This window comes from Gallinula chloropus, assembly GCF_964237585.1.
Source record: "Gallinula chloropus genome assembly, chromosome: 17".
NCBI lineage: Eukaryota > Metazoa > Chordata > Aves > Gruiformes > Rallidae > Gallinula > Gallinula chloropus.
Genome location: NC_140102.1, coordinates 6,892,666 through 7,036,844, shown reverse-complemented (window position 1 = coordinate 7,036,844; position 144,179 = coordinate 6,892,666). Strand labels below are relative to the sequence as shown.

The 144,179-nt window shown below is 43.1% G+C and overlaps 3 protein-coding genes across 4 annotated transcripts; 2 read left to right on the top strand and 1 right to left on the bottom strand.

The window, feature by feature from the left end:
• Positions 1-75,138: 75,138 nt before the first annotated feature.
• PI4KA (phosphatidylinositol 4-kinase alpha) lies at positions 75,139-137,457 on the bottom strand (the record flags this gene model as incomplete). Its single annotated transcript, XM_084271993.1, has 55 exons — positions 75,139-75,834; positions 77,628-77,711; positions 78,557-78,646; positions 79,917-80,076; positions 80,720-80,840; positions 81,155-81,280; positions 81,739-81,843; positions 82,436-82,545; positions 83,144-83,214; positions 83,328-83,400; positions 84,016-84,086; positions 86,174-86,303; positions 86,605-86,725; positions 87,901-87,954; positions 88,456-88,623; positions 89,421-89,511; positions 90,260-90,453; positions 90,593-90,672; positions 91,334-91,453; positions 91,534-91,661; positions 92,361-92,468; positions 92,990-93,141; positions 93,405-93,563; positions 94,177-94,304; positions 94,565-94,721; positions 95,026-95,118; positions 96,717-96,836; positions 98,001-98,090; positions 98,445-98,528; positions 99,206-99,287; positions 99,731-99,855; positions 99,973-100,043; positions 100,321-100,403; positions 101,561-101,694; positions 102,634-102,770; positions 103,322-103,430; positions 116,990-117,040; positions 119,898-120,066; positions 121,015-121,118; positions 121,796-121,979; positions 122,703-122,798; positions 123,462-123,594; positions 124,584-124,713; positions 125,431-125,531; positions 126,270-126,461; positions 126,874-126,970; positions 127,933-127,998; positions 128,577-128,725; positions 130,630-130,696; positions 131,639-131,898; positions 132,164-132,236; positions 132,725-132,813; positions 133,454-133,547; positions 134,764-134,880; positions 137,233-137,457. The coding sequence occupies 55 exons, from the start codon at positions 137,455-137,457 to the stop codon at positions 75,783-75,785; spliced, it is 6,378 nt and encodes a 2,125-aa protein (XP_084128119.1). The 3' UTR covers positions 75,139-75,782.
• SERPIND1 (serpin family D member 1) lies at positions 106,883-113,697 on the top strand (the record flags this gene model as incomplete). Its single annotated transcript, XM_084272227.1, has 4 exons — positions 106,883-107,735; positions 111,379-111,652; positions 112,642-112,786; positions 113,198-113,697. 4 exons carry the CDS (start codon positions 106,883-106,885, stop codon positions 113,387-113,389), a joined length of 1,464 nt encoding a protein of 487 aa, XP_084128353.1. The 3' UTR covers positions 113,390-113,697.
• Positions 137,458-137,890: 433 nt separating the features above from the next.
• Positions 137,891-143,778, top strand: SNAP29 (synaptosome associated protein 29). 2 transcript variants are annotated; one of them, XM_084272143.1, is made up of 5 exons: positions 137,891-138,183; positions 139,695-139,891; positions 140,598-140,683; positions 141,678-141,782; positions 143,474-143,778. In XM_084272143.1, exons 1-5 carry the CDS (start codon positions 137,962-137,964, stop codon positions 143,629-143,631), a joined length of 768 nt encoding a protein of 255 aa, XP_084128269.1. In that variant the 5' UTR covers positions 137,891-137,961; the 3' UTR covers positions 143,632-143,778. The 2 variants fall into 2 exon arrangements, with proteins under 2 accessions (XP_084128269.1, XP_084128270.1); XM_084272144.1 differs by having other exon boundaries at positions 140,598-140,687; positions 141,682-141,782.
• Positions 143,779-144,179: the final 401 nt, after the last annotated feature.

Sequence of the window (144,179 nt, the reverse complement as noted above, 5' to 3'; positions counted from 1 at the left end):
TTTTGCAAGCTAGCTGGATTCCCATCCTATCCTTCCACATTCTCATTCTGGCCATGAGTTTAAGGCTCCTGAAAGGCACCAGATGTTGGGGGTGGTGTTTGTTTGTTTGTTTGAACTCCCCTTGCAAAAACAACACGAAAAGAAGGGGAGAAGATTGGATGACTTCAGATTTGCTTTCTGGCACAGCATGACTAAGGCAGGGAGGTAGCTTGGTAAATGCACTCAGGGAGGACTATGGGCAGGGACAAAAAACCACAGAGGGACTCAACAGAAAACAAGCAAGAGGGGTAGAAATTTAGAGTCATGAGCAAAGTGAAGAAAACTGAGACAAACTGGGTGATCAGGAGAAAGTTTTGTGGACACAGCCTGGAAGGGGAGTCAGGAGTTTAATCTCCAGGCATAGCCTAATAAAGCTGAAGTAAAATGTGAGAAAAGTGAGGGCAGGAGACAGACCAGAGGTCAGGGCTTACTTGGTGGTGAGCAGTCCTCATGTTGTGCCAAACCCTGTTCTAGTTAGTTGCTGGTTGGTTACTGTGGATTTCACATTGTCCTTCTAGAAGTTTAGAGTGTTTGGGAACCATCTTCTCCAGTAACCTTGCCATCCCACACGGCAGAGCCCTGTGATCAAGGTGAGCCCCAAGCAGCTATTGGGAGGTATAACAGAAAAGCTGTGAGGATAAATACGAGTGAAAGTGTCTAAGAAATCCAAATTGATAGTGGTTTGCAGGACAGGGACAATGTGAGGGGGGAAAGGGTAATGTAGACAAAAAGGCAGCCCTGGAAGGAGAGAAGTTCTTTGAACTGCAACGCTGCTTCACTTTAAAACACACACATTGCACAGCGATGCGCACACGCACGCACACACACAAACAAGTCAAGTATCCACATGAACACAGTTGGTTCTGGATATTCCCTCTTGCTGTAATTGGTCCCAGGTGAGGCATCAACAATCACATCTGGAAATTTTTATACAAATGGCAGGAAAGCCAATGACTCGGGTCACAAATATTTCACGCTCTCTCTTTGCCAGAAACACAGGACAAATGTGGTTTACATCTGCCTCCCTATAAATACACACACACTTGCAAGATTCTCTGCTATGGCACATTCTTCTGCCTGTAAAAGCAGAGCTGGTCAGCGTGCCCCTTCCCACAGAACGGGGATTTGGTCAGAACTGAGAAACTGGATGCTGACTGACACCTATGGTCCAGGTCAGGCTTATCATTGGGATAAGGATCAAGAGATGGCGAAGACATCCCTACTGACTGTAGAGGGGAAACAGAATCAAATTACATGGATGAGCACTTTTAAAAGCTGCTGCAGCCCCAGTCTTCCAGACCCAGACTCCATGAGACCACAGGAGAGGCTCTCAGGCACACCCAGCTTCTGCCTGACACACAAACTCAGCTTACCTTTCAAAAGCTCACCTTTCAAGGAAAAAAGCCACCAGTCCTCCTTTTTAGCTCCTCCTGCTAACAGGCTGGCTGAAGAAAGGTAGGGGTGGCAGTAGCTACCACCCAAGTTTATCCACCCATAGTCAGGAAGGGATTGTACTAACTTCTTGTCTGCGATCCACTAACAAGTAGAGCTGAATTCAATATAAGCCTGGCTTAACTAGTTCTACCCAGTGTGCCCTGGTGCTGCCAAATGCTATACAAATGCAGCACATCTCAGGAGTAAGGACCCATCTCTTGGGCATCACAGCCTGAACTCCAATCAAGTGCTAACAGGAGCCCAGCAGTAACTGTACTCAGCTTCATTTCAGGACTAAGCCTCAGAGAACAGCCTCAACACCGTTGCTGTGCGAGCATCACGGCTGCAAAAGATGGACCCAGGTTCATTACTGCCCGTGTCAGCAGCGTTCTCAGGAATGCAGAGAGGAGGTATTTCTCTTCAGTACCACCTCGTTCTTAAAACCACATGATCTTTGGTTGGTTATTCCTCTGAGATGTCCTGCTAGTGTAGATGACAGTGTTAGTCCTCTGCGGCAGGTACGGATTTAGAACTGAGAGACCAGCTGGGTGCAATGGACTGTGCAAGGAAGGCAGAGTCAGGCAGGAACAGCTTACACACTCTAATGAGCCAACTCTGATCCTATCTATGGTAACTTTGTGTTGCTCCAGGGGTAAAAAGACTGCAGAGGTGACTTAACTAGATGTCAGAGTGAGTCTCCTAAAACCACCAAAGCAATCCATTCATCATTTTTTCATTCCCTTTGCCTGCCCTTGGCATCATGGATGTGGCAGTAGCTATTTTAGCTATTTACAGAGCTCTGCCAGCCTCTGGGTAGCAGGGTATGACAAGGGCCATTGCACTGCACCCCTCCAGCAGCCTAGAGTCTGAAGCTATCAACTCCAGGGTGATGAAGCTGCTTAGCAGACTTATTTTTCCCTCACAGAGGAGATTCCCTAAGGCTAAAGACACAGATTTACATACATCTGAATGCCCACTGTTATGCTTCATGCCATCAGAATTTGTAACGGACAAGAGAGTCAAAAGCACCCAGCTACTGCACCTCTTGGCTTTGTGGGTGTTTTCCTAATTTGTGGCATTTAGTTGGGGCACCTGCCATATTTTCCTTCATCTAAAGCTATAAAGGAGATTGGAAAGTTCCATGTATTTTGAAGCAAGGGTTGGTCACTCAGGCAGAAAGAACAGCAAAGCAAAAGACACATTCCCTTGAAGTCAGTGGGATTCTAAAGGCAAAGCGCTTAAAATTGACTAAAGGTCACTAGTTTATTCAATGTTTAATTAACACATCCAATTTACCTCTAGTCCCACTGCTGCAAGATGCAATCTGAACAGCTTACTAATTCTGGGTTTTTTTGTAAAGGATTAAAGAAAAGTGATTAAAGATGCATCTTTTGATCATTTGCTCATTAGATCTTTAGAGCCAGGCTAAAATCTGTGCTGCTTCTGTTGGTACCCATCCTATCCCCAACAAGCCAAGCAGAACAGGTACTGCCTTACCAGGTACCTTGTTGGCCTCATTTATTTTGGAGTTTTCCTTGGGAACCCCTAACAAAGCTCCCTGCTGGAAACAAGATCACTGAGCTGATCAATGAATTTGTCATGGATGGTTTACACTGTTCTCTTCTGGCACTGTGGGAGCTTTCCTGAAGTCCACACCAAGCTGACCAGCATCCCTGGAGGTAAATCCACAGCACTAAGAGGAACCAAACCGAGTAGAAGCACAAGTGTTTGGAGTCCTCCTTCTGAGTGCTGACAGACACTCCACACTCTGATTTATTCTCTACAGCCTTTTTAAGGGCACACATTGAAATGACCTCCCCACGTGTCTCCATCAGGGCTCATCTGGTATGCCACAGGTGTGAGGCTGTTGCTGCTCTTAACATCTTTTAAATGTTCCACCAGATGAAGAGATGAATTCCCTTTGTTCCTCGGAGATGGCGTTTCTTTCATTTCCTGCATAAGGATGCAGTCCACACTTCCAGTAGAGGGAACAGATGATGTAGGCCTAGAGGGCAAGGGTGCATTTGCATGGGATGGGTTATCAGGTGTTTTTGCATAATTAATCATTTATGCCCATTGGGCTGTACATGTCTGGTAGCAGCAATACTTTTCTGAGGGTGTGCTCTGTTTCACAAGAGCTGAAGAGAAGAAAACCACCCTTTCAAATCCCTTTGCTCTCAGCCCATGGACAGAGTCCCCTTAAAACCAAAGCTGAATGAAAGGACCCTGATTTGTCTTATTTGCATATGTGATTATGTAAATCAACCTACTGCTTCTTATCCCATGGCAGCAGACCTGCCATACTAGGCTGCAGAAGAGCCTCCAGGTCTATGCCACAGTGGAGAAGATTGGATTATAGAAAAGGACATATGCGTGAAAACAGGTCCTAGCTGCATATTCACAGTTCATCAGTGGGCACATGGGAAAAGGGATTAACCCCTCACTGCCAGAAAGGCAGGGAAGAGGAGAAGGCGCAACAGCCACAGAGAAGGCTTGGATGTAATGGATGTAAGGCAGGAGCCTTTGTTTGAGCATGTTTAAGGATAAACAGCAGAAGTATCTGTGACCACACAAACAGCAGCCTGCTGTGTGCAAAAGGCTTAATGATCTTAAGCCATCAGAAATAGAAATGGTGAAAGATTTCCAGCCCCAGGATCACGAGGAGAACTGTTCCATTCATGTGTCACTGCCACTTTCTGATGTGCTCACACTATCTGCTGGTTGCTCACCAGCACACACAGTCTCTGCGGTCCACGTTCTGCACTATCTCACAGCAATCCTGCATCCCACTGTTCTCTAGACTCCCATCTCTGTACCTCCAGCCTTCCAGTTGCCACTCTAGAGATGCAGCACCCAAACCAATGCAAGCTGCACTGCCCACAACACGCTCTAGTCCTATAGCTCCTTGCCTTTTTGTTATGGATCTGCCGGCCCAGCACCCCAAAACCACCCAGGGACAGCTGGGGCATTAGCCTGTGCTGTTATCAAAGCCACTTCTTACACTGTGAGACTCAACAGGCCGCACCAGTGAGTGCAGCAGCACTGCTGGGGTTAACACAACCTCAGTCCAGCACATCTAAGCATCTGTAGGAAGCGGAACATTTTTAATGCTGGGAGGAAACTGCTGCATGGACAGCAGAAGCAAAGAGACTGGGCCCTGTCTCCATCAAGAGGAAATAGAAGCAGCATTCAAGGATGCACAGAAAATGCTGAGCAGTCACAAGGAGTATTTTGCAAGCTCTATGTAATAGCTTATTCTCTTACTAGGGCTAGTAAGGCACTAAAAAAAGAAGCACCCCAAAAACTCAGCATGAAAAGTAACAAAAGGAAAAAGAATTGGTACTTCTGGAGATCACAGTTTATGTGAAGCAGCCATCTCCCAAAGACTGATTTTAAACTGACTACAGGAGTATGTGACAATAACTTTTGGGTTCCAAGAAATGTCCCAAAGCAAAACTAAATATGCATCTGGATTTCTCTTTGTTCTGAGATTTGAACTCAGGCTGGTTTTGGCCGAGAGTCACTCAAATTTAGAGCCAACTCTGCCCAATCCAAAGTTTCCAAACCAGGGCAAATAAAGTGGATTTGGCAGAGCTTCCTCGGGAGGGATTTTGCATGCGTGACACAAACTCAAAGCAAAAGGTCTGGGGGCAAGAGGGTTGGGTTTGTTTTGTTAATCCTGCCAAGACCAGGAACACAAGGCAGGGATTTTAGCAATACTGTAGGTTGACCCAGACCATTACCATCTCTTAAATGATGCCATTTTTACCTACCCTGGGTCAGCCACCCTAACCTACCCTTTGTAAACACGTGGAAAAGCACGCTGACATGCAGAGCTGGCACTGGCTAACTCTGTCTCACTTCCCTACTGCAAGCAGAACCCAGGTGAGAACAAACGGTTTCAAGTCAAAACCAAACTTAATAAACTGGCAGTGTTAATGCACAGCCCTGGCAGTCCCAGAGGACCTCAGTTCAAATACCTGCAGGTTGAAGTGTAAAGGAATAAAGTAGAATTCTTTCACTTACAGGATTCCTCATTCTCCTAACATCCTCCTGATCCTCACTTTTGTTGCCCCTCAAAGGCAAGATCAGATGCAGGAAGCTGGGGCATCTGGATCGTATCTGTGCTCTAATCCCACGGGGTTTAGATGCCAGCTTCCTCTTCTGTGGTGGCAGTCTCTCTGCAAATCACACTCAGAATCAGGGGAATAACCAACCCAAGGTTTTTCACTCAGAGTTAATACCCCAGAGTGCACCCGAGCTGCACTGCTTTAGCCATGACACCGTCCTGATTTCTGTGGTCAGGAGGATGACACCATAGGAACAACATCCATCTCACTCCAGCAAAAAAATATTCTGGCAACTTGCAAAGCAATTACTAAGCTTCCACTCATCTGTGTTTGTTTCCTCACGGTGGAATTCAGGGTATGTGGTGGTGGAGTCCAAACAGCTCTAGATGCTTGTACACGACTGCCAGTCATGGTCACTCTAAAGAGAAAGCAACAGAAAGGAAGGAATCCAGCTGAGGGAAGAACATGCATATGGACAAACCCATCCCACTGAGCATTGCAAGGAGGAGCAGGGTGCCAAGTTCAACACACCCTTAGGGACAGAGCTTGGATGCAATGGGAAGGACTCTTGGGTGTGCTCAACAATGGCAGTATGAGCTAGCTGCTGGCAAGGACTATCAATGGCAGCATCTGCATGTTATGCTGTGCTTTCCCCCTTCCTGAATGCCCCTAGCAGGCTTGTACCACTCCAAGGTGCTTAGCCCATACATACACCAGACCTCTTCAAGGCTGGACATGGTCCTCTGCTGTCAGCTGTGCCTGAGAAGGCCAGGAAGCAGCTCCCTACAATCATGCTGATCTTCTACAGTCAGGAACTGACAGAATGCTGGGAATGCAGCTGTACCCTGCAGGGACAACCTGGCACCTTAAAGCTGTCCCAGCTGGGAAAGTGACTGCTGAATACTGGAAACCATGGGATAGTCTAAGGCAGCTCTTCTCAAACTGACCAAGAGCTTCACATCCTAATAGTAGGGTATTGTCTGCCCTGCGCTCCTCCATGTCCCCTTCCTCCTGGAGTCCTGTGGCACCAGATAAAACAACCCAAGGTCTGAGCGTGCTCTGAACAGCAGCTGCTGCAGCACCCACAGCGCCCTGTCCCTCGCCCGAGCATCCCCGACATGAGGCATCCAGCCCCAGGCAGCCGGAGAGGTTAGACTCCAGCAACGTCTTCCCATTCCCGGCTGGCTGTCTCCCATGTGGCGACACACAGCACTATTCACCCGACTATTGGCCCAGCCCAGAACTGTTTTTATTAGAAAACACTAAGGCAAGCCTTTCCAAGCCTCAGAAGAATCATCTTGTAAAGATCTGGGCTTGAGATGCCAAATGATTGCTGCTTTGGCGGAGTCTGCACATTCATTTTTTATTGGTCACAAACGCTTTCCAGATGCTGGCATGCTGGCTGCAGATTGCAACTCTGGGGACTTGGCTCCCAGCCCCAGTCACTTTGTTAAACTCTTGACCTGCTGTGGGTTAAAAGAAGCGGGGAATGGGACTGAGTCACCATGAGGGCACTGCTAAAAGAGAGTGCGCACTCCACAGCAGAGACCCACTGCAGCAGCTCTCTGTGCTCAGCTGGCATGGAAAACATTTAAGGTGGTCCACAACAATCCAGCTCAGCTGCCAAAGCTGGTGAGAACTGCAGCATAACACCAGCTCAGGGCTTAGGAGCAGGGACAGAGAGGCTGTCCTGCAGCTGGATTTTCCACACTGCAGCCCATATACTTTCCATTTTTTTTTTTAACTCTGCACAAGTGGATTTCCCATCCCTGCCCCAGTACTAAAGCAATCCTCTGAGCCAGAGCCATGTGCAACATCAGACTGAAAGCCGAAGCCAGGAAACCTTCCTTGGGTTCAGGTTTCATGACAAGCCTGAAGCTTGTTCATCAAGGAGGTTTGCAAACCTTTGGGGAAAAAAAAAAAAAAATTCTGGATTCTTGGTTGTTACAGGATGTCCCAAATAAGGGAAAAAAGAGAAGTGAACAGAAGGAAACACAATTTTGACAGAGCTGTTAGATATTTTTCTGACTGGAAAAATTTCCCTTTGAAAACCATAGCTGTTAAAAAGGATTGGGTTTTTTCTCCCCCTCAATACAGGATTTTTTTAAACTAGTATTTTGCACTTTAGATAGATTCCTCAATTGAAATTTTTCTGCAGTTGATGACTTTCTTTAATCTCAGTTTTCAAGAAGAAAAAGTTCTCTCAGAATCTCAGTTCACAGATAACTCTGAGCTGAAACAAATTTTTTCGTTCTGCTTTGAAACGTCCAGCCAAAAGCAGCACTTCAGAGAGTGTATTTCCCTTCAGAACCTCTGGACAGAAACAGAAACGGTTCTTGATGAGCTCTATTGAGTGGAGTTTTGGAGCAGTTTTCCCACCCCTGTGTGGGCACCCTGCTCTTGGAGGGCTCAGGAAGCAGAGCCCCTCGCATGGCCTCTGCCCAGGACATCACCTCAAGGGTGTCACCCTGCTCTCCCATCCGCTCCCTTAACAAAACGCTGCCTAAACCACAACCCCAGGGGTCTCTGCTGGGAGATGATCAATGGTGCTGTGCTGGATGCCAGGCAGAACAGTGGACAGGATGCTGGTGCAAGAATGCAGACAAGGGCTGGAGACCCACGGAAATGAATCAGCTCCTCCAGCACTCATGCAAAGATGTGGTCATGACAATAGCCATTAATGCCTGGTCGCTCATCTGCTACTGCTTCAGTGGGGGGAAACTGCTAGTAGAGGTCTGCTTGCTCCTTTCTGCCCTGGCAGCTAGGGATGGAGGTTTTTCAAGATGCAGATAGAAGCAGGATGCTGAGGGATGGCTGGGTGCCTCGCTCTTCTGGTTAACTTCTAGCTCTCCTTCAGACCTCTGCAGAAGCTCTGCATAACCCACAGGCTGCTCACTAGAGCAGGCAGAGCCTCGGGGTCTTGAGCAAAAAAGGGAAGAGTAAGCAAGGCAGTCCTGCTCAAGCCTTCAACAGCCACCCAAGGAAGAGAAGCCATGGGCAGGGGTTTCAGTAGGTAAGCTGGGACCTGCCTCTTTGTACTTGTCCTGCTGAACAGAGGCCTGCCCACATCTCTCCTGCCCACGTCTGCAAGCCATACACGATCCCTTCAGCATTACTGGTGCACACAGAAAGCTCTGCAGTCCTGAGGGAATACTGGGGGAAGGTTTTATCCCATGGAGCTCCTCCAGTGATGCTAATTAAATCATCACATTAGAGCTGAGGGCTTTCTTGAGTAAGTGTTACCACTTGAGCTGAATCGCACCTCAGAGCACAGCCAGGTGTGCTGCCTAGACTCCAGAGAGCCCTGCCAAACTCATTTCACTTGTGATGCTAAGGGCCAACTCCATCACAGTCTCCAGAGTTTAATAAAATAGTGGAGCAATCCAGTGTAAACCTGAAACCTTTTAGATTCAGCCAAGTGGAAATCCAGCTTGACTCCCCACCCAAAAACAAACAACTGAGAAAAAGAGAGAAAGTTTTACATAATAATCTGTCCAATGTTACAGCAGACAGGGTTTCTCCCAGGACATTATGTAATGTCTCGAAAGGGCTTTTAGCTGAATTATCAGGTGACTTGCTCAATTACTAAAGAGAAAAACAGAATCACAGGTGAGCAGTGGGTGTGAGAATACGCATCTGCCTGTTGTACATTAGCAGCAGCAATTCAGATTCAATGAGATGTCATCGGAGATTGGTCCATGCTACAAACCTCAGATTTGGAGCTGACAGGCTGCAAAACATATAGCTGTTTAGATCTGACATTCTGGTCCAAAACTGTCTTCTACAGCACTAGAGAAGACCACTCCACAATCCTTTGTAGAAGGACAGTCTCTCCAGGGTGAGTTTTCCTGCCTCCTCTTATCTTCAAGCCTTTACACCAAGAATCACTGTTCTGGGACTGACTGACTGTGGCACAAGGACACAGGAGAGAGCTCTTGGCTATTTCCTCTTTCACAGTCCAAGGATGGGAAGGATGAAAACACTTCAGGTGAACTCACTGCATAGAAGCTGACATTTACTTACACTCTATTCTCTCCCTCACTCCTTCCGCTCACCGAGAGCTGCAGAGGCACAGGAGGAAGGACATGCAAGCACAGCCAGTACCTCAGATAATATAACCCCTCATGCCAGCTTGCTGAGTTCTGTCTTAAACTCAGCTTACAGCAAGCAAAAAAACCCAAACAGTAAAATGCATCCCTTTATGCTGGAAGTCTGCTCCAGGATCTCTCTCCTCTGATGGTTAGAAACCTTCTAATTACCAGCCTAAAGTTACTACTGGCTAGATGATACCCATGTGTTCTTGTGCCACTGCTGCCTTTAGTTTAAGCAGTTGGTCTCTCTCCCTGGCATTTACCTCCCCTTTTACTCCTGTCCTGGTGTATTAATACAATTTCTCTCCACCTTCACTTTGCCAGACTAAACTTTTTATTGAGGGAAGATTTATCTAATGGGTTTTACATTAGCTTTTGCCATACATTGGTCTGTATTTGTCCAGCTTCAATGTTTGACTGGATCAGGTTGGTGTTCAGATCAACACTGTCCTTTTAGAACGTCACTGCAGAGGTACCTTATACATCCATTCAATGAATGAACACTCTCTTTCTATGCAGAATGCTTTGCAACAGAATAAATACTCACATGAAGATAAATCTACCAAATGTGACCCACATGGTAGCGATTACTGAAGCAACAGGTAGATACTAGCACACAGCAGGTGAGGGAAAACTAAGGTGGATGGTACTGAAAGCCCTTTGAAAGAGAAAAGGCATTTGGCAGAATGAAGAATAATTAACTGCCAGACAAATGGAGAAACTCAGTGCTGCTCTTCAGCAAGCCCCTAGGCAACAAACCGATGATGGACCGCAGCAGAAAGAACTTTTCCTAAAAAATGAGGAAAAATCAAACGTTGCCAAAATTTTTATATTAAAATGTCTTTTCTGTAGACAGTTTTAGCAATATCAGAGTGATTCTGCACATAGAATCATAAAATTATACCACAGGAAACTTAAATCCTTAATAATCCCTCACTTGCACCATAATCAAATTGCCAGTATCATAACCCTATTGTGTTAAAACCAGCCAGACCAGCAAAGGAGAATGCCTCTTGGGTGAGTACATGCAAGTCTCGCATGACAGTGGGATGAGATAAGAAGGCTTTGTCCTGTCTGCTTTTGGGTTCCATAATGCTTTCCAGGGTGGTAATAGAGCTTATACGCACACTATGCTCTCTCCTGTGAGCGCAACCCACGGATATGTATGTGAACCCCAGCCAGTGTATGCAGCTGGCTTAAACACATCTGTGAACTGCATTCACAGCAGAAATAGCCTTGGACTCTATTTTCTGGCCAAATTATTGCTAAGCTTTTGAAGTCATTTCTACTGGAGACGTTTTTAAGGCTAGATTTTGTACAAGGGTATAAATCAAATAATTCCATTGACAGCTGACAGAATTATTCCAGGTTTCACTGTGGCAGCACTTCATGCCCCTCCAAGACTCTGCTGTGAAGCCTTGTTGGTAAACTAACTTTTGTATTTCACCCAAGAGGCAGCTGCATGAGACTAGAGAGCAAGTAACTCTGAGTGAATCCGTTACACTGTGTTGCTTCCTACAGAGCCAAGTGCTACACAAGAACAGCCTATTATATCTGAAGGTAAGTGCAGCTGATTAGGTAGAGTTCTGGGACATATGGTCAATCACCCAGGAAGCTGTAAAACACATTAATATCTTTTTAAAATGCACCTACTCCTACATTTTATACATTCAAAGACTCTTACTAACCACTGCGGCAAGCCACCAGCAACACCTACTGTTTAAATGATGGGTGTCTTACCAGCAGCTCTTCTGCTCCCCCTAGCACTTGTTCCTGTCATTGCAGAGTATTTATTGAATTGCCAATTACTACTAATTTGACAGTGCTCTGATTACAAAGCTGGGTTTCACCCTCCCACATAAAACCTGTGGGAAGAGAGAATGGGTGAAAGGAGAGTCATGAGAAGATTCCCTGAATCAACCTGGGAAGAGCTGGTTTCAGGTCACCCCTACGCATCCCAGCCCTCCCTACTCCTGCACTCACAAGGAGTTGCAGAGCTTGCTTCTCCCAGGGTCCACCACAGGCCAGAAAGCTCGTTCCTTTTCCTCCCATTCTGGAATCTCATCCGTGTTGAATTCCTCTCTGCATATGGAGTGGGGAAAAGGTCTGGCCCAAGTGCCTCTGCCTGGATTTGCACTCTCAGACTTACCTACACCTATGTATGAACATACACAATTCAGAGCAAGACTAAGCAATTCACAGCAGAATTTCACCCTGAAATTCTTCCACTTCAAGATCTGCTAAGTACTACCAATAATAGTGGTAATGGTGGTGATATTGGAAGAGGTTTGGAGGACATGCCACTGCTAATTCATGGATCCAGCAGATCTCAAACCTCACCTCTGGTGCCTCTGTACAAAGGGACCCCAGCTCCCTTTAGCAGCCACCCTGATGCAGCACCTCCTTGGACCAACAGGAACTTCCAGCACAGAGCTCTTCCCTGCACACAGCGCTGCCTCCGCATCAGGGCACGTCATGTGTAGCACCGACAGCCAGCACTTTGCACCTGGAGTCTCACTGCTCACCCATGTCCTCTATGACTCACTGTCTATTCTCACATTCACATCTGGTTCCTTGTAAGCATTTCATCAGTAATAAATAAATGTATTTACATATCCATACTCAGATATCCCAAACCTGCATCTGGCATCTTGATGATGACAGGCATCAGGAAAGGAACAGTGGGTTGGGGTCCCTTATCAAGGTATGAAGACTGATGCTGATACAGATAGCCTCAGACTTAACTAAAATGAGAACAGGCCTCCTCAGAAGGAGGAGGGGCAGACTTCTAGGGGGCAATCTTTGAAAACTGGGAAGTCTCCTACAGACACACCATTCAGGTTCTCTGTGGTTAGGGCAGGAGAAGGCTCCCCAGAACACACCCTAGGGGTTAGGGAGATAAGAGTATGACTAATTCTGGTGCCTTGTACCTCCCTCCCTCTGGAAATGAAGGAATAACCATTGACTGTCAGAGAGCAGCTAGCAGTTTGGGTCTGGGACTCTTTCTCCAGGAATGTCTTACTCTCATCTCTTTGTCTGACTGGGAAACTAATTTCTCTCAAACATTTCCCGCTTTCTTCCTCTACCTCTCTCTCCTTCCAAAAGTGTAAGAATAGTCAATCAGACAGCACAGTGAGAAAGAAAAAGAATCCATTTATTGGAAGCTGGAGAGAGTAAACATCTACCCCTTTAGTTGCAAGGACTGGCACGGATTCCTGCCCATAAAGATAAGCCTCCACAGCCGTAGCTCTAGGAGGTTAGATCTTCCTCCAAGCATGATAGGCCTCAATCCAGTGGATGGTACAAAGAGAACAGGGATTTCCCCAATACTGGTACATACTGTATTAAGTTCCACCTTCAGGCAATATATAATAGAAGAATTATAAACCCTTGAAATCTAGTTTTCTAGTACAAACATTGGTAGATCCTTGAAACAGCCATACTGATACAACACTTACACCGGATAGCATTGTTTACTAACTGCAATAATAGCATAATAAACTATAATCTCCCTTGATATTATAATACTGTACTGTGATTACAGCGAAAACAAATATTATGCTGAACTGTGTACATGACACTTTCACATTCTTCTACTCAGCCACACCTAAGGCAACTAATTTAGCATATATAAAACCCTGAGCTTAATTCTGAGTTTCACAATTGCAGAGAGTGCCAAAACAAATTGAAGTCCACAGGCAGAACAAAAGGAAGCAGAAGGCTGCAGGACCAGCAGTCTTCAAAGAGAAAAAGGGAAAAGACTGGCAAAGGGAATCATTTGACAGAATCTGAAGGAAAAGAATGTTGGGAGGGTTAGGAAACAACATGGTTAACGTGGTCACAAAAATGTTTGATTTCCCTTCCCTGTACAGCTTTATCCAAACAAGCAAAGTGCACACGTGCAGCGACAAATTATTTGCTCACATTCCCTTAATACCCACACATCTGAAGCACACACTGAGCCAGCCTCCCAAACGGAACTAGACTGCTGCTCCTGCTGTAACAGCAAGACGCACCGTGGCTGTGCTGTGATCTGATCCGTGTCCTGCAGAGGAGCATTCAGACCATGGCACAGCCTCTCCTAACATGCTTTGGCGCTTCAAGTAATATGGTGAGACAGTTTAGAGAGTCGTGAGTAAAGGCCCTCACACCCAGATCATCACTCAGGTGCCCTGGTTGACAGTCATTACTAACAGTGCTTCATAACTGTCACAGGTTGTACAGTTTTGGAGAGGTGGTGAGTATATTAAAGTAGGACAATAAATGCATGTTGAGGTAGAACCAAACGAAACATTTCCATTTGCTGCCCCTAAAATGCAGGCACATGTGCACACACAGACACACCTGTGCATTCTAACATAAGAGTAACAATTTTCTGGCTTTCACTCTTGCCTGACTGTGTTCAATGACAGTCAATTCTAACATTTGCAGTTAGATGTACAGTAGACTTTTCAAATTAGTGTTGAGCTGTTCTGGTAAGCTAATAATTGTAGTGAGCTGGCTGGACAGGTCTTCCTGGCCTACAGAAAGGACTGAATATGCCATCTCTCATTCCATTCCTAACTCTTTGTTCAACAGCCTTTTCATTTGCTTATTTCAGTGCTGGATCCACCCTACACATGAAAGGCTCAGCAAGCTATCATGCAAACTAGCAGAGGTTTGTGCAGAAGCCTTAGGTGCAGGCAGAGCTACAGTTAACATGGTTTTAGTTAGCCCCACAAAACCAACATCTCCAATTTTGCAGGAAAAATGATGACTTTTCCTCTACCACCTCACATTGAAATGAAGATGTCAACAGTTTCCATCCATCCCAGCTTCACCTCATTCAGCACAGATGGACATGAAAGACTGATAGCTCAAGTAGTAAGACTGTAAATCAGGGTGTTTCTTTCAGAACAGGTGGGCACATGCATACTTAGCCTGGAATATCAGTTTGCCCAGTAAGCATTCATGCCAGAGTGACCCTCCCATTGCTTTCTGCCACCACTCAAAGCACTGGATTACAGGTGTGGAAGTGTCACTGGACCACGAACTCTGCATCCTTCCTTTGGAGTGAGAGGAGAAGGATAGGTTTACTGATGCCGAGCTCCAAGCTGCTGCAGGTAGATTTCTACCATCAAAGTGGTTCTGGTATCTCTGCATTTCATTGTACTCACTCTAATTTAAGAATAGAGGAAGGGGAAAAAAAAAAAAAAAGAAAAAAAGATTGGAGACTGATGTTTTATGAAAATTGAGATTCTCCTCCTCTGCAAGATACCATCTCCCACATCAAGGAAAGCCCAATGGCCGTGGGCTTCCAATCCAGCCCTGGCTCCTACATGGCAAAGCTGCAAACAAACTCTAAATTAGGCAACGACTTCAGGTAAAAGCAGAATTACCACACACTTGTCAAGCAGCCAATTCAAAGCAGCAAGACCTGAAGAGGAGGCTGAAAGTTTGATGGCTTTGCTGGCTTGATTGGCTGCCATGATGCCCAGGATGCCAGATGACACTTTCTTGGGCAGGAGCCATCTCCTGCAGGGTCCACACCCTGAGCAGAGGCTGCTCTCCTTCAGAGCAGCTGGCTCCTGCAATGGGTTCACAGCCTAGATGTTTGCTCCTTCCTCACTTCTGAAACAGGTCCTACTTGTATGGGGGGGGGGGGGGGGGGAGAGGCCTTGGTGTGTCTCTGGTATTTATAATTACACATTTATTGAGCTTGTGCAATCCAAACTCCAGCTTCAGGCCAAAAGTTCATCGCTAGAGGGGTTCAATAAAGAATTTCCTCCTGAGAATGGAGCATTACATCACTTGCCAAGTGTGTCAGGCGGCTTTCCAGCCTCCTGTTGGGTCACACCCATTTTGACTACTCTAGTTGCTGGATACTGTACATGCCTGGCCGTATCCTTAAGCTCTGTTGGATTAATTGTGTCTGTATGTTCCAGACATCAGAAAACTGAGTGAAGTTGTCATACGTCCCTTCCTGTCACAGGCCTCAGGACCCCAGAACAGCTGAAGCAAGTCAACACATAAGGACAAAATCGAGTTTCCAAGCAGCAGCCAGCCAACTGCTGGATATTTTGCATATATATCCCTAAAATATCAGGCCATTTTTACAAATCTCATCACACAGGCAAGTCCATGGTGACAATAATGACATTTTTCTGATGGAATGCTTAGCAATGTCAGGGACATGGCACTGATCATGCTAGAGACAGTGCATACATTATAAAAAGCGGTGGTTCTTGCCCCAAAGCGTTCAGTCTCCATGCAGGGTGATCTCATGTTCCTTTTATATCATTTGTGTAACATCATGAAGAGCCAAATACTTGATAGTGTATTATTATCTATCATCTTGCATTTAAGGAAATACAAACACTGGACCTTCTGTATGCCATCAAAGGATCGTTGCCTGTCTCTCCACACACAGAACACGCACCTGCAGACTCTGAAGTTAGGAGAACAGTTCATGTCTAATGCTCTTATGTGATACTGCACCACGCTGCCAAGTGCAAACAGGTAGAGCGGAACCCTCACACAGCTTTAATTTGTTATGGAGTCTGATACCACTGTTGGTAGTGAACCAGCAGAATGAGGATAGTATTGTTATTGATACCAAGGTTCATGGGATCATAAATGCTTTTCCTTCGCCTTGATGTATCAGGGCCCTCGATGATCTTACTACATTAAGCTTTGCAATGTGATCAGCAGTTTTGCAGATGGAAAAACCAAGTCAAAAATGTAGAGACCTCTCAGGGTAACACACAGTGAGTGAAAGCTGAAGTCAAGAAGAGCTACCTGTTGCTGGTCTATAAACTCCATTTGCTGACCATCAGGCTAAATGTCCTCTACCTCAGACGGAAGCACAGGCGTAAGGGCTGACTATGAGAAGCAAGTTCCAAGAAGACATGGACTTTAATGTAAGAACAGACTGGAGTGGAGGGATTAACATGATTTAATGGGTCACTTGGGGAAGACAATTGGCAAACAAATACAATCCTATTCAACGAAATGTAACTAGCAGATAAACCAGGCCCTAATTGCAGACAGATACCTATGCTGCTGTAGATACCTGATCCCTTTTCTCCCAAGGAAACGAACAGCTCCGTGCCCTCCAGCCTCAGAGCTCTGGGACTCAGAAAGGCATATGAAACCCACAGATATGATTTGGCAATATGCAAACAGTACAGTCTGGTGATTTCCTTCCACACCAAGGCTGCCAGAATCAGCATAACCTCCCCAGCTCCAACACAGATGCAAGAGCATCCTCAATTCCCACTCACCGGGATGGAAACCACACATAGTAAGAATCTCCCAGTATGAGGCTCTTTGTTAAGGATTACTCTAACATCGAGGCCTTGCATCACTGCAAGGATCCAGTGCTGTTCCAAAGTTCCTGGAGCCAAAAGCCCAGTATAATACAGGGGTTTTTTATTCCCTATGTTGCACAGTCTGGAGCCAGTCTGGTGTCTCAGATAATGGTCAGTGGTGTTTCCAAATGCTTTCAGGTTCTACCAGAAGTTCTGAACTCAGCAGATCCCCATGACAGGCACACGTCCCCTTGTGATTTGAGACTGGCTTACCACGGGTAAGGAAGGCAGCACTACCTGCCACACCAGCCCCCTAACACAGGGAACTCAGCCATGTCAGGCATCCATCTAAAGAAAACATTCTCTAAAATGTTTTGTCAATCTTTAAACTTAATCACCATGGCACAGCTTAGCTGGAGAACCCCCTAAAATCCAAGGTAACATTTCCAGGGACAGGCATATTTGCAAACTCAGGACAAAAACAGGAGAGGAGCTGGAAGGAGCCTCTACATATAAATCACATTGTTGCTGACCAATAACTGTGCCAGACCACCTTAAACGGACATCGTGCCCATCTGCTCTTCCCTCTCCTCCCCCACACCTCCTCCCTCAGGGTTGTAAACCATCCTGCAATATTTAAAGTAGCATTGTTCACCTCCCTTCTGAAGCCCCTGGACCATTTGAGTGGCTATATATTCTCTCTGCACTGGTTGTTATTCCTGAGGACATGCACATTGCTGAACATACTAATAAAAATTTCATAAAAGAGGTTGCCAAAGGGGTGTGTATAAGGGGATTTGTAAAGCTCGCTCAACACAGCCACACACACTCACACACTCTCCATTCACCATTAAGAAAGGGCTGCAGCAGGCAAAAGCAAGTACCTTTGTACAACAAAAACCCTGGCTCTGCTCCTGAATGGGACCAGGCAGTCTTAGGTAACAGAGCAAAGACCTGTATCATCCAGTGATTCAATATAAGCAAACACAGAAGCACGTTCCTTTGCAACCCCCAGCAAGTTATGTGAAAGACAAGAGGAACTAGCAAGAAAATGCCTGTACGAGGCACGCCAGCATAACAGCGCTGTGCCTGTGTGTTGGTGTACTACCTACTCACTCATCCCCGTAAGCCTGCTTGTACCTTTCCTCAGTGCAGATTAAAATGACAGGGAGGAACTCTGACTAGAAATGTATTTAGGAAGAGCGGCTCTCTTTCTGCCCCCAGCTTGGTTTTTGCCTTTTTTCTTTTTTTTTTTAGCTTGAGCACTTCTCTGTTGGCTCTAGAGACTGAAATCTCCAGCCATCCGCTGCATGTTGCAGTAAGGAGCAGCTGGTCTCAGCCACGTGCTGCCATCGTCATGGGATGGATCTGCCTGGGACTGCTGGGCTCCTTTCTGAGCTTATTCCCAAGATCCGCCTGGTCTGTCCACAGGTTTTGGGATGTGGAAGTCTGAGACCTTCCAAGTTCATTTCCTTTAAGGTGACCAACCTCAGTGAGGTCTCTGTGGATTCTTATTGCTAACTACTGTAGTTTGGGCTTGTTGATCTTTACCATACCCATTGTCTGCAGCCCAGGACTCAGCAGAGTACCACTGGGGCTGATCCTTGACTCCAGATATGTACAAATTTTCAAGAGCTAAATAATAATTAGAAGCACTGTGCGAAACCATTAGCCTCACAGACTGTCCTGCCTCAAAGCTAATCTGAATTAGGTCTCATACAAACAGAGGCATCTAGGAAAGCTTGCTTTCTTTCTGGTGATCTGTTTGATTTCTTTTCCTCTTTGCTTCTTTCCCTGGGTGATTAATGCTCTGCTTAGCAGATTCAACACTTACTTTCAACTCTGGATTGTTAGCTCAGATTTTCCAGGCAGGACACGGAATTGGTCTGCGCACAGTATTCAGCAGATGCTGCACTCCACCTCTGAGCGACTTCTGTTTCATTTTATCTGTGTTGTATCTCTGCCTCCTGGATGGAAACACAGTATAAATGTATGTCATTATAATCAAATACAACCAGAAAAGAAACAAAAGCCCCACAAAATCCACAAATGCATGTTTTGACTGTACTAAAAAGTAGAGCATTTATAGAATTGTAAACAAATGACCTAGTGACATCAGGGTCTTTGTTAAGCCAGACATTAGGAAATTACTGCAACGCAGGTTATAGCCCTCACCGCGACTAACAGCCCGTGTGGAATGGTTACGGCAGAGCATTCAGTTACACATTAGGGATGTTTTTATTACAACACATATTTACAGGCTCCACGATCTCTCTTGTAAATACATATTAAGGAAATGTAAGCAGTCAGCTTTCAGTGTCAGGCCTTAAATATTTGCCAGTTTTACCCCAGATAAACGGGGCTGTCTCCACAGGATGGAGAGGGCACTTTCTTTGTAGCTGCCACAATAGGAGACACCCAGAAGGGACAGCAGGTATTTGAGCAAGCAGGAAATTTAAAGGCACCAACTGTCCTTAAGGCTTCAAAATGAGGACTAAGGCACAAACCGATGGACAGTCCAGTGATGCCTACACCATTCTTTGAAATACATTCATACATCCCTGGGCACTTGGGTGGGCTGGTGGTTGGGTGCCTGAACCTCCAAGGATTCTTATGGAACACCAGGATGCTATTTCTGCTCCGTCTCATGCACGAACCACTGCTGTACCACAGCAAGCATCAACAACTGTTCCACAGGCAAACAGATGCACGCTGCGTGAAGTGCCTTGGCCACAATTTTACTAATGTGCAAGAATATATTCACTGAGAAGAACAAATTCTTTTCCAGATTACAATCTCTATGTGCTGAATATTCCATATCCATCCACCAGCCCAGCAAGCTCCACGTGTGCACATTTAAACACAAAATGTACAGATGTTCACTGTAATTTGCCTCCCTGAACATCATGTCTATTTAATCCATTTTGAAGGTCAAATATATTTTAATATTTTGGCAAACGCCTTTGGAACCAACTTAATTAAACAGCACAGTTAAATTGGGCAGTAATTTTTCCTGAAAATGCTTACAGCAACTAGCTGAACAATTAGCTATGGGCTTAGACTGATGCAGCTGGAGAACTGGAGCTGGGGGGACTGTGCTGTGCCAGATCTGCACTGGCGCTGAGCAAGGTCAGCGTGGGTGCCTGTGCTGTGCCCCTGGCAGCACGCTGCACAACCTGCAACAAGGAGCAACAGCACAAGAGCTCGAGACAGAGCACTGCAAAAGAAGTAAAAGCTGGAAAATTTAAAAAGTAAACCGGTGAGGAAGCTCAGCAGCACTCTAAAGCTAAGGGCTGCTCATCTACAAAACGTCTGAGAGTCACTGTCAGCAGCATCACACAAATATTACGGTGAATGAAGTTTTAGTGCTTCTGGAAAGGGAGCAAAGAGCTGGGACTGGAACTGAGGTGTTTTTAGAAGATACTGTCTCCATGTGAAATATATACATACAAAAATACATGCTCACCTCATGGTATACATATGTAAGAGTGCAGACACACTGCTTCGCTACATGAGTGCTCAAGCAAGACACTTTTTGCCTGTACGCAGGAGTTGATGCAGGGTTTTCACGTGAAACGCCCATCTCTTTCCACAGGTCAGCCCAAGAGTGTGCATGAACACCAGATTGCAGGCACATGTGCACACGCATGTGTTCTTGTGAAATACTCTGGCAAGTACACAGGCTTTAGGAAAATGTTCTGTCAGGCATTATGTTGACAGATGTAGATGCAATGCCTCTTCCAACTTACAGAAACCAGTCCAGACATCATCTTTCCATACGCGAAGCCAAAACTGGAGTGTTAAAAATTCAGCATTGACATTGCATCCAATATTTTAATTGTTATCACTTGACCCTTTGGTCCATGCTTGTTTGAGGCAGCTTCTTTTTTATTAATATCTCAGCACACTCTGTGACACAACTTGAGTGTGTCCTAATTTAATTTTAATTAGTGCCGACTTTTGCTTTCCTCACTAATGAAACAGTGCTCATTACGAAGTGTAATTGAAGACCCCTAGAGGGAGGGGCGCCTGGAGACCTCATTGTGTTGGTACCCGGCATCCTGCCCAATAAAATTCCCTTCTGAACGAAAGCAGTTTTATCATTAATTCATACTGCAGGGGGGCTAACTAGCTGCCAGCCGCTGAGTTCATACCGCTCTTAGGAAGAGCCCAAAGCCTGTTTGTTTTCTCCAAAGAAACAATTCCAATTTTCTAATGACTAAAATACTTACATCGTAAATCATTCACTCTCGTTGTTAAAAGTATCTTTGAACATTGGCTGTTATGAAAGTATGCCTCTTCATTAGAAGCAGACTATTCATGAACTTTTTTGTGTGTGCTTTTAATTGAGCTTGAACGATACAAACATTGAGTTGTGGTTAACTCCATTAAAGAAAAATAAAAGAGTGAGAGAGGAGGAGATGTTCTGTTTACACGAGCTCTAAGATGACCTGGGCAAACACAGTAAGAAGGAAACAAACTCAAAAGAGCAGGCCAGGCAGGTGCTAAGTGACAGTCTTTAGATGCACATATGTACTGCCACAAAGAAAAAGGTCTGTCAGTCCAGAACATCCCCCCAAGAGTTTCTTTGCTCTGTAGGTGCAATAGTGGTACCTGCAAAGAAAATTCTTCAGCCAACTGCACGTACATTGTTTATGGCAGACTCAGAGCCTTTTGTAATTTGGGCTTCGAAAGTCTCCCCTCCTAGTTACCTGACAGACTGCAACACTGCCACCATGCCAGCTCTGAGCAATGACTCCTTACAGGGATTTGTTTGAACAGTTGCTGCAGTTTAGATTCACCTGCTGCTGCATTCCTGGCCAAGGCTGGGACACGTTAAGCCTCCTGACCAAAACAGGCTCTCCAAATTCATCAGAGCTAGCACTGTATCAGACACTGGAAATGGAGCTCTTCTGACAAGAAGGGTTGACACCATGTCTTAAAGGAGCTGATGGAACACGTGCCAAGAGACACACCAGTCTGTCCAGGATGGGGATACAGATGTCTGTACAAAACAACACACAGCCTTCTCGCCAGCACTGATCATAAGAAATTGCTGATTGTGATCTTCCCCAACGCCAGCAGCAAGAAGGTAAACAGTGTACCCACAGCACTGGGGACTCAGAGGTCTTTTTCCTCTCTGGTTGCAACCACCACCAGAGCTTGTATTCTAATAAGTATCGCAAATGATGGCCAAATGACCTCTTTTGATTTCTAACCCTACAGTGCTACACAGAGCAAAGGCCTCCCACTCGAGTCTGATGTGTGTGTGCTGATTTGTGACACTCCCTGCCACCCCATTCCAGGGCAGCAACTGACAGCAAAGGTGACTGCTTTCCAAATCTGTGTGCCCGAGTTGTATGCACAAATGTTCTGAAATGTGTGAGACACAGCTTAGTATGGCTGAGAACCTGGCCAGAGTAGCGTGCTCAAAACACGAAGGAAAACAGCATGCTTACACACAGCCAGTCCCTCTCCCTAACCTCAAATTAATGGCTCTTCATTAACTTTCCTGAGATGACCCTGTGCAGAATAAAGAGATCCATGGACAATTGTGCATTCAGATGTCTATTTCCAGTGTAGTTTTGAAGCTGAACCACAATTTAATTGCATCTCATAACAGAAAAATCTCAGTGTTAGTGTGTGTCCATTACAAGCTTTGGTGATAAGAAAGTTGGAGGAGACCCAGGGAAGGGATTTTGCCGACTGACTCACAGCACCCATCACCAGCAAAATACCATTAGCGAAACTCAGTCCCTTTAATAATGAAGTGTCTGATAGACACTGCTGCTCTGGTTCTGCTATTAATCTTGTCCTGATGCTGTTACATTAGGGGATGTAAACTATCTTTTCTCTCTACTCATTATGGAAACTGTGCAATTCACATCCTCCCAGGAGTGCTCCAATTAGCCAAGCCTGCATCACACTCAGCTTTCCATCAACTCGCTGCGTTACGCTGTGCTAGAAAAGCTAACCTCCTACTGCAGGCATGCACAGAAACAGCCTGCGGTAGCGGACCACTGCTGACTCTTCACATACATTCTCTCTAAAGCTGCAGGTTTTGGTCTCATCAGCAATTCCTGAATCTTTACACAAGAAAAGCAAATCCAACAATAAAATATTTTTAAGTAACTAGGAGACACACATGATTCTTGATTGTAGCAGAACTAGGGGGGAAGGCAAAGGATGTGTGTGACCTTAATCAGGCTGCTTTTACCTATCAAGCAAGATTTTGTATTGTCCAGCACTACTACTGAAAGACACAATGTACAGCCTGAGTAATGGCCTCTTCTTTTCATGGCACAGTCAGTTAGCAAACAGTTAACTCTGTGTTTTGTGCCTCTACCTATTTTGGCAGGTTTTTAGCTCACCTCTTGGGCTTGCACTTCAAAGTACACCTACCTCAGCCCTGGCATTTATATTAACAAGAGATTTGGCTTGCTTTTGCTTTGTTTTGCTTCTTCCAGTTTACAAAGCAAACAATTTCTGCAATGTTTCTATAGTTGATTTCATTCTGGATAGCAAGGGCAAAATTATTGTGGCTCTTAGGTGAGATCAAGTAGAGGTTATGGATTTTACTTCACAAGTGAACTCTCCTCTCCGTGGGAACTAAAACCTGCTTCACCAGGGGGTGGTTACAGTGGCTGGAAAGGTCTCTTAGTCCCTGGTCACACCTCTTGTTCTGCATGCAGCAGCCAAATGATGCTGCTAATTCCCTAGCCCAAGCTCTACCACCTCTCTTCTGATTTGGTAGCGTAACTACATTTGCAGTTGCTGCCTAACTCACCGCTGCTTGTGGAGAAGCTGGCCTGGGGATTATTCCTGCTTCCTGCAGCTCAACTGCAGCTACAGCAGGACATGCAAATGTAAACCATGGCTCCTGGCTGCTCTTGGTTCTTGCCATCGCCTTAGGCCCTTTGGGGGACAGCAGGACAAAGTACACATACTATTTAACATGTCAACCTTCAGCAGTTAGTTTCAAGTTCTTCTGGAAGTAGGAAGAAATAACTACTTATGCAAAGCGGTGCAGAGCTATTCTGCACTCCCTGGGCACCGAGCATCCCAGTCACTCCAGCACACGCTGATTGTGGAGCCGGGTCAGTGCCAGCTGCACACCCAGCTTCACCAGTGCACACTGCAGCACAGCTGGGGAACAGAAAGGATGCTCCAAAGGATACTGCACAGACTGAGCAGCCCACAGACATCATTAGTGAACATGCATCCTCTCCTATGTGTACTCCAGAAAGACAGCAAGAGGGATTTTAATTATTAGTAGTTTTTAATGTAACACACTTTTCAAGCAAATTCTCTAATCCTGATACGATTTCAGATATCCCAGCCATGCAGCCACCCCAAACAGCTGATGACAGGGACTAGGTTTGAGATTTTGACAAAACACATAGGAAACAGCTAATGCTAGCATTTTCTAAGCTCTCAGCTCTCCTTAGTTTGAAATGCAAAGTATGCACATGTGCATTAGCAAAATGGCACATTTCACTGCGTGGGAGTGAACCACTCTAGAGGTGACATTGGGCAGGGGTTACATGTGTATGGAGCAGCCAGCTGATGTGTGAATCCATTACTGTTATCAGCAATGCATTCAAATGACCTACTTTTTAATGCTCGCACTGCCCAGCAGAAGAATTCAGTAAACTGCTGGCATGCAGTTCTCTATCTGGAGCGATAGAGTAACAACCCATGCAGATACATAGCAGGCTAATCCTCTTCAGGTACAGCTACATTTTGCTATGCAAAGCTATCAAAGAAAGGTAGAAGAAGCCAAGACCGACCTTTATAATCCTCTGAGTGCTCTTTTCCAGCATGGAGTCACCAGGTCACCGTACAAGATGGTGCAGTAAATGGTAAGTGCCAGAGATCCCAGGTTCTCATACAACCTGAGGATGCAGAAGCTCATTCAGCAGCACCGAAGTGGCACAGCCAGCGTATCGCTGTTTCCCTCCTTTGCTATTCATTCTGTCTTTACATTTCCATGAATGAAACTTCTGCATAAACAGCAACTGTCTTGTTCTCAAGTCAGCACAGCCTCCTGAAAAATGTACTACAAAGCTCCATTCTGAGGAGGAGATGTTATTGTAGCCCTTACATTCCTTATTTATGTTTGGGGCTGAAAGAATAAAGTTGGATTTCACCTGCAGAAATATACAAAGGCAGCCACGTGCTTTTAGTGTATCTTGACATAATGCCTATAATGCAACTCTCCCATATTAACTGAATCATTTAAAAAAATGAAATAATAACTTTTGTTATCTTAAAAGTAGAACAATTACATTGACTACAAAAGGATGATAATAAACCAGCAGCCCTATTACAACTGTGTTGCAAATGCATTCAGAATGAGCTGAGAAGACAACTATAAACTTTCAGCATTTGCCAGAGATGGGTTTAACTAACAAATGAAACAATCCCACCACCAGCAGGACCAAGTTTTCACTTCGGTTCTTACTGAGATCAGGTCCTGTACACATCACAGAGCTGAGCCAGAGCTACAGACAATCCTGATCATCTTCCAGCCATATCTGAAGAAAGGTGACCCCTACCTCCTGTTCTGACGCTATGAGAAGTCGGGCAGTTGGGAGAGTGGCAGTGAGGGGGGCTGATCCAAGCCACCTTGGCTTACCAGGGAACTGAGCACTGCTGTGAAAATACAGGGAGGAGCTGATTCAAAAATCTGCTTTTCCTACCTAATATCACGTCAGGAATCTCCTCTCCTCTGCTCCCAGCATTTTGAGGAACAGGGGGCTTTTGGAAGTCAAAATTAGTCTGTCCTTTACTCTTTTGGGAGCCAGGGCAGGAACACAGACTGCAGCACTGTAGCAGCAAGGATGCAATACAATGAATCATCTGCCTCTCTGCTGCCCAGAGCACGTCTGCTGTGAGAGTGCAGGAACCGGCACAGGGGGCTCAGGCACCTTTGGCCAATAAGCACTAAACAGAGGAGGGAGCAAAAATCAGAGATTTCTTCTTTAGAGGAAACAACCAAAGACTGAAGCAAGCACTTCTTACATAGGCTACTGAAAAGTCCTATGTCAGCACACATCCCCTGAAGGTTGTATGCACATAAAAGGTATCTATCTACATTCTACTTATATCAACAAGCATTTTAATGTCACCAAGCATTTTAATGTCACAAAGCATGCACAAACAGCGAGCAGAGCTAACAGCAGCAGGAGAAAACAAATGTTTAGCTCCAGCATAATAAATACAAATACCCAACAGACACAACGAAGACCTTCAAGCAGGTTTGTGCACACATGCAACTTCACCTCCACTCACGCTTAGACTGTCCCTCTCATTAACAGAATACCCTCTCTCCTCCATTTGTCCTTCTCCCCCTCTTGTAGCTCTTGGGATTGCAAACACTGCTTAGCAAATGGCCATTTCAGCCCAGAGCATCCCCTGCAGTGTGGTGTTTTACTCCCCAAAGGTGTTAAAATGTACACATGCAAGAAGGGGTTCAGCTCACATGGGAACAGGGCACTGACACCTGGAAACACTGGTGAAGGAGAACAAGGAGCTTTCCAGTCTTGCACACCCCTGCAGTTACAAGCAAGAGGCTGGCAGTGTAGGAAACCTTGTCACTCTCTAATTATGCAGAGAATATGTCACATACTGCCACTGCAGTAGCACCAACCTACACTGAGCTGGTTATCCGAGTGCAAGACACTGTGGCTTTGATGCAGCAGAAAAGCAAACCAGATGAAATCAGATTACACATTATTCCAGCCATAAAAGCACCCCTCTGGATTCACCATCTAGCAGGACATAAGAACAACTTTCTTCTGTAACTGAACCATACAAAGCCTTGAACCCTGCAAACCACTTGTGCCACATGAAATTTTTGTATGCAGCCTGCTAAACACCCCTCTCAACACAGGGAATTCTGACTGTGGTGTCCACAAAGGGTTTTTTTTTCCATCCACAGCAGGAGCAGGACCTGCTCGAAGAGCTGACTTTCTTTGCCTTTGGTGCTCAGGGTGGGCCAGCCCTGCCCCTGCAGCTGCCAGCCAGAGCCCAGACATCAGCCACTCCTCACATCTGTCCATGCCAGACCAGAAGGTACTAGTGCAGGAAAAGGTGGCAAAGATGCCATGTTACTGACAGGGGGGCTCTTGCAGCCCTGTGTATAAAGAGTCTGTAAGTTATCTGCTCCTCCAGACAGCTGTCTGTGAACCAAAAATTCAGGAGTGTGTCTTGACTGTGCTGATCAGATCTGAATTAGCAACCCAAGGTTGCAAGGCCAATTACAACATGATTTTTCCACAGGGTTTCTTAAAATTATATCACAAGTGAAAAATGCAGCTTAGTCCTTCAAAAGCTGCAATTTGCTCAGACCCTGAGGCATTCTGGCAGACTTCACAACTTTGCTCAAATATTATCTACCTCTCCATGCTGCCAAATTTCAAGATAAACTTCTGTCCCACAGATCCCTCTGCGTTGGTATGAGCTTGGCAGCAAGGCTGCAGTCTGCACGCCTAGGTGTGCAAGCCAGGTCAGTGAGCTCAGTTCTTCCTCCCAAGGTCACTGGAACTGTTCAGATCGGGGTCGGGAAGATGATGGAGACTTCTCATGAGTTGATTCAGTCTGGGAACTGGGGTAAATAGGTGGCCAGAGCTCTAAGCTCAAATGACATAAAGCTTGCTTGCCTTCCCAAGCTCTGCCATTTCACCATGCACTTCTTGTCCTCAACCCTCACTGACGTAGGAACCAAATTAAAGAACATTTCTTTGGTTCTGCACAACAAGGACCTCCCTTTCTCATGCTTTCACTTACAATGGTTTCCGCACAACCCCATTATTCTTGTGATTTCAGGACTTATTTTACAGCAGGAACTTTGGTGCTTCATACACGTGTGCCATCCTTCTGAGATCCTGGAAATGCCAAGGCTTCAGGAAAAATCTGGAAACCTAATTCTTTCACAATATACTTTTCCCCTAAGCCCTCTCTTCCCAGAAGCATCACAAACTTCCTGGTTTGAAGCTGCTCCTCCGTAAGTTCTATTGTGCAACCTCTGATTTTTGTACAACAGCCCAAGTGAATCAGCATTAGCACAAAATTCATTAACGCTTCCACTATGATGAATAACCATGTAATCCGAAGTGGTTTTCTCTTCCTTTCCAAAAGTAACTTTAACTTCTAATTAGGTCATTTAAATTCAATTTCCTTAAGTTGCATTCCTAATTCCTCAAGTCTCTAGTAGCATTATTTAACAAATCTGTACTGGTTTTGCACCACATCCAGACAGGAATATGTTAATAAGCTTCACGTACAAGCATTTCAGTTCTCAAATTCCCCTTTGTGTTTTCTTTTGCTTTTATAGTGCCTGTTACCACTCTAGATGAAAAAGACTGAACCAGCCAGTTCACACAGTGGGACTTGCTCGGCATGAGCCAGCTTTGGAGATACAAGAACAGAGCAAGAGACAGCTTTGAAGATCACGTGAAACATTAAGGCTGTATTAGAAGTAGCTGTATCTTCTTATTGGTAAACCTCACTCCTTTTTTCTTGATAAATCAGGGCTGCTTCTTTCTATAAAAACGTCGCTGTACAACACCACAGTGGAAGAAAAGCTGTGAGGTTTCCTCTGGTTATGTCCCCTGACTTGTCTAAATGTCTCTTAAAACACAGAGGGAGGAGATAAACATATCCAGGCCCTCACAGCTTCTCCATACACACATAATGTGCAACCTCAAGACAGACACACGTACCCACCTAGCACACTGACACTGGGAGAACGTGTGGTTATGCTCCCCACAACCTATTTTGCAAATGATGGAAGATTTAAAGTTTCTAATTTTTTCCTTTCCCTAGATGAAGGATTTTCACTTTCTCAACCCCCGGGGAGGCAGAATCATGGAAGCAGCAGCAGGGCATAGTAAATCTTTGAAACTAATAATTATTAAACACATAAATCTATTTAATGCATAGAGCCCCCAAATACACTGACTGGATAATATGGGAGAGAAAGAGATACCAGACATAGCAAAAGTGCCTTGCCATCTTTGCAGACATGGGACTGGAGCTGTTTCAGTGACAAGGCTTCATCTGCCAGAACAGTTACTGGGCAGGAGCCTTGGGAAATCCCGGGCTTCCAGCTTTTCATTCCTCACTACCAGTGGCTCAGCTGGAGTCCCTGGCAGGGACTGTGCGCAGAAGCTGGGAACCAGACCTCCTGAGTTGTTTCAGTGATTGCAACTCCCCAGCCATACCAAGCCATTAGTGATTGTGGGCTCCCAGAGGGGAACAAGGGAAGCACCATACCCAAGCCGCTGACTCGGGGCTCTATGCAGACTCCCTGCTGCATGCTTGGATCAGATGGTGCCCATGCAGGTCTCATGCTCAGAGGGCTCTAGCTGAAGGAAGTCTCCTCCTCCCTCAGCTTTCCAGCACCTGATTCCCTCTCCTCCATCCCTCACTACCTAAGACAAAGCTGTAAGAACATGCTTGATATTCTATCAGGCAAAAGTGGGTACTTCTCTCTCACAAAAAAAATGGCCTGGGTGCCAATAGCACGAGATTTAGAATAGGTGTTTGAGATAGAGTTTGCCTCCACTGATACTCTGGGAAAATGGAGAGCAAGTGCCATATCCTCTGCCAGGAAGCAGCGTCTGTGCTAGGCACAACATGATTCTCTGGCACTGCACAGCCAACAAACAAGCACCCTGCAGCAGACATAGGAGAAAAAAGGTCTCATTCACTGCTGACCTGAGGTTAGAAAGAAGGGTAACAGACATTTGCAAGTTGCTTCTTCTCATTCTGGTTCCTCTTTTCAGTCCCCAAGTCCCACTGCTCCTGCACATTAAACTACAGTAGCCTTTTGCCAGGGAACACAGTTGTCACATTTCTAACTTGCCTTCACTGGTATTTATTTGTCCTCCAGGACACAGCAACAGTTTTCAGCAAGCACCTTTCCATGTTGACTAGGCCTGATGCCCTGGACATCACACATGTGCTGCATATGATAGCTCCCAAGATGACCCTCTCCATGATCTTCCCCAGGACTGAGGTCAGACTGACAGGTCTGCAGTTCCCCGGATCCTCCTTCCGACCCTTCTTACATACAGGTGTAACATCTGCCAGAGTGGAACTTCCCCAGTCTGCCAGGATTGCTGGTGGATCATGGAAAGGGGTTTGGCAAGCACATCTGCCATCTCTCTCAGTACCCTCGGGTGTATCCCATCTGGCCCCATCGATTTGTAGGTGTCTAATTGGCCAAGTAGGTCACTAATCATTTCCACCTGAATCACAGGAGCTTTGTTGTGCTTCCCCTCCCTGTCAGCCAGCTCATGAGGATGAGTACTCAGGGAATACCCTACTTTACTATTAAAGACTGAGGTAAAGAAGGAATTAAGTACCTCAGCTTTGTCCTCAGCCCTTGTCACTAATGTTCCTCCTGCATCCAATAAGGGCTGGAGATTCTCCTTGACCCTCCTTTTACTGTTAATATATTTATAGAAAGATTTTAGTTCTCTTTTACAGAACTGCCCAGTCTGAGTTCCAAGTTTGCACCTGGGGACTGTTTCTTGCTATCTGCAATAAAGAGAAATAGCAAGAATCTAAGATGCTCTATGCAGAGCTGCACTTAGGAGGAAGCCAACCACGGGACTTTGGTAAATCTTAAGAGAAAAAACCAAAAGTGTCAGAATCAAAGAATCACAGAATTGTAGGGGTTGGAAGGGACCTCAAGAGATCATTGAGTCCCACCTCCCAAATGTGACAGTGAAGTATTGGATATCAAATTCAAGTATACTTGATGAGGAATTTGAGCAGAAGATTGGACAAGATGACCTTCTAACTCAAAGTATTCTATGATTTATGAGAACATTTTCTGGTTTGGCCATTAGAGAATTTGTTTCCACCTACCGATTGATTTATTTATTTCTCTGCCTATCACTCTTCTCATCTCAGCAGAGACAAACCAATAAAATGTTCCATACTGCTGCAAATCACACCACTGGAGAAGTTCTAGATGGTCTGGGCTGAGCACTCCTCCCATCTGCTAAGGAAATACAATGAGTGCAACTGCCTGCCCTTTGGAATGGCAGATCAAACACTGAGAGGCAGGTTGACAAAATGAAACAATTATATCCGTATTTTGGTTTAGGATTTTTTTTCCAAGAATATATGAAAGTGAAATGTGGTGGACACGTCCAAGAAGCCTGAATTTAATCTGCTTTTGAAGTTGTTTGTGGATGAGAAGAAAAAATGTGAAAAGAGTTTTTGGACAGATCTCCTTCTATTTTGCAAGCTAATGGAATTCTGCTGAAACAAGACCACCAGCTGCTGTCATGATAATGGTCTGCACTAGACTTCAATACATTCGTCTCCCTCCAATAGGTGCCGACTATTCCAAGCTGAAGATGGGCCTTGTGCACTGCTCCAAAAGCAACTGTCCCTTTACCCTAATGGCACTCAAAAACGGAGGTTGCATTTCTCAGTACAGAAGGCTGGATAACTCAAACCAGCCCCTCAAATCAAGGGCCTCTACCTTCTGAGGGTGTGCAGTGAGATCATGATTAGAATTCTGTGACCTGGCATCCTGAAAAATAAATTGTTTGTTTCCTGAGTAAGAATCGGCAAGATAAGAAAGGTACTTGATAACATTTTTAAAAAGCATTTCTAGTATCTACTTTTTTAGCAAACATTTTCTGGAAGTTTGAAAATGTTCAGCTCCTTCTTTCCAAACCATCCACTACTTATCATCTGGCTTCCTTAGAAAACAAGTCTTACACAATCTCTATGTGTAAGTACATGTTTATGCAAGTCTCCATTAAAAACTGTGTGATTTATTAATATTTATTACAATACCATGCACTACATACTGTTTACAACTCAGACACCAACATCAACTAAATTTGACAGATCCAGAGATCTCAGAGATACCCCAACCTGGTTATAGCAGACGCTGGTTTTGATAATTCCGCATGGAGTTTTGCACATAATGATTTTGCCTTTTTTTTTTAAACACATCCCTCTGTCCTGACTCAAGTTAATACTGTCATGGAAGTACCTAGAAGTGGTGAGACTGTCAATCTATGATGCTCTGTTGAGTCAGGAAGGCTAGTTAAGTTCTTACGCAAATGCAGCTTCACTAACCGAGAGTCTGATGACTATCTTCCTCTACTAATGATCGCAGAAGAGAGCAAGGAGAATGAGATCTTCAGCAAATATGTTTTTACAAGCAAAACCTACAGGAATTGAGGCTGTTAAGTTTAGACTCTTGAGATATAGAAAACCAAACAGACAAATACGACAAAAGTACATACACACTGAAAAGGATGTGGCAATGGGAGGAGGGAACCTGTTCTCCAAACCCATGGTGGATGGAATAGAAATGGATGTAAAATGAACAAAGGACATTCAAGGTAAGACACCAAGAAGCCATTTCTTACGGCAAGGAATAACGAAGCAATAGGACTACATCACTGGGGAGGCTGCAGAAACTGTATCCCCAGAATACAGAAGAACAGCCTGTCTAAGAACAGGCTGGAGGCACTGGGAAAGCTGAGCCTGCCCTGTGTCAGAAGAATAATTTTGATTCTCTTCCGAGACCCTTTCCAGCTCCACTTGTCTGTGCTTCTGTAAGCAGCAGAGTGCACTGGGAAAAGGAAGAAAGAAATAGAATAGTAAAGGCATTTAGAGAAGGAGCAGCAGGTAGAAGTCTAGAAAGTAAGATACATTAAATGAGTCTAAACATCATTTGTTCATTGGTGGAGACTCAACTGAACAAGAGCACTCCCTCACATCGCATGCAACCACAGTTGTGGCCCAGCAAGCTTGGCCCACGCAATGGAGCACAGAGCAAGCGCAAGGGCTGTTCAGAGAACAATTCATCATCCTTATTCTCTTCCCTCCAGCTTTACGCCAAAAGCTTCCAAGGTTTATCTGCCTGTACAGTACAGGGATACCCTGGGAACCTCTGTCATCCTTCATCAGACACGTATCACTGTGTGCAAATGTCTCTTTCCAGGCTCAGAGCTGTTCTCCTAGCAAGCTATGAGCAAACCCCCTGAAGAACGTGATCAGACTCTCCAGCTGTAGTGCAGGGAGAAACAAAAGACACAGATCAGGACCTACAGAAACAGAATCATAGAATCACAGAATGCTTTGGGTTGGAGGGGACCTCAAAGATCATCTAGTTCCAATCCCTGGCCACGGACAGGGACACCCTCACTAGACCAGGTTGCTCAAAGCCCCATCCAACCTGGCCTTGAACACTTCCAGAGATGGGGCTTCCACAAGCTCTCTGGGCACCCTGTGCAGGGCCTCACCATCCTCAGAGTAAAGAATTTCTTCCTAATGTCTAATGTAACCCTGCCCTCTTTCAGCTTGAAGCCATCACCCCTTGTCCTATCACCGCACTCCCTGGTTAACAGCCCCTCTCCCACCTTCTTGTAGGACTCCTTTAAGTATTAGAAGGCCGTAATTAGGTCTCCCTGGAGCCTTCTCTTCTCGGGGCTGAACAAACCCAACTCTCAGCCTGTCTTTGTAGTAGAGGTGCTCCAGCCCCGATGGTCTCTGTGGCCCTGGCAGCGTTGAGGTTCCAGTCCCACCGCAGGTTCCTGGCAGCACCGTGCTGCACCTCGCAGCGCTTCGCATTCCGGAGCCCGCCGGGGACCTGGGCACGGCACTCTGGGTGCGAGCCCCGACTCAACAAACCTCGGCGGGGGCCTTTGGCCCCTGGAGCCGAGGGCTCGGTAAAGGCTCCAGGAGGCCGTTTTGCACATCCAGGTGCTGCCACCTAACGGCAACGGAGGACAGGAAACCGCTGCCATCTGCAACGCTGGCAGAGGCCTGGGTTTGCTTTGAAGACGTAGGGAATGCCTTGAATGTAGTTAACTGCGGAAATCCCGTTCATTCTCCCCCGCTGCGGCACCTTCTAGAAGGCACAGGGACCAGGAATGCCGTCCTCCCCACGCCGTTATTACCAGGCACGCAGTAAGTCACTGTTAGTGCCTCCAACTCCATCCCTACCACGCATCCCAGCCCGTAAAACTTCCCCTGCCGTGTCACATCCACATTAAACATCCATCCCGGTGATCCATGCATGATCGATCGCCCCATCCCACATTACGGTCATGATTAACCTTCTCCCACTACGTCACATATTCAATACACCTCCTTTGCCTCCTTCGCTCAGACAAAATGAATCTCCTTAGTATTGTCAATAATAATTTTCTTTATATCCTGCGTAACAACATGAGGCACCCTGACAGAGCACTTGGGCAATAATTCAATCTCAGCTTCCCACCGATGTTCATTAAACTGAATATAACTTCACCAGAGCTGCCACTGAATTATACCCTCATATCCTTGTGGGAATTGTATATTATTCCCTAGGGAATAGCAGCAATGCAGTTGAAGATGAAATAATCGTTTTAAAAACCCCAGGATTGTATCTGATAGCACATTATTTCTTCATCTCATTACTCATTTTGCATATTGTAATTAGCAGAGGTTATTTCCTCCATTCCCCCCACCTTTTTGTTTCATTTCAGGTCTGATAACATTAATACAGGGGAGATAAGATGTTGCAAGATTTTAATACAGCTGAAATGACTGAGATCTTCACTAGAGGCAGGCAAACCCTAGGAAATTCAAATTCATTTTGGCAACCCCCCCCCAAATCACTCCTCACCACTCCTCCTTGTATTCTGGCATCTGTCCCTTCCCCTACAGAATGAGCATCTCCTGGCCCTACTGCGCAAGGCTCAGGTGGTCTCTGCTGACATTGTGGTACTGCTCCGACTGCTGCATCTCTGGCCTGAATTTGTCTGGCTTGCATTTGAAGAGTCCTAGGATTCACTCAACCCTAATAAGCACAAGATATCTTCCAGTCCACAACAGTTTCTTCTGAGGGCTTTGGATGCTATTCTGCAATGCTGGTGTGCTGGGGATGGGGACAGTTTGTTATGTGCCCTGGGAGCAGAAAGAGGTTGTACCTGTACGTAAGGAAAATAAAGTATAGCAACTGAAGTTGTCTTCCTGCCTCGTGCCACTTCCTCCAGGCTCTGTGGCCTTGGAGGTGTTTCCTTCAGCCAGCACATACAACCCCATTTCCTATGATGGGACTATGGTGCCTTCAGCAAGATGGCCACTGGTCACAAAGGAACTGGGAACCAGTCTCTAACATCCCAGAACTGTGTGAGCAGCGACCACCAGGGTCTGTCACACTTCTTTTTCACAGGCTCTCTGTTCCTGTGGTGTCTGGGGACAGAGCCCAAACATTCCCCTCCAAGTCACTCTCCCGCTCCTGCACACGTTGCCTGCTGTTAAACCTTATCCTGCTGAATACCATGTGTTTGATATTAATTACATGTCCGAGCCCCATGAAAGTCATTTAAATTTAATGAGATGCAGGGATGGAACCACTGAGCCAATGGCATTCATTAAGGGTTGCCATGGAGATCAGTTTGCCAGGCTTGACCCACATTAAGTGCCACCGGTCACCTCCCAAACAGACAAAAACATGAAATAAAAAAAAAAGAGGCGGCAATTCCTGAGGGGTCTGAGCACTATGGGCTCTGACCGCCTTCAGTGAGCGCAGCTGGGGCTCAGCGGTTCAGCATGTGGCCCGTGGTTCTGTCAGGCTCTAACAGAAATCAGGAGGTGCTCCTCAGTGGCATCTGCAGAAAGGGGGAAACACCCCACCACCAGCTCACTGACACAAAGAAGCCAGTGAGCTCTGTGTGCTTCCCTTCCATCCGCAGGGGTAGAGCTGAACAGCACTGTCACTTGAAATGTATTCTGTGCTCCGATTCGGACACAGTGCTGTCCCTAGCAAATATTGGTGTCGTGGCTCTGAGTCCTGGGAGCTGGGGTGAGAGAGATAGGGAGGAGAAGAAAGGAGATTGTAACTTAGCATGGAAATACTAAGATGGACAAATCCATTTTGGAAATACTAAGATGGACAAATCCAAGTTTTTAAGAGAAAACTTCAGTAAGACCCAAGGATGCCCTGCAACACAGGCCCTGCACAGGGGCTGGGGAAAGCTGCTACTTACTCTGGCTCAGCCAGAGCATCAGCACAGCCTTGGCCTAACCCTTTACCATGTCCCCCATTCCCCCTCTGCAAAATCAGGGTCACAACGTGTCCTTCTTCCCTACCTGTGTCTACTGATATAGAAAGTGAAGTAGAAAGCATCCTGCTCATGTGCTTTTCTAGTACCTAGTGAAAGGAGCAGCCTGACCTCAGACAGCTCTTTGTAGTCTCTCAGTATAAATAATAATAATAAACCAGAATTAATTAACCAGCTCAACACTCTGTCTACTTTCCAGCCCACCAGTAATCCGTAAGAATCTGACTCAGATGCAGCTGCAGGAGTAGGTGGGTGGGTGGGTGGGGGCAGCAGGCCAGCTGTGCAGCAGTACACACACAGCTCACACCCAAGCAGTGTCTTGAGCTCGGGTGTAAATCCCACTCCATTACAGAGCAGCCCCTTACCCAGAGCTTGCTGCAGGTGACAGAGTACAGCAGCAACACAGTTGCCTCTGATTCCCAAACATCTCCCAGTATTTTATTTTTCCACCCTAGTCCAAGCACTCACATACCAGCAAACACACGCAACTGTCACATCCCAAGTGTCAGAAGGGAACCTGCAAGAACACGATAGTTTAAGCCAGGTTTCAAAGAAATGAAATATGCCCTCATCACAAATACAAGTCACAATTTCCAACGCAACTAACCCTTAAGCGCAGAGGCCATCCTTTGAAGCAAAACCCAAAAACCAAAGAGAAATTGCAACAAACTTATCTGAGTACATCTGGTTCACCTAACCCATCTGCAGTCCTGGGAAAGAACCCCATTGCCAAAAATGGCTGAAACCTTATCCTTACAGCCTACGGGGGTTCAGATAATTATATCTGACATGAAAACTTGTAGCACATACAAAAAAATGGAGGGGGAAGGAAAGGTCAACTGTATAAAGATGCAATCACTGTGGAAGGGGCCAAGTTACAGCATGGTGAGCTGCTTAAACAGCCAAGATAAATAAGATACAATTAGGGTTACATTGGCTCACCCTTTTGAGATCCCATATGTGGGTGGATGAACCTTAAAAGAAAAAAAGGGGGGGTGGGCAAGTTATCAGGACTTGCTGCTTATTTAACTTGGCCCATTCCAAGGCTTGGCCTGTTCTAACTTCATCCCATTTCTGCAGCAAACATCACATTTCCAATATTTTTGTACTTGTCAAGTGCTTTCTGATCACATCTCTCTTCTTTTCATTGTTTTCATTAGAAAGAGAAAAGTGCTGAGAAAGGGAAGAGAATCTGAACTCAGGGCCTCCTACACCAAAGTCAGCAAACCCTATCCCTTTGTGCCAGCCAGCCTAGGGTCTTCTGTCAAAAATGAAAGCAGAGGAATTTCCAGTGTGTTTAATTACCAACCACAGGGAGCCTGGTACAGCCCCACAAATGGAATAACAACATATTGAAACTGGCAAAGGAAAATCAACTGAAAATATTTTGTGGAAGGGCCACAGAGTTGAAGCCCACTTCTGCAAGGATGCAGAATTTCATGGGAACACCATGTCAGTGTTCAAAGCCTGGCTCCTGCAGAGCTCCTCAGACTCATGCCTCTGGATCAGCATTCCCCAGGCTCTGCAGAGGTTCAGAGACAAATCCAGTATTTTTACACACCTACCACACTGACGGGGGCTTGTGTGCAGGTTAGTACAGAACACTTGTTATAGCTCCTCCCTGTTTAATGCACTTCAGGAAAAAGTTAGGAACTCCATTTATATATTCATATGCCTTAGACAGACAAGAGGCTGACTCCATCGCCTGCTTTAGCCCCTATATGCCACCCCACCGATGCAGTAGGAGTCGTTTCTGCAAATATTTGAGGGGTCATCTTCACTCACGTGTGAAAGAGCACCTGGTTACAGGATGGTGACGACCATTTGGGGCACAGATGACAGAGCAGGAGGGAGGCCATAGGGATGCAATGCCAATGTGTGAACTATACCCTAGCCACAGGGAACAAAGGGGGATGAGATTTCCTTGGTACATGTACACAATAAATGTGCAAGGAGTAGCCCCACCACTTCAGTAACACACTACTGTGGAGCCCGGGAGGGTAGGTAACACCACAAATATTCTCATTTTGGGGACTCAAATCAACTGAACTGTGCACATTCTGATAGCTTTCCAGTGCTTTCATACACAACAGGACAAATTCACTGGGAAATGGATTGAACAGTGGCTCATCTCACCGCAGCACAGAGCGCTATGGGATGTGAGCCCAGACAACTTCATAGTATGGCTGGTGGTGAATAAAGCAGCACAGTCAGCTCCTACACAATTTTGCAGCGTGGCTATCTGGAACAGGCCAAGTAGGATGCTACGAAATAAAAACCAAAGCCATTAATTCTGCAGCACAGACATACTGCAAAGGCAGGCTGATCCGTGTGGAGCACTATATGCAGAGTCGTGCCATAACTGCGCTGGCCCTATCACAGCAATGCTCCGCAGGACAGTGCAGCCCCTCCACTCCCTGCCAGTTCCTTAAGCGCCTGCAAACGTTACTGACAGAACCAGAGCCCCACAGCAACAGCTTGATTTTCTGTGCAAGGCTCCCAATCATTAAAACCGGGTAGAAGAACCACTAACTACACATTGTGTCCATTGCACGCTGCCTTTCAGCAGGGTTCATTCATTTACAGGATAGCTGTGCTTTCTGGAAGAGCGGGTCTGCCTTTCTCTAGCATTCACTGTCACCCATCTGCTCTGTGGAGCCCTGCTCCTGTATCAGGTCTGTGTCCCTGCACCCAACTCCAAGCAGCTGCTGGTGGCTGGGTCAGCGCTTTGCCCTGCCTTTACTGTAAACACACATTAGTTTAATACCCAGCAGCTTTCCTTGTGGGTGAAGAGCAACATTGTCTTCCAGGGGGTTGCACTGGTGCACAGGGGATGAGAAGTGGGAGTTTGTTCTCAGTAAAACATGGACAGTGAGGATAGGGAAGCTGGGAAAGGCTTATGGAGCTCTTTGGAAGAAAAGCATCACCAAGGCACTGCTGTCATATTATCTGTGCCAAGCTTTGGGAGGCCTCAGCCTGGGATTAGTGCTAGATACGCACAGCTGTTGTTCCCCTCTGTAGCCAGCGTGTCTTTCAGGCTGTCCTGCTGCAGCACAAGGCCAAACCCCCTCCACTTCCCTTGGCCTGAGGAATGGAGTGAACCTCCTCACCCAGTCCATCCCACAGCCCAGCAGGATGAAAGCATCCAGGAGTTTTTAACAGCAATGTCAAGTTGAAGTAGTCCCTGTTATACCAGATATCGCCCAGTGAGCTGGGAGAAGAAAAGGAGCTGAAAGGGTCTGAGCAGGAGAGCAGCACATAATGAGCCAGCCCAGGCTGCTGGAGGCCCTTCAGGGCCATCTGGCCCTAACAGCAGCACCAACCTCCCCCTCCCACCACACATTTCCCCTCCCCCCTGCTCTGGCAAAAAGGCCAGCTCCTTCCAGTTTCGGAGGCAGGGGGCTGCCATATGGGCTTGTGGCTGGGAGGCTGGAGGGACACCCAATACCGCAGGCAGATGAAGGTGGAGATAAAGCCAAGCATGCCAGGGAAAAACACACACACTCCCCACCTCCTTGCCAGATACTTAGGAAGCAGCATCTCTGCCCTGGTACCTGAAACAGAGCTGCCTACACTATGCTGATCCTACCCCAGGACAGAGAGGCATTTTAGCTCTGTTATGCTCCCCCCTCCTGCCCAGCACTCCCCAGAGCCACTGGCACAAGACAAGGATGTAGCTCAGACCAACCAGAACAGAAGCATCCAGAGGAGGAACCCAGCCATGCAGCCCCTCTTCCCCTCTCCATTCATCACTGTCAAGCTGCAATAATTGAACATTTGCATCCCCGATTTCACACAGCCATCCCCCCAACTCCCCACAAATTACCAGTCCACCTATATTTACAGACCAACATGTCTGCTAGATATCTGCTTGTGGTGAAGGCTGCAAAGGGAGGGGGGAGCAGCAGAGTGTGATGTTTGTCCTGCTGATGCCTGACAAAACGTTCTTGCCCAGAGGCTGCCAGCCATACTGGGCTTCACTCTTTACATTCCCCCATCCCATCCCACAGGGTAACACATCCAAGTGGTGCTACTGCTGTTGTTGTGAGTTTGTTCTGTTTGTTTGCATCTTTACACTTTTATCTCCTTCCTCTGTGAGCCCTCATGGAGGTGTCTCCATTTAGTATGCAGGCCTGGTTGGCCAGTTGCCATAGCAATCCATAGCAGTCCTCATAATATTGCAGGAAGCAAGATCAAAAAAGCAGGATTGTAATAAAGAGAGAAAAAAAAAGAGGGAAAGGAGGAGGAGGAGAAAAGGCATCTTTCCCTCTGCTCGTCTGCCCCACCACACACACAGACACTTGGAAGAACACATCATTTTAGGACTGAAGTGAAAGATGAACACAGTTCAACAGCTACGCTGCCAAAAAGCCAGGTACCCACATGGAAGAAAGGAGGCATCACTCAGAGAAGCGCAGCAGCATGCTCAGCGTGCTCGCAGCCTCCTTTCCCTGGAACACTTCATACACCACTCGGCTGAATTATGTACTGAGACACAAGGCTTTACCAAGAGCCCCTTTACCCACACAGACACACAACTCTGCTCTAAGGACAGCTAATGCCTGAGCAGTATGTTTATTCCTATTGTCCCCCTCTGCTCACAAGCTGGAGTTTGCAAAGGCTGGTGCCACCCCTCAGTGCTGGAGGCCAAACAAAATGATCTTTTCCCTTTATTTCACTACAGCAATCTCATTTGCTGTTCTTCCTAGACGTGCTTGGGATGCCCATGTGAATCAAGTCTCTACCACTGTGCAAACAAGAACACAGTCCTTTACACAGTGGCCTCCAAAGCGGTCCAAAGCTGCATCAGCCAAATTACTACCAGGTACAGCTAAGTCCCAAACAAACAAGCCTTTGCTGTGAAGGAGTACAGCAGAGGAATGCAGCCAACACACACCAAAACATCCGATTTGACAACAGTTCCAAACCAGACTAGTGTGCCTGGCCTTGGGGACACAGCAGCTGATGCTTATGTCAGCACAAAAGCTGTGTCAGTACCTCTTGGTGTCTGTTACGACATGAGCTGCTAACCCTACACATACTGCAGACTTGTGAAGCTGTGAGGTACCTAAATTAAAGGAGAATACAGCCAATGTTACCTGAAAAACAGACCAGCGCTCATCACCAAGACCAGCTTCTCAGCTCTGCCTCCCCAGAGCCTTCACCCATGTTTTCTTTCACATATCTTTCCCTTCCCTTTTGAACGTTTTTATTTACCTGCAAAAACATTAAAAGGTTTTGTGGGTTTTTTTTAATTTCACATTGTATGAGCAGCTTTAGGAAGCAAGTGGATGAAGACTCCATCCCCAGTGGAGAGCACGTGGCTAACGGGTAGATTTAATTTATATGAAGCACACCGCTCTCTCATAAGCCCTGCTTGGCATATTAAACTGGTGTCTTACATCTCCTTCCAGTGCCAGAAATATTCATTTCCCACATCATAAAGACCCATCCATGAATAATAATATTAATAATTAAGCGCCTGACTCTAGGGCTATACTTTGAGCATCATAACACTCTAATCATTTGCTTATCCCATGATAATTACACTCCTCCATCCTATTTCAATGCTTTGCCTTATTGGTTAACCATTTATTTGCTAGAGTATTTCTTAAGGCTCCACCCAAGTTTTCAGACCCTGAGCTTCATCTTCCTAACAAACAGATGAGGTACGTGCTCCAGATTCAAAATGCCCTCTTTGAACAATGAAAGCTAGCTGTGCCACCATGGAAAGCAAGGAGAAACAAATCTAACTACCCCTACTACATTTTAACTGCAGCACAGAAACAGCACTTTGTACTCCTTCCTTAGGATCTAAGCATCAGGACTCCCAAAGACAGCAGTCCCAAGGCTCTGCAGACAACTGATTTGCGGCAGACTCACAGGGAGGGGTGGATCAGCAACACAGGGCAGTATAGATGTGCTGGCAACTTGTGCTAGTATGGAAAGAGCCACACTCATCTGAACTCCTTCCTAGACTGAGAAGTAGTAACCAAAGCAGCAGGAAGGGAGGAGGATGAATCTCTGCCACAGAGCCAGGCAGATAATTCCAGCTAAGCTTGCTCAGCACTAGTGAAGAACTAGAAGCAATACCTCTGTGTTAATATGGCATTCTGCCCAGACTAATTAGGTTTCCTCAGAAGCACGGTCTATCTTGCACAGGCTCACCTGAAAAGGCTATTTTTACAGGGGTTGCTTAGTTCAGTGGCATTTTTTTCAAGCCCATTCCTGTAAAAATTATGGTCCCAATTCTGCCATCTTCCCCATGCCACTGGCTACTGCATTGCTTTCAACTAAAAAGACAGTTACATGCAACTCAGGGCAAGAAAAGGCTTACTGACTGCTTTCACACACACTCCTTTGCTGTGGTACCTACCTTCCACGTGCTCCCCACCAAGGCCTGCAAGGCAGAAATCCAAGATGCTCAACCATCTCATTATTCACAGCATTCCTGCAAAGTCCAGCTACAAATCTGCCCCATGGAGAAAGAAATCTCTGAATGGGCAAAGATTGCTCATTACATGTAAGTAATCTCACAGCATATAAAGCATCATTGCTGAAGGAGCTTCAGAAGGAGAGATGGTTCATTAAAATCAAGTGGGAAACATTCTGCAAGGCCATCAGTAAGAACAAAACAATAGCAGAGAAGCCAGGACAAAACGGTCAATAACTCCTAATACTTCAGAAGCAGAATATATGGAAAGGTTCAGTGCCAGCAAAGAGGGTGTAAGAAGCAGCAAGATAATAAAAAATAAAAAGGCCTAAGAGAAAAAGACTGGTCAGGAAAGGTACCAAAGGTTGGAAAACACTGCTTTTGCAGTTAATCCTGACTCTACACAATAAACACAAACACTGGTTTTGTGGCTGACTTAAACCAGAGACAGGTGATGCAGCTTGTTTCTTTGGTCTGTTAAATAAAAGTACCAAAAGAAACCCGCTTCTTGGTGATGCTCTCCCAAAACCAGGGTGTAAGAACACTTCCTCCAGAGATGATGGGATACCACATGCCTACATCGGTAGAACTTTAATATATCAAAGAGTTACTAGTTACATATGGATGAAGACAAGTCAGATCCTGCAAACTTCAGTGATAAATAACATCTGCAAAGTCTGCTGAAATCAAGAACAAGCAAAAAGACTGGATGCCAACACAGGGTGAAGCATTTCAAGAGACTGTGTTTTGGCCATTAATGAAATAAAGGGAGAAGGGGAAGAAAACATTATTTTTGAGAAGAGATGAAAACAAGAGAGGCCAGTTTTATAGAAGTGTGACCTACCAGGCTCCAGCACTGACAGTAAGAGACAAATATGGGAGCTACTTCTCATCAGATTTCAGTGCCTCGTGGTGCTGACATACATGCAGCTACCTCCCAAAAATGATTAACCCTGTTCACTGGTGTCACATACAGCACATTAGGTTTTATGAAGGAAGCAAACACCTACAGCTTGTGGTTCCCCTCATCTCTAAAAGCAAGTCACACAATGTCAAACAGGAACACGACTGCTCCTGTCTGGAGCTTTGCCTGGGGCTCACTGTGGCAGAAAGCCACACAGCTCAGTCATAGCAAGATACCTTACAAACCTCCCCAGCCAGGCAGACCTTGTCTTAAAGGCATTCTATGCAGATTTCACTATTCCTACAAGGAACAGTCACCTCTCGCAGCACTGCCCTGAGCACAGTGATACTCAGAGGCACGTTACTCTTCTTTTTCCTCCTTTGCAACACCACCCCGCTGCCTCTCCCCTCGACTTTTTAGTCAGACAGCTGCACGCTAAATGCCTGGAAGGCCTCGCAGGGGCTGCTCTCTCACACAGAAGCAACGACCGCCCATCAGCTGCAGGAAGTCAGACCCGGGGCAGGAGCAGAGCAGCTGCTCACCGGACAGGGCTGATGGCTGAATCCTGCCTCCCTGCGCAAGGCAATTCCCCCGGGCTCCTCCTGAGCTCTGACAGTAGTACCCTCACCTCCTCCCACCTGGTTTGGAACACAGCCTACTACTAACCTACAGCTCACTGCACCTGCCTTTGTACTATCACTTTTTGCCACCAGCCAAAAATCTTTTCGTCTTTTTCACCAAAATCAGTTGTAATATTAAAGTTTTGGGAGAAGCCTCATCAGACTGCTTAAGAAAAACACCAGAAATAGATCCTTCCAATTGCTGTTCTAACAGCAGAATACAGCCTTATCTGATGGTTTATGCAAACACATTACACACCAGAATACTTGCAATACCTTACTTATCTGGAATATTTGCTAACAACTTGCCACAACTGTTGACTTTGAGTGTTCTTTGTTGGAGTTTATTATCTGTCCAGTGTGACTAATTGTCTAGATAATGTTTCTGGATTTGCAGCCTGACTAGACACCTCCCAGAATCCAAATCTGACTTCATAGTAGCTACTATTTCAACATGAATATGTGCCACAAAAGTCTCCTTTTCCCAACATCTCTATAAACTCTGTTGGTCATAGTGACCAAGGGAAGCCAAGAGGAAGTCAGAGATGTCACAGGGATGGAATTTTGATAACTCATACCAGAATCTGCAAAGAAACTGAGATGGTGCAATGAAAACCATTGACTACCCATCAGAGGCTTTTGTCAGCAGCCATTGGGCTCACTCTGGCACAGGACAGTCCCCCACTGTCTTCTTGTCTCATTCAAGCTGTGCATTAAAATTATGTTTTATGTTGTTTAAACACAAGCCAAAGTATATACACTTGCATTAATGATAAACACGTAAGCCTGCCCCATTGCATCCAGAAGGCAAACTTGAGTGTAACCACTAGAGCAGCACTGACAGGACCTGAGGCTAATACCCAACTGTTGCTTTATACTTTTAATTGTCTGATAATACATGTTCATTGCAGCAGTCTGCTGTCTCTCACTGTGTACTCAAGACTGCAAGAGCTTCAGGGCAGAGGCCATCATTTTTTGTATCTTTACACGGTGCCTACACCCCATCACAATAGCAACTAGAAATCAAATAGTCAAGTTGTTACAGTAATAATGACACAGCTGAGAAGCACCAATTCTGGTTATGTCAAAGCTGCATAAATCCATTTAACGAACAGATCTTCTAACTCCCCTGGCCTGTTACAGAGCCCAGTTCTTCAGGCCAGAATACCAGGAGATGAACTGAGGCACTGAGGGCCAGCAGTCCTGGTCGGTCAGTGTGCAGCTCTTAGTCAGGGTGATGTAACAGGACAGCCAATTGAGTTGTACTGCTTCAAAATCCCCTCTTTGAATACCACATGTTAAACCCCTCTGCTGTACAGAGAGTAGAGCTGAGGACAAGAAATGTGAATGGAGTTTTCTGTTCATGAATGAGGGAACTGGTAACAGAAACTTCTCAGCCTTGCGAGTTAGGTGAGCCTTGGCACGCTTATCACTGCCACGACACAACAGCTTCCTCTCAGTGAAGTTACAGCCTCAACACTTCTTTCAGAGGCTGCTTCTACTCAATTCATTAAAATCAACACCACAGGGTCCACATAGCTGTCTTCCAGAAACCTGAATACAAACACAATCACTTTTCAGTCCAAAAAGATGAAACGTCAGTGAGGCAAATTCAGCTGCATGTTCAACTCTGACTCTTTACTACTGGTGCATCAACTCCGTTAATACAAGATCCTTCAGCCTAAGTTACCACAAGCCTGTGACCTCATGGTTCTCAGTGAGAGGCTAGAGAGTGATGGATCCTGTAGTCTATCTGTTGATAATTTTTAAGCAGACTAGAGTTCAGATTCATAGATAATACAGAGATGAGAGGAAAGAATAAAAGCTTGCTTCTGTTGTTTCTATTAGTTATTATAATATATAAATGTAGTAATGTGTTGTCTATTATGCTAAAAATTCTATGAACATTTTTGTCTACTTTTATTTAAGCAACAACTGCTCTGATCTGGTTATACTCTCTCAGTTAATGACAGGCACAACAGGTAGGTGGAACAGAAAGAGTAGACAGAAAATTAAACAAAGCAGTGAATAAAATGAGGTATCTTGCATTCTAGGCATTTACCATATTTCTCTATACCCCACAAGCAAAAGGGACCCTTTCTACAGTGTTCATGCACAGGACCTTTCATTGTTCATATAACATCACCTACAGCCATGTCAGAGAAGCACCTACTGCAACGCTTGGCACCGCAAGAGACCTGGACTCATCCCCACACAGGCTATGGTGTTTTGAAACAAATGAGGTACTGAACACCGATCACATTCACACCTGGTTTAATAACTCCAGCCAAAGACCAAAGTACTGCTTACCTAGTCTGATGTCATGCTAATATGCCTAAATCCTGGGCTCTGAAATGTTAAGATTTCTTTAGATGGCTGGGGAAAAAGGCACGCAGTTGAGGAGCTAAGGCCAACAGAACAGACCAAAAACAGGGCTGGGAAAGAGCTTGAGCCTCTTGTGTACTAGCCTAGGGTTTCACCAAGACACTACACTGCCACTGCCTTATCCCTGTTTTGCCTTGCAGAGCACAAGGGTAAGACCATCCTGTCACTGCTTGCCTGCACTGTTTCCTCCAGCCAGTCCAGCCTGCGTTTTGCAAATGACTACCTCCACCAAATGGGAAAAGGGGACAAAACCCCTCCTCAATGAAGCACCATGAAACAGTAAGTATTGATTATCAGGGTTGTGACTGCTGTTTTGATAGCTGGTCACCTCAGGGAGGACAAAGTTCCCAGGAAGAATCAGCAGCAGCTGATGCAACCTCAAAATCCAAAGAGCAAGAGATTACAAGGCTCAAAGACAGACCGTGTCCTGAAGGGGTCAGATACAGGGCCCAGTAGCCATCAAATTAAACTCTGGCAGATGCATTATTTATGAGATCATTAGTAAGTCAATGGCTTCTGGACACCACGGGCTACACACAGTGCAAACAGCCCCCAAGCAGGATGCAGCCAGACACACACAACCCACATGCAGAAGTGGCTTTTGGGCAGGTGATGAGACCCCAGGTTTAGCAGAGGGCTTTGCTCTTTCCTCTGTGAGCCCCAGCCTCCATGCAGCCACCCATACTGCCAGTGATGGCACCCGCTTCCAAGGCCAAGAGGGCAACTACTAGTCCCTGGCTCCTTCCACTCGCTGAGGCAAAGCACACAGCAGATCTGCAGGGCAGCAGTGGGCAAAGGTTGCTCCCCTTTGCATGGGCAGGAAAAAAATCTGTCTGTCCTACAGCCTGACCATGAGCCTCCCTGCAGCATCTGCTGGGCCAGGGAAACACATGGTCAGATGGGAGGTGTGAGAGCAAAATTGCTGTTCTTGCTTGGAGGGACAAGCATCAGAAGAATGCTGCAGCCAGCCAGGGTTGCTGCAGGTGAAGCTGGCTTATCCCTGCCACTCAGAGCTGGTTCAGCAGCTGTGAATTTAACAAGAGTAGCATTAGAATAACATTGCTTATTTGTAAAAATGGGCAAGCTAAGTGACACTTCTATTGCAGAGCACACATCACCAGGAGATTCCCTGACGCTGCATCAAAGCAAGGTAATCTGCATGACAATGCACTGTGCTCTCTGCAGCACATATGAGATGGCTGTGTTGGACTGGTGTATGAGCAGGGTTTGATTCTCCTCCCCCTAGAGCTGGGCGAAGTTCTGTTACAGGCTTTGGCAGTAATAAGATCAAGTACTAAACCCATGAGTAACCACTAATGTTGCTTGCATTCACTTTCCTGTCCATGTTGTATAACCAGTGTCATACATCTTGTGCATCATGCTGTCTCTGCAACATCCTGCAGTTCTTCCTCACAGTCCGAAATGAGAGCTTTTCTTCAGCTGATACAGCATGGAACTGCTTTAGAACATCATTTCTATTTTACACTGTATGGCTGAGATTTTCAGACACTTCAACACGAGACCTCTGACATTAAGGAAAGGCTTCAAAAAATCTCAGCAACATACTGAAATCCCCTCTATAGATTCCTCTCCTACCCAATACAAAGATTGCTGCTGTACAGTATTGTATGTATTAACAAACAGAACAACGAGGTCAGATGCCCTTAATCATGCCAGTTTAAATCCAGAGTTACTTTGATGAAATCAATTGGATTATTGATATTTACAACAGTATATGGGGCACAGAATTTGACACCTAATCTCTATCACATGTGTTGCTGGCTTGCAGCAAACTGCAGGTCCTACTAATCTGTTCAGATGCCATCAGTGTGATCTACAACTGCTCTGCATCTAGGAAATTAGTGTAACCATCAAACACTAAGCAGTAAAAACAATTAATGCTTATATCCAAGGCATGCACTGTCCTCCGTAGCAATAAAACATGCACAGAACCTCTGCAGTACATTGCACAAACTAGCTGTACATGTCAGCAAGAAGCTGCAAACTCAAGATACCCTACATGCAATATACCACCAACTTTATTCTGCCTGACTCACCATTCACTGGGCCAAATTTTGCCATCCCCATCTAAGGTATGAGCTCATTGCTTCCCCCCTAGCTGGAGAATCAGGGTCCTTCCAGATTAAACTGGTAACTACAGTTGCTAATACAAATGGAAGTTGTGGAATGCATCATCCTTCCACCTTTTGTGCTCCTTTCTAGTAATGTTATATGCTGAGCTTTCTGCATTGTTCCTTGAATGTATATAGGTCTCATCCATATGTGAAAGATGCTTTCTTGCTATTTAAAAAAAAAAATTAAAAAATTCTAGACTTTTTTCCTTTGTGACTCAGAGGGAAAAATTTGTATATCAAAGCTATAAATTAAAAAAAAAGTACATTCTAATAAAGACACTAAGCTCTACTCTAGATGCCTGTGGATTCTGACTGTGCCCATACCAGTACAAAGACGGTAGCAGCACGTGTTCAAACAGAACATACTTTAAAGCTATTCGATGCCTCGGTCAAAAGCCATACATGGTATAAATCATAACCCCAAAGACTGACACTAAAATTGCCTTAGATGTCTCACAACTGGATATAGCTTAGCTTTTACATATTAATTTGGCTGAAAAAGCCTTGCTTTTCTAGTATTCAAACTGCAAAGAAGATGCAGGGGGATGGCTTTTATGCAGGTAGGTGGGCTCTTTTTCCATCCCAGACCACTGCTGAGCTAAAGGTGCACAAGCCCCCACTATCGCTATTAGAAAGCGATGCTATCTTAAAATAGCACAAAGGCAGGTCGCAAGAAAACAGCACGCTCGCCTGTGTATGTGCCAGACTCATGTTCCACAGAGGGACAGAACAATACACAGGATCACTGTTTATCTACAGATACAAATGCTGCACCTAAATGCTGATAGTACTTGGTTACAGTGCCACCACTGTAACTGCCTCCTCTCCAGCCCTTGCTCATCAGAAATTAACGACTGACTAAATGCAGTTATCTTCATTTAGCTTGTATGCAAGAGGAGTCTGCTCTGAGAGAGCAAAATCTACTAGAGATTTAGGTGCTGGGAAAGGCTACTCTGGGCCACTGCAGGTTTGTTGCATTGAAGAAAAGCTTCCAGATACTCAAGTATTTATTACAAGGCACAACAAATTAACATCAACATTCAAACAAGTTCAGAAATATAACTTCCCCTTCAAGCACACTCAGCTTTCCTTCCCATTCCAAATGCAACAGAGGCAAGTGCCAGGTGGGACACAGCAGTGGGCAGGCAGCCTGTGCACCACAGCTCCATGCGCTTCTGAGAGACAGAAACTCAGCTCAGGGGCTCAGGATTTCATGTGCTCTGGAATTTCAGTGCTTCATAACCCAGAATTTTTGTTTTGCTTGTTTTCCTTTTTGTTAACTAATCAAATGCAAAGATGTAAATGCAAATTACAGAACAATCTGCCCAGAGGGAAAGCTCCTTCCTAGTCGGCACAAATCAGAGGTTTATGCCTTGACATCCAAGGTTCTTGTAGCTTTACCATCTTATCTCACTTTATCCTTTTTAATTTAACTGCAACTGTTGAGGTTCTCTGCGTTTAAAGACAATGAAGGGGTGTCAAGATTATGAATGCAGGTTTAGCATTCAATTTCCACAGGGAGTTCGATCCCAGCTTGTTTTTTCTGCCTTGGAAAATTCTCCTCTCTAGTTCTTTGGATCCCGCTAAACTCCTGGCCCCATGCTACCTTTTGGCAAGATGTTCTGTAGCTTGTGACGATGTTTTCTTCAGCTGTTTTAAAAATGTTGCCTCTCAAAGTTATCCAGTGTATTATTACTCTTCTGTAAAATGCAGAAAAGAGGAATTCCTTTCTGTCTTCTAGAGTAACTTTCCATTATTACCCTCCTTCTCCAACCTAAATAATCTCCAGCCCTCTCTTTTTGTGTGGAAGCTGCCTCATGTTTCTAAGAATAATCACTTGCCCCTGAACACTTTCTATCTTGTAATGCTTTTGTGAACACAGAGTGACTGAGAACAACCCAGAACCCCAGGTGAAGACTGGAGAGGACACGTTCAGACCTTAACAAGGAGCAGCTCTGGCTGCTGAAACAGCTGACAGTCTAAACAGTTATCAACCTTTTCCAGGCTGCATATCCTAAAAGTTTCCTGGTGGTTGTCCCAGGCTTTGTGTGGCAAATTGGAACACACTGACATCAGACTCGTTTTCCTTCATCGCTCTCAGAAGAGCCTCCGGGAGCCTCCAGCCTGCAGATTATAAATCAGTAAATCAATTGGCTTAAAAAGAGGTGCAGGTTTCTCATTCAGCTCAACAAGGTGTTAACACTACAACACAGCAACAGCACCACGCGCGTCAGCACTCCTCACCAGCCTGACAGTGTGACAGCCAACAAACATCAGACGATTCTGCAGTTGTGAGAAGATTTAGGGAATACAGCCGGTGTCAACATCTGTACTTCCCAGCCCAAGCTCTGAGACCAGAATCCTAATTCAGAGCAAGGAGTTTAGTGGTATTATTTTTCTCTTCCTGTGGACCTGATTAACATTAATATATGCAAATTTTAATGCAAATGTGTGACATTTACAGGTAAAAAATCTGATCTATATAATTACGCATATTTTTAAAAAGGTTTTTAAAAACCTCTAATTATGAGCTAAAAGAGAGAGCATATAACTATTACAGTTAATGTCCCTACATAAGTTAAATGGGTATCGTAGCTAAGATAGGAAAAGGTTTGTCTTTTCAAGTTCTGATTCAGCAAGATGCTTAAGCACATAAGCAATTTTAAACATACAAATAAAGCCAGTTGAGAAATACTGGTTGCTTTTCTAAAGAAAATTCTGGGGGAGTTTTTAATTTCCATTAAGTATTTAATTTCACTAACCATAAACCAGATCTTATAAAAAAAAAGCATAAAAAGCATTTTCAAAACTATAAAGTTTCTTCCCAAAGCCCTAAATTTCTATTTCCATGTTTCCCTTCCAAAGGAAAGAGATGAAGCAGAAAGTTTCAGTGAATAAATATTCACTCCACAAATCTATTTTTCCATTTTTCTCTTGCAAGCTCTTCTGTGAGCCTGAAGTTAAACTACATTGAAATCTCTACTGAAACAAAGGCCAGACAGGCGCGTTAGGGCTGGTCTGTGTAGTCTCTGCTCCTGACACTGTAGGATGCTCATCCGTCCACAGTATAGCATCCCCAAGGCACTTGGTGACTGCTGCAGCCCAGCCCCTGCGCTGGGTCCCAGCTGCTGTTCACCTCCAATTCATTTGTGCCTGACCTAGCCCACGCTGCTACACAGGGGCTTGCTCCCCTCACCGGTGAGTGCCGTGAACTAATATCCCATGTTAGATGTCACACAGATGAATAGGAGGCAGGCAGGGGGAGCACACTAGGCCCCAGCCCAGTCGCGAGTAACTTACATTTGCCTATAAGAATGGGTGAATCCATGGGCAAATCAATCAGTAATATCTTAACACGATGTTGAGATGTGCTAAAGGGAAAGGACAGTGTGAGCAGCCTTGCTCCCACCAGCCCTGATGAGCCTCACCTTTATTGGGGCACCAGGCACTCTGAGCCACCAGGCTGGTGAGGCTTCAGCCTGGCCACTTGTCTTTCCTTCCTGGATTCACATCTACCGGGTTGCCCAGCTTTGTTTTGACCTCTAACAGAAAATTAGGCAATCGCCTGCACAAGAAGCAGCTAGGGAAGCAATACGAAAAACGTACACAAAATTAATCCAGGCCAGTGACAACCTGAGGATGGGGGCGGAGAGAAAAGGATTTATTCATTTTCATGACAATAGCCACAGAGAAAAGAAATGCTCTCCTGCCTCTCCCCAGGGACTTGAATTGAATTCCCAGGGCTGCCAATCAGATCAAGATTTAGCAGCATTTATTCTGTGGGGAGGTTGTCTGGAGCCAGCCAGCGCGTCAGCATCTGGATGATGCCCTGAGCCTGCACAAGCAGAGCAGTCAGGATCATGAATCTGCCCAGCTTGCCACGCAGTGAGAGATTTTGGGCGCACACACACACAGAGAAGTGGTTTCTCTCTCATTAATGCAACATAAAGCTGGAGAGTCATGGAAGACCGTATTATTTAATTAAAATTTAAATTGTAGGACACAAGCTTCAGACTAGAAATCCCTGGCATGTGAACACACAACGCTGCTGCAGACCCCACTCCCACAAACCGGGATCCTGACTCATGCTCAGTGACTGGCAACAGACTGGCTTTGGTGGTTCCCATTTGGAACAGCAATTTTGCACCACAGCAGGCAGGGAAAAAGTCCCAGCACGTTATGAAGCTGGCTTTTCTTCTAGGATGGTTTGCAAAGAGTTAAATTGCAGCTTCTGTGACTTTTAGCCCATGCTTGCAAAATTAATTCATGTTTCAGACTGTAGAGAACATGAACCATCCAGAGTGCCAGGGGGATGATAAGCTCTTAGGGTCAGTTACTGCACAGATGTGTCCCAGTTCAATTGCCTCTGGTTTTAGTAATAATTCCACAAATATATTTCTTTACATTTAGCCCACACAGGTCAGTTGCAGAGACATCTGTAATCTCCAGTAGTTTTCTCCTAAATATCCCTAAGTTAGTATATGTATTACTACAAAGTTTGCATGGCTGTTTTGATACAGGTTAAAACCTACTCTCAACAAGCAAGGTTTCTACACAAACAAACAAGATCACACACGTATTTCTTTCTGTCACTAGCAGTTCAGTCTTCCCCTTCCTGCAGCTTCATTTCTTCCACTGTTGTTACAAGCTCAACAAGAAAACACACAAATAAGGAATCACAATGCAAAGAATGCCAAGTCCTCTTTGTTCTTTCCTGGAGCATTTCCAGCAGTGGCAGTTCTAGAGAACCCAGGAAAGGTTTCCTGCCAGTAAGAAACTTGTTTTAAATATCCTCAGAAACTGGAGAGCAGAAGGAAAGGATCTCCTGCTGCAGACAGAACTCCTCTCAGACTGCAAAGCATTTCAGCAGGACTTCAGGAGACAACTGGCAGTCAAGAAGTGGCAAGTACAGCGCAGAGTTCATCACACAGAGGTATCTCCCAAAGGTATCATTGGCACTGCCCCGTCATTCCAGTGCACCATCACTGAACCACGATACAAGACAACTTCACATTCCATCTGATGCAGGAAAACTTTCAGCTACTGCCAAGGACTCGCAATGCAGCAATACCAGTGATGACAATGGAGGCCATAACTTACTATGTTGCGTCTTTCCCTACATTAAGCTCAAACTATTCTGATAACATCTATAAAAGGGCACACTGTAAATTCTTCATATTACTTTAAGGGAAGAATGTTTCTGTATAGAAATTAAGCATTGGTGGGGGAGCAAGGTTTCATTGAAAGCACCATGGGAAAGGTTATGCAAATAACTGCCAGAAAGGCAGGCTGTATTTTAGTGCAACTTACAGACTGATCCAAACTGAGAACTCTGTATTATTGTTATTCACCCATTTAAGGTCCTATTTTCACTTCCGTTTCCATAGAAACCTGTTGTCCTAAATCTGCAGCACTTATAGCCTTTTAGTGTCATGGGTTCTTTCTTTACAGCTCTAATTACACCATCATCCACGAGGGGAAATGGCTTGGATGCTTTTCCCACCACAGAAACATTCAGGAAGTGCTGCTCTGTAGACAGAGGGAATATAAAACCTAATCATAAACCTTCAGACATCGTCCTTTTTGGACAATTCCCCTATGTCACAGCTGTATGTTTTATTGTTTGGGTTTTGAACACTGGCCATGGCAGAAATAAGAATGGAATTTGCAGAAGAAAAAGGAATTTTAAGATTTGGGTTAGCTGTTGCCTTTCCTCTGTCTTTTCTGGTCTATGGTAAAGAATAATTAAATATGACTGAAGAAACTGGAAAAATACTTGTAAATTAGCTACTCTGGTGACACATGGATATTTAACACATAGGCTTGAACAAGACTTATCAAAGCATGTGGTCCAGAAAGACCTCCCACTGCCAAAGGAATGAAGCTTATGTGCCCTTTCATACATTTAATTCAGCTCTCAGGTCTGCATACAATTTGCTTCTCAGCATATGACGGGTTAAAATTCCCACCTATGCATTCCAGATAGGCTCAATAAGACTTTTTCAGTGTGCTAATACAAACCACACAGAGACCTTTGTCTTCCTACATGCTGGTAAAATGCCTGTTGTGCTATGCAGATTATTATTGTTATTATTATTTCTGGCGCTGTCACTTCTAGCTATGGTGCTTCAAAGCAATGATATTAAAAACATAAAGCCAGGCAGGCTTTGGAAATGAGGAACCGCAACAGCAATGTCAAGAACTTTTTATAGCACCCCTTATTGAAACATCTGGAGGAAATATCATCTAATGGTTAGTGAAGATAGCTAAAAAGACAGAACTCCCATGTTCTGTTTCTAGGTCCGTCACTGCCACTGACTTCACATAACCTTGGGCAGGCACCTTAGCAGTTATATAAAAGCTGTACCTACCCTAGTTTGCTTCCTTATGACAATTAAAGAAGTAACTTAAGACTAGCCAAAACTTTCCTTTACAAGCAATACCAAAAGATATGTCTACATGCAGATAGTTTTCTGCTATCGCTCCAATGGTACGAAGGTGTCTAAGGACACACCAGTCATCATCAACCAGAACCAAGCTTACCTCCCCCAGATGTTCACTTACTCCTCCCATCTCTTCTGTCGTTACAAAGGTTGCATTTCTACCAATTTGCCAAAGGAACAGTTCTTTAGAGCGCTCACTAATTTTCTTCAGTCAGAACCAACAGGTTTGCTGTGGCCAACAGCTGAAACTGCTTCACACAGACATTCAGCTAGCCTAGGGCTCTTCTGGTGATCAATGGAGAGAGTAACATCATTCTGTAACAGTAACATCTTTTACTAGCATGGCTGAATCTTGAAGACAATGTTTGCCTCTGATCTGACTGTGATGCAAGTGTTTTCTCTAGGGGAAGAGAATAATATTAATGAATTAACATATTCATGTGTTAATATGTCCTGGTATCTGCAGGCCTGTCCCAGTGCTTCTGACAAAGAACCCTACTCCTTACCAATATAATGTATGCAGATATGGAAGTAGTGTCCAGACCAAGTTTTGAAGCCTAGTATTGCCCTGATTTGCTGCCTTCTTGCTCCACTCCCAACAATGCTTGAATTGAGATCAACTGGACATCCCACAGACAAGCCTTCTCAGGGATTAGTCCGTGATGACTAATAGAGTGAGACACATGGCAGTTAAAGTATTACCAGGCACTTACAGTAAATTTGCAAAAGGAGATGAGAAAGAAAAAGAATAGTTCTCATTCTCTTAGGTAGTCTTAAATCAGATTTGAACTAAATGATCTTCTTTAATTAAACTTAAAAGCCCAAGCTCCCTCCCTGTCTTTACAAACCCTGGAAAGTCCTCTTTGTAAACCTTAACTCAGTAACAGTGTCTCCAACACATCAGTTACCGTGTAGGTACAGAACTTCTGCCATGGTCTTTCCAACAAGGCCTTTTGACACTATTTACTCTGCATAAAGTGTATCTGATAAAATTAAAATGAGAGGCCCATAAACCCAGAGTCTTTCTAGTGGACATCTTATCTAGTAGCACTTTGAACTGCTCTGCCAAATCACATCACACAGGTCCAGAGGATACCATGAGCGAGAGCTGGAGCACTGAAGCTCTGCTTGCTTGCTTTTTTTTAGGTGGTGCTTCATGCTTTGAGTGTACCTGCTTCAAGTGAGAAGAAGAGAAAAAAGATGACCTGTGGCTGTACTGACATCAAAAATAACAGCATAATGTATGGGGCAACTTCAGTGTTGTTTAATAGCTCCATAATGATCAGAAAACTACCTAGATCTCCAAATCTACTTTGAGACTGGCATTTCAACTGATACAATAAAAAAGTTGAGATGACGGTAATCCTGAGGTCGCAGGTGAAAAGGATGCAGAACACAACACTGCCTATTGCTATGTTCACAACACGGTGTGGCAATCAGACCTGAGAGTTTCCTGATAACCACACAGATCTCAAGTCAAATTAGCAGGAACAGAAAAATCATGAGATCCTGATCACACACACACACTCCACAGAGCAAATATAGCAAAAGACCATCACAAATATTTATTTGGCTGTGAGAATCACTGTTGCTGCTGTGCTCTTGCCATAATTTCTGTGAATAACAAAGTTTCAAAGATGCCTTCCATGACTGACTGCACCAGCAGAAAGCCCCTTGCCTAAGTCTTTACAGAAACAGAACAACTTACCCCAGCAAAGTCTGTACCATAACTATTAGGTGCAGAGAATGTAAAACATTAGTCATCTAGCCACAGTGACCACAGCTACCAAACGCAGGCAGCTGTTCAAAAGACAGCCTATGACAACCCAAAACGGTCATTCTCCACCCTTCAAAATGGCACAGAAATCCAACAACTTTTGAATAGTGTGCAAATTCAAGCAGAAAATTCCCTAAAGAGTAGGGCTACATTTGCCAGGTAACTTATCTTTTTGTTTGGTAACCTACACACTGACACTCTGCAGAAGCAAGAAGCTGCCACGATTTACCAATACTTCCTGAACACAATGTGCTTCCAAGCCAAACCAGAGGCCATGCTAACCCCACCAAGGCTTTTCATCTCCAGGAGCAGTGTGCAGTCTGATACAACTTCGCCCTCATCAAACTGTTACCTGGTCCAAGTGTTTGCAGATGTTTTCCAGCTGCATCATTACAACTTTGTTGTTAACGACACTTGAAAGGTTTCCTTTAAAAATAGTTCAGGACCACTTAAGCTGTGAGCACTGGGGGTGAGGCAGAAGGCAGGCTCAGCATTCACAGCCTGCTCTGCCAGTCCTCGCCATGCTAAACAAGAGCAGCTCTCACGTATGGTGAGCAGGATGTGGGAACCAAATCATTGCTTGGGCACTGGCAGTCCTAGCAGAGCTATTTCCAAACTATGCTGTGGGAGAAAAAGAGGTCATCGAATTGTTTGTTTCCAGCTAGCATATGCTTCAATGCTGAAGCAGCCTGTGCCACGGAATATGGGTGGGTATGTTAGGCTGAGACATGGCACCAGCTGGAAACTACTCAGAAACAAGGGGAGAAAACACACATGCTGTCAGCGTTGGAAAAAGCAGGGACACAGCAGAAGCTGTTCATGCAGGAGAGGCTATATACAAACCAGCCACTACAGATACAGGTATTAGCTCATCCCACAGGAAAAGAAGGGTAGGGGAACTCCTCGTTTCTTGTTGCCGGGGTGACCATTAACACCACCGCTGTCCTCCTTGGGGCCAGTGAGCCCCTTTTTCACCCATGCTAGATGGGAATGTTAATTCCAGAATTAACATAAGCATGGGAGACTGCTCCCTGCTCCCTCAGTTAACACCTCAGACTGCGCCTGTGCTCTGTGCCGGCAGGAATGCTCTGCCCCACAAATCTTTGTATGGCATTCATTACCTATATCCACAAAGGTTCAGCCATCCTCTTACATGGTCCCATTCCCCAGTATGACACACTGTGGAGAATGCAACCTCAGACAGGCGTTGGGGGGTACGGGAGGGCCTGTGCTCTGTGTCAGGAGCACGTGTGAAAATACCTTAGCTCACAAAAGAAACGCAGCAGCTCCAGGATGGAGTTTTTCCTTCAGCATTTTACCTAATTATGGCTTACCTCACTTCTCATCAGAAATCCCCTTTGTCCTTTCCACTGCTGCACTATTAAGTGTATCACGCTCAGCACTGACAGGTGACAAATGAGGCATAAGTTGGTTCACCACACTGCCCCTTCTTAGTAGGGCCTACCCAGCTGGCCCTGACCTTTTCTTGCAGACTAAGCAAATTTCCCTTCTCTGATGCTCTGCTCACAGGGTGCTGCTCTGTGGGGAAGCAGCAGAGCAGAAGCTTCCCACTCCCCACTATGGGTTTGGAGGAGTCCTCTCCTGGCACCTCAGTCAAAATCATCTGGAAAGAGCTGACACAGCAGAATGTGAGGAATATTCTTTTGATGAATGAACAATACATCAGTATTTCTTGTAGACACAGGAGAAAGGGGCTGAAGGGAAATGAGAGCATTGCTGTAATGCCACCCTGCAATGCCACTCATCCCCTTCAAGTAAAGGTACCGTCTTGCTCATAAAATACTGAATTCTCTGTATAGCTTTCAGCAAACACAAGTTTTTCAAAATAACTGGTCAGCAAGAGCCTGCTTTCAGGACAACCTGCAAAAAAAGGGAGCAGGAGGGGTGATCTGTACCCGGGACAAAACCAAACCGCAAACACATGCCATGTAGCAGACACACACAAAGCTGTGCTCTGCACACCAGAATGCTCCCCAGAGGAGGAGTCAGAGAATCAAAGCAAATGAGCAGTGATACAAATAGCCTGACTTTTCAAACACTTCAAAGGCCAGAAAACAAGTCCCTCTCAACCCCAGGAACCAAGATAGAAAAGATCTAATAAAGAATTCAAATGCCATAATCACATAATCCAATAAGCTGCAGTTAAACCAAAACTCCTCTTCAGCAAACATCCATGAGTGGGAGAGGACACAGCTCTGAAGTGCTAGGCACGAACAGCTCCCTCTGCTTCTCTCTCCTGATGGTGGGACAGATCTGAAGGTTTGTTCTTGGTATCAAATTCCCACATGGGAAAACACAAAAGGAAGAAGAGCATCTCAGCAGAAAGAAAGTGCACAGAACGACCAGTCTTCTCCCCGTCATCTCAAAATCTCTCCCTCTTGTACTCTCTGGGACTCCCTTAGTCATTCCACCCAAGTATGCATGCCCTGACGTGCTTCTTTGTCCATCATCTCCCTGTCAAAGTCTTCCAAGCAAGGAAATGACTGTTATTTTGTCATTGCACAGCAGTGGCAGCTCTACCAAGTATTGTGAATCTGAGGCAAGGTGACCCCAATGCTCACATACAACTATTTGCTTGGTTATATGTGCCACAGAAAAATGATGGTCCCTTGAACATGGTTCCTTCAGCCAGGAACCGATCTCTCCTTTGACATGCAAGGTAGGACTATCCTCTCCCTCTTCCAAGCTCAGATATGTGGACAGGAAGAGACTTAGGGGGAAATTCTGACCTTGCCCAAGGAAGCCAGATCCAGTCTTACAATCCCTCATTGACAGAAGGCCCATCCCTGGCCTAACTTGAGCGATCAGGGAGCACAAGTTTTGCTGACATACACATCCCTTCGGCATTTGTTTTTATGCCAGCTCCCAAGTACAGTCAGAGAGCAGAGAGCAGGAAGTCTGTGAAACACAGCAGGGGATGGCAGCAGCAGAAAGGGTCATTTCCTCTTGCAGAGACCAGAGCAGGGAAGTGCTGTTCAACGGTACAAAGGCAAAGGAAGAGGGGCCCTCAGCTCCTCTGATACTTTTGTATATACAGATGCTTCAGCTGAATCCTAATATTGTCCAGTGAATCTGTACATACGCAGTAGAATTAACATTCATAAATATATCAACCTTGTGCTAGCAGAATTCTACCCTTAGGACTTTCCTTCCTGTGCAGTCCCCCATCCCTAGCCCCTCTTCCACTGTACTACGTGCTAATCCCTGTGTTCTTTGAGAGGATAATATTCCCATGAGATACCTCATAGTGCTTTGCTGAAATCCAGCTAGATGACATCTGATGACGATCCAAGATGGTTAAGTTCTCTTATTAGATATATTAAATTAGTTGTAGACACAAGGACAGTATCAAAGTGGTTGACTCAAACATTGCTGTGGAGCCTTAGGAAGTGACAGGTATGCTCACACCAGAGCAGTTTTGAACCTGAAGCTTCAGCTTTCGCAGCAGGTGCAAAGCATAGGCACCTGCACAACATACTGGCAACGCACAAGGAGGCAATGCTGGAGTCCAGTGAAAAAGCACTGGTAAAGTAATCATTACAGAGAGATGCACAGCTCAATGCAGCCATTACAATCCTAAGAGTGGGAATTAACTGATTGGAGAAGGTTGGGCAGTAACCCTGACACATGACCCTCATCTGGAATAAAGCCAGAAAGGGTCATCAATTCTTTTAAACTCCTTGCTCTATGCAATATGAAATCACTTACTGTTGATGCACAACAGGACAGTACTTGCATCAGTTATTCAAAAAAATCCATTACCCTGACGTGCTACACACATATCTCCAACAGAGAAGCACATGTGAGGACGGTCACACCGCTTGCACAGTGAATTTCAGAAAGAAGGGTGCAGCAGACACAGGAAGGAAACAGTGAATTGTTGTATATGATCTTTTACATGGTGAGTTATCAGTTGATTTATGTAGCAAGAGTCCCACAGAGTTAGTTCATGATAAATTCATGAGGCATGTGCTTTTGATCGCAGTGTTCTTCTCAAGTCTCGCTATTTCCAGCTCCTCTTTATCTACCTTCCAGAAACAGTGTTCTACCTCACATGGTAAGTAGATGCTACGGACAGTAAGAACTAATCTGCATCAGTTGCCTCTTTTGACATGCCATGTTCTTCTCCTAACATACTCAAGCATGTGTATCCACATGGGGAAGAAGAGCCTGACAGGCACCAGCTCTCAACTGGTTGGCCTAAGACAAAGATGCTCTGTACCATGCATGCTCAACTAAAGCACATTCATGTTCACAAGTGGCTTAGTGGACAGATGGCTTTCCCTGCTAAACCACATGCCATGTCAGGCAAAAGCCAGTCTACAGATTTAAAAGATGCATCAATTCCTGGTTTAGGCCTCGGATGTCATAAATTCTGCAGTCTGAACTAAACCTCAGTTTTTAGCTACACTGCATGAGCATGGCTACACCTAAGGAATAACTGGAGACATTGAGCACGGAGCTCAGCACAGGTTGACCACCCTATTGGAAAGGCTGTGTGGCCCACACACTGGTACTGTACTGCTCTGAATATCCACCTTTCAATTCAGCATTAAGGATGACTTGAAGCACACTGGCATTCCCCAGTTCTGCGCTCACTGAAGCCAGCAGTAACCTCTGTGAGTATTGCGTGTGAGCCCACGGACACAGAGATGGTAACCTTCCTCAAGCCCCATACTGTTTCATAGCTTGCGATTTCTCAGTATCCAGAAATAATGTTCCAGAACTAGTTTTAGGGCACAGAGGCACCCCTGGGTAATCTTTACTGGGAGATCTACATAGTAGGAAGAGCCAGCACAGCATTACAGTGGCGTGACAGTAAAAAACAACCCCATGACAAAGTGATGCAATCTAGAGAGCAGCCCAAACTGGCATATCTACAAACCAGAATCTGTTTCTGCACCTAGGCAAATAGCAACCTGTGGGAAGATTGCTGCTTTTCAACACAGGCAAGACGTGATGGAAAGGAGAACAGGTCTTTGGCATTTTGACCAACTGCTACTGAAGAACTGCAATGAGGACGCATTATCGAGCCACAGGGCTGCTTGAAGAAAGCAACCACACTGGAGCACACATGCTCTAGGGAGAGAATAACCAGAGCTGATATATCACAGAATCATCTATGTCTCATTTTCCTCATCCGTAAGACTTTAGAGCTGAGACACACAGACAGGAGAGAACCTGCATGAACTAAGGACTGCATGCTAAGCTTGGACATTCTTGCTGGTAGGAATATGCCAACAAGGAGACATTTCCTTACATCAAACACTCAGTGCACCACCACGTGTTAAAGAGAGGTCCTTTGGTGTCCAGGTAACTCTGCTCTTATTTAGCATGTGCTACAAGAATCCCCACCGTTTAAAACATCCTTCAGTAACTGTGGCACTTTGGGAGACACAATAATTAGCATAATTGCCAATTCAGCCTCTAATAATGTACAATGCGCTCATTAACCCAATTAACCCCACACAGCACATCACAAACAACCATCACAAACAACGCAACTGATGCGGGTGGAGGGAATGGCCGCTTGACAGCCCTGCCACATCCCAGCGTGCTGACATGACACTGGCATGGGCTGAAGGCAGCTCCCAGCGGCAGGACCCCCCCAGCTCGGAGATGGGGCATGCTGCCACCTCAGCTGGCGTGCTAGCCATGCGCTGAGCTTTCTTCAGCCCTGTCTCAGGGCAATAGATGACTTCCTTCTCCCACAAGGTTTTGCCTGGAATTGACTGGTACATTTAATTAACTACTAAGCATCGACGCTCCCCCCCACTCCCCATGCACACCCTACTTCTCCACCCCCCTCTCCCTGGAAGAGTCTCAGGTGGGATTCACTCGCCTGCTTTCACTGCTGCTTAATTCAGTCAGGCTGGTAAATAATTCAGCAGGCACTCAGCCAACAAACAAACAGGCAGGCAGCACGAATGGCCAGATGCAGAGATGGAAGAATGAGAGAAAGAAAAACCAAAGGGGAGAGGAACAGCCTTTGCTGGAGCGCCTTTTCTACAGGCAAGACCTCAGACAAGAAGCCATGCCTACTACTTCTTTCCCTGCAGCTACGCTCTCATCCCCTAAAGCTTGGCATCTGTCTGTCTGACTCTGCCATGACCTACTGACAACTCACCGGTTGAGGCCCCACTGAATGTCCCCTGGCCTTTTGCTTCATGTTTGGAGAGAGCTTCAGTGCCCTGCTTAAGGTCTTCAGCTTTGAAATCTCTCCATGACGGGCACCAGCAGCTCTTAGGTAAAAGCTGGGCATGTGGGAGTCTGCACTGACTCAAGTCTGTTTAGGCCTCTGTTTTTCCAGCTATAAAAGAGAAGATGAAAATCCTTCCCCACTGGGGTCTCAGCAGGTCCAAAAAACAGAAACAACACTAGGAACCCAAAACTTCTGATGAAGTGTCAAGCCTTGGCACTTCCAGTCCTGGGGTCAGAGCAATTTCAACACAAGGCTCTTCACATCACCCTGCATTACACATGGGCAAACAGAACCAGGCTGTTTTGCTGACCTTCTCAACACAATGCAGCCCATCAAGTGACATAGCTGGGAAGAGCTTCTCCTTTTGGCAGCTCTGTGCACCACTCACACCATTTAGGTTATCTGCATGAGCAACCTGTGAGACTCTAGCATCCATATGGGAAGCTAACTTTGCAGAAGCTTGTTAGGGAGTGGATACAGTGTGGTGTTAAAGCACCACCAGTGAAATTTGGCTAGCAAAGACAACACTAACTCCTGACTGTAGCTGTAACCCACTTTGCTATCCTGCATGTAAATGTGGGAACATATGATCAGCAACAGGCAGCAAAACAGAAGGACAATCACATTGATTTTCCCAAGGGTCGAGCCTCTTCTCCAAACAACAGTTCCCTGATTCTTCATCAGCTTCCCGGGTTGCTTCTTTATCACTTCAGCAGGCAGAATGCGAGCAGGCAACAAGCACTAACTTGTAAAGTATCAGTTCTTGGGCAAGAAATTCCCTACATCCAGCCACACAGAAAGCTACAAGCATTACAGGAATCCGCACCAAACAGGCTTGCTGCAGTAACATTTTATCCTGTTAAACAGCCACACTCGGCCTCCCAGACATTCTTCAGCAAAGTCAGCTCTTCAGAAGGTGTCCAGGCTCCTAAGTCAGTCACAGAATAAAGCAGAAATACACATTTACAAGCAGTGATGATGTTTCAGTAATATTGCTATTTCCTGCAAGGCCTAAAGTTCTTCACAATACAAGGTGTACAGAGCTCCCAGTGCAGAGGTTTGGAGCTTCCTCACTCCACTGTCCATGCTGGAGGCTGTCAGTCCTTCACCCCTGGGGAAGCCACCTTGAGTACTGTGAGTCTGGCAGATGAGAGGTAGGGGGAGCTAAGAGATACAGAAATTATTCTTTTCCGCATTCATAGTCTGCTAATGGCAGTGAGGGAAGAAAGGTTAAAGATTAGGAGGAACACCTACAGAATGGTCTCAACATTCAAAGAGACCATAGCCCATTAATTCTGAAGCAGTCAGAGCTGCACAAAGCCCTGGAGGGTGCTTGTGGCAGCTCCACTCAGCTCCCTCAGGCATCTGCTCCAGATGCATACGTTGCAGGCAAAGTTGTGCCTGTAGTATATTGGCCCTTTGAAGCAACACGAGCTCACACAGGACATCAGGAAAACATTGAGTAGTGCAAGTTTAGACAACATAGTGCTGAGTGCTGGATATAGCTGTATTTTATGCCTTTAGACACAGCAAGAAACCTCTGCAGTATGACATGCTGCTCAGAAGTAGTGATTTTCTTTAAGCAATAAAGGCTTTCAATGAAAAAAAAAATTGCAACGAATTTTGGAAGGTTTACAAGGGCTGAAAGCTACCTGACACTCTGCCAGGAGAAGTATCACACGAGACTGAGCTCCTACTTTCTTTCCCTTGTGATAATCCAGTGAACACACCTGAATACCACTCCTGCTGTTCCAAGCTGGGACAGGAAACAAACATATCCAGACATCAGCATTCCAGATGAGGACTACTCAGTTGTTTTACTTCTACTGCCTACCTATATCTGTTGCCTTACCTGATCCATCCTGGTGTCAGGTTTACATGCTTGTGACAGGATGTGTTGGGCTGAACTATGACAGTGCAAAAAGGAAAGAGTTTGCTTCTTAATTCTGCCGCCTAGAACCCCACATCTCCCACCAAACAAATCATGGGAAGTATGGTAAGAATGAAGTGTCTAAACCTTGAGTAAAAATAGGCAATGTCTCATTAAAATCAGGTGCAGTGTTGCAGCCATGCAAGGTAAGGAGCGTACCTGCATTTCAAAGTGGCCCTCAGGGTTTTCTGGTGAGCTACAAACTTAAATTCTGCGGCTGGTAAATTCATTTAGATGTTAATCAAAAATAGGAATTGTGATGCTGCCATTCCATGATGGGCTATGAACAGAGTTTTTGTAAAACTAATCCTTTAGAATTCCAACTGCATCAGCAAATACAGAAGATGACACATCAAGGACCTGAAATATAAATCCCAGCCTTACCTAAGCTGACTTCCACAAAAACATACTCCAACCAGAGCAAAGCTTCAGGATGACTCACGGTAAATACTCCACTGTTTTGTTTGCAAACAATAAACCAAAACATTTGCAGTGGGGGTTTCTGAGATGCTCAACCTTACAGCATTAACGAAGCTTTTATGACTGACTTAAGAGTTTTCTACACAGATAACAAATTAGCATAAGAGAATTGTATTGATACAGCTAGTTTGTTCTAGTTAGCCACCTGAGCATCCTGTGAAGATACCAGTGTATGAAGTTAATTCAGGAAACTCCCACGCACCACAAATTTGCCAAAACAAAATCCCAATCTCCAAGCACTACTGGACTTACCAAAGGGACCTGTCAAACTTCTGGATCCCTCTGGGCCGTGGCTAGTGTGGGGCATAGGACAGCAGGTATTTGGGGGTAGCTTACACACAGTGTGATCCTCAGAGAAATGCCTCTCCTCTGTGCTGGTTCCTTGCTACAAGATATTTAATGAGTTTGCATGTGAGGATTGTTCCCAAGTAGCAGCGGAAAGACATGAATTTCAAAGGAGGTGACAAAGCATGGTACAAACTTCTCCGAGATTATCAGTTACCTGAATCTATCCTTGGAGCCTCGTAATTACATGATAGTTGCCAAGCCTTTGGATGCAGAAATACCCTTTGCAAAAATTAAAGAACTGCAGGCTGTTTTATTAACATGCTTAATATGAGCACCTTCCAAGTCTCCTCAAAAGGGACAAAAAAAGCAAGGGAAGAGTGACTTGAATAGGTGTACATACACAGTAATTACAGAACAAAAGCTTTTGTCAGGCTAGAGAATCACTAAGCATTTCCTGTGCCAGAAGAAGAGAAAGTAGCAGCAGCAGCCACCGCTCAATGAACAGCTCCAGGTTTGTACCTGCTAGAGCCTGTGCAATTTAGGGAGCCCAGAAAGACACTCCAGGAGAGATACCTTAGTCAGTTGATCAGAATGCTAAGTGGTCCCGGAGACAGCAGTGGCTGAGCCAACATTACCTTATGGTAGCTGCTAAGCCTGGCAAGGTGCAGTCACTGACTCCACGTCAAGTGTTTAGTTACCCACCACCCACAGCGACAACGGGTTAAAAGGGAAACGGGGCTACTGCTGACCAGGTCTGGATACTGCTTTTGGATTCACGCCTGGACCCACCTCGGGTGAGTGATGAAGTCACGTGAAACCCTGTTACAGCAGTTCACAACAGGGTCGTGCAAACCCCTTCTGGTTTTGGCTCAGTCAGGCTCATACTCCCTGAACCTCGGTCTGAGATTTTATTTCAAATACACACAGGCCTTGCAAGCATAACCACAGCCAAGATCAGCCTGGTTGCAAGTCAAATGTTCAGATGGTTTCCACCCCAAATCGTAAATCCCACCCTGTCACCTGGAACTGAGCCCATTCTGCTCAAACCTCAGCCTGCATTTGGGGGAAACCTGACCCTGGTTCACTGAAAGGTTTGCAAATCCAGCCCGTGTTCTGGGTTTGTAACAAACCCTCCAAAACAGGCAAAACGCCCTTGGTTTTAGGGTTCATCTGGATCTTGCTGTCAGAGTCACGGTGTCATCTAGTGGTGACAGCTTGTATGAGCATAGACACAGAACCCACACATCCCCGCAGAGCACAGGGCAACCACAGGTCCAGTGAATAACTTCCCGCCAAAGTGTATCCACATTTAGAGGCAGAGCAGCCCCACTATTTCAGTAAAGCCATTCACACTGCGAGGAGAGCTTTTTGTGATGGCTCCCAAAGCAGAGGACAAGCTTTGCTTTTCCTCTCACTGCTACACAATTAAGGTGACCAAATTTCCTGTGAAAAGGGCAAACCACAAGAACTTGTAGGGCGCTGAACCAGCAACAGGCTCTGCTTTAAAAAAGCTTTAAATTCAAGCCCTTTTCAACCTAAAAGTCACATCTCCTGAAACATTACTTTTACCTACACTGTTACCAATAACGCCCAGAAATCCCAGTAACAGGTGTTAGGGGGAAAAGGCCTCTAATCACAATGCGTGCCCTGCGAGCCTTTGCACAGGCACACAGGTGTGCTCAGTTCTCAAAAAGTAAAAACTGATTTTTGGATTTCTAATATACATCCTATTAGGTTCAAGTTCCCTACAAATTGAGCAGTCAAAGGATTTCCCAAATTTAGAGCAGATCTTTTGCAAGAAATTAAGCCCCCTACATCTCACTTGTAGCATTTCTAAAGGGATGTGGTCCACCATATATCCCAGGTGGCAGGCAGCTGGGTTGGTGGTTGGTGAAGCTGGGAACTGGTGTGCCTGCTCTGGTTTTAAGGAACTTCCAGGGAGATTTAAACCTAGAAGTTTTACCTTTCAGCTGAGATGAAGCAGGAACACACAGGATTGGCTTTCTAGGCTCAGCTGATGGGTAGGAACTCAGTTACCATCAGCCCTGTTCCCATAGCCTCAGGCACTGCACTGAGTCACTTGTCCCACAAGCTGATAAGAACTACATCTCAAAGGAAAAAACTCAGATTGGAAGAAGGATCACAGTGTCAGCAGAGAGAAAAAACAGTTTCAGCATTGTCCTGGAAACCAACTGGGTTTTCAGGTTCCTGAGGTCTCATCATAGATCCAGCTAAGATATTTCCTTAGTAGGTTTGTCTTCTTACCTAGAGCTTAATCCCTCCCTCTGATCTAGTCATTATGTCTGCAAACTGATGAGTTTGAAATTACTGTATATTGGTTTGACCCTCTGTTGGAGCTCTGATCTGTGACACACCCACAGCTGTAGCTGGACCTGCTTCTTTACTGTCTGGGGTTGCAGCCTAAAGGCCAGACTTGAAAACATGGAAATTCAAATCCCAGCTTACACGTGGGGTGGGGAGAAAATACTTTTTGGAGCCCAGGTTTCTGTTGGGACCTATCCTTAGGCAGTGCTTCCCAAGCCTGGTAACAGCACAGATTGGGGCTATCTTCACAGCAGAGGATTCCAAACACATGATCCCACCTTTGTGACAGCCAGCATGGAGAAGACTAACCTGGACTCAAAATGACCATGGGAATTATTTATAATCAACGAGCTCCTTAGTGCTGTGCTGATTCAAAGTGTTTTCTTCTCTTGGACCTGACAAGAAAATTGTACCATCCTACCACCTGTGTTCTGCTTATTCTGTGAGGCTGAAAGGTTTCACGGTGCCATCCACCCACTGTGTCTACTGCAAAGGTGAAGCCCAAGGCGAATTGCTCAAAGGTAAGAGAGAAGGTTAAGCACTGTTATGTGGGGAGGTGGTTTGGTTTTTTTTAATAAGCACTCATGAACTTTAAAATAAAGACAACTTAACCAGAGCCTGCACACAGAGTAACTTTCACCCTAAAGCAGCTTTCCAAAAACCCTATGTGCACAGAACCCCAGAAATTCAGCCATCTCTGGCACTGAACAGATCTGATGCTCATCCAGCACTGTGCAGTGACAGCAATAGCTGCTGACTGCACTGTCCATGACAAACCTCTGGTTTTTTTGGTACGTGCACTACAGATTTCTGCACACTTGCCATACCAGAGGAGACCCGTATATTTAGTGGCTTCACCTGAGACAACAATGCAGAGTCAGCAAAACACATTTCCTTTATGTCCCTCAGAAGGTCAAGAGTCCCCACAGCAGAACACACCAGAATACAAACTGCCAGGCTCCTGAGCCATTTCGCATCTGATACCCAGGCACTCACTAGCTCTGCCACGCAGTGCCTGCCGTGACAGCTCTGTCACAACCAAAGGTTACCCCAAGGTTTTCCCTGCCAGACTCGCCTTACAGGAGAGGCAGATGTGTTTCATTCCCTTCAGCCGCTCGGCCCGTGTGCCCCGGGCCCCATGGCTGGTTTCGGAGTGCCCTCTGCCGCCCAGCCCGCGGAGCTGCGGGGCTCCAGCTAATGAGACCGAGAAAATTAGCGGGATCTCGGGCAAGGACAGGCAACGGCCAGCACCACACAGCCTCACACGCAGCTCGAGGCCCGTGCTGGAGCTGAGACCGGAACTTCGCGTCAGGCTCCAACTACGGAGCTCTAAAGGCAACAAGGTTTGGGAAGAGTTGTCACCTGCCAGGGCTTCACAGACGGTTTGCAGGTCTGTTTTCTGGGGAAACCGTACCTCAGTTCACCTCCCACAGCTCTTGCCCCCTTCCTCTCATCTGGGATCCCGGGCAGAAGATGCAGCAGATGCGCCCAACACTGGCATGGCTAGGATTCTTCCTGCATAGCCACCTGGCCCAAGTCATCCAGCCTCCAAAGGAGAAAGCTGACTTTCATGCTGTCTTTGAGCAAACCATGTACTGCCCTGGAGAGTTTAGTTCTTGTTACATGGGTCAAGCAAAAATGCCATGTCCTAACCAGTGTCCTAACCAGCATCCCCCAGAGATCGGGGGGGCACTTTGAAAACTGCAGAGAAACAGCTTCTATCCAGGTGGTATGAGATCAAGTATTCTAAAACTTTGCACTAACTTACAACCTCTAGTATTTGGCAAAATGATTTAGTCAGTTGGATATCCTCACAGCTCCAGGAATCCTTACCCTTCCCTTACCAAAACTTTCTGTTCAAGCTGGTACAGCAAACCCAGGCCTGACACTGACACTCAGGTTTCTGAGTCTCTTTGCCAGAACACAGGGTCGTGCAATCCGTGATTTACCCAGGTTAACAAGGCTCTTTTAAGCACAACACCCACAAGTAGTTTTATTAGGTCACTTGCTCAGGTAGAATCAGCTACCCCCCAGGCACAGCACCGTTCTGCACAAGAAACGGTGCTGCAATAGGTACAGAACTCCCCATGCAGTGAGGTCAGATACTACAAAGCTGCTAGGTCTGTACTCCAACACGTAAGGTGAAGCTCTCAGCCAGCAAACAGTTTGCACGCATGCACATGATGAAATACACATACAGTCTTCATCTGTATGCTAACAGCTACTATCTTAAGAAAATCTTAGATGCAGCAGTCAAAATACAACTCACCAAGCCTAGCACTGGGGAAAAGAACTACATTACAGCAGTGAGTTATTTTCTTTTATATTTTTGCTATCCAGAGGCACATTCCTCTTTGTGAGGCATCACTCCTATACCTCTACAAGGATGGAATTCCATGACTCACCCCCTCTTACATCAGGATGAACATTACCACTCCTTATCACTAGATGCAGCTAGGACTGTCTCCTACACTTGCTACCTTTCAGGCATTTTTCCCCTTCCACGGCAAAGCATAAGCTGTTTTGCTAGGTTTCTCACTGCAAAGCTGAGACAACTTGCTTAAGACACCAAGATACATTCCTAGCTCTGTATCTGTCACCAATGAGGGGCTTTTAATTCCCAAAGGTGTGTGGGGGTTGTCAGGGTGTGGAATGTAGTCTTTGGTATGGGCATTCACACACATGCTCCCAACAATCCCTCCTAATCCCCTCCCCATTCAGCTGCCATGCTTCCCCTCGAAAGAGATACCTGCTTCTGCAGTCAGGTAGGTAACATCTCCCTTCAGTGAGCTGCCAGCCATTGTCGTCCACCTGTACAACTACTGCGATCACTTATCTATGCCACTGCCTCATCCTTCCTGTTTGCCTCTCCCCTTCTTGCAGGCAGCTAACAGCCACACACACTGTTCACAAACCTTAACAAGTTGTCAGTTTGTTACTGCTACAGCAAGCACTGAGACTACCCATGGCGGCACTAACCCCAGGGAGGGGCACACTGGAATAACACCATGACAAACGCTATCACTGCCATTAGGCTCACGATACCGTGCCAGAAACAAACACAAAGGCAGCACCTAGAACTGCAAAGCTCTAGCAATAGGGCTGCTGCAGGTGCAACAGCCCATCAGGAACACAGTCCTGGTGGGGAGGTTGCACTATTCAATAAGCCAGCTGATGCCAGGACCCTGCGTTATCAGAGCTCACCTGCCTTCATCAGCTAAGTAGCTGATCTACTACACACACTGTGTCACCTCACAAATTCGCTTCTTCATGATTGTAACTCCTGTGACCTCCCAAATGCAGAAGAATCTTTATAAAAAAACAAAAAAACCCCTCTAACCAGCCAACCCACCAGTCACCTTCTGCAGGTAAGAGCCTGGGGCAGGCTTCCTTCACACCAGGCCCTAACAATGCAGAAGCACCTCCAAGCATTATTTCAAGGTGCTTACAGTACCAAGGTTCTGCCTGAGAGCCTTTATCACTAACCCTTTGTGCATGCTTTCTTTGAATGTGCCACATGCTGCCCAGCAGATTTTAGTCCTTGATATATGGGACAAGCAAAACCACCATGTTTTAGCACCAAACAGCACAAACACAATACTTTTAAAAAGGTCAAACAATTATTAATGGTGCTTTCAAAGCTGTTTCTACATTCAGGACAAATTCTTTTGTTTCCTGCTCCTCATCAGTGTTCACATGGAAGTAAGGGGAAAAATGGACATACTTACGGTGAAAACATAAGAACTCTAATCTAAACTGTTGTGTTGGCCACAGTCCCTTCTTCCCCCCTCCCTGAAGAGGACTCCAGCTCCTCTTCCCAATGTTTGCTCATTTCATTGGCGCCTCTGCTGCGTTCCCATTCTCTGCCTGTACCATGACGCTATGCAGCATGTGTTGGGTGCCCGCAGGGCAGGGGGAACCACAACCCTGCCCAAACAGGGCACAGGCACACAGCGCTAATGGGGGTGGGTTGCTGTGCCAGGCCCGAACCACATAACGAGATTAGCATTTGAATAGTACTGATCAGGTTACCAGCAGCACTGAACCCGCGGTCCATCGGACGCAAATGAATCACGATAAATTTTGCTCCTTTCTTAAAGGCTCTTTATGTGAACAACTGCAGTGGGGACAGCTAGGGAAGCCCATCTCTCACTGCCACACAGGATTTCTGAGAGTAGGGAAACCACAGGAGCATCTTTGCTAATATTTGATTTTTTTTTTCCCAATAAGCATCTCCCTCTCTTTTTGATGCCTCTGTTCTCCCAGAGCTGTGGGGGCATCAGGACACATTACAGTTCAAGGACAAAAACCTTCAGAATGCCTTCATGTAGGTCTTAATTCTATCTGTTCTTAATTACCTGAGTGACTTCCAGAAGTCCTGCAGCCTCCTCGCATCCTTCTTTGCTGGGAGGATGAAGTCTATGCCATCTCCAAATGCAGTGACTCGCTATCTCCAAAACGCTTGCAAAATACCGGAGCATCTTAGTGTTCTCATCACCTCGGTCTCCCTGGAGGAAGACCCAGAAGACATCCCACTTAGAAAGGATTAACTTTAGGATGTACTGCCTTGCATGAATAAATGTAAACTACCTAAATCCCCTCTCTATCTCAACGGGTGCTCAATAATGGGTGAAATCTTCTTCCACCTCTGTGCTCTGTCCAACCCTAAGGGGAGGGGAAGGAGGCACAGTCAATTTGTGAAAATGAAATCTGCAGGTGTCACCATCTGAACTTTGGCACTCACTGTCACCAGAAACCACAGGGAGAAAGTGACAAGAGCTTGTCTTTCCTACTAACAAGGAGTTTTAACACATTCACAGCATTCTCACAAGCTTCATAGCAGAAAAAGTTACAACTGAGGGATCTCGAATACAGTCATCTTGCAGCTTTTAAGAGCAAACCAACTTGCTCTTGTGATAACTTTAGGTGACCTCTACATGCCATTGGCTCCAGCTGCTTCCATTTCACTGGACAAGCCTGACAGAAGAAACTAAGACCATGTCAGCTCCCCAGGCAGCCTGATTTAAGCACGTAAAGTAAGCGAGCACTGTGAAGATCACTCAAACTCATTCACTTTCTGATACAAAAACCTGGACAGCTTTAATTGCACTCTAACAAATGCTATGCTTCCTATGCTAGAACATACTGAAATTGCTATGTGGGTTGCAATTCACAGCTGGAAGTGATTTTCTTGAGTACAGCATTAGCAGAACTCTATTTATTATTCCTAATACTGTAATTCTCCAGCTGATGGTCACTTCCAGTCCCACACATTTCTAACAACACTACTACAAGCTTTTGTTAGTATCTTCACACCTATTAGCATTCATTTATCCCGTATTTACTCAAGAGAGCAACTTCTCATGCCATCTCCATTTACACTACCTCCCCATGGCAAGAAAGGGGTGTATAAATTTATCACTTTTGTAGTGTCAATCAGCTCCTCCTCCTCCTATGGAGCCTGATCAGGTGCAACTAGCCACAGCACACAAAAATTACTCCATGCCCCCACTGCTTGTGCAATAAAGCTGAATTAAATCAACAGCTAAAGCAGTTCTTGCCACTACTTCGCCTCAGCAAACCTCCAAGTGTTTTTAGAAAGCCAGTGGTACCTGTCTGTTTTGCTGATGAGAAAAAGCACTCGGCACCCAACTTGCTGCAAGACACCCATCACACAGGGAACAGACATTGGCACAGAACCCATTTTAACACCCATGGCAAAAGCCTAAGCCATTTTCTAATTAAATAGATGGGCTGCAACCCTTCTCTTCTGGGAAAGGGCTGGCCCACACCTCACAGGGAGAGCCAAAGCATGCTGCCCTCACCAGCCCCTCTCCTGGCTCTGCCTCCGGGAGCTGTGAGGACAGAAGCACGTCTCTCTGCCACCACAGCAGCTCTCTGGCAGGGGCCTCCTTGGCCAGCCTGGCTCTGAATCGGCTGCTCCGGGCCAAACAGACGCACCAGAAGTTTCCTCAGCAAAGCAGAAACTCACCCAGTGAGGTTCAAGGGCTGACTCAAAGGGGCACGTTTCTGGGGGGAAGGTGCAGGTGCAGCCACACTATCAGCCCTGCGGGGCAGGTTCCCGCGCAGGCCACCCTGCAAGCCTCGGCCTGCCGCCGCCCTGCTCCCGGGTAACACCAGGAGCCTGAGGCGGGCAACTAAGGCCCAAGGTCCTGTCTCCTCGGGGCCGCAGCCACCTCTTGATGACCCTGCCCCTCCCGTGGAGGAGCCCCCTCGGGGCCGAGTTCCCTCGCAGCGCGGCCCCTCCCCAAGGCCGAACCTACCTCGCGGCGCGGCCCCGCCTCAGGGCTGGGTCTCCCTCATAACACCCGCCTCAAGCTCTTCGCCGGGCCGGGCGCCTGAAGGGACGCGTCTCCTCAGGGCCGGGCTCCCGCCTCAGGACGGGCCCCTCAAGGGACGCTTCTCCTCAGGGCCGGGCTCCCGCCTCAGGACGGGCCCCTCAAGGGACGCTTCTCCTCAGGGCCGGGCTCCCGCCTCAGGACGGGCCCCTCAAGGGGCGCTTCTCCTCAGGGCCGGGCTCCCGCCTCAGGACGGGCCCCTCAAGGGGCGCTTCTCCTCAGGGCCGGGCTCCCGCCTCAGGACGGGCCCCTCAAGGGGCGCTTCTCCTCAGGGCCGGGCCCTCGCCTCAGGCCGGGCCCCTCAAGGGGCGCTTCTCCGCGGGGTTGGGTGTCCTCCGCGGTGCAGCGCCTCACGGCCTCTCAGGTGCTCGCGGTTGCCCCCTCAGCCGCGCGCTGCCGCACCTCTCGATCCTGCCCGAGGAAACCCCGCGAGGTCCAGTTCCTCCCGCGCCAGCCGCGGGACGGGCCCGGGCCCGGGCTCTGGCACCCCCTTCCCAGAACTGGCAGGGACCGGGTAGCCAGGGGAAATACAGCACCCCTCGCCTAAAGATGGGAGCGTCCATGTTTCCAAGCGCGCCCCCAAACACAGACGTGCGGCCCAGCCCTGGAGGGCTGTACTGGGGAGCTTCACCTCAGTCTTAACGGTTGAGCTCCTCAGCGCACAAAACCTTTCTTATGTGAATCGTCACACAAGATGGACGAGAGGCTGAAGAAGAAACCCGGTTCCTCCAGTAGAAAGGCCACAACATAATGAACAGTGCACAACCACACAATGATGTCATGGATAGACTAAAGCTCAGCACACGGCAGAAGATTTGCAACAGACGAAGTCTAAGGACTTTTATTACATTTTATAGATTAAATATATCTTCAGTAGAGTCTCTTTTTTAAAACACACAAAAGGAAAAATACATTCTTCATGTACATATGAAATACTGACCACGTAGCAGGGACCATGTACAGTGCAAAGTATGAACACAGCTACATAGACATCACCACCTTGGATGATTATCAGGCTTTTTCTACAGTCAACATTTTCTGCTCCCAAAGAGAAATCCCTACCCTTCTTCCCTTCCATGGCATTTTTGTGGGATTGTGCAGGAAAGGGGTTTTGTAGGTTTTATTTTGCTTATTTTTGAAAAGTATTATAAAATCATTGCATTTCAGGAATAGTTATCCATCCCCACAAGCTTTACCTCTTTCACACATTCATAAATTGTAGTACAACTTTTACCGTGATTGCAGCCCAACTCCAAAAATCCAGGCAAAACCAGAAATGTATTTAACCTGATAAAGGAATGAATTGGACTGATTGTTGCAATGTCCAGGAAATGTACCCACACGCACACACATACACAAAAGATGGAAAGTGTGACTGAGCATCTCCTATTTATTACGAGGTTTGGAGTGAGGGCACGGGAGTAGCGTGTTTCACTTCGGCGGTGAATTTCTAGTGTGTCTCAGTATGGGATGTCATTCTGGTAGTACTGGATCATGTCATATGTCCTACTCCTAGAAAAGAAAAGCAAAGCCAGAGGTTAAGTAGAAGTTTACACCGCACCCACTGTCACAGAAATAAACGTCAAGATCCCACTGAAGCAAAACATGGGTGAAGGAAACGAGCTGCTACTAAGAAGTAGCCCCACAGGCTTTGAAGGCATTGTGATGGCCCAGTTACTGTTATTAACAGCACAAAACATCCTGCTCTTGTTTAAACTAGGTAAAAAAGAAAAAAAAAACAGTATTTCCATGCTTTTCTACTGTGGCAGCAGCTGCCAGAAGCAGCTTTCATTGCATTGGCAGTTTATTTTAGAAGGAAATGCATAATGAACAAAGCAAGATCATGAGGGCTACATGGAGATGGGATTATGTGGAAATAAAAGTAATCTTAATTAAGGAAAATGCTAATAACAAAAATAAAAGTGCAAGGGAAATAACAACATTAATAGCAGCATCTCTGATGAGTGACTGAACAAGCAAATCTAAGCCTTGTTACAGATAACTCAATTATCCATGGGCAGAGCTTGCTCGGGTCACAGACTAACCGTGCCACAGGTAGAGGAGTTCAAGCTGTCTAAGCTGGCTCTGGGTATTCACACCACAGTGCAAATGCCTTCGTAACCCCCAACAACAGTCTAAGAGTCTGAGCAGATGCACCAGCAGGCACTAGGAAATCCAATTCCATTCTAGAAAGGCTGGGACCAATTCAGTATCTGAGCTGGTGAGCCTTACTGGTCTCAAAATGACCCCAAATGCAACTACACCAGAGTTTGTGTTACACTCTCCAGTATATCCCACAAAGTCTGTGTTACTGGGATAATAATAAAACATGCACTTAAGATGGTTAAGTATGAAATTTATTGTATTTGAAGTATTAAATGTAGTAAGATCACATTTTACATGTCATTTCCTTTCAAGTTTTGCACAAGACACCAAACTATTTGTATACTTGAAGGGAAAAATCCTACAGTTGATTTGCTAGCTGGTGATCATGCTGATTTTTAAATCGCTAATTATTTGGCAGAACTGATTATTCTGTTCAACATACTGAATAGCAGATGACAAATAAACATGGCCCAGCTACAAAGGCATTCAAAACCCATGCTGCCAGTGTCCTCTACTTGAGGCATTTTCCCTAGCCAATATTATCCAATAAATAACATATGTTCTAGCAAAATGATTAACATGTTAATGTATTATCAGGTCATGAAGAAAAAAATTAGTAAAGGTTAGAACTCATTTCTAGAGAAAAGGCAAACACACTTTTGCACTGAGTAGCAGCTTTGAATTTTGGGAGAATATTCAGGCAACTTAATGCCTACAAGCAATTATAAAAAAGATTTTGAAAAGCCACCGTAGTCCTGTTTCAGCTTCATTCCTACTCACACCAATGGACCATGCATATTGTTTTTTAAGAAATGTTACAAAAAAAAAATAGGGGGGGGACCAAGCTTTGAGATCAATCTCATTCTGACCAGAAGGCACACTATTCCTGTTATTATTCAATACCATTCTTTACTACACGCCCCTTGATTTGTAGAGGTGACCCTGTACAAAGGAGGTATCACAACTACACATAATCCCCTAACAGTACAATTGACTATGCCCTAACACAGGAGCCAAAATGCTTAACTTTTGGGCCAGAGGCTCACTCTGACAGAAAATGCTCAGAAGCAAAGCTGCTTTCCTGCAGTATTAACAACTCAAAAGTGTCTGGTATCTGACTGATAGAACTCTAGGTTTTAGCTCTGCTCAAAGATGACCTCCTTTTAGTCATAGGGAGAAGACACACATAAATGCCAAACCTGTTGCTGAGGAAACAATTCTGGATAATCTTAATGATGAAAGTTGCAGCCTCCCGTTCAGTCATGTTGGGGCTGAACCTGTGTCTAAATGCAGAAAGATCACAAAAAGCAAGAGTAAAAGTTAGCACGTTTCCTTTGACCATGATACAAATGTGTCTTTGCACAAGCTTGGCCAGGTGTTGAGTTCACTTCCTGCAAGTACCTACTTCTTGGGAAGCTACCTCAACAAATTACATCATTTTAATAAACACTTGCTGCTACTGTTACAGGGGAGACAGAGGCCGTGAACTTCTCTTCAGTCTAGTGCTAACTCATGGAACAGTAGATCCCTCCTTCTAGGGAGCTTTTAAGTATCTCTGTACCTAGTAGTGCCCTTGGGCTCCAGCCCATCTACTTGATCTATCTGTGCCTACCTTAAGGAAACTGCAGGAATTATATGCAGGAAATGCTGAGCTAACTCTGCTCACCTTGGAGCTCACTCGGGAGCAGTAAGCCTGATGGGCTGTTTGAAGTTTCACATTAGGTACTGTATTTGCCTGAGCTGTTGGATGTTACAACACATTCCTATTCACTACTGCAGTACCTGCTGAACAACTTTTAAGATGCTGTTTTTCAGAGACCAACACCATTTCAGAGGACATCAGACAGAGGACATTACCTCTCAATTAAAGCAGACCTTTCCTTTACGGTTTTATTTTGCTAGTCCTACAGACTTAAACATAATCCACGTACTTGCAGAGTCACTGAACAGCTTGATCTTAATTCTGTGGAAAGCCCTCTAATTCCTACTTTGAGATCCTCTAAAAACAACAGTTACCATTTTTACAACATTAGACATTTATGGTATTTGAGCAGCGTGACACCGCACATGCTGTGACAGTAACGTTCTGTGAAGAACGTATGAGCAGTTTCCCAGTACTCTTACTTACTTCAACAGCTTGATTGTCTGTCCTCGGAAACAGGGCAGCCCTGTATCCAACATCAATGTAACCAGTGAGACTACAGCATCCATGTAAGGCCTAGAGAAAGAGAGGACAAAAAGCTTATGGCACGCAAACTTCTGCTGCCTTAGTAGGCAAAGCAGGCAAGCTGAGGAGTTCAACGAGCTGGATCACACCTTTTTCTGTAATTAAATCAACACACATAATCCTCTTACATTTGCTGGTGGAGCTACACCATTGCTTGCAATCTGTCACATTAATTAAATTTCGCTCCTTTGTGTTGGACTCAGACGCTCAGCACGCTGCAAGACGAACAGTCTCAAGGAGGATTATACAAAGCAATGCTTTAGTAAACAACATTTTTACAGCATCAGAAAGGTGAATCAGCCCATCAAGCCGCACAAAAGGCTTAAACCAGCAATACTACAGTAACAGCTTATCTTCTAATTCCCAATTACCCCGTGTAATTCTTTGCTACATCAGCCCAGCTTCCCTTCTCCTTCCTCTCCTCCCACTTAGAACATTTATTACCTACCAAGCTACGACTACTACTACTTGGGTGACATTTTTGCCCTGCTACAAAACTTTCTCTAGATGGCTCCCCTCAAGGAACCAAACTGATGTTGACTCCAAGAGAGTCTCTCCTGGGTCTACAAGCTGTAGAAACTGTGATTCTATACAATAACATCAATAATACTTTATACTGGTGACAGAGTGAGCTTTTACCTAGACTCTACTATACTCTCCCTCCTCCTACTCACAAGCAGCATCCTCTTCATATAGATTAATTGGTGCTTCTGCATGTTAAAGCAAATGCTGTGTAAGGTAAAGTTGCAAATCTTTACGGTGACTGACTGGCAATCACAACTGAGGAGCTGAGCTACCAAAATCCCTGCAGGTTTTACAGCAGAAAAATGTAGCACTTTCAAATCTCCTACCTAATTAGCTGAAATGGTGATTAATGTAATTGTCCTGTTTGGGAAAACAAAAGAGATTTTGATTCTCCTGTAGCTTCTTAATGTGAAGTTTTCACAGCACACTAAACTGTGTAAGGAAATGTGTGTAACAACATGTTTATAAGCTGAATATAAAGAAATGTGTGTAACATCAAATTTAGAACTGGAGTACAATATAGAACATTTTCAAATGCAACACAAGAACAGAAAAAAACACACAAAGTTGGGCTGTAAACCTGCTGAATTACTGAACTGTTTCAAAGTTCGCAAGATGCATCAGGACAGTATGACAGGCTCAGACCCCCTATAGACAAATGTTATTATTATTTATCTTCTCATCTGGTTTTAGGCATGCAAGCATTTCCATTTTTGAACAGTTAAAAACGCCTTACCTGACAGCCAGATAGCCTCTGACACACATCTCCATAAACCATTTGAACGGAGTTGCCTCCATTTTTCCTCCCATTATCATCACCATCTCATCAGTCAGCTTAATGTCAGGCTCCCAGCCCAGATTTCCACCAGGTGAGCTTTCAAACATGAATCCAAAATCTGTGCACAACAGAAAAGCTGCCTCGTAAACCTTGTTGGTTAATTGTGTGCTGTCAAAGCTTACAGAAGAAAGGATTTCCAACATATTAATACCTACTTTTTCTACCAACATTTCAACTCCCAACTGGAAAATAGCTTTAGGGAAGTGTAAGAATGCCAACAAGAGAATCACCATGGCATTAGACTAAAGAATGACGACATCAAATAAAAACTACTTGCTCAAACATCTGTGCAGTACCAGAAAAGCACAGCTAAAGCAGAGGTTACAGCCTCACATAATTATATAAATTTACTTGTCAAATTTAACTCATACAGTGATGAAAGATTTATTTATACACTTTTAATATATACACAGAGATATGTATGTACACATGCAGTGGTATGCATATATGCATAATCCATACAGGTGTGTGTATATTCTTTCCTGAAGCTGGTAAAACTGCAAAGCTAAATTTACACAGAAGCTGCCAACACAAACAGATACAGTACTGAGCAGGCATGAAAGTCCCATGAATATTTACAAACCATGAAATCAGTACCCAGATGGATCTCAAAAGGAAAATGTCCCACTGCCTTCTAGAAGGAACACTGTACTGCAGAAGGAAAAGGTAACTACTGGAATTTGCATGTGGGTATAACTGACCGATATGAATAATGTGTCCCTTTTTGTCCAGCATGATGTTGCCATTATGCCTGTCTTTAATCTGGAGCAGGAACAGGAGAAGACTATATGCAGCCATACTGCGGATGAAATTGTAACGAGCCTGTACAAACAAATCAGAAGAACACAAAGAATTTAATAACTCTCCAACCCAGGAGCAGATACAGCTGAACAGAGATTTGTTTCCATTTTTTTTCCATTCATGATTAGTTTGAAGCAATGTTCAATAATATTCTCCATACATCTACAGCTGCAATAACTTCTTTAGCTAACTCACTCATAGCTAAAAAGAGATTATGAGCATCAGAAACCAGATACAGCATTATGGTAGTCATTATCCAATTATTTGTCATTATTTCTTATAGCCAGGACGTTTCTCAGTTGAGATTTTGCTGTGCTTGCCAACTGATACTTTACCTTCTGGAATGCAAGGGTAGACTCATCTCCATACTGCCTTGTAAAGTAATCGTACATCCCAAAGTCTGTCTGCCTGCCCAGCTGGTCACGGGATGTGCAGTCAGGAATGCATTCAATAACACCACACTGAAGGGGAAGGAGAGAAGCAGGGCTGTAAAGCACACTCCTGGCATATATTTTGCTCGTGGCTCTTGGCAGTCATACAGCTCCCCTGGGAAATGTGGGGAAGCCTATAGATCACTGAATACACAATTTCTAGTTTATTCGTAGAAGTAATATATAGTTTTTCAGGATTTCTCTGCAAAGTAAGACAAGCTCTGTGACTTCCCACTGACTTCTACACTGTAGTTCCAAAAATCAAGCAACAAACATGAATAACCAGACGCAGCAAAATTTCAGAGCCAAAAGCTTTAGAAAATTATGAAGCAGGAGAGGTAAGACTCTGTCACTGGTACTGCTAATATTTGGCAGCAGTGATGAGGGCAGTATTTCCTTGCAGTATGGAATTTTTATGTGTGCTGGAAGAGAAAGTCTTTTTAATTAGGAACTATTTGCTACAGCAGTACAGTTCACGGCCCACTTACCCCAGGAGCTGTGGCCACCACTCTATAGGGAAACACAAAGAGATCCAGGCCTACCAGCTGAAATATGTTCTTGAAGAGATCGATGATTTGTAAAGCTAACATGTCCTGTTATACAGGGAAAAAGAATTGCAAAAGCATTACAGGGGTTTTGGATCACAGGTTAGATTACAAACATGCTCTGAAGAACTCTGAAGTGAATGTTGTTACCCCAGCAGGTCTGCAGATACGTGCTTATGAAAGCACTGTGGCACCGGGGGAAACCAAAAATGGAAAAGATATATGTTGTTCAAGTGGGCAGCAAGCAACGCTGAAGATTTAACTGCTGACCTGCAAAGAGCAAATTTTTCCATCGCTCTCTGATGAAGAGGGCTACTAGCTCCAGGGATAACAGCAAGCATTCCCTCTTAATCAAAACCAATTAAACTTCCATGTACAAGATATCACTGTGGAAACTACTGCTATGTTACCAATAGGTTACTTGAAAAGTAAACTCTGAAAAACAATTCTAAGTCATGGTAAACTGCCTTGAAAAAGCAGCCTTTGTTTCCAAACAAAAACTTTTCTAGCAGTACAGCACAGTCTCTGCCTCAGTCCATAAGCTAGTAGAGGTTCTCAAAATTCCAAAGAAAAATATTTCTGCACTAAAATGATTTTCTTCATCTGTCTCCTATAACCACAAAGCCCAGTAGCTTTGTACCTGTCTGCAGTCATCGCCCACTTTGAAGATAGCTGCCTGCCAGCAGATTTTCTTACTGTCCACCCCTTCTTCTGCACTTTCATCTATGGAGTCAGAACGACAACGCAGACCTGCAAGAAGAGTACAAAGCAAAACCCAGATACAGACTTTAATTAGTAACTTGCTATAATGACAAGCCTTCTGCACTCAACCCCACAACATTTCAGTGCACGCGCACTGCAGATACTTCTGCCTTCCAAGGTGAAACCTGTAAGAGAGTTCACTTTGCCTAGTGGAACTGGAACATAGGGAAAGGGTGTTCAGGATTTACCTGATAAATGCCTGAATCACAATAAGCTAGTCAGCTAGAGCATCACAAAATCTATTATGAGAAAATACTGCTAAAACCTGGAGTTTGCCACAGTCTAAAAACCAGGAAAAGGCAATCAGTTTGTATGTTAGTCTAAAGTAACTGTTAACATTTTTTTCAAGATACCTATGTGGCTTCCTTCCTGGGACTTAAAAATTGCAAAACAAACAAAAAAGTATTGAAATCTTTAGAATTTTCTTCTCTCTTCCTCTGACCCAGTTTCAGTTCTGAGCCAAACCACTGGAGATGAACATGGAAATAACCTTACCACAACAGTACAGATAGCCAAAAGTGGGCAATTGTAAAGGAATTGCTGATGCTTAATTACTAGTGCCAGTGATGAAGATGCAGTTACTAACCTTCTTTTTCAAGCTCACTGACTCCACATCGTTTCACTTTAAATTTGGCCAGGTAGGGTGCTTTTGCTGCGCTAAATTGTAATAAAAAAAAAAGATGACAAATGCAAGTTAGCCAAAGAAGAATTTCTAGACAAATAACCTAAATATCATGAATTAATGGGAAAATATAACAAGAGCATGGTACCTCTGCATAGGAGTTCCAGATTTGTAGTCAATGTCCAGGACAATAGCTTCAGGATTGCTGGGCAAGTAACAGCCTGTAATACAGAGCAGGCTGCTGAGAACAAACCCCTTGGCTAGTGTGACAACGCTAGCTGAAGAGTACCTGCTGTTAGTGTCTATAATTTCAGGACCTACTTTTGAATTAAATACAATGTTAGAGAAACTGGAGATTACAGTTTGAGAGGCACAAAGGATGCAGCATCCTTTATGTTAGCAAGTTACTGACAGAAACTAATAGAATTTTGAACTAATACTGCAGGATCTGTACCACAGAAATGTACAGACAGGACTTCATTCTTGAGAGAACATAACTTCTCAAAAGCACCTCTTATTTTTAAAAACAGAGGCAGTCCAAAGAAAAAAGAGCTTATCTTTCCCCTTCAGACATACATTTCTACTATTATCCATGATGTGTGTTATGCAACTTGCTCTTGAGCAAATTTTGATGGACCATATAGAAATCCTTTAGTGGACAGAAGCATTTGAATTGTTTTAAGAGAAAAACAATCCAACTGTAACAGAAGAACAGCCACCAGCATCAAAATTGAGATCTGTCACTTGCAGGGATTTCAAGATTTGCTTGCAGAAAACAGGATGCTCATGCTGAATGCAAAAAGCCTGCTATATTATACAATTAAATCACTTCTTACCAGGCTGCACTTTCACCTCAGATAGAGCACTCAAACAAGCTTTTTTTCTTTCATCTCCTTTAGGGAATGGCCTAGAAAAATCAATGACATTGTATTTACCTGCATACTATCTATTATTCTATGTAGTAACCTCAAATTTTTTTCAAATTTATTCAACTTCACAAAAAACGTTTCTCCCTATAACAACAAAGATCTCTTTCTGCACCACTTCTAAAGAACTTACTGGCTCAATACCCAATCAGAACATTTTCTATCTTAATGAAGGTTAGTCTTGCCTTTGTAGATTTAACACTGATTTGACTTCCTGGTCGTTGACAAACCTGTACAGCAGAAGAGACGTGAATTAAGTATGTGAAGGCTCCTCCTTATACAGAAATCTGAGCATAATTATACCTGTGTAAGCACTGCTAAGGTTGTATCAATGTAACTTTTCCTTGTAGAACTTACTCAAGGCTAAGAACATTGCTAACTGGAAAAGGACAAGCAAACAAAATGTGGAAGCAATTACACGCCTAATTTGTTCACATACTTACCATGACTGCAGGTGTCAACTGGGTAATTAGTAACATGGTTAACAATTAGTATGTACAATTACCCATTTGCACAGGCACTTGTGTTAACCATCTACTGAAGGCAGTCACACAATTGCATGCTCACTTGGTGTAGCAGCATGCAACTGAAAGGTATTACTCATGTTCTCCTTTTAACCAGTACAACAGACTATTGAAGCAGCAACAATAAAATCAGAGATGATACATTCCTCCATTCAAGTCCTCTACAAAGCAAACAGCATCTTCTCTATGTTGTCTTTACATTGGAGATGCAAGAAAACCAGAGTCATTTTAAGGCTGGGGTGCAAAAATGCATTGCTTGCAAAGCACTATGATTATCTGTTGCTTAATTATGACATCACACTAACAAACAATGGATTGATTTAATTCTAAATACCTAAATATCCTACTCCTAACTCCTTTTAACTCATCACACTGAGTGAAATCATCTTAACGTGCACATATTTGATTGCTTTAAGTGTCCTGTAGCCTGATGCCCATATATTGGTGGTTTGCAAAGCTTTGCTTTAAAGGAGGTACAATCCAGGACACACGTTTTGTATGATTTTCAAATACTTTCATACACCAGAGAATGTTTTAAAAATATGCAATGCAACCACACTCCCAGACTTAGAGCTTGTGTGCTGAGCTGCTGCCACCCCCTGGCAAGCTTTATAAAAGCTGAAGCAGTCTTAGTGTCAGCAGCAAGAATCCCTTCATGAGCAGGACTCTCAGTTTTAAGAGATCAACAATCCAATGTTTATGACATCAAATCTTTCACCATAACCACAATTCCATAACGAAGGAGAAAGACACATACAAAAACAACAATTGTCTTTGTATTACACTGTACAATGAATTCTCCTTGAGGAAATGAATTTCAGTAGTTTTATCAGAAAGAAAGCCATTTCTCTATGCTTGAGTTCTTTTGGTTTTGTGGTGGTGTTTTGTCTAGTTTATTTTTAAACTCCACAGAAAATGTTGGGTAAGCTACAATATTAAAAAAAATAAAAAGTGACAGACAATCTGATAGACCTGTTTTTCCTGCCCAAATCAAACTCCACTTACATTTTAGAACAACATTGGCAGCATATCCAAAACCTGAAATTAACCCTAACTGTAACATTTTCCAACACAGGTGACAACTAGACTGATGGGATTTCAGCTAGGACAAGGGCACCAATTGCTTTACCAATTCCATTCCTGCATCAACATATTTCTATATGGAACCTCATTCCACTATTAACAATCACAACATATTTGATAAAAATCAGATTACAAAATGACGTCCAAGTTTAGAATCATCTGCTTCCAAAGGAAAGTCACTGCTGTTTCAGATGGACTGCTAGCTCAAAGTTAAGAGCACTGAGATTAGGGCAGTTATGAATTATCCCTTAAAGTCAAACTAGAATGAGCCTCTTTGCATCCTACTACGACTTTTAAATTTAAATGTACCATAAAACCCCTCCATTTCTTGTAAGTAATTCTTTTTTTCCTGAAAATACTATGCTACTACTCCTAAAAGTGACATTGCCTCTTAATCAGGACACTGGTAATTAACAGCACAAAGAGCTCCAACAAGCACAATTCTAATGTACAGCACTTACTTGATAATGGCTGAAACGTTGGTGATTTTATTAAAGAAGTCAAATTCCCGTTGGTAGAACTCCTTGGCTGGGCCAGATAATGAGCCAGTTATCTCCTCTACTAGCTGCTCCAGAAGTTCCCCAATGTCAGCTGCATATGAACAAGGAAACATTTGTGTCAGAAGCTTATTTCAGAAAGCTAAACGACATGGGAGATGGGAATAGCCACCTTCACACAGTATTCAGAAAAAGGCCCTGATGTAAATATTGCCACATCTCTCGATGAGTTCTCTCAGGTAGAACACTGCTACAGAATGGGCCCCACTGCTGCAAATGAAAGAGAAGTCCCTAGCTAAAAGGATTCCTCCTGCCAAGAGAGAAGCAGGAAGGAAATTTAGTCTGAACTGAGACAAGGGAAGGAGTCAGGCTACACTATATTTTAAAGTACTCACGGTCTTTTTGGTGTCCTTCTTCATCCAGGTAGATATTAGTTTTCATGTTCCAGATGAATTGATGAGCCAAGAGCTGGGACTTGGCAGCTGCCCACAGGATGTATTCTCTAACATAACCCATCTGCAACCATATCCAGTCCAGTAAGAATCAAAGATCATTGCAACTCGCACCAGACTTGATATTACTGCTTCTAACACCTATTCTTCAAACTCAAAATATTTAATGGATGGAAAGAAGACATCTGCACTCTCATTCACACTGCTAATAAACCCTTCGAAAAACGACAGCCTATTTTAACAGGTACTGAATCGACCTAAATTATTTTCAGATTTCTAACTGACCTATTCCATTATTCTAATCAATCTTCTTCCCACTTCTGTGCCATCTTTATCTATTCTATCTGGATTGCAAATCATTCTCAATTTAGGGCATCTCCTAGTACAAGAGACTTTGCTCTTGCTTAGCATCACTAAATGCTCCTGCAATACCAGAAATCTAGGCAGTGTTATATGAGCTGCATATTTTGGTGGCAAGAACTGCATGTGCTGGCACAGTTCCACAGAAATTCCAGAACTTCGAGAACTGAATTCCCTTTCCTCTACTCACAGCTACTTCTGTAGTCTGTAGACCTTCCTATGCTTGACTGATACTAACAGACAAGATCCCTGATGTTCATGGTCTGCATTTCAGAGGATACTTTCTGCAAAGTTCTCAAAGAATAACTTAATACACTCACCTACAGTACTGGCTTGGGATGTTTTCAACTGAAAATAATACACTGATCAGAGTTGACACAGGCAGTGGACAGATAACAATGATCTCACATTAATGCACTCTGAAGTTGGTCATCAAGCTTTACTTCTGACTTAGCAAGAAGTAGTAAGATCTGATTTCATATCCACAATGGAGCACAAGGCACTCCTAGATGTCTTCTTTGATTAACTCCACATCAAAATGATCAAGGATGGTGATTTAATTTTATTACTTCTTGCCTCATGCAGACCTTCAAAAGGCAGAACCTTCATCTGGGGTTTCCCATAACAAAACCTCTTTCCTGACAGATGAGCTCCACAGCCTCTGGTTTTCAAAGTTTACCTGTTCATACAAGAGGCGTGCCCCAAGCAAGCCAGCCTCTAGAGACAATCACTTTTCTTCTACATATTAGAGATACAGGACAATAATGAGCAGCATTAGTTTATGCTTTGTTTTTTTTTTTTTTCCTGATTTGCAGTTTTAAGTCTAAAAGCTGCTTTAAAAATCTGTTCTGTTCATACGCAGCTGTTTTCTATCCTCACCTTGTCATAGCGAAGTGCCTGCACAATCTGTGGAATGTAGAATAAAATGGCATCCTGAAAGAGAAAAGATGGCAGAGGTTTTATTGTTTTAATGTCAGACAGGAAGACAGGTCACATGCACTGGGTACAGCTCCCTTCAGTTAGGTGCCGACCAAAATATCACTGCCTCTTAAATTTATATTTATGTCACCCCCTCAAATCAAAGTATTTTGCTGTCCAGTTACTCTCCTAATTAAAGTCTGACAAATGTTACAATTCCACCCTTCTGCTGCTTTAGAAGAAATGCCTTTCCACTGAGTGGAGATCTGAAAGCAACAATTTGAGAAGAGTGGCCTGAAGAATGCAGCTGACTGTGATTTACAACAAAAAAGCTGCAAGCACGTAAGCCAGCAGTATAACAATCAACTATTCATCCCCAAACATTCACATTCTGCAATGTAACGTGCTCATTTATCATACATGCCTCTCCATGGGTTTAAAATTAAGCCTGTGGCCACAATGACTAAGGCCATAACTTAACTTGTGGTGTTAAGGCTCTCTTGGAACTCATCTTACCGGAGGAAACGATCGCAGGACTTTAACCCCGTACTGAGCTGTTAGAGGATGAGGTGGATACATGCTTGAAAAATAGGAAAGGCCAGTTGGTGGATCTGTTGGTGCCCAGCACAGAACATGGCTCAGCTCAGGTGCATCAGCATCAATTGTATGCCAGGTAACCAAGTACTGCAAGAGCAGGGCAGACACGTTAGGAGTTTACAGCACCCAGTAATATCTTGGCAATACACATCAGACAGTTATGCTATAATCTAGCTTCCTATAGCAGGGAAAGTGAAACATGCTACATTTTATTTTACAAAACCACAGCTATTTTATCTAAAGCATGCTTGTTTTCCATGGAAATCTAACTATTGGAATCACCTCACCTCCCAGATCACCAGATGAAGTTAGTGAAGTCAAGTTACTAAAAGCACAATACAGGAGTTCTAGCACAGGGAGAAAGAAGAAAGGATGAGCCTGTTTGCAAGAGTCAAAGAAGGTTCAGTTTTCCTGCCATCTACTTTACAGGTGATGTACAGAATGTAGCTCTGACAAGACTGTCCCTCACAGGACCAGGGTGCTTCACTGCAGATCAGCATGAAGAGTCTCCTACAATTCAAGTGGTTTGGCCTCTTGCCACATGGAATGGGTTAAGCTTGAACTAATTTCAGCAGCAGCACTCACCCATGGTCTTTCTGTATATATGCAGAAGGAACAGAAATGGTGTCTGTACTGCAAGTGTTGAGTTTTGAGATATTTTGGGTGAGAATATACCCATGAGCAAGATGTACTATTAGCTAACAAGCCACCTACTCTTATTGCTGCCTCAGCACCCTGCTTCCACAGATGTTCTGTCATTCTCTTCTACAGAGCTACAGTTAGCACTAAACACACGTGGTGTTAAGTAAAGACTGTATTTACCAATGTATCTGGCTGCAATGGGCATACTGGGGCCCTGTAATTGTATAAATATTCACAAGTACCTTTATTGCTTCAGGAACATCACTAACAGCTCCTGGGTCCAACCGAACCAGACGGGTCACTTCTGTTCCAATAGCTTCAGTGTTCTTAAATCTACAGATTACCATGAATACAATTACATTATTAGAAAGTTTTGACAGCCTCCTCTATTTATGAATATACATATAGATATTATATCTATGTATAGATATGAAAAGTATATTCTTAATAAACAAATAGTCCAACTATGAAATAATGCACACTGAGGGACCAATACGCTGTCAAAAGAGGATTCAGGAAGAACTGGTCCTCATCCAGTGCTTTTTTATAAACCACTAGAATTTTAGCCCACTATTGGATTCTTGGCTGAAATACTGTCTGGGATTCTACAGAAACCAGTGTGCAGAACTCTACTTGGCAAAAACTATTACTGTTGTAAGGGGGAAAGAATTTCCTTTCCCTTCTGGAGCCAGCTACACTAACTCTCCTGTAACACTTCTTAAAGCACAAGGCAATATATAACTAGAACACTTCATCCAAAGATACTTTTAGCACTGTTTAAATGCTGCATCTGTTAATAGGTTAAATACTATTAAAACCAAACATGATTTCTTCTGATCAACATACGGTGTAAATAGTGAAGAATGGGTGGCTGGAAAGGAAGCTGGACTCCACTAGAGCCTGAACCAAATGAGTACATTAGAAAATCTAGTTCTTTTAATTTCAGAGGTCTCAACCAGCTGTGAGACTACACAAAGGGGCTGTAAACCGAAGCGAGTGCCATCAGTACTTCCAGCGTAAGTACTCACTCAATTTCTAAGGCAGCAGGAATTACACAGTTCTTGCTTTTGAAATGTCTCACCTGGTAGGCAGTTGTACAGCAAGATGAGGAGAAATGCTCCAAGCCAGATTTACATTATCCTTCCACTGCTTCTCGCTAAGACTGATATATTTAGACCTCCAGTTTGCTACACTGTTCTCTCCAGTTTGATCCAACTCTAGCTCAGGGGAAGACAGTGGATTGTACCATGTGATTAGGCGTTCAATCTCGGTAGCCTGAGGGCAACAACAACAAAAAAAAGTGCTTTCTGGAAGAAGAAAAACACTCCCAATTTCATACTTTAGTTTATCTCTCCTGCAACACCACCAGGGTCTTAGTAATTCATGCAGTTTCCCCATTCTTATGATGACCCACCAGCAACGAGAGCAGTAATGTTCTTCGCTTCATGTAGTACTTGTGCAGCTGTGTACCCCTGTTAGTCTTCTTAGACATTCCTTGAGAAAAGGATAAAAAAAAAGCTTTCATTGGCTTTTGCTTCATTTATCAAATGGTGCTTTCAAACTGTCCACACCCAGCCACATTAGCACGTAAGAACTGAATCATCATAGACACTGAGAAGTTTAGATCAGGGTGACTTCAGAAAGTCAGCACTGCAGCTACTCATCATACAGTTGTTCTCTGAGCAGATGGAGTACAACAGGGATATCAATTTAGCCAGTACTGCCTTCACTTCAGAAACACGACAGCCAACTAAAACCAACAAGCACATAGTTTACAACTGTACAAAAACACAGCCCACAGTCTAATGTCACTCTGCTGCCCTCAAAAAGCAGCGGGGGCACGTTTGTACAAACAAAGCAATTTCCTTAACAGGATTTCAATACATCTTGACCTCTAGTCTTACTTCTTCTGTTGCATAACAGAACTGAACATTCTACCAAAAAAAACCCCAACCCAGGTAATTTCATAATTCTGCTGCTCACTACCAGTGAGACCTTTTCCTCACCCTCTCCAGAGTTTGGCACTGGTAATTAAATACCCTTCCAGACGAACAAGAGCCCAATATTAAAGGTAAATATTGATTTTAAGCAATATCTACATATAAAATGTTCTGTGCAGTTGGCTGCAATCAGCTGGCTAGAATCAAGAAGATACCTGATTTTTTAGATATAGTTGACATGCCACTGGACAAAGGGTAAGTATTTATCCATCCTTGTGTAGCCTGTTGCCGAGAGCCAACGTTGATATCCAGGTTGCTCCTGGTGTCTTGATTATCTAACAACAGAACACAGACCTGATGTAGAATCCAATCAAAGAAACACCAGGCTTTTGAATCAGTACAACCAGGAACTCACCAGGTGGCACGAGTTGGCTGGCAGTCAGATACTTCTTGTCCGAGAACATCGCTGTCCAAAACTTGATCAATATGCTGATATCCTCACGAAGCCTCTTTTCCCCTTGTGTAGGGAACTTGGAGGGACAACTTAAAGAAATCACATAAATAATGCATTTGAATGTATTAGGAAAAAACACCCCACAACACCCACACAAATTGAATCAAAGCATATAGGGTTTTTTTATTTTGTCCAGAATCTAAAGGATGAGGCTACACATCACTGCATCTTATCCTCACTGCTTTATTCTGTCTGGCTGAGGAGTACAAATTTCCTCTTATAACTGAAAATGAAGCATCAGTCTGTCAACATCTTGGATTCATCTGAAATTTACTATGACCGACTGACCTCACATCCAGACACTCCTATCAATTATCTTCTGTTACACCGAATGTTGAAATCATCAGATGCAGTGTGGGTGTGTTTTCAAAACAGTGACATTATATTTCAGCCTCACATTTTAACAACAATTCTTTAAATCTTATAAAACTAAGTAGTTTTGAGAATTGAATAAACTCCGAAGCAACGTAAGAAAGAAAACAGAAACGTTCCTGAAGATATAACTTCATAAAGCACACACAGACCCCACAACTTGTATCTAAGCCTCTTTGAGATGGTTTATGAACTACAGAAAAGCACAAGGAAGAGTTTATGTTAAAACAGGCAAAAAAGGAAAGGAAGAAGTTTAATCACTAGAAGAGAAAGACAGCTGCTGCTTTGAAGGATCATGGGAGGTTTAGGAAATCACACACATGCTTCCAGTGAGTAGTTACAAATAAAAATAGTACCTGAAATAATCAAAGGCAGTTGAATAAATCTTTTCCCTCAAAACATTTCGAATAGTTGCATTTGGAACCACATCAGCATGCAGCAGAGACAATCCCAAAGTCAGCAACCTAATAAACAAAGTAATTAAGAAAATGAAAATTCTGGCATTCCCCAAACAGTGACCAATGCAACACCACAGAAGCCACAGCTACAGCTGTAACTCCATTGAACTCATTGAAAAGCATCTGTTTCAAAGCTCCAGGCAAACTGTTTTCATCACCCTAAGTCTGTTCCTAAAGCTGTGATGACTGAACCACAGAAAGTTGAAGCCTTCAAGTCACAAATGGTGAAAAATAACCAACAAAGCAAAATTACCCCCAACTGGCACACCGACTGGGTCCCGATGCAGGCAATTGACTATATGAAATTATCCCAAGAAGTTTTCTGAAGCACCAAAAATTATTTTCAAGCTAAGGTTGCCTACTTCAGCTTTGAAAACAGAACTTAGACTCAATATTAATTTCAGGATTTTTAAGGAATTTTCACCATGTGAAGCCAAGGACAAGAAATACATGTAGTGTTAAGGTTTTTTCTCCCATCCCTCTATGACCTTATTTCTTACACCAAGGAAGAAACCAAAAGTACTCACTTAAATCGGGGCCCAATTGCTGCCACATGCCTATTCAAACTGCCTTTCGCCCCTCCAATGTTCAACGAAAGAGACCGCTGGAGCAGGCTGGAGAAGATCTCTATTTGGTCAGAACTGCAGTACTTGGCTATTTCAAATCTCTGCACCAGAAACTGAGAAAGAGAGAAGGACATGTTGTGCTTCCTTGGACCTTTTTCATCTTAAAAAAATCCCAGTCTTTTCTTTTTCAAACACCTTTTTCCTCCTGAATTATTATTCTCATCTAAGCAGAGCGAGTCTCCTGGCTTTGAGGCAGAGTGACTATTGTCATGACTTCACTCTCTTCCTGACCCACAAGAACAAGCAGTGCCAAGTGGCTTAATCACAGTGTCACTGCAACACCACGATAGGTGGGACGTTCAGGAGAAACACACACCTCTATCCAGATGTAATGTGGAGTCACCTCTGGAGGACAAGGCTTCGGCTGGCTCTCTTCTGAGGCTGCTAAAGGGTCTGCTTCTTTCTGCTCAGCAGAAAACAGGCCAACTTTCTGCTCCACTGTCATTTGCCAGGCTCCTGCCATTTCCCGCATGAACTGCAAAAAGGAAGGTAACAGTGTTTCCTATTTGAAGAGCATCTTGTTATATGGGAAGCACAATCCTTCTCCATAAGGCACACAAGAATCTAATTCAATTAAAACTCACTGCAGTATTAATGGTGGGGCAGAGAGAGGTCTATTCAACCCACCAGAAATAAATTGTTTCTTTCTGCCAGAGGTTAGAACACTGGCAATCCTATTTTTTATGCAAGGGTGCAATGTTAAATACCAGAGGTGTTGACTGACGAGTAGGGACACTGACTCCTGGTTGGTTTAGAGCACCACTCTATCAATTGTGGTAGTTTAGAACCTCATTCATGAGCAGCTCGGGCATCTCAGCAGCAAAGCCAGTTGTATAGCTGAGACCCTACCAGATTTCTTTGGCTATATCATTGCTGTTGCTAAGAAAGATTTGTTTCCCACAGTGGACTTCATGAGGGCCCTCAGACTTCCAACAACACTTGAGCAGAGATTTCCTGACAGGCTGAAGTGATTAAAAACGCATTTAACATCCTTATTTGACACAGATTCACAATAGCTGTGAATCTTTCAAAATTTTCTTCTTGTCTGCTTGCAGGGGTAGAGAGAGAGTTGTTAAAGAGCTTCCTACCGGCACTTCTATTCCATTCTTGGCAGCAAGCAGCCACTCCCAGCAAGCAATTGCTGTTTCCATGCCATGTTCATTGAACATTCGCAGGGGTCCCCAACACAGATGATGAAGGAGCTGGGGATCACAGTCTGAAAACAAAAGTTAACTCAGATTTCTCCAGCAGAATAAATGCATTTCACATCAGCATGAAATTGGTGCAAACAGCATGGAACAATCAATAGTTTCTAGTTTAAGAAGGCTTTACCCCAATATAAGCCTAATTGAAAAACGTCAAAACACAGTTTTGCTTCAAGTTGATGCGCACTGGGTTTGTATACAGATAGTTTTTGTAGTTTATTACTCTTGGAATTCAGAGCTAGAGAGCAGAACTCCACTTGTTTTTAATTACCTTTGCTGCTTATAAGCAGTGCAGTCAACTTAAACATGGCCTGGGTGTAGAATTCGGTGTGGCCTGATTCAAGAGCATCATTCAGTTCTCTGACCATCAATTTATTCAGGTCAGATGTTCGTCCTGTAGCATTTGAGAACTGAATCATTCCAGAAACCTGCAAAATACAATGGGTTTTTCAGCAGAGAACAGAATTTTTAGCAATCTAGCTTGGTCTTGCTCATGGGCTGATTAAGGAACTCCACAGAGACATAACCTTTTACTACTTTGCTAAATCGTTAGTTTTATCTGCAATCTAGACCAACATTAAAATGATCTGTTTGATAACCTAGGAAAACTATACCCTTTACCTTATGTGTTTCTGTGAGTTGAATTCCTTCAATAGTTTACGTTGGAAAAGCCTTTTCAGCCATGGCTGAGCTTGTGGGCACCCCAAAAATCACATGAAACCCTGCACTTACCTCCCCTGCATAGCGGTTGCGCAAGTTAAGAGAAGCCATGAAGTTGGAGTAGTCCTTCTTCACACAAGTTGGTCTTTCAGTTAGCTGGGTTGCCTATGACCAGACCACATACACATGTTTATACATATCCAGACACTCGTATATATAATATCTTCACATGTCTTTTAAGTTTAGTTTTCTTTATGGTAATAAACAGACTACTATCAGGACTATTAGGTATAATAATACTTAGACTGATAAAAATTAAATAAGGAACATGTGAGTTAATTCAACATATACTGTCTGAAATATATATGTATTTGTATATAATTATTGAAAGGCCAATTAAAAAAAATAAAATAAAAAGGGTGGAATCTCTAGGACTGCTGCTCTCTTTTCAAGAGCAGGTAAGGAAGAAGACAGAAGAGTAGACTTCCTCCTGGTTCTACCCTCTCTATGCAACAGCTTGATGAACTGACAGTAATGCAGAGAGAGTTTTGTTCCTGTCTTTAAAAAGTACACTAGTGATCCATGCTTCTCTTTGCAGAAGCACTCAGGAATTCGTGACTCAGAAGTTTCTCCTCAAAAACAAACAAAAAGAATGATTCTTTGTACTCTAAGATGAAGTTTTTGTATTGAGGATTCAAAACAAAAATAAAAGGCCAGCAAAACCACCAAAACTTTAATGCTCCTGCAATGCTGTGTTTCAGCACCGCTAAGGGCTAGCTTGGCTCAGCAATGGATAAACTTGAGAACTGTTTATATTACATGTCATAGATATAAAATTTGGAAACCATCATATTTGCATTAGTAATGTTCTGTCCATGGGAACAGAACAAGGGGGAAAGGGACTGCTAGCAATCTGAAAGCTTTCTGAATGAGCTTCTGTGACTTGCTTGACGTGCAGGAGGGCCCCAATCAAAACAAACACTGTTAACACATTAAGAGAGTGAGAAAGTTGTTTCACTTACTCCCTTTCCAGTAATAAACGTGTCTCGTTTCTTCCAGCATGGTCTTTATTCTATAAAGTTTTGTCACCTTGCCCCTTTACAGAACTGCATGACTGCACTCCTGAGTCCTGGGAGCTCTTTATCCTATTACACTGAGTAACTAGTGCTGTCTAGAGGAACAAGGAACCAAAGGAAATCCTGCTAAAGCTGGGCATGGAGGCAGTGTCAGAGCTCCTGCTAGAAAGCCAGCCGGCTGATGATACAACAGATGCTACCGCGTGTTGCTCCAGATCAGAAATTACAACCACAACAATTAAAAATGAACTGAAAAAACACACAGATAATTGCATGAAATGTTTGATGCAAAATCATGTTTTGAGTGACCCCATGTAAAGATCAGAGCAAATGGTTGTCACCTGACACTCACCTACATTACCTGCTAAAGCAGCTCATTTCAGCCTTACACAAAGATGCTACTTTCAAAGCATTAAAAATCATCTGCAGAAGACTCTTCAAGAGGGCAAGACAGCTTTATTTTCTTTCTTGTTACTGTCTTACTTTTAAGTATTTAACAGAGCAAGAGGAGTGAAAGATACCTTGATTTGAGATGGAAAGAAATAAGGTATCTTTCTGCATAATGTTCATGTGCTACAACAAAGGTGGTTTAGAAAATCTGTATCACGTGGCTATAGAGAAAGCTACAGAATCAGTGTGACAGCTATACAGCTGCAGAGGCAAACAAGGATTCTGGCCAATACTCACGCCCAGAGTGGTGTTCTGTCTGTTGTAGCCTGCGAAGTGCAAAACGCTTTCTGTAGCCATAGCCAATCCTGTGTGCTGGGACAATCCTGAGACCCAGTTCTGGTGTTTGTTTAGGTACTCCTGGCAAAAATCCACAACAAAAAGAAGTGTTTGTCAAAACCAGGCAGCTCATATGGAAATGTTGCATAAACTGCAAACTACCAGAGAACTTAATTACACACATACCTGACAACAGACTGTACTCATCCCTTTCAGGCACTGTTCCCCTGGCAATAGAAACTCTAAATCTCTTTCTAAACACATAGAGAGCAAGACTCATTCCATTTTGTAAAAGGATAAAGTGATTCAAAAAGATGCTTGAAGGCTGAGGTCTTTAAAAAGAATCACCTTTCATCAAAAGAACCTTACAAAAGTAAACACTTTGGACTCTGTGGAAGACGGGAATATAATGTGTTACCCTTCTACAAGGATAGAATTCCTTAAGGGATTGGGTTTTTTTAGGGAAGAAAACATAACCTCCAGATAGATTTTCAGTGTCCTAAGATCCTGAGCCTCCCCAGAACTTCTGTTATTAGCACTAAGTTAGGCACCATGAGACAGCATGCTAGTCTAACCTTGAAGACAGTTTCAACTACTTGGTAAAGGATTGAGACCCCTGCATTTTACCACAGTGAAACTGTTTATATAAGAGGTATTCTATTTATGTTATTAGTACACCATAAGTAGTATTCTGTAGGCTTTGCTTGTGGTTTTGTGATGGCTTTCTACTGAACTCTGCCACATGTCAGCATTTACCACACACGTGCTCAAATTGAAGTTTGAAGTTCACAGTGTTCACATGTACTACCAGTGTTTCTCTGGGCTTCCCAAGAAAACCCACAAAGACAAAAAAAAAAAATAACTCCCAAGAGAGAAATAAGAAAAATTATAAAAAGATTAGTTTTACATCTTACTCATATGTTTCAGTCTAGCTGATATTTTCAGCTAATAGACCAGCATTAAAACAAGCTTTGATAAGCAGATGATTTTATTACACCAAATTTTGACTTCTGCAGTGAATCCAGGATACAAACCTGTATTTTCAAGATAGACATCCAAAGTCACATCAAATAAAAAATTCTAATGATTATCTACCAATGGTCTAAAGGAAATCTTACAGCAACAGAAAAAAATAAAAGTGATGCTTGGATAGTCTGAAAAAAAAAATCAGAACCATCACCTAATCTAAGTCTCATTTTGAGCATCTGCAAAGTTCAGATTCCTTCACAGAAGCAGGCTCATTACCTGTAGGTGAGATTTGGTAACTGAGGGAGCCCACTTCATTGCTTCTTGCAGAATCATCCCACAGCGTGCAGCAAAATCCTTGACTATACTCTAGAATTACAAAACACTGATTCAGCCAGTAAAACACAGGACATTTAACAAGAGACACTGGTTTTAATGGTGTAATAGGTCACACGGAGTAAGACAAACTGCAGCACGATGGTAAGGTTAAAATTTTCTCTAACAATTACCCTTGGTAAAAAACAAACTGTCACACCCCCAGTCAAGTAAAATTATACATTTATGTTTTTCTGAATCTAAGTGCCACACTGTATTTGAAAAACCTTACCTAGGGAGGAGGGTTTTTTAAAAAGGACCATTCAGGGCAGCACACTAATTGATCTCCAAGACACAAAAACCCCAGGCATTACTTTGTTCTTTGATAAATCAAGGAGGACTGCCTACCTCTCTGGCTTCATGTGTGTCAGGGACAGTTATTCTATATGGAGCATCAGGAATGTCATAATATGGTTGGTCCTTGTGAATGTCCTAAAAAACCCCAAATATAAATTATCAACATGATAAAATTCATCATCACTTAACTTGGAACACTACAGGTAGCCCTCTCCCCAAACAAGAAATCTGATGTATCAAACCTTTTTACTAGCATTTGCTCTCAAAGTCAATCTGAATAGCTCTAAGAAACAGTCTGCATTCCAGTTTGGTTCTCTGTATAAGTAGTTTTAAAGATCCAACACCCTTTCATCTATATTCAGTACAAAAATAAAACTCTATTAAAAATACTTGCATGTAATAAATCCAATGAATATGGATACTGGAAAGAATATAATCTGAAAACCATAATTCATAACAAAAAACATAAACCCAAAACCTTCCACCAAACATGAGAGTTAAACAGTTACATCCCAGAACTGGTAATCCAGTGTTTTATTCTTGATGCTAAATTTGACTTTCTGAACCACATCTGAAAACATCTTTCTATCACTAGTTTTACTACCTATGAAATATGGGTGCAAATACAGCTCCTTCACAGAATGTAATTTTAAGATTTTTATCAATCTTTGTGATGAAAGCAAAAAAACCTAAGAAATCAAATTAAGTATCAAATAAATGCAAAACAATGCAAAAAACCCCACAGTTCTACCAAAGAATAACGTAAATATAAATTTTATGTTCTTAACAGCATTACTAAGAAAGGAACTTACTGCACTAAGAGACAGTGACAGTGTCTGCAGAATATCTAGCATAGTCTTCAGCACAGTTCCACTCCACAGCAAGTGAGGAAATCTAGAGCAAGACAGGATTCAGAAACACAGTAACCGTGGAGAGCCGAGGAAGGAAATTACTTTCTCAAGAAACAGAGCTGCTCAAAGGGCTACCTACATACATCAGTAGACAAGCACATACTCAGCAAAAGTCACAAATCTTGCCATGGCTCACAATTGCCTAGCTAAACAAGAGTCAAAACTCTCCAAGAGCAAGCTAAGCAGAGCTATTTCATAGGAGTTGAGACTCCATTTATTTCATGGCCACTTTGCTCCATCCATGGTAATACTAAGCAGACACAGACATTTTAACCTGGGGGTTTCAGAAGTCAGGTTAAAAATACTACTGAATGCTATTTTTCAAGTACCAGCTAAAGAAATCCACTTCATGATTGCCATGAATTGCAGAAGTAATCACTAAGCAGTCATGTAAAAAGAGAATAGGAAAATGAAACCTATACTTACTTGTCTACCAGACCAGATAAGTATTTGTCTGCAACTCTCCTGATCCTTTTGTGAATGTGGTTAAAATTCACCAGCAGGAACTGAGCATGTCTCTCCAGCTCTTCTTCATTCTCCTTAGTTTTAGGCTAAAGAGGATGCCAAAGAGAAGTATGAAGCTCTCAAGGAAAAAACCATGCACACTTTGATAAACTGAAATGAGAACATTTCCATAAATTTAAAGTTTTAGTTTACAAGGAACCTACTTTATCAGCCATCATTGTCAGGAAAGCTTCAAACACCTTATCAGCAACAGCTATCACACACTGCATCATGCCTGAGAAATTGAGAGAAGTGACAGGTTTGATTATCAGAATTACCTTTGCTTTATAAACCAAGCCTTACAGGTAAGAAGTGTTTATGTTTACTCAGCCAATACTGAACCAAGCTGTTTCAAAACAAACCCAGCATTCTTGCCAAGAATAAAAGCAACAACACCACAGCAAACATGATTAATTTTGCTACATAGTTGCTTGATTTGTTTAAATTTTGCATGCCTGGAGATAACTTATTAGTATCTCAAATAGCAAGATAACCTAGACAGGTAATCTTACCAGATTTGTCTTTTTGAATGGCTTTATCTTCAAAATAGCAAAACATAACTTGAAAGCGATCTTGGTCAGTTGAACGCAACACCCTGGGAAAAAGAAAGTTTTATGGGTTGGATCATTTGGATTCTTTTTTCTTGGCTCTTTCTTCTTTCTTTTCCTTTAAAACATCTTCAAATCTATGTACTTCCAACACCACAGTCCCCATCACACACACATGGTCATTGTTAATTTCAGGATAATTTTAATTCTCTAGCAAGTGTGATATTGCTATTTGTTTCTACAGTCAGTGAAAAGGGCTCAGATGGTAAAAAGCTGGTTTGTCACTGAGAGAGTAACCTTCACACCTCAGGAGTGGGGAACCTGATGATGATGCACTTAATCACCACAAACACAGCATTATATTTGGTATTTCAATAGGCTTTGCATTGGTCAAATCTGTGTATGATGGAAATATTGCTGATTAAAAAACCTGTTCCTAAAACAGAGCCAGGGTGTTTCTGGAAATAGTTATCCCTGTGGTCAGTCACTGCCAAAGTGAAAACATGACAGAGAAGTTTCTTCCCACTTTCCTGACTGCTAGACCTCCATCTCAGCTATCAGCTACTCACTTCTTTGAATAGCAGTAATAAATACACTTCTAAAGAAGAAAAAAATCCAGTAGCCTGTGAATTCAGTGTGTTTGATTAGTAAACCCTAACACATTATTGAGGGGAAGAAAAAGTACATTATAAAAAAATTCTTGGCTCCTACATTACACTAATCTTGTAGAATAGGGAAGTGTCCTCACCGTCCTTCACAGGTGCAAGCACAAGACTGTGTAGATGACACATTATGTTTGCAAGAGATTCCCTGAAGAACCCTTTTGTCCATCTATGACTTCTTATACAGACAAGAGCCCACACTTTATATTACGTATGTTTTATATGCATAACTATTTTATCTGTAAATTTATATATAAAACGTATTTTTCATTTATATATATAAAATAATCTAAGTATATTTTGTGTATATATATATATACATATTCCATCCTTTTTATCTACAGAAAAGGCATTTTTGTGCAGATGAATTCCCAGTCCTGGAATCTCCAGCAGAGCTAGTATGACTCAAAACACTGATTTTCATTTATCTTCATGTCTGGAAATTCTGCTGGAACATACAGAGGTTATAATTTTTCTTCTTTTTTTGTTTTTAAATTCACCAACAAAACAGTACACACACACACACATATATATATATATACCTCATATACTCCAGTCGGTAAACAGAAAGGAGATAGGTCGACATGGCAAAGTCCAGCTTATTGATCAATGCTGAAACTTCTGGAGGAGGGTCCAAGAGATTTATTATGGTGCTTCGCAACTCATTCAATTCAGCCTAGAGATGAATACATGAAGTTATCTGAAGTGGGAGTACTATATTAATTTCTGTTTTGAAAACATGTGCTTTCAGCTATTATTCTTTACTTTTTAACTTTTGCAACCAGTATGTCAGGATACCTGCCTGCAGAAAGACCAACCTGCTCTGACTCAGCAAGTCAAGATTCTTCAAATACAGAATTAAATAGTATCAACACTGGAGTCAAGGTCCCTGCTGTAATAGCTGCTGGGTTCCATGCAGTTATACCAATGAAGAAGTATAATTGCTACACTAAATCCTTATAATTTTGATGAAACTCCATGTAATTTTGATCAACATCAACCATGTCCAGCTTCTGAAGCTTCAAGGGTCTGTTGTGCCATTCTCTGATGCCACAGAACTAAGTATCTAGGCACAGTGTAGATTTCTGTATTGTATGTGAGCCAGAGACATTGCCTAAGCTGCAACTCTTCAATCCACTTTGCAGTGCCACCACAAACAGCCCTTGCCTAAAATCTACCCTGCAAACACTACAGAGAGAGAAGTATACCAGTACCAAGGTAGAGGATAAAAAGGTAAAAAGCTCACTTAATGTTTCTTTGGAAGATTCAGTGTGTTGTTTCCTTACAAAGTTTGCTGTTTGTTTTTTTTAAACAGTGCAATTTGTCTGATATAGAACAGATGAAAAACTATTAAAAGGCTCCCATTTCCAGAAATACTTCATTTCTACTCCTGATCTAAATAGTGCAGCTACCACCCTAAGCACTTGTATTAACACTCAATAAAAACCCAAGTCATATACACCACTGTCCTAAGAGTAGTGTAAAGGAGCTGTTTTTTCACTAATAGGAAGCAAGCCCTATTGGAAAGGGTATTTGGCTATTTCAGTATATGATGGGCACTGTATCACTTAACTCTGAGGGACATTATGGAAGGAGATCAGAAATGAATTCTTACAGAAGTCACTGTGTCGTTCTTCATGGCAGAATTGTACTGAAGAACAGACCGGAGTGGTTCTTTGCTGGGAAACGTGAGTAATGGAGACTTGGTGGCAATTTCACAGACACCTTCATACCATTCTTCAGGCCAGAGACCTGAAGCACAAGTATAGAGAGGAAGATGGGGTGGGGGAGACATACAACATTATGATTCAAACTAGCACTATCAAGCTTTGCACTACTTCCTATGGCATATTTTTCATCCACTTATGTACAAATCCTCAACACAAGTGATCCATGTTCCAAACATAACAAACAGGTTTTAGTAATTCCAAGTGAAGTTTCTCACTGGATAAGAAGCTTCTACTTGATAACCATTGTACCCCACGTGTCTGATCTTTCATTAAAAACTTCATTATCAGGACTCAAGCTTAATAAAAGCTAACTGCTGTATTAGCTTAGGAAATAAAAACCAAAAACCACAACTAACCAGCAAAGTAGAAGAACAAATTATACTGTGCTAAATCTCACAGCAAAGATGTAAAGAAACCCTACCAGAGAACTCTCATGTAAGCTGTTTGCTTTGTGCTGCCATTATGCCTGCAAATTTTCTTCAGCCTGCTGTGAATGGTTTACACACAGCTGTACTGAGATTTATCCAGAGGTTCTATATGAGCAGAGATGTTTTCTCTTAGAATTTACACTACCTGATCCTTCCACAGCAAATCCCATCAGCACTGAATACAACCAGAAGTCACGGAACAGCTTCTGCAACCTGGGCTTGGCCTCCTTGATGGGTGGCAGGCGTCTAGTGAGCTACCAAAGAAATAAAAATTAACATCAGAAAATGATGGGACTTACAACAGCTTAAATCCATGCAAGGCAACAATTCATAGACCTCCTTCACAAGGCTTTAAGGTGGCAATATTCTTTGTCATCTTTGAAAACTAGTACCACATTACTATTATTATACTGAAGAAAATTAAATGTTGTAAGAATATCTTAAATGCTAACATTTGAGATGCCTGAAATAAGAATTTTCTTTGTTTTATGCAGGGATAATACCATGCTGACACAGTAACCTCTGAAGTGAATACATAACCTTAGTATCCTGTCAACTGCAGAGAGGAAGAGACCACACAGGTCCTTTAAACTCTGTTGAAGACAGTGCCACACAGCTTTGCTTCAGTGCAAAGGAACTCAAAAACAAATAAATATTAGTCAAACATACTTCTGGTTGCTATTGTTTATTGGCTTTGTGGAAATACATTGAGGCACCAATTGGGGATCTTTCATTGTCTGCACCCACGCACACAATGACATCAGTTCTGGAGAATTTGCTATCTAAACAAGAAAGCAAAAAAGCATTATCTTCAACACCCTTATTAAAATGCTCTGGTACTTTCTGCACAAACAGCTGCTACCACAGGAGGAGCACAGTTTATACTCCCCAGCAACCACAATATGCAGTGCTAGATAAATCTGTGTGACAAAGCTCATAGTGTCTTATCCTTAAAGTGCTAAAAGCACAGGCAGCGTTAAGAAATGAGAGAAATGTCCCATTAAACTGTGAGCTTTATTCAATATGCCTGCATATGATTACCATAAACTTTATTAAGAGAATGTTAGATTCTAGTCTGGCTTGAAGGAGTTTTCTCTAACTGCACAATAATTTCCATGAGGTCTGAAAGCCAGCAGTATTTCAGCAAAACATAAAGCCAGCTTCAGATATATTCATAAATTATGAGACAAATTGTTCATTAAAAAAACCAACCCAACACAAAACCACATAAAAAACTCCCTGCAGCATAGTAAAAATAAGGTGAGTTTAAGCTGGTGAATAGCATGGTGGTGTAAAGTTGCTTGTGCAAAACACTTTTGCACCAATATAACGCTGGCTGAAGGAGCCTGACTGTCACAACCACTGAGGCCTCAACTGCATCTGCAGTAAGATGGTCCCCCCCATAATTCAGCAGTGACATGGCTTTTACTGGCCCTTAACAGTCAAGTTTACGTGCATGCTTGACTTTGAAGCTTTACATACACACCAATTTTTGCTCAAAGATCTTCCTCAAAAGTGAGCAAGTACCTGCAAAGCCATAAAAGCAGTTCAACAAGCAGCATACAATTCAGCAGAGGTCACTAGGCAAGGGAGGGATTTTGGCTGACGAAGTAAGTTTAGCAGTGTTTGGTTTAGAGAATGTTTGCTTTGGGAGATACACAAAAACCCAGCGTCAAAGTTCAGATTTAAACCCTGCCATTCCCCTTACTTGAGCTCTTCAACACATCCCTTCAGTACAGTGGCTTGAAGGTAAGCTTCATTTACATCTTCTGTTCTTTTAGGGAGACCTGACCAGAGACCTGTATCTCAGTGGGGGGAATGTTTTGCCTGTGTGAGTGCAGCTAAGCAATAATTTAATTTTGCTAAGATGAGAGGGTAAAGTTGGGAGCTACAGACAGCAAATTCTTCTGTGCCAAAAGCAGAAGATATTTACCACTGGTTACTGGACAGAGTACCTCTGCTGTAAGGGCCTGGCTTCTGGGGGCGGGGAAAAAAAGTCATGAATTTATGTAGAAACAATTAAAAAAAGAGAGACTGATGGAGTCCTTCAGTCACAGAGTAAAATCACTCTCCACAGACACTTCACTTTTCCAAAAGATTTCATTTTTCCTATGGCATAATCACTTCACATGGTTTTAGGATTTCAGGCTAGTTATTTTGAACAGGGGGGAGTTGCAAAGATTAAACTCTTAGTGCAGTTACTTCCATCCTGCTACAACATGTTTGAAAATATTCTCCTTCAAGTACTGGTTTTATTCACAGATGTGCAGGTATGTACTCCTCTGTATTTTACTTCTACACAGCAGCTCTTTGGACTATATGCTAATTTTAAAAACCTTTAAATCATGGTATTAGTGAGATTTTTAACTGCATTCAGTGTTTTGCCCTGGATTATGCTGTATTTGTCAATTTACTCAAAGTATTTGCTATTTTACTAAAATAAATAAATAAGAAGTACTATCAATAGAAAATTTACTTCATGAAGTCATCAAGTAACTTTCTAAAGAAGTCTGAGCAAAACCCAAGACCCTGGCATTCAGGGTCCTGTTTCACAGTTTCAATTAATAGAGTTATTGAACACTAACATTTATTGGTCTTTCTTTGTGACATGAAGGAATTAACAGTTTTTCATATCTTTTAAAAATCACTGTTAATTATTACAACTCAACATTATGGCAAAAAGTCTCTCAGACCCCCTTCTTGGTATAATGTTTTACAGCTGAATAAGGCTCATAGAGATGTGTCCTTTGAAGAGTGGCCAAGACAGCCCTTGATTTAAAAAATCATTTTTAAAATGCAACAGTCCAATACTCAGCAGATGAAGTGACTAAATTCCCCTTTAGGAAAAGGCAGATTCCATTTAAATATACCCTCCCACAAAAGAAATGAGGTTAGAAATCCAGCATCAGGATAACACTAAGAGCAGAGAAACAAAGTTCTGAATAGGATCTTCCAGAGACTTCACACCATGAAGAAAATGGAGACACGTGTTGTGTACAGTGCTACAGGAAAGTAAACTGAAACAAAACATAACGAAATAAAAAGCAGAATCAAGCCACTCCTTCAGAGGAGGAGGAGATTACGTATATGTGGCTGCAAAAAAGTGTGTGCAACCATGTAGTAACTCACCTGAGTGAGAGCACACGCTGGCCAGGACGTATGTTTATGCCTAACACTTCCCACAGTACAGTCCCACTAACAGTCTTGACTCACATTTTTGTTGTAGCTACAGGATGTTGTTTTTCAAATTCTACAGTCCAACTCAGCCTTCTGCTGTGCCCCTGTAGTGGATGCCCAGTCCCTCCTTCTACCAAGCTCGACTCTTCAAACTTACCCTCACATGATACTTGTAGCACACACTACTGACACAGTTAGTACACATTTTAAGTGTTACAAACAGCAAGTCCCACATATTTTAGGTAATGAGCTTGTTACTGCTAAGATATGCCAATATGGTAACTTGTATGGGAGGAGGTCAACCAATTCTTTGGAAGGTTGGAGGTATTATGTAAACAAAGCCAATTACCAGCAAAACAGCTTTATCTGTCTAATAAAGTTCAAGATGCTGTTGAATAAGGTAACTATGAACCCTCTGCTGTGACAGAATTCAGCATAGACCTAAAGTCAGGGAACAAATAGCTACAATTCTATTAGTCTGTGCTCTCTCAACTTTGTCATGCTGTCTTCCAGGTTTTGTCCTGTCAGGATGTTCCTATTTCATTTGCTTGCCTTTGCTCTCATCATAACTTCCACATTCTGTGGAGTCAAGGACTTCACTGAGCATTTTGAAAGCCTTAAAGATGCACAGCCACATGAAAATGGGACCTATGATATGCCAAACTTACCACCTGAGTTCCACAGAGAAAACACCATCACTAACGACTTGATTGCTGAAGAGGAGGAGGAAGAGGACTATCTAGATCTCGACAAGATACTGGGTGAAGATGACTACAGTGACATTATTGATGCTGCCCCCTACATTGTGTCTGAAATTCAGCAGGGAAATATCCTTGAACTATTCCAAGGCAAAACCAGAATCCAACGCCTCAATATCCTCAATGCAAACTTTGGTTTCAGCCTTTACCGCAGCATGGCAGACAAGGCCGACTCTTCAGATAATATTCTCATGGCTCCTGTTGGGATTTCCACTGCAATGGCTATGATTTCTCTGGGTCTGAAGGATCAAACTCAGCAGGAAGTATTATCTGTTCTTGGCTTCCAAGACTTCATTAATGCCAGCACCAAATACGAGCTCATGACTGTTCATAATCTCTTCCGCAAACTCACTCATCGGCTCTTCAGGCGTAATTTTGGGTACACTCTGAGGTCTGTCAATGATCTTTATATTCAGAAAGACTTTTCTATTCTGAATGACTTCAGAAACAATATGAAAACATATTACTTTGCTGATGCCCAACCAGCTGATTTTTCGGATCCCAACTTCATAACTAAAACGAACGAACGCATCTTGAAGCTGACCAAAGGATTAATAAAGGAAGCTCTTGTGAATGTAAACCCTACAACACAGATGATGATTCTCAACTGTCTTTACTTTAAAGGTAAGAATCTGTTACTTCAATCCTAGCAATGGATTTTCTCAGTTTGCAATTCACTTCATACTTCCAGATTGTACTTAATGTTAGCCTGCACTTCAAAAAAGCTTATCCACTCCCTTGTTAAGAAGAGCCTCTATTATTAGCCCATTTTTGCATGTTGCTGTAGCACACTGATGTTCCAGTCAGGCCCTGAAGTTAGTGGGTATCACACAAATACAATAAATGCTTATTACATCCAACTTTATAGTATAAAAGTGATACTAAAAAACAACATAAAAATGCAGATTGCCTCAGAATGCACAAGTTCTGTAGGAGTCTCAGATGGTGAGGCACTAATTCACGTGTAAATTATTATTCACATTCAGTCCTGCTTCCAGTGAGCTTCACTGAACGACACAGGTTCACCTCTGTTGAAACACTTAACATTTCTGAAGTACTGAGGATTCATAGGAATGACTATGGTTTCAACTTAAAGTATGGGGGTTTTTATATGATCACAGCAAGATCCTTGTCAATGAGTTGATACAGCTGACTGAAGACAACCACCAAAGCAGTATTCTTCTACAGCTAAAACCAAACACTTTCACCACTTGGAATACTGCAGTTAGTTCAGCATGACTTGTCTGCTGATATGGGTGGAGTCTTACACGTATCAATATGGGCTGAACAATTAAAGAGACTTATATTATTATACAGTCTAATATATTCTTACTATAAATCCTTACTTTCAACTTAAACTAAGAGTCTGTGGTGGATTTTCAACATTAGTTTTCTGCCTCAGGTTCAAAGCTTGTTAATTTTTCAACTTAAGAAGGTATGAAATGAGCAAGAGGTGGGAGGTGCCAATGAAAAAAGGAAATCTATTACTGACTGCTTAAGCTGAAAATCAGATGAGGGTGACTCAAAATACTGTTAAGGAAGGAATTAGCACAAAAGGGTAACAGTTTTGAGGTACAACATACTCTTTCCCATAACTTACAAAGGAGTTTCTTTTTTCCAATTATGTCCCTGCTTCCAGGAAACAAATGCTCAAGGGCTCTTGCACCTGCCTTCTAAGCATTTCTTTATAGCAACACTGTTCGTGTAGGTTTATGAGACATACCTTTTCCCACTCACTTGCAAGGTGTTACTTCCTTGAATAATGCCAATTGTCTCTTTAAAAGATCTGAAACAGTCATTAGCATAAGGTCTACATAATCCCCTGTTGGGACATACCATCCAAAAGGGACTTATTTGTATCCTTAAATACATCTTTGATGACCACGTATTAAATACATGCTTTACTGCCCTTTAGAAAAGGGTTAAGTAAAACAGATACTCCCACCCCCCAATTTGCTCATATTTAAAATACTTTCTGTTGTTATTCTGAAATTATTAAATACTTGTGCTATGTCAAAGTAACAAAAGCACCACCAAAGTTTAAATACCTTTAGTAATGGATCAAAAAGACTTTTGGCTTTTTCTTCTCCCCATGGCTTCCTGTTAGTCCAAATTGCTTTGGTGGTGTCTGATAAAGACTCTACTTTCTAACCCTCAAAACCGAAAAGATCAATTCTCTATTCCCATCTCCCATCTTTTAGTCTTAGAATTACTAGGAGACTGTCACTGTATGTCAAGCTTTTACAAAAGAAGTTCTGCTCCTGGGTTTCCTAGTTTCTCCACTAGTTCTTCCCACACCTTTCCATTTACAATATAGTTATGCTGTTTGTACCACTGGAGATAATCACTTGTAAGCCCTCAGAGCTAAGAAACCTATGGGTATTTTACAGATACACAGAGAAGCTCAGTGCAAGTGATACCAAGTAATGGGATCATTTTATATTAAACACCATCGAGAAACTATTGAAAACTATGTTGGTAAGAAGCAATCTGTACAGGTGTCCAGTCTACCTCCAAGGTGTATTCTCTGTTCTGCAGAGGTCTGAACAACCATTTATGAGATTCCTATCAAGTAGGAGCTGGTTATTTTAGCCATGGTAGATCACAGCAGGTTTTGATAACTGAATAATTTTGACAATTTCTCTGAGATTTTAGCCATGAATGCAAAAGAGACATCAATCAGCAGAGACAGCATCTGCCACCACAGATGGAGCCAAAAGACATCCTGGTGGAAGATTCAAAACAGGAAGCCACAGAAGTCCTCTAGTGCCAAACTGGTGTCAGCTGACTCCAGAAGCCCATGTGCCTCCTTCTGGAGAGCAATGTTTTACCCCTAGACAAACACATTTGCAAAACTGAATCCAATAAAGAAGTTCCCCACCTCCTCTCTTACTAGGAAGAACTGATAAATGTCTCCTGTTCTTCAGGTGATGACAGTGCTGCTGAGGCTCCACAGCAGCATCACGTCATTAAGTTAACTAGAGCCTATGCCTGTGAGTTCCGCTCCCTGAAGAACAGCCAGATGTTGGGTTTTCCTGAGAAATGAGACAATTTGTTTAGGAATAGCATAACCCATTTTACATCCCAATCCCTTCAGAATATTAACCATGGCCTGATCACTTCTCAAACTGCTTCCCAACATGTGAAGCCCAACATATGAAGAAACTATTACAAAACAAGTTAAGGTTTAAGGGGTTTTTTGTTACTTCACAGCCAATTTAGCAAAATCAGATTAAAAATTTCAGAATCACTTGCAACTTCAAAAAAAAAAAAAAAAAAGAAAAACATTACCAATTAAGGTTAAAGTTGTAATCTCTCCACACAGTAACAACCACACTCCCTGTGTAATTGCTTGCCAATGGTGACCTAAAATCCAGAGTTTTAACAGGAAATTCTGGTAACCCTACTTCCACTATAAAACTCTAGCTTTGCCCATTAAGAAAGAAATAATGTTTTTTCCAGAGCCACAGGTCTGAAAAGAGATCAATAGGAACACTGCTGTAAAAAAAGCACCTTCCTTTAGACAGTCTATAAATATTTGGGGTACCCAGGAATCTTCATGCTGAAAGATTTGAACTCTGATGGCAAAACTTCCTGGGCTGTAAAGTATTTTGAACTGCATTCTTTGGGCACAAATCTGTCAGATGACAGCAGTTGTGCTGAAATCACATCAAACTGGGGCATAGAATTAAGCAGTCAACATGCAAAGTCTTCACAATGCATGAAGACAGAAAGTTAATTGGTTTGAATGGATTAAGTCAACATAATGCCTTCAGCATGATACCTTTTAAAACTTTATACAAAACCAGAACAGCCATTACCTTAGCTGGATGTACCAGTAACATGCTTTAGGACTGGTTTCAAGTAACACATCTCTCACAAAACACAGCTGTGGCAATAGTTCAGCTAGGTGCAAGCCATTTCAAGTAGCTTGCATCTGTTTAATCTTTGTAATTTATAGGTAGAAATTAAAATTTTTCCTTGCAGAATAAAAAAAAAAGCCATTCACACCAGCCATCTTCAGATTTCCAGTTTAACTTTACCAGCTTTTGTCATTCAGAACACTCAAACCAGTGAAATGTTGAGTTATAAAGCCAGAAATTTTAAAGTCACTTAAAAACCTGTCTTTGTATTCAGGTTTAATTGAAGTCAACAATATCCTACCATAATTCCTGACTCACATGAATTAGATGTAAACTCTTATTATGGAAATATTTTATTAAACAAGGATTTAATTTTTTTAATGTCTTCTGCACCATGTTAATAGGAACTTGGGAGAATAAGTTTCCAGTGGAAATGACTTCAAAGAGAAGTTTCCGACTGAACGAGAAGCAAACAATAAAGGTTCCTATGATGCAGACCAAAGGGAACTTCCTAGCTGCTGCAGACCCTGAGCTAGACTGTGGTGTGATCCAGCTCCCATTCGTGGGGAACATCAGCATGCTGATCGTACTGCCACACAAACTCTCTGGCATGAAAGCCCTGGAAAAGCAGATCACACCTCAAGTGGTGGAAAAATGGCAGAAGAGCATGACAAACAGGTATCTGCTGAAAAGTACACCTTGTTTAAGTCTTAAGGTATTTTCTTGATGAGACTCCCAAGGGCAAGTAAAGAACACAGAAGATAGGAAAAGACACTTTTATTAAAAACATTAAAACTAAGCAAACCCCCTCCTAAAGATGAATTTATTGAATATAAAAAAAGATCAGGACAAGTGATCTCTCAAAATTTAAAAGGCCATCAAGAAATCAAGGATGACTGAGGACAATTCTAATGGAGTCTCAAATTTTTATTCTGTTATGCATTTAGTATCGTAGGTTTCACTAAAAAGTTTTTACTGATAAAGTTTATAATGAGGAGGAAAAACAGGCCTATGGTAACAATCAGTTATTTGTGCAGAATAATCTCAAGCATAGGGAAAGCTGCTTAGGTTCATTTCAGCACTGTGCATTTCAAGCTATCTGTTGTGTAAAGGCACACATTCAGTAAGCAACAATGGGCATCACAATTATGGGTGAGAAAAATGACAGAGTCTCTCTTGTGCAAGCTGACAGACTAGGAGGTATCTGTCTTCTGGCTTGATAAAGAGATAAAAAGAATTGATTTGATGTGTTATTCAGGAAGCCAACCTGTTTCTATCATATACAGTAAGTGACAAATCGCCAATTTAGTACTCCAGAAAATCTGACAGTTCAACATTTATTACAACTATATCCAACCATGTACTAACTGCTCAAAGACACCTCTCTCATACACATAAATAATGTGAACAGCCACAAGTAAATATTAAGTTGTCAAACCAACAGCTATGGGAGGGGAATGATTTTTTTAAAACACAGCTTAAAAGTGGTGATGCCCAAGTTCTGAAAGTCAAGGGAGAGTAAACAGGCCTGTATATTTCTGTGTCCTTCTTGCTGAAGACAGAAAAAAGCCACAGCAACAAAAAACCAACCCACAACAGATATATAAATTTGCATGACTCCTTTTATCTCCTCAATGATTTTTCACTTTTTATTTTATTTTTACTAGAACAAGAGAAGTGGTTCTGCCTAAATTTAAGCTGGAGAAGAGTTATAACCTGATTGATTATCTGAGATCGATGGGAATACAAGAACTGTTCAATGAAAAAGGCGACTACTCCGGTATATCGGATGAGAAGGTCACCATTGACAGGGTATCTACTCCTCTCTTTATTTCCTTTCTGATTAAACTTTATCACCAGAAAATATGGCAACAGGGTAAAAAGAATTCACACTAAGCAAATATAGCATTTTCTCTCTCCTCTTTCCTGGAGGACTTAGGAAGGATGTGGGTTTTCTCTGCATGTCTTTGTCTACTCATACCATGAGGAACATATTTAGTCAGATGTCAAAGGCACAGAAAATGATGTCATAAACAGCCAGGAACAGGCTTATTCACAAACCAAATCCAGAAAGATTGCTACCACGTAGGAGTTACCAGCAGGAGTGTCACAAGGGACCTATGGGCGGGATGTGGAGTGGGAGAAAACTGTGAGCACATCATGTGAGTATACTTATTAGATCCTCAATTTCACTCGTTTTCCCTTTTTTGTCTGTTTAAACAGTTCAATCATCAAGGCACAATAACTGTGAATGAAGAAGGCACAGAGGCTGCAGCAATAACCAACGTGGGATTCATGCCTCTTTCTACTCAGATTCGCTTCATTATCGACCGCCCCTTTTTGTTTCTGATCTATGAACATCGTACCAGCTGCCTGCTGTTCATGGGTAGAGTTGTGAACCCAGCCAAATCTTAAAAGCAGAGATGACCTCCAACACGCTGTTATACACAGGCTGTATAATTACATGTTAATATACCAGTATCATAAGGGAAATTTTATGTCATATTAGCTAATACAAAAGCCACTGGTATAAAAAGGAAATATATTATCTACAGGTAGTTTCACATGAATGGACTCATAGCAGTAGGTAATTTAACTGCAATTTAAAATAGTGCCATGTATTGATACAAGAATATTAAAAAAATCAATCATAAAGTAACTTACACTTTGTGTTCTACTTCAGTGTATAAAATGTAATCAATAAAATAGTTAGATTATCTGGATTCTTGAAGATTAGCTCTAAATTTGTGCCAGGATATCTATTTATAATAAACAGGAATAAGGAAATCCTGACTATCTGACCAGACTTAGAAACCTAGGTTTCTCCTGGGTATCTAACTTGTAAAAGCACAGTGTCTACTTTCTTTCTTTTGCTTGCGTCATGTAACACTGATCAGACTGAACATCCAGTACACATGATGACCCATACGGACCAGTGTACCAAATAAGAAGAGATAAAAATGTCTTGGAAGATTGAAATACAAAAGGGATACACTACTTTCCCCCAACTTAATTTGTATCATTTCAATACAGTTCTTCATTGGTAAAGGCAGTATCAGAATAAGCCAAGCAGGTAAAGATCTTTAGAATACCTCTTGTAGTGAAAGCAAAATGCTCTTTTCACCAGCTCAACATCACCTAATCCTCTCCACAAAAGAAAAAGTGATGTGCAGCAATCACACTTGTTAAGAATTCAAATACACTCTGCATACTTGATTCAAAACTTCTCAAGTCTTAAACTGAGACTGCAATATTTCTTAATCTCTCTATAAAGCCTGTTCCATGTTTAATAAGAAAAATTTACCTGCACTCTGTAGGATGTTACTACCTACCCAGTACAAGGATCAACGTTGCACATCACATACAAGTTATTCAGTCTCACCTTTGCATTTCTACCTTTGCATCATACCTTTTAAAAAATGTGCCTCAATTCAGTGAGAGTGCTTCTGCTATTTGCTATTGTATCCCTCTAGATAGATTTATATTACAATTTTTCTTATGCTAGGAAAAAGACCCAAATTAAGCTACAAACCAAGAGTCATTTGAAGGATTAGAGCCTCTCCAAGAAGTTTTCCAATATGAAGTTTAACTTACTGATTTCATTTTGCTTTTATATACTGCCATTTGTAATTCTGCATCTGGTACAATTATTTGCCCATATACAAAGCTTTTTAATAAGACCACCAGTGAAATATCAGTATGTGATGACAAAAGATAATGAAGAGTTGATAGTGAATAGGAAGCTCAGATGTTTCTCTCTATTCCTGCCTCACACTGTGCTTACTTATAAGCCCATCATGTGGGGGTACTTTTTAGCATTGAGGGTTCAAAACAGGAATCCGTAACACACACTTTATTGCTTTATCTATAGCCAAAAAGAAAAGCATATTCAAAAGATTAAATATTCATGCCCTTGATTCAATTAGTTTACCAACAGTTAAATAAGCTGGAACATCTGAAATAGGGGCTTTGAGACCTAAATAACAGAAATTATTCAAGGGAGAAAGATCAAGCAGAAAAAGCAAATCAGCTACTGCTCAAACTCATGATCTTCATAGATTGTGCAAGAAAGTCAAATATTTGCTTCAACCACCATAATGTAACCATTAACTCTTGCTTCAGATTCTGGCACTGACTCCATTTAAAGGTCACGTTAGTTAAGAAAAATGCAGTTATCACCAGCTATTCTGAACAAATTTATCATCAATAAAAGTCTGAAACAGAAAAGTACTGCTGTATCTTTTACATCAAGTGCCTAACAAGCATTAATCTTTTTTCAATACACAAGGAATGAACCTGCTTTCACTCAAATCAGTGCTAGTATTATTGACAGCTGAAAAATACTACCCACTGTCAACAGAGGACTAGTTTGTTCATTCAAACACTGAGCAACTGTTGAATAACAGCCACCTGAGACACTTATAAACCCATTTCTATAAAGCCAGGATATGGCCTGTGTGATCACTGGTGAATTAGTGAAAAGCTTATGCTGCAAACTGGTGGAAGAGACAGGAAAAGAAAGGAACACCTCTTTGATCTTTACCAGTGTTAAATTCAGCCTGTTCTCTTTGAAAAGTTTCAGTAAAGAGGTTTGTGAGCGCAGAGTATGAAATGAATGATACAAGTGGGACTGCTGCAAGTAAGCCATTTTCCCTGGTTTTAGCTGTGTAGGAAAAGTTCTGGAGAAGAATTCAAATTCAGGAGGTGAGAAAGCGACACGATGCTTTTAGTCCTCCAGTAAGTTCATCTGTGGATCTTTCAGACATGATGTTTTTGCAAAAGCTACAGCTGTTAGGCAACTACTCCTAATGACCTGAAAACCCAGCTTGGATGCATCAAGTTTCCTGTTGGAGATCTAGAATGGTTGCACACTAATTTTTAAGCTGGATTAGTATTTATACTTTGTTAAAAAATAAGTTTTCCCCCGCAGAACAAGTTGCCATAGAATCATAGAATCATAGAATGGTCTGGGTTGGAAGGGACCCCAAGGATCACAGAGCTCCAACCCCCCTGCCACAGGCAGGGCCACCAACCTTCAGGCCTGGATCTACACAAGGTTGCCCAGGGCCCCATCCAACCTGGCCTTGAACACCTCCAGGGACGGGGAATCCACTACCTCTCTGGGCAGCCTGTTCCAGCACTTCACCACTCTTTCTGTAAAAAACTTCCCCCTAATATCTAATCTAAACCTTCCCTCCTTTAGCTTTAGTCCATTCCCCCTTGTCCTGCCATTATCTGCTCTTTTAAAAAGCCGAATCCCCTCCTGCCTATAAGTTCCCTTCAGGTACTGGAAGGCTGCAATGAGGTCCCCCCGCAGCCTTCTCTTCTCCAAGCTGAACAAGCCCAGTTCCTTCAGCCTCTCTTTGTAGGGCAGGTGCTCCAGCCCTCTGATCATCCTTGTGACCCTCCTCTGAACCCTCTCCAACAGGACTACAACCAAATGCACATCAAAATAAGCAAGTCTGGAATGGACATCAGTGTCCTTGCACATCTCCTAATGCAATGCTTTCAGCAAGACAGCCAATTCCAGTTGCAGAAGACACAGGGCACTTCCTCCTTTTTCTCCCTTCCTTCTCAATGACTGTTTTTTCTCCTCTTAAGAAGCAGAATTCACTGTGCTGCCAAAGTAAGATTTATTTTTAACTCTGCTTCTATTAACTTTTGTTTTTCACTTCTCTCCTCAGGCCACAGATATGTGCTGCTTATTACACTGCATGCCAAACACTCTTCCAAGAAATATCCCCCGTGGTATTATTTAGCTCATGAATCTCTTAAATTCATAACTAGCCACATTTTAACCCTGAATCATAAAAGATTAATTATTTTTAGAGATATGTCATTAATAAATGTTTCCCCTGCCTCAGAGCAAAAAATATTACATTACAGTACTATAATATTTCTCTTGGATGCTTACTTCTGCAATAGTTGTTAATCAAATCCTTTGACCATGAAATAGTACTGACACAGATGAGAAAAATTATTCTGTTTGCAACAACACAACCACTGGATACTCACCACAGCAATAACAGGAATAAGCACACCCAGATTCCCTGCACTACTGGAAGCCTGGAAAAAAAATCAAGGAATTATCAAAACACCCACAAAAGCATTTCTAAAATACCTGCTGCAAGACATACTTCAAGCATCAAGCATTCCCACCGTCTATGAGAAGAAAAACATACACTGCCAGTCCCAGCTCTCTATCTTGCAATTAGAGAAAAACAAATTAGGAAAGGAAGAGAGACAGAGAATGGGGAAAGAGAGGGGCACACCAAATAGTCCTCAGATGAAAAAATAATGAAACAACACAACAAAAACACATTTTAGTTATCTTTCCTATAGAGTCCAAGATAAAGCAAAACAAAAGATGAACACTTGAAATATTTTTGAAGAGAATAAAAGAACACCACTCAAGTTGCTCTAAATGATAGGAAGGACTGCAAAAAAGTCACTATATTTTTGCTAGCATCAGGACAGTCCACTGCACATGACAACCTGCTGCAGAGTCAAAGCAGAGCTGCAAGCTAAGATCGCCAGAACCCATCACATGACACAATAGATAGAACTGCAGAAAACTCACTTTTCTACTAGGCTTTTTGTAAGTAAAATAGAATATTGGCCTCTTTGTGATGATATATGGCACTAAGGATGAAGAAGATGCAATGAATTCCATCCCTGGACATGCTCAGGGGACATTCATGCTAACTATCAGCAACAGTAAAAAAAAACCCAAACCTAACACAAAGTCCCACATTATTTTTCTTCAATTCAAAGAAACCACTTTTGCATGGTTAAAAAATCTGGCTTAAAACAAAAGAAATGAGCCACTGAAACATTTCAATGGCTTCCAAGCCAGTTTAAGTCTATAAACAAGTACGCTGAGAAGCTGAGAACCTATGCAATCTGACAGCCATCAAAGAAAAACATATTGCTTTTGTTCAGGAGCAAGAGATGTGCCATGTTTTACTTAATCTCTTCCTGAAAATGAAATAACCCAGCCTTCAGAATACATTTCATAGCTTTTACTCTACACTGAGTGCTCCAGCAAGAACTGCAATCAGTATCTTCATGCTAAAGAAACACTGCCTCCTAGCTCAAAGCTGTGTTACATCAAGCACACGTTTCCCTGCTTGCAGGCAGCTTTAAGTCAGTGCAGCAGTTTGTCTCCCATGATTTCAAAACTGAAACAGTGGGAAAGTATCTGTGAAAGGAGGAGTGTGGAATCTAATTTAGAAGTGTCATTTTATAACAATGTTTGCAATCTGTTTTTCACCATTTCAGCTCATTTATCTGTGGTTAAAACAATCTATGACACCCGAGGAGAGAGATTTTTCCACCACAGGCTTCATGAAAAGCAGACTCTAGGCATGTCCTTCTACTCTTTTAAGAGAAAAACTGGCATCCACAGTCTATCAAAGCAAACTGACTAATTTTAGAGGTATTTACCAAGAGACCTCACCCATCCCACAAAAGGATAAAGAACGAACATAGTACTATTAAAATGTAGTACACACAGAAGGGGAAGATGTTCCTATAAGGCACATCTTTCTGGTGCTATCTCAAAAGGAGCTGTTACCCATCTGCCCTAAAAAGGCAGGGAACAGCACTCAAACCTCATCTCTGAGAAAACTTTCACTTTCCAATATAAACACAAATGAATATTAAAACATTCAAGTGTATTTTTTGCATATAAAAATCACTATGGAACACTAATTTTTTACAAGTTATCCAAAGAAAGTGTGTGAACGCCCAGAGGTTACAGCATTTCAACACTAGGGAGGAACATAACAGGAAGAAGGCTCTGATTTTTGGTGAGTAGGAAGCAACCACATTTTGTTTTTCAAATTATAATACATATCTCAAGAGCAAAAGTCAAGGTTAACAGCTTGTTTGGGAGTATATTTTAGAGCAAAGATGAGAGAAAAGCGTTGTGGGAAAGTCTGAGATTTTTTTTTGTTTCTTAAACAGAATAGACACAGCAAACACCCTTGGACACCTTGGGAGTGTGGGAAGAAAAGCAAGTATGAAGTGAGGTGAAAAGTCTTCACATAAGAAGCACTGAATCCTGAGTAAATGAAGTAGTTGCTCCTGTAGAAATTTAGTTAAGATTTAAAGACATTCCTCTTCCAAATACCCTTACAGACTTTTTAAGTCCAGGATGTATTAAGTTTTACAAGTGAAAATTGCATTTAAAGAGAACTCTATTTTAAAGCAAAACCATTTAAATATCCTCTTCTGCAAAGTATTCCTATCACACAAATTAATCTGAGAGACAAGCCTTTTCTTTCTTAAGCAAGCTTTATGAATAAACTTGCTCCTAAAAATCAGGGATTTTTATTAGATCTGTAATTTTCCCTTCACAGCAGTTTCCACTATAGGCCTAAACAGACAGAATTGCATCAACGTGGAAAAAAAAAAAATCAAGACACACCCACTCATAGCAGGAATTCAGGATTAATCAGGATGACATATACTGACTACTTCAAGCCAGAGGTTGGACTAGATGACTTCCTGAAGTCCCTTCCAGCCTAAGTTTTGCTATGATCCTATGACACAGCTAAAGGTAGAAGTAGAATTCTGTCACATCTAAAAAAACACTTCAAGAACTAGTAAGAGGAGTTCAGTAGCCAGTGTTCTGTATTTCTCTTCACAGGTTTGCAAACTCAACACTCCAGGCAGTTTACTCAGCCTCACACAAAATCAGGCTCATACACAGATCCATTAGATATCTGAAAGGCATTACAGAGCTGCATGGATATTTTATGATCATAACATTCTTTGGGTCAAGAAAGCATGATTTTTTTTTGGGGGGGGGGGTGTTACAGCTGTGAATTTGATTCAAAACACATACAGAAGACAGTTTGGTAGTGCTGCCTGTGTAAACGCACAGCTGCTCACAACTCAAAACCAGCGACTACCTTACCTTCAGCGCCGGTCCCTTCTCGCTCGCTCTCTCACTAGCTCTCTTCCCTTCCAGCCCCAGCTGAACAAACAGTTCCAGCAAGTTCATCAGCAGTTCATCCACAAGGTGTTCTCCTTGAATGTTAGCAGCGATGTTAGCTAGGGCGTTAATGACTGCTAAAGAGCAGTGTCTGAGAAGAAAGAGCAGTTATGAGCAAGCAATTCCTCAAAGTTTAATATTTTTAGTACTTTCTTCACAGTGCTCATGGTGACTCTCATAAATAAGACCACTAACATTCTTTCACTCAATTTTTTGGGGGAATTGTGTTTTGGCTTTATGAATAATGGCACATCACTTTATTGATAACTGAAATGTAATCAGTACTTCAGTGAAAAATTCTTTGTTAACCTTCATTTATGATGCTGTTTTGGCCAAAAGGACATTATTTTGCTGCACCAGATACAGTTGCAGACAAAAAGCAGCAACAGGCTGTGCTTCTGGATTGAGAAAGCTCCTCATCCAAAGAATCAGAGCTAGTACCAGTTGTTCTTAAAGCTGAGAATGCACTGGGTCAGATAGTACATTTAAACATACTGACACAAATAACCCTCTCTGTTACTCACATACTCCTTTAAAAGTTATCCAATTCTACCCCAACAGGGACTAAAATGTATAGTTACAAACTCAGAATCAGTTTGTTAATGGTTTCCATTTAATCCTTAAGTAGTACTGGGACCACATTTAAAAAAACCCCACCCAAAGCAAAAAAATAAACCCAAAACAGAACACACTGAGAAAACCCAGTATTAACTTTTCTAGGCCAAGAGATTAATTACTCTAGCTGCAGATAACATAAGTCATTGATGTAAAATACCATTTACAAACATTAGCTCCTTACAGAGGAAAAACACCCCACAAAAATTAATACTACTTGGAGTGAAAAACGTTAAGTACTTCAAAAATACTAGCCTTTTGTAATATAGAAACTAATATATTACTTGCTAGAATCAAAGAATAAAGAACAGTATTATTTATAATATAATTATAAAACATACTGGGGAAAGTAAAAGTCCCTGTCATAGCATGAAAGATAATTGATACAGTATGCACAAATCTGAGGGACACAGCGAAGCGTTACCTGTATCCATGATCTTTATAGTCTTTCGTGGCAGAATAAACAACTGAGCTTGCTTTAACACTGATTTGCTGAAATAGGTTCCACACCTCCTGGTAAATGTATTGCTTTAAAAAAAAACAAAGCCAAGAAATCACTAAGCAGAGCTTACTAAATACAACCTCTCTAAATAGCAACCCTGGAAAATATGTATTACAAAGTTCTTCAGATAAGAATCTAGTCATAGCCTCAGCATCAGTTTCAGCTTCCATAAAGCACACAGTGGAAGTGCTTTCATTAGAGGTTTTAATTGCTTAAATTTTAGAAAATCTAATAAGTTCTTTAACTCCACCTTCCTGATGGAAAAGATTTTTCAGGCATCTGAGTTCTGGCAATTAATTGCTCGCTCAGAGGTCAAATTACATTTAGAAAAGGTAAATCAGTTAATCCCTGTATGACTGCAGATGGCAATCTATACTTCAAAATGTATCGACTTTGAAGACTTTTGAAGTTAATTGCTGAAGAAAAAGGACACTGTGCACCTATTTGGGGCATAGGCCAAGTTTATAAGCTTCTTAATAACTTCTAAAACCATCAGAGTTTTCTGTTAGAACTAATCTTCATACGGACAGCATTTTAAACATTATTAATTAGCTTTTGTGTTCTGATGACACATAGACATGAGGATTATATAAACCCACACCTCTGAGGAAAAAAACCCTTAGAAAATGGCAAATACAGTTTCCAAACTATGTTTCCTTTTAACTAAAATAAAGGGGTCATGAATTGGCAGTTCTTTCCTTACATTTCCAGTGATGACCAAGCAGCCCAGCTGATCAATGATGAGTACATCAAGATGAGAAGGTGGCTGGCAAAACTTCTGCTGCAAGATCTGTAGGATGGGTTCCATCATTTTTGGGGTATCCCTCAGTGCCACTGCAATGTGCCCTAGAGCACGAATTGTGTGGTCAGGAATCAAATGAGCTTCCCTGATAAAAAAAAACAAACAAAACCCAAAATCATATGTGTAGCTGTTAAACTGTTAACAAGATTTCCAAGTGTGGTTACATTTTGTGAAAGAAACAGTCCATATACTACATTTAAACATCACTATCAGCTTCATCACCATTCTATATACTCATCTACTCCCAGCATGAAGATACACTTGCCCAAGTTTGTCTTCTGAACAAAACACAAGAACACCCCCACAAACATTATTTAAGAAACCCACACTAATCCAAAAACAAACTATTCTAGAAGTAACAGTGAAAGGAGTGAGAAGTGATCAGCAAAACATTAAGACATGACAATCAGACCAGTTACTACAGATCCCCCCACTTGGAGGTTCCTTGGTTGGCAAGTGTCTTAAAAGCAAAGAAAGTCAAATATCACAAGTGGCAACGTATGTCAAACCATAAAAGAGAGTTGAAGCCTGAAGGATACAGCAGAGAGAATATCGCTCAATCTAGGACTCAAAATTAGTACTCACCAAAGATATGCTGATTCAATCAGATAGAAATGAATCCATACCCTTCAGTATGAAAACAAGGGCCCATGTCTGCAAAGGTTTGTGTGGGAAGATCATAACCCCATGCACCAGCTCACTAATCTCAGACACTTAATTCTAAATAATGCTGCCCCTACCTCTATCTTAGAACAAACTTCAGGTTCACTGAGTGAAGGAAAAATTGGTTTGATGACTGACAACTTACTTATCGCTCTCTTGAGAGATGTACAGACGGTTTGATAAACTGGCAAGAAAGGCCTCAACAATCACTGAATCTATAGTCAAGCCAGCTTTCAAGCACCTGGAAAAACAATGAACAGAATACTTGCTAGAACAGACAGTTGGGAAAAAAAAAAAAACAACCACAAAATGTATGAATTAAACATTTCACTTTTACTACTCTAAATGCACACCCAGTATAAAGGAAGAGTTTACATTGAGGTGTAAGAAATAATTGCCCAAGATTGCTGGAAACTTAATTTTTAAAAATGAGCACAGTTTCTACTCCTGCTTTCTGCAGCAACAATGGAGACTGGGATATTACAATGAGTTCAGAATCAATGTCTTTAGAAACTTTAATCCCTTTTCTCTAGTCACCAACTATGTCTTCCCTCCAAGTCTCTGTAGCTGTCTAGAAGGGATGAACAATCATTACACTGCCCACGTTTGAGGGTGTAACAATCCTTCTGTCACAGGAGGTGCACTGAACACAATCATCTGAGCACAAAACAAAAACCCCACTGAACATCAAAATAGTGACCAGCACAAATTACATGTGGGAAGCAAAACAATGAGACTGATTTTACAATTAGAACATAAACAGAACCAAGAGATGCCTGAAGGAAAACGAAGTCATGATTAAAAAAGGCAAAACGCCATTCTAGCCACATTTTCTAAACAGTCACAGTGCTTTTCTGCTGGGGAAACAAAAACACATTACAACATGGTTACAGGGCTCTCTTACCTGCAGATGTTGTCTATAGCAATGTCACGCAGTTGCTCATACATGGATGGTTGACTTTTCTTGCCAGACATTACATTTAGAGTGGACTCAGAATGCTCATTGGTTACACTAATCTTGATGTCATTACCACCAACTAAGAACACAAGAGTACAGTAATCATCACTATTTGAAATACCCTTCCTGCCCATTCCCCCTGAGATGACAGCACACAGAGAGCAATATCTGGTAAGTAAGTGCAAAACAACCTACTTCACAGCTCAGAGAGTTGAGCTGAAGACCTTTGGAAAGGCATATTTTGCCCCTAGCTATACAAGATATTACTGCTTTTAACTATATCTAAATTCAATCACCTTCAGTCAACATTTTCCCTGTTCTGCTTTACCACTGTGATACTGCTTTTGTATCAGCAAGTGATTTAAACTCAACATTTTCTGGTTTGGAAATCATAACTTGATATTAGAATAAAAACAACCACCACCTGCCAAACACTACTGATTGCCATGGGGCTGGAGCAGAGGACGTGCATGGAGAGTGTAAGGAATACGACCTTGTTCAGCCTGGAGGTGCCTTTGGACAGACTTATGGCTGCTTTCCAAAGCATAAAGTAGGTTATCAAGTAGACAGAAGCAGGCTTTGTGGGAGAATGAGACACAAAAGCCATAAACTTCAAACAAGAGAGGTTCCAACTGGATATGTGATTTCACACACACTGAGGATAATTATGTATTGGCTCAGGTTGTAGAATCTCTGTAGTTGGAGGGTTTTGAAGGCCCATGTGGACAAAGACCTAAGCAAATTGCTCTGAACTGAATCCAGGAGGTTGACCCACATAATACAATCTTCAATTCTGCAGCATCACCACCACAGTTGCTGGTGACTTCACTCAGGACAATCTTGGTTTCAGCAGAATAGGCACAGCACTATTGCTGCCCTTAGGGACACTTCTACCACAATTTGATTTGCATTCCTCCCCTCCATGTCAAAAATAACAATAATGACAAATGCATCTCTCTCTCCCCCTTACATCTGTACCACCACATAGCACCCAAAAGCATCGAACCGCCACACAAGTGAAAAGCAATCACTAGCATACCCTTTGGAACACAGCCTTTTTTCCTTTACCTGTGTGATACTGGCTATGATACTTGTAAAGTTTCACAAGCACTGGGGAAGGTATCACAAGAAAGTCTCTCAAGGATGGATTGACAGAATGAACCACAACAGGGAACCTCTCACACAAACGACCTAGACCCTAAAAAAAGGGGAAAAAAGATAAAAAAACCCTAAATGAATATAGCTTTAGAATATCACAGCACAATTTTCATTTCAACTGTAAGCTTGCAGCTTTAGCTCTATACTAAAAATATCCAACCCAAATCTCATGTAGTTCTGAGAGATTCAATTTTTAGCAGAAGATTCAGAGAATTCAATTCTCTACATTTTTTAGGTTATTGTAGAAAGCATCATGCCAGTCAGGCCATTCTGCTCTCTTGCTGGCTGATTTCACAGGAGCTACATGAAATGAAATGTACTCTATAAAGTAACAGGACAAGTTTCAACATTTAGAGAATCCTGATAATTTACTGTTTACTTTGTCAAGGAAAACACCACGTTTGTAAGGTGACATAAAAATTAGAATAACCCAGTCTGTCTTAAAACTCAGTGACCTGCCAGCCCCAGTATTTTAACTGTTTATGTAATAGACTAAGGAGCTAAATATTTCAGAAATGAAATATTGTTGAATAAAAAAGCCCCTCATGAATATTATTCTTCAAGAAGTTGTTGAGGTAACAAAAGTTTCGAAGTACTACTCTAGAGTTCTAGTTTCCACCCCAGACCTCTAAAATCCAACACAGAACACATTCATGGACAGCAATACAAATAGCAGGTAAAAAGTGTTATCCCAGCAACCTGTAAACCTCCCTGAACTCTCACTCACACAGTAATGTCAAGTACTGTAAAGTCAAACCTGCAAACAGCAAATTAGCAGTGGCAAGTGAGCTATTATGACTTTGCTTGAGGTTTTTGACTGCAGCTTCTCTGATAACTTGATGCACAGGTTTTCTGCACCTGAAATAAAATCCAACAGCAAAGCTTCATGTTAATCAGATTTATTAGGCCTCACACAAGTCAATGCTGATTGAAATTTCTAAAACAATGCAGAAAACATATCAGCTTCAGTATCCTCTTGCTACAATTCCTGAAAAGATATTTAGAGCTGCTTCTGCAAAAACACTTTTGCAAACTCAGTATCTGTAGCAAATAGCTTAGTCAAACACAGGAATAACAGAGCTTAAAGTTGATTTTGAGTGCACTTCACATTTGACATAAACAAACTATTGCAAGGTCAAAAGGTAAAAATCCTTCACATGTTCAGAGGATGTCTAAGAACTATGTAACAAGAAGGAAAAATTGAGGAAAACTGAGAGCTTCCCAATGCTGAAAAGCGTTCTTTAAAAGAATGACTGAAAAACATTTAAGACACTAGGAGCAGTAATTAAAACCAAAATAAACTAGAAAATAAGCAGCTGCATGTAGTGCAGCAATTATACCATCACTTGTAGATAAGCCAGTAGGATATTTCTGCTTCCACTTCTCATTTCTATGAGGAGATGTCTAACTATCTAGCCAAGTAATCTGAAGTTTTATTCTTGTATGCTTACTAGCAAGATATATTTAACTGACATTTATTTTATGTTTCTCTGAGCATCATCTACTCTTGGAGACCTTGTAAGTTATTTTTACAATTTAAAAAACCCCAACATACAAACAAAGTGACAGATGTTCCAGAGAGCAGAGGATTTTTACCTTGCTCATCTTTCACAGCCCACACCATGAGATCCACACAGGCAGCATTAGCCTGACAGCGCAGTTTTAAAGGACTCAGTTCGTTGTGCAGTCGATCCACATCGTGAAGGATTTTCTGAAGTTCTGATTGACTGCTGTTGAATTGCTCCAGCACAAAATCATGGATTTCCTTCACAAATGAGTTAGGCAGGTCTAAAGAAACAAAAGGAAATAGCATTACACTAGAAAGATGGGAGCCAGTGTACTAGAATGGCAACATATATAGAATTCACTGCTGTGTTACAAATGAAATGATTTCATAAAGTTTATCTCCTACCTAAAACATAAATTTCACAGCAAAGTCCACCAGTAAGCACACAGCTGAAACACCATCTATTAATCCTTTCAGTGGTGCTCAAAATATTCTTTTTCTATATCCATAGCACCTTTTCTATATAGAAACATTGGAAAAGACAAGTTTTACAGCTACATGGAGTTCCCAGGATATGCAACCCTCCCACCACGCCAAAGTACTCAATACAATGCAGACAATACTTTGGATCCTAAATGTAATGAAGGATAAATTTAAAAAAAACCCAAACAAAACCCAAAGAAACTACTGTACCTTTCATATAGTATAATGTGTCTCTCAGCATTTTAAACTGAGCGAGATAAAGAGGATCGCTGAATGTTTTGTAATAGAGATCTGTACCAGCCCCCGTCTGAAAGAGAAAAGCAGCAACCTGCTAGATTCAAAATTAAGCATTTACCATTGTACAGGTAATTAAATCTACTCCAGTCCCAATTTTCCTCCACAATGTAAACAAGCGTTTAAAACCTGCACCAGAAGGAACCTCACAGCTTTCCCCCTGTTCCTTTTAGCAAAAATACACCCACTCAGTGCAGTAAATAAGATTCACTCTTTTAATTTGAAGAGCAGTGCTGGGTTAAAAAAGAAAGAGAAAAAAAAGAGGAGGAGATTCAAACTTGTCTTTTTATTGAGATAGCAAAAAGAAACCAAAGCTGCCTCCACTAGGTCTATGTTTCACATATGGCACTACTATAGGCAAGGCTGAGGAGAACAGCCAAGTCAAGACCCCACACAAAAACACATGCTCTTTTCAACACAGCTTCCCACCCCCAAGGAGATGAGGTTAACTCCATAAAATGTGGTGGAGGCTGTTACAGAACTGCACCCAGGGAAGTGGAGAACAAAGACCCACAGACCTACAGAAACAAGTATTTCACTACTGAAAGCAAGGGTCCACAAACTTAACACTCAAACTTGTAGAAGTGACATGTTAGAGCAGCAGTGTCAAAGAAAACAACCGACACATTTTGGCTCCTTGAGACAATGTTACTGTAATACACAATAAAGACCTTAGTCTATAGTAAACTAGTTTCGAGCAGCCAATGTTGTAATTTGGTAGAGTAACAAGGCTTAAGTAAGAAAAGGGTGCAGTTTTTAAGAGAATAACTATCTCCTTCCAGTTTAGTGAAAAACATTCGCCCTCCACCCCACTTTTATTTAGTCCAAGGTTAGTTTTAAATCACTGAAAAAACAGTTCAAATAGGAAATTAGCATCAAGTCATACCTTACGTAGGTAAAAGACTAATTTTCCAAGTATTTGTAATTAAGACAAAAAAATATTCAAGTCATTAGCAAAGGAATTTTAAAACATACCTCTGCAACTTCAGCTACAACTGCATCTAAGGTCTTTAGCAGAGAATCACCAACGATCTGTTTTACCTATGGAGGGGAAAAAAAAGTGTGTTTCCTGTTAATGACCAGAAGACAATACAATTTTGCCCACGCACAAGAAGCACAAGTCCCTTGACTGCAAAGTGTCAGATGAAATGAAGGTTACAAGAACCTCTGGCTACAAGAAGAAATATGTTTGAGCCTGTGTGTACTGTTCTAAAATAGTTGGTGACAGAAACAGACAGGGCCAGTAGTTTCTGTCACTTGCATGAGTTCCCAGCAACTAAACCTGTCTAGAAAAGGGTCTTGTCACAGCAAAACCCAATTTTCTATTTCAGCAACTAGCAGTACCTAAGTTACTTCAGATCTAGTGGTCTGCAAGACTTGAACAGGAAGAAGCTGACAAACTAACTTGATTTTCCAAATTCTTCATGGCTCATAGAAGCGCATTTTAGGAACAATGTTGAACCATGACATAAAATGCCATAAAAATAACATTTCACAAAGCTTGAGAGGAAAACACCTCCTTTTTACTTGCAATGCTAAAGCCTTAAACTGCCCTGATTTCTGGCATGAACACCAGGAACACAATCTCACCGCAACCTTCGTGAGAGCCCATCACATACCATGTTCAACAGCTGACGGAGCATTTCCAGTGGGATGTTAAACTCTTTATTGTTAATGCCATTGAAGAGAGGAGAAACTGAAAAGCTGGAGCTGATTGTGGAGAAGTAATAATCAGGATCCAGTGCACTCCCATCGGGAAGATATGAACCTGCTCATAAAAAATAATAGAAATAAAAGTTTGGGGAGAGAGAAGATACATAAACTTTGTTTAACAGTGATGTTAACTACTAAAGAGTTATTTCCAACACAGGTACAGACTTTAACCTGCAAGCCCATTTCAGCAAATCTGATAAATCAGAACGAAAACTATGATGAAAAATACATTTGTTCATCAGAAGCTTACAATCACTGTAAGAATTAATTTCACTGAGTTGTGTTCACATCAGAGACATTGCTGACAAGAAGTTTTCCCACACTACTCATGTATGTCTACCTGAAAACATTTGTAAACGCTGTTTTGTTCAAAAGCAGAGATGCAAAGAACAGGCTAAGTCAAAACTATCTGGCAAGTTTTCTCTCTATATCAGACAAAATGAACATGCCTCACAGGTTTCAATGGAGAAGAGGCACCAATTCACTACTGCAGTTTGAAGGCAAAGAGAAATCTAACTGTTTCTCAGGTTCAAGTACTCTAAGTACACAGCTTGCTAAGCATCCTGCTTTTGGCACTGTTTTCACTTCCAAAATTACATGTCCACCTTTCTAAAGCACTCGGTTGCCTGTGCTAAAGTAATGCTCTTGTGATTAATAGACATTCAAGCAACACCATTTATTGAAAACAACGAAGTTTTCAATCCTTTTTTCTAAGCCACTAGCCTTGGCCAGAATAAAAACAAGGTCACTGTTCATCTTCCTCAGAAAGTAAGCCTATCACAAACTATATTATCAGGAATAATAGAAAGGCTGCCTGTGCCTGGTGGAAGTTAGTACTGAAAATAAAGTCCTGATCAGAAAAATCCTAATTCTATGAAGAGACATAGTTAAAAAGATTCCAGAATTTTCAATAAGTTGGCCACTATCCACCTATATCTTTAACTAAGATTATTTTTGTTCTACTACTATAGCCTCTCTCTTTCTCTAACCAGCAGCATTTTTTTCAACTCCAATCAGGAAGCCCATAAAATTGAAGTAGCATAGGTTGGCTCAACAAGGATAGACAGAAGACAAACAGGTCTCTTCCTACATTGCAATTTAAAAACTGTGTTTAAATTACACTGCAATCCCACAGATGCCTCTACAAATAGTAACATAAAGGAAAAAGAAAATTAATTTCTTCCATGTTGCTTTAAGACAGGGATTGAGAGAGGAGATTGACCCAGAAACAGAACACCCAAGCTGTTAAAAGCCTAAAAGGGTCAGAAAGTCATTGCAGATACAGTTATCCCTCCACCTTGATTCATGAAACAGTTTAATTTTAAGCCCTGCTTTGACATACAACTCACAGCTAGAGCTCTGCTGAAACTTAGCAATTAAGGGTTTCTAGATTAATTAATGAAAATTTTCACTTCTGTGCCTTTTATAACACTGTAATTAATACACACTGGTGAGCACTGACTTCAGTGCCTCCTGTTATTTCTCACTTCACCAAATTACTAGGGCTTATACGTATCACACTGACTTCAAAAGCAGCAGTTGTTTTAGTTACACAACCTGTCACAAAGATCTCAAAATTCCAGACCCTGGTCCAACACTTGAGTTGTCTGGTGAAGCACAGTATTAACACTTGTTTCCCAACGTTACTCAGCCTAATCTCCTGAAATATTTCTGGCCTAGCTGAATTAAGCTCTTCAGTACTAGGCACAGCCTAGCAGTAAGGAAGTCACGTCTCTCAGAAGCCTGCCAGAAACAACGGAGCCCGGAAAACACTGGTGTTAATAATAACTTCCTACTGTCCTTATGCCCCAGCATTTTTCAGAATCCTAGCAGGCATGTGTCAGTGAATAAGAATTCTACAGGACAGAGGAAGGAGTAAAAGCATTTTGGTTTTCAGTTTTCTTTAAATAGCAACAAAATCCCTCAAATCACACACTGTTCTTTGGCAAAGTAATTTACCTTCGAAGTAATGAATCGCAGATCCTCCAGGAGAGCTTGGAGGTGGAACTCCACGTTCAGGACTAACCTGAAACATCACACAAAAGCCATAATTTAAAAACTATTTCTAAAACATTGAAAAATCTTCCAGAGATATTCATATAATAAAAACACAGCTTCCAGCAGAGCCAACAGGAACTGCATATTGCCAGGCTTGACAGCTCAATTCTAACCAGAAAGGGGAAGTTAAAAAAAACTAGTTCAGTGCTTTTGACCAAAGGGAAGAGATCAGAATGACAATTCCTGTAGTGTATGAAACTACAGTAATAATCTGTGGTTTCGACACTGGCATTAGAATCCATTCTTCCCCTAAGAAAATGAACAACCACAGCTCCTGTGAAACCACTGAGAGCTCACGTATCTTCAGCATTTGTGAAAACTTTAGCCTTGAAGTGCCAGCTTCTCAAACTCACAGACACACATTACAGTGCTTCTTCATGAGAATAACACAATGAAGAGAATTTGCCAATTTTTCCATGGGAAGACTTATCAGTAGAGTTGTTAAGTTTAACTGTCACTGATTATTCTGTAGCTCAGAAACTACAAAATTGTTTTGTTACAGTTATAGAACCAAAATAAAGATCTCTGTATATGGCCAAATAACATGTTAAGAAACACGTGTTAATATGGTCTTAAATCCACCAAGACCACAAAATCATCTAAGCGCTGATATTAATGGCAGGACAAGGGGGAATAGATTAAAACTAAAGGAAGGAAGGTTTAGATTAGATATTAGGGGGAAGGTTTTTACAGAGAGAGTGGTGAGGTGCTGGAACAGGCTGCCCAGAGAGGTGATGGGTGCCCCATCCCTGGGGGTGTTCAAGGCCAGGTTGGATGGGGCCCTGGGCAACCTTCTGGAGATCCAGGCATGGAGGTTGGTGTCCCTGCCTGTGGCAGGGGGGTTGGAACTCTGTGATCCCTGGGGTTCCTTCCAACCCAGACCATTCTATGACTCTACGACCACACCAACCTGTGAGATGCTAGATACACTGCTGGCCTTTCTCTTTAGCGTTCCTTCTTGGCAAACGGTGAGTAGGGAACTGGGAAGAATTGATCTGAAATCATTAAAGGATCTTCGGCGAATTCCTTCAAGCTCTTCTGGAACCCTCAGAGAATGTGGGGGAATTTTTGGGAAAAGCTTTGAGAGGAGAGCCTCCTCCGAATTGCTGTAGCGACCAAAGGCTCGAGAAATTCCTATCAGACAGGGCACTGCATACTTGCATAAGTATTCTGGAAAAGAAAAACACAGATGGCAGCATATTTAACAGTAACTTAGAGCTTCCTCTCTTGACAGTTCTGCTACCGCTTCACTGAACTGTTTCTGCCTAATGTGCTTTGCAAAGACTTATTCATGCAAACAGAGGAAAGACTATGAAGGTACTGCAAAGTCATACACTTCTCTTGCTTCCGTATTTACTCATCAGGACGTGCCAAGAGAAGTTCAGAGGACAGGAGTTAAGTATAGCATAGATATAAAGAGTTATTTTTAAAGTACCTTTATCATGCATTTGTGGAGTCTGGCACATTCCCAACAGGAACTGCATTACTTGTAGAATTGCATCCAAAATCTAAAGTAATCAGGACAGAGATTAAAAAAAACCCCTTTTTGATAAAGAGATTATTCTCTTATACTAGATGACTACAAAACAAATGAAAGCTGCAAACATCACCACAAGCACCTCTGTAAAACTGGGGTTGTTTAACATGTGACTAAAAAAAGTATACAGCCTTCACTCAGTTTACAGAGCTGCAGTTAGGGGGTATGTACTAACAGAACAAAACTGCAGCAGTCCCAATCTCAGTATCAAAACACAAATTCTAAAACTCTGGGCTCAGTGACTGACATCCCTAAACATACAGAAGCAGCAGCAAACTTAGGAATATCTTCTAGATACTTCTCTGTGAATTAACACAAGCAAAATAATGCTTTAACACAATAAAGAAAACAATCCCTTTGCAAGAAAGGAAGAAACTGTACTCTTCTCTAGGCATCTGTGAGTATTGCTGCATTGGAGAACAGGGTATTACATCAGCACAAACTTAAAATAAACACTACCTGCTCTCTGAGAGATGCATCCCTGTAAGCAACGTCCGACAATAATGTTACCAAACAGAAACTGAAGTTTTCTGCCACTGGAAGCAAGCCTGCAAAGCAACAGACAGAAAATAAGCCACTTAAACACTGGTAGAGAGAACCAACATTGAAAGAGCAAATAATAATAATAAAGCAAGCAAGAAGACACAGGTTGATTCCCATGTCATACAGTTCTGAGATAGACTGCAGAAAAATACAGTACTACATACAAAACTTAGTAGTACACTCTAATCATAAAAATATCAGCGTTGAAGTAATAATTTTTAATAATAAAAATTTTGCCAGGCTTTCAAGTAATTAAAAATATATATTAATTTTAAGATATACTAAGGGAGCAACTAACATAGTAATTTAAATAACTAAGAGTCAAAGCTGGATGTAGAGCACAGAAATCTTGCATTCCACTCTCCTGCACTAACTGCTACAGAATCATCTCCAATTTAGTAGCAAAATATATTGAGCACAGAATTATTTGGAAAGTGCAATTTATCACAAAGTGGTCAACCAAGAAAGCTGTGAGTTATTCAGCTTCCTCTTTCCTGCTAAAGAAAATCAATCTTCAAGGCTGTTGAGTCAGGAGCTAAGAACTTAGCAGGACTTATCACCTTCCCTTGTACCATGTCCTGAATAACCTTTGTTATTTCTATTTCCTGGCATTCTACAAGAATGATCAAAAAACCCAAACATCACCTCTGCCTTTCCGTGCGTTGCTTTCTTCTATCCATTGGACTTTGGGGAGACCCTTCAGAAGTCGGAGGAGGTAAGGAACCACATTATCTTTGTGCTAAAGAGGAAATGACTGCATTTAAAAATGGAGAAGAAAAGTTCAACCTTATCATTTCAAGATATTTTAGAGATATGGAAAGACGACATTAGCCACACACAGAACTTACTTCTGATTGCTACACCACAGGCTTCTTGAATATTGCAAAATTGATTTCAACACAGGCAAATGAAAGTACAAAAATTCAGTGTTATAAATACAACCCTTTCATTCTAGGTGAGAGTTCATTCTCTGTAAAAGTTGGGGGATGAAAGTTCCAGAACAGTAATTAACCCCAAAAAACTTACTAGTTTACAGCAAGGTCACAAAGTAATTTTAAGGCAGCTCGAAATTCCGAGTGCCAGTCCCAGTTCAGTACCTGGGACCTGTCCCATGGCCTTACACAAGTCACTTAACACACCAGGGTAACCCTTCAGCTTCCTAATCTGCAAATCTAAGGAGAGCACTTTCCTACCTGAAAGCTGGATTAATGAATACTAACTGCTGGCTTTGAAAACACTGTAAAAATGCCAACATGAAAATAGCTGCTTTATTTAAACTTCATACTACAAAACCCCCACAAAAATGACAACACAAATGCTGTGCATGTGAACTGTATCACAGCAAACAGGTATTAAAGAAGAGGAGGAAATTCAGGCCTGATGCAAACCCCAGCAACATGAAACAACTTGAAGTGACATCTAATGACTTTGGACCTCGGACTTGGCGTATCCCTCCCTTCCACGAAACAATACCACACCCAGAGTTCGAAGGGAAGAGAACCAGCTTGTCATGAGCAGGCTGACAGGTGGAGGAGGGATGTTTGTACACAACACAGCCTGTGCATGCTGCTTGTCTTGGCATGCTGGTTCGTGCCAGGCATGGAATAGCCTACTGCAAACCTGATGTTTGGAAGTGTGATCAAACACCCCTGTCCTTTAGAACCATGTGGGGAAGAACAGACAACAACACGTATGGTTTCCTTTCTCTCCTTAAACTACAATGACCAAAAAACCACAAGCAGCAGCTTGGCTGTGGCAGGGCCATGGCTACCATCTGCAACATCCACTGTATTGTCCTTGCTTCCTTGTGCTCTCCTGCCTGGGTCCATCTGTTAGCTCTGTTCTTTTGATTTAATTTTAAGAGTAAATACCATTTTTCATTAATTGAATAACTAAACTTGAATTAATCCTAAAGCTTTCCATTTAAATACAGATAGCTGAAGCAGGAAAAATACCTGTAGGTCAGATTCAATCAGAAAGATTCCTAAGGCAATAACAGCATCTCTGCGACGTTCATCTAACTGGAAAATCCCATGGAAATCCACTGGACACATACAGAGCAGTTTTTGTACCTGAAAAACAGCAGAGAGAAAGAACAGTGGGAAATGACCCCAATTGTCAAAACAATTGAAGGGAACCAGAGTATACATGCTAAACTGCCTTTCCAAAATCCACCAGCAGACCTCAGGAAAGCAACACAAATAGCTCCCAGCTTCTCTTCTAGGGAACAGCGGTAGCCACCACGTCCATACCCCAGGGCACACCAAGCAACAGGCCTGGGCAGCACTAACACCACTGCAAATGATTTCACAGTGCAGACACAAGCTGAGGGTAGAGTTTTCCAGGCTCATCCAGCCCTCCCGTGTTTGAGGCAGACAGCAGTCCTTCCATCTTCCAGAAGACAGATGGACATGTTACCCTCCTTTAGTCACCAATCCTAATCAGTCCAAGGGCTAGGAAAGAGCGATGAATGACAGAGACTACAGAGAGACAGAATAATCCCAAGTAGATGTTAAACATTTTAACAACAACACATGCTGATTTAGAAGTTTTCTTCAGCCAACAACAACAGCTCAAGCTGTTGGTTTGTTTGTTTTCACATCTCAAGGGAATTCCTGAAACTTCTCAGAGCATCATCACATTTACAGAGCTCATGACTGCATCCCTGGTACAACAAAACCTTCCTTCCACTAATTCACTGGGAAGTTTGGATGTGCAAGAAACATGCAGCAGGCACATACACCACATTTACTCAGTTCCTGTAAACAAACCCCAGGTGGATGGAGCTTTGGTTACAATCCCTCCTCCACATACTGCACTGAGCAATAAGCTGTCACCTAGCTGAGTGTGACTTTTGCTCAAATCCTTTTAATACAACAGATTGAGTTTCCAGAACTATTATTTTCTTACTACTTACCTATTACTTCACTCTATACCCAGCAAACACACTTAAATATACTCTAAAGAGTATATCCAATCTCCCAAATACTTTCTTTCCCTACAGAACTGTTAGGAAACGGGAAGTGCAACGAGAACCTTGTCTTTTTCCTAAAAATCTCCTTGATATTAATAAACATTTCCGAAACAGGCCAGTCATCCTGAGTCCTTATGTTTGAATGTCAAGCTACTTCCTATTTAGATAAATTTTTAAACAGCCTGCCTTCTAAACCAAGAAACAATTTCCCAAGAGAAGAATTTACTGGGTTCTCAGTAGAACCAAAGATTCTGTTGCTTAAACTGCCAGACCTCCTAATTGCAAGACCTGAAACACAACAAATAATCCTCTTGCTCAACATAAGACACAGCAGAGGAAATAGAAACTTTGGAAAACAACTTCTGATGCACGTGTCCCATATCAGGTTAATATTTGGGACAACATGAGTGAATAACTTAGCTAGATATGAACTGGTAACATCATTTAACTCCAACTACTGCCTCTCAAACAAACAGTTTTTAAAAATCCCTGAATCTTGTCAGCACAGAGCAGTGCTTTGCTACAACTCAGTCATCCTTCCTTACTGCACGAGGCAAGTTAGAAGTTCCATCGCTTCACGGTCGGAGAAGCCAACCCCCCAAAGTCGGCGCCATCCAGCTCCCAGCCCACAGCCCACAGCACTGGACCAGGCCAGTGGCAGAGACCCCACGAGGGGAGGGCCAGGAGGAGACCCCACTCGGTAGAGGTTTATCTACACCAGCAGATTTCACCTCGAGTCGGCGGCACGGCTTGAACTGAACCAGATACGTTGAGTAAAGCAACCAGCCCTAATTAGGCCAAAGCTAATTACACCTACACACCATGTTTCACAAGCCTGAGGGACGCGCAGCCGCCGTGAGTGCCACCTTCCTCGTGACGCCACGGGGCTGCTCTGACAGCAACATATCCCCAGGGCAATGGTATTTTTGGGTGACAACGGGTCATCGCAAGTGTCCCACAGGCGCAACAGCCCCCGTGGCCTGAGCCCATTCCCACGGCCGTGGGACATCCCCACCCGAGGGGGATGCATCAGGCCGCAGCCTCGCAAGTGGGCCAGGGCCTGAACACGCCCACAGGCACGGCGCTGGCGCTGACCCACTGCCCGCGGGCGCCGCAGCTCCCCACGCACGACAGGGGCCCCAGCCGCCCCCGCCTCACGCAGGGCCGTGACCCGCCGCCTCCACGCCCACGCGGCGCGGCTGTCACCCACAGGAAGGGAGGGCTCCGTGCCGCCCGCGACGCCGCCCCTCCCACGCAGCCTCCCCTGGCGTGACGCGACGCGCCCCCCACGCGTGACAGCCCCCGAGGCCCCACTGGCAGACCCCTCCCGCCGCCCCCGCGCGTGACACTGCCGCGGCCCTCGCAGGCGCAGCCCCTCGGGCGTGACGACACCCACCCGCGCGCGCAGCCCTCCCCACAGGCGAGCGCTGCCGCGCAGGGCGCCGCTCACCTTCTCCAGCGGCGTCGGGCTCTGCACCGCCAAGGACCGCGCTAACGACAGCACCGTGTTGAAGTAGAAACCGCGCGCGGTGCCCGCGCTGCTTCCCCGCCCCGCGCCCCCGGAAGGAGCCGGAGCGGCCGGAGCCGCCGCTGCCGCCGCCGCAGTACCAGTCGCAGCGGCGGCCGCCGCCGTAGCAGCGGCCGCCGCTGCCGCCGCGACTGCAGCGGCCGCCATGTTGTGGCGGAATACACAGGACCACCCTCCCGCCGGCCCCGCAGGCTCCGTCCCCTCTCGCGAGATCTCAGACCACCAATCACACCACAAAGATGGCAGCGCCCATAGCGGCTTCACTCACGGCAGCTTACCCGCCCCTCGCAGGTGTCCCTCCCTCTCTTCCAGGCCCCGCTCTACAAATGGGCGCGCCCGGCACCGACTCCCTCCCTCTTCGCGCCGCGGTGGTCCCTCCCAGCAGTCGCCTATCTGCAGCAGTGCGTCGGGCTGCTCGCCCCGCCTCGGGGCGGTGGCGCGGTGGTTCCGCCCGGCGCTCGGCGGCGGCCTGCGGGCGGAAGGGCCGGCACTAGCGGGCCGTGCATCTGCTGAGGGGCCTGGCGGTCAGTGCCCGGTGGGGCAGGCCCAGCCCCTCTAGGCGCGGCCCTGTGAGGAGCGAGGGCTGCGGCTGCCGCGTCTCCGAGACGCTCACCGCGGGCGCTTCATTCGCGCCCCGCTGTCCGTGGCACCATGTCGGCCCTCCCGAGGAGCTACAACCCCTTCGCTGAGGAGGAGGAGGAAGAGGAGGCGTCGTCATGGCCGGCGAGGGACAGCAGGGAGGCGAGCGGCGCCGAGCGGCAGCGGTACCTGCAGCAGGAGGTGCTGCGTCGCTCCGCCGCCACCGCCGACAGCACCGCCCGCTCCCTCTCGCTCCTCTACGAGTCCGAGCGGATCGGCGTGGCCACCTCCGAGGTGGGTCGCGGCCCCGCTGGGCAGCGAGCTCGGGGAGGGGGGCGAACCGGGACCGGAGCCTTCTCCCCGAGGGGCGGCCCTGCGCCCATGGCCGTCTGCGGCCGCTTAAACCCCGGGCGGAGTCGGGGGGGGAGCGTTGGTTTCCCGTTCCCTCTCCAGAACGCCTTTCTTTAGGGTTATCCGGTGTTCCGGGACAGCGGTTCCGCTGTGTGACTGCGAGCTGCTTTTCTGGGCGGAGCTGGCTTGGTTTTGAGGAAAAACATCCCAGTTAGATTCTCTCTGTGTGCCGAATGCTGCGCCTGGGACTCGGCTGTCCAGCTCCACAATCCCTGCTGGGTCTTGCTAGTGACATTTATGCCGGTTTTAATCAGACTGAGAAGTTTTCAGCAGTTCTCCCGGTTAAATGAAGAACCTGCCCAGTTAGTTGTTTGTGATGTGTTCGCTTCACCCCGATTAATCATTTCCTTCATTCCTCTGGCCTTGCCTCAGAGTAGAGTTTACACTCGAGAGACGTTGCTCATGAAGGTCTTGTCCATTGTGTCACTTGGTAATGGGATGTTGCCTTGAACCTCGGTGATGCGGTTGCCTAAAGTCACCCAGGTGCATCCCCGCGCTGCAGTAGGTGCCTGTGCTGCAGCTGGTTCTCAGCAGCACTTCTGCAAATCTGCGGCCTCGTGATTTGTTTGTCCAAAAAAGCACGAATGAGGAATCAAGTGTTTAAGTTTCACACGGGGCTTTGTGGTAAAACTTGAGTTTTGTGTGTTTGCTGCTTTACTGGGGGGTGGAGTGGGAGAATGTTCAATTAGAATTCCCACGAGTTTAGCAAGAATACGAACACAAGTTCTTTGTTTTGCACCAGTGCTGCAGGCAACTTCCCTGCCAGAATTAATCTTTGGGTTACTTTGGAATAGTGTTTGTGCTGCTGAATTAGGAAGTCACCTAACTATATATATATATATAAATTTCTAAATCTTGCACTGTTATTGTTAGCTAAAAGATTATTATTCCTGTAGCATGTAAAACATTTATTCTTTGGTTATTCTGTTTCTGAGTTATCAGGAACATCCCAGTGATAGGAAAATAGCAGGTCTTCCTTATGAAGGTGTCATTCACAGCTAGAAATAGTTCTGCTGGCTCACCTCCCTGCCATAAACCTTTGCATTTTCACTTCATCACATGTCTGGTGCCATGCTTGTTCCACCCAGAAGAGATACAAGTGTCAACCCGACAGAAGGCAGTACAGAAAATTCCTGGATGCTGTTGGTAGTAGGTGTCAGGAACACAGCAGTACCTAGTGACAGGATTTTATAGCTGGTAAATGAGTTGCCTGATGAGCAGCTCCTGATTGAAATGTCCTGGAGGAAAGGCAATGGGAAAGCCAGTATGCCTCTAGAAATAACCTGAACTGATGAAGGAGCACTGTTATCTTTCTTCAGAGTGTCTGTTAAGTATGTTTGATGTCTCAGTTTATCTTGGCTTTACTAGCTTCTCTTTCTGTCAATATCTGTTAGGAGCTTGTACGGCAAGGAGAGGCACTGAGGCGCACAGAACAGATGGTCGATAAAATGGACCAGGACTTGAAGACTAGTCAGAGGCACATAAATAGCATTAAGAGTGTTTGGGGGGGCTTGGTAAACTACTTCAAAGCCAAACCTCCAGAGAGCAAACCAGAGCAGAATGGAACACCTGAATATTATGCAAACAGTAGGTAAGTAAAAGAAATGTTTTACTTGAGACTTACCTCCCACAGCATTTCTGCAATGTCACCAGAAAATCAGAACCTAAAAGATCTGTTGATTCTGTCAAGTAAACTCTTGGGGTGATGTCTAGCTCCCTTTTTTTCTTGAACTCAAAAGCGAAGTATTTTTAGTTTTATATAGATTTGTAGGGATAAGAATAACTTTGGATTTGTGGGTAATTAATTCAAACAATTTCTCAGTCTTCTGAATTGTTATATTTCAGTTTTAGCAGGTAATCATGATTTGTAGTATTGATTTGTATCCCTTTAAATATTGAGTGTATTTTTCTAGCTTATATTAAAAGCTAAAAGGAAAAAAAGAGCTAGCTTATATTAAAGTAAAAATTAATTTTACAGTACTTGTTTGTCGTCAGCTGAGAAATTTATCTAAAGCCAGTCATGCTGTATGGATAGATGTTTTCCTTCCACTAGAGGAAAGGTTGCCTCTAGGACAGAAAGATACAGTTTTGGTTTTGATGTCAGAGTTTCCATACCGTAATTTCAGTTCTGCATTCACTGAAGTCAAATGCTAATAGTCTGTTTTAAAGTAACGTTTTGGATCAGGTCAAACAAATTTGTTACTCTTGTATAAGTTTGATACCTGTTCTTGTTTAACAGATACAAAATGAAGCCTGTGGACCATAAGAATATTTTCATTTATTCTCTTTATTACTAGATTAAAAGAAGCAATGATGTCTAGTAAAGAGCAAGAGTCAAAATACCAGGAAAGTCATCCAAATTTAAGGAAGCTAGACAATGCAGGTTTGTGAACTTCATTTTATACTGAATGTCTGTCATCAGCACAGGGTGAACTTGCAGAGTGATGAAGGCAGAGACCCTGCCCAGCTGCTGACTTACAGATCTCCAGGTGCAGGGCAGCAATGTATTCCTGCCTTCTTCCCCTAAAACTAATAATACCTAAACTGAAGAACTGACTTGTTTTACTTGGATACAGATTTTACTTATCCTGTGGGGTATTTATGGTTCATCCACTGAAGACTTTAAAAGCATCCAGTGCTTGTATTTGCACAGAGGAAACTATAGCCAGCAGTGTGCAGGCAGCCTTGTCCTATGTTTAACAAATTGGTAATGTGCATGTTCAGAGGTTTTCCTTTTTAACCATCATTTGTCTTAGTTTCCAGGTGTGTTTTCCATGTTATTTCCAACAAGGGCTGTAACCCTTCCTACTGAAGTCACTTGATTCATACAAGGGCACGTACAGGGTTTTGTCTTGTTCCACATTCTCATGATGCTTTAATGCCTGTGATGACCTATGTACAAAGTAACCCTTCCTTTTTAAAGTGAGGTTCAATTAGTTTAGTGAGAAAGCAGCAGGCTATCTTTACAGTTGCAGTTCTGTAAGTATAGAAATGCTTTTTGTTGCCATTAATCTGCGGTCCACTCCCCGTAATACCCGAAGCCTGCCCAATAGAGGGCAGAAAAAACTCTCTGGTGGCCTGACCTGGGGGAGCACTAACTGCTGGGAGAAGTTACCAGCCTGCTTGCTCTGTTGGTGGGGTGGCTGGGTTGTTTCTTTTTTTCTCTCGACTAAAAAGGCAGTGCAGAAGAGAACAGTTGCAGCTTAGTAACTGTTCTTCTTGAGTGTCACTGGGACTACTTTTGATAGTCCTGCTGACAGGTTGTGTGATCATGTGGCAGCTGTGGTCAGGCTAATTTTCAGTAGCCCTTCTCAAACTTTAGAGCCTCTTGTTGCTACTTTTTTATTATATCATGTTCTGTATTTTAACATCTTCAGACAGTGATTTCAGCAAAGCAGACTTAGTTTCTTCAGTGCAGAGGGATTCCTACCCAAAGAACCAACACCTGCGAGCTTACCACCAGAAAATTGATAACAACTTAGGTGAGTGAGAAAAATGGAGCTGTTGGATGTAATTCAGGTTTGGGTTGTTAAGCCAGAGAACATTGCTAAGTGATATATTGCCAACAAACACTTTTTCATTTAGTTCACATGTGAAATTTGGTAATAATGGTTAAAGCATTTGTTGGTATCCTGCATTTCAGAACTATCCACATGGCAGGATCCAAAATTTGGTTGAAATGTCCCTTCTTTGAATGTTTGAATGCTGTGAGGTGTCTGTGGGTCAACTGCTTGCAAATATTAATAATAAAAAATTCCATGTGAAAGCAGCTAGAAACAAACTGGCTAGGATGTCTGGAATGGTGTAAATCTCCTCTGGAACCTGATATGCTATTGACATCAGTACTTTAACTCTCCTGCAACATGCCCATGCTTTAGAAATAGTTTTTGAACTGTCCCTCAGCAGAGAGACCTGGGGAAGAAACCCCACAGCAAAAACCTAAGGCTCCTCTTAGATCATAGGTTGACAATCAGCAGATGACTGTTACACCTGTGGGTGTGCTAGCTAATCTGTGCTTGAGTGAGGGAACGGTGTGGAAGGTTTGTGTCACCCTTGCATTCAGCATGTGAAAATGTTGCCTTGAATCATCCTCTAACTTGACTGACATATCACTGGGACACACCCCCTCACCCCTCCATACAGAAAAGCTTACTCAGCAGGTACTAGTAATTTTAGTTGGGAATACTGCTTTAAATGGCCATGCAGATCATACCAGTGTGGCTACTTACCATCTCTCTTCCTAAAGCTTACCACTTCCACTGAGAGATGCATTCAGCTCTCCTGACAGTTAACTCTGATATTAAATTGAGCATCACTTTGAACCCAAAGCATTTACACTGGGTGCAGCTTTTGAAACAAACGTGTTTTTCAGAAAATAGAGGCCTTAAAAAGCACCAAGTGTTTAATTTGTGAATTTGCTGTGTTTCTTTTATTACTGCCCAAACCCATTCAGCTGACTTTCTCTTCCTTTGTACTGTAGCTTATCTACAAAGTGCCTCTTTGCTTACATGTGTCACTGTTTAACTGACCTAGAAAGAAGAGATTGGAAAGAAATCAGAAAGGAATCTATGGAAGAGAAATAGTCAAGCATAAGATTTTGTGGAGCCACATTTGCTCTAGGCTCAAGCTGTGCAAAACTTAATAGCCTCAGAAGCATTTGTACTGACCAGTCCTGCAATAAAATAGTTTTCTTGTAGCCAAATTAGAAAATCTGGAAATGAGGTGGTTCCATTTATGTTAAATAGCAAACTCAAATCCTTTGTGTATTGACAATGTCTCTGCATGAAGTTTAAAGAAAAACCAATGAGGTAGTGAGCACGTTGTGTATCTGAGCTGAGAAAAGATGCCCACAGTTTTCAGCAAAATAAGTTTATTTTTTGAACAAGTAAAAGCTGTGTTATAGGGTATGTCATTTTATAAAGATACACTTTAGTTTTAAGCACTTGTAGTTAATTTGCAAAGAAAAAAAAAAAGACAAGTGATTATTTCTGGTAGCAGCACAGTGGAAGTGCTAAAGAATCAGTGTTTCCTGTGCTGGAGAAGCACACTCAGACTTGAGCAGTGGTAACTAATGCTTTCTGACCCAGGGTATTGGAGGATCCTGGTGGCGTCTGTTTAGCTGGTATGCTTTATACTGCTTTATTCCTGATGGTCCCTCTCTCTTCGTTGACAGATGAGATGTCTTCTGGGTTGAGTCGTCTGAAAAACCTGGCTCTTGGTCTGCAGACAGAAATAGATGAGCAAGATGATATGTTGGATCGGCTCACAAAGAAAGTAGAGACACTGGACATCAATATTAAAAGCACCGATAAGAAAGTCCGACAACTGTGAAGGATTTTTAGACATTGTTTTTGTCCAGCATCAGTTCTGCTTGGGTCTTCTCTCAACCAATCTCTTGAAAAAAATCTTGGACAGTATCTCTTTCTCTCTTCCTTGATCTGTTACTGATTTTGTTGTCATTAAAATTACATAATCCTGTGTGCAGCATAATACATGGAATTTCTTCTTAATGTACATGGTGACAGTGCATGGTGAGTAAAACCTCTCAACACTTGGGAACTGCTGCTGTGCTGGATACTCTGCTCAGCTGTACGACTGCCTCATGTGCCTGGAGGAATTTGCAATCTGCAGAGTTTCAGTGTCCTTGGCCTGGGAGCTGTGATGAGAAAAGTAAATGCATTTTTGCCTCTGTTTTGGGGAGGGGCAGGGGGAACAGAATGTGCTGCTTTGTTCAGAACAAGCCTTGCTAATTCTGTTTACCTACAGCTATTTAAATTCTGGAGGAAAAAAAGTCGATTTCCAGCTGTAAAAATAAGTCAGAGTGACTTTTCTCTGGCATTTCTGGGGCTTAAAGAACGAACTGTTCTGTGGAAGCTGTA

What these genes read in the sequence shown, in the direction of transcription:
- SNAP29 (XM_084272143.1), top strand. Translation starts at nt 137,962, where the DNA reads ATGTCGGCCCTCCCGAGGAGCTACAACCCCTTCGCTGAGGAGGAGGAG. An exon ending in GAATATTATGCAAACAGTAG is followed by an intron (nt 139,892 to 140,597) that starts GTAAGTAAAAGA and finishes CTTTATTACTAG; the next exon opens with ATTAAAAGAAGCAATGATGT. An exon ending in AAGGAAGCTAGACAATGCAG is followed by an intron (nt 140,684 to 141,677) that starts GTTTGTGAACTT and finishes TAACATCTTCAG; the next exon opens with ACAGTGATTTCAGCAAAGCA.